At 43.0% G+C, this 144,179-nt stretch overlaps 3 protein-coding genes across 5 annotated transcripts in view; 2 read left to right on the forward strand and 1 right to left on the reverse strand.

Annotated features, from left to right (window-relative positions):
- SNAPC3 (small nuclear RNA activating complex polypeptide 3) overlaps positions 1-81 on the reverse strand; it is a 22,009-nt gene extending 21,928 nt beyond the window's left edge. Inside the window, exon 1 of the mRNA XM_081894492.1 lies at positions 1-81. This exon is cut by the window's left edge and continues 241 nt beyond it. Coding sequence (XP_081750618.1) covers positions 1-10 — 10 coding nt within the window. The 5' untranslated portion in view covers positions 11-81.
- Positions 82-8,002: 7,921 nt separating this feature from the next.
- On the forward strand, positions 8,003-71,073 carry TTC39B (tetratricopeptide repeat domain 39B). Of its 3 annotated transcripts, none has more exons than XM_081894277.1 (19): positions 8,003-8,329; positions 32,964-32,993; positions 41,706-41,810; positions 42,286-42,417; positions 44,799-44,875; positions 45,388-45,455; positions 48,779-48,843; positions 49,854-49,959; positions 50,266-50,331; positions 52,275-52,383; positions 54,066-54,133; positions 54,227-54,286; positions 56,110-56,271; positions 57,999-58,090; positions 59,010-59,130; positions 59,770-59,881; positions 66,078-66,195; positions 67,034-67,150; positions 69,719-71,073. In XM_081894277.1, exons 1-19 carry the CDS (start codon positions 8,262-8,264, stop codon positions 69,813-69,815), a joined length of 1,773 nt encoding a protein of 590 aa, XP_081750403.1. In that variant the 5' UTR covers positions 8,003-8,261; the 3' UTR covers positions 69,816-71,073. The 3 variants fall into 3 exon arrangements, with proteins under 3 accessions (XP_081750403.1, XP_081750404.1, XP_081750405.1); XM_081894278.1 differs by having other exon boundaries at positions 8,003-8,321; positions 32,959-32,993; XM_081894279.1 differs by lacking the exons at positions 8,003-8,329; positions 32,964-32,993 and adding an exon at positions 38,336-38,625.
- A 44,786-nt stretch (positions 71,074-115,859) lies between these two features.
- Positions 115,860-119,468, forward strand: DMRTA1 (DMRT like family A1). Its single transcript, XM_081894436.1, has 2 exons — positions 115,860-116,846; positions 118,431-119,468. Exons 1-2 carry the CDS (start codon positions 116,249-116,251, stop codon positions 119,282-119,284), a joined length of 1,452 nt encoding a protein of 483 aa, XP_081750562.1. The 5' UTR covers positions 115,860-116,248; the 3' UTR covers positions 119,285-119,468.
- Positions 119,469-144,179: the final 24,711 nt, after the last annotated feature.

The raw sequence follows: 144,179 nt of genomic DNA on the forward strand, positions 1-144,179 counted from the left end.
ACCCAGCCATCTTTGCAGCGGCAAGCCGGGGATGGAGAGAGAGAGAAAGGCCCGGGGAATGAAAAAATAAACAAAGTCGTAAAGCAAGAGCGCGGTGGCTTGTGGGATTTGTAGTTTCTGATTCTTCCAGCGCCTCCCCCCCCCCAAAAAAATGCATGCACGGATGTTGTCTGCTTTTGCACGACTCTCGCTTGCTTTTGCAGTGAATTGCTAAGGAAGCCAGCTTGCCGAGATCGCATTCCTGCCATAAGGAAATTAGAAATGCGTTTTAGTGTAAGCGTAAAGGCGTACCCAGATTCCAGTGCGCACATTTACGGTTTTGAACTAGGGGAGGCTGGGTGTTTTTTTCCAGGAGGTGGGGAGCTTGTCATTGTTTGTTTTATTTTAATTTGTTTTCTGTTTTATATCCATTTAAGCCGTCCTGATTACCCTAGGGCTATGAGAGCCGGGTAGAAATATTTTATAAATAATAATTGGAAAACACAAGCATCCATTAATCCATGAATCACACTTTGAGGAAACGGTTGTTTCATTCTGTGCATCAAAGGGTTAAAAAGGTAAAGGGACCCCTGACCAGTCGTGACCGACTCTGGGGTTGCGGTGTTCATCTTGCTTTATTGGCCAAGGGAGCCGGCGTACAGCTTTCGGGTCATGCGGCAGGCATGACTAAGCCGCTTCTGGTGAACCAGAGCAGCGCACGGAAACGCTGTTTACCTTCCCGCCGGAGCGGTACCTATTTATCTACTTGCACTTTGACGTGCTTTTGAACTCCTAGGTTGGCAGGAGCAGGAACCGAGCAACAGGAGCTCACCCCGTCCTGGGGATTTGAACCACCGACCTTCTGATCGGCAAGTTCTAGGCTCTGTGGTAGTATCCTTTTTAACATAAAAGCTTCTTCCTTTGCTCTTGAAATCTGAAAACTAAATTAAATGGAATATTTTTGTTAAACATGTTTACAGGTATGAACAACTGAGTTTTTTTGGTTCCTAATACTACTTCATATTTATTTCACACTGTTTCACTGTGCAGAAAACACAGTGGGGTATTCTCAGAATTCTCTACTGATCAGTCTCATTTCTTTGCTTTTTTATATGGATTTGGGATTGTCCTATTAATATACAGTGTATATATATATATATATATATATATATATATATATATATATACATATACATATACATATACATATATATATATGATGGAGGTGCAGCTGTCCTCATAGGCAATGCAAAAACTTCAGGAAGCTCATCACTTCTGGAGAAACAAAACACATTAAACGCCTAGGTGTGGCAAGCCAACAGCATTTCCAAAGATGGTTTACTCACTCGTGAAAAGGATTAAAGAGCTGGCAAGTCTTCTGAAGAAGATCTGGAGAACTTGCTAGTGCAATGGACAGGCAAACTTGACCAAGACCAGTTGAATTAGTTCGTAAACAACAAAACCAGTCAATGATGTTACAAGTCATTAAACGCTGGCATAATTTGGTTTGCTCAATAACCAAGGCAGAAAAGAAAGAAAAGGGTGTGAGGAAAAGAAAGGCAGAGAGATTCTAGGGTTGCCATATGTCTGGAATTTCCTGGACATACACGGAATACTGCACCCGCAAGCAGTGTCCGGGTGCGAATAGGCAGAAGGTCCAGGAAAATCCAGTAGTTGTATGGCAGTCCATGTCAAAGTGTTGCTTTTGTTGATTTCCCCCCCAAAAATAAAAAAGCAATACAACTTTTCTTTCAGGATTTTGAAATATGGCAACCCGCCCAGACACAAAATTCCATTGATTTCATAAAACATAAAAATTACTCCAATGAATTAAGACTGATTTATCTGTAACCCCAGGCTAGGGTTTGCTTATTAAATCACAAGTTAAACATAAGTTGTCCCACAGATTACTGAAAGCACAAGGCTTGTTTCTCTAAAGCTTGGCCTTGTTTTCTAATCAGCTCCTGCCTTTAGCTTTGCCTGTACCTGGGGCAGGGGGACAAAGAAAACCATGGTTCACAAAGAGCGACAAGAGTCACACATCATGCCAAGCTATAGTTAAACCAAGTTCTGTGAGCAACCAACAAACCATGGCTTCAGGTTGTGGTTTGGTGGCAATAAATGAACTATCGTTAAGCCTTTGGACACACTAAGAAACCAGAGGCCCTCCTCTTGGGCATGGTCGACCAAGGGGTGGCAAAGAAGGACCAAACATTTTTTATGTATGCAACAACAGCAGCAAGGATACTCCTAGCGAAGCATTGGAAAACTCAAGATTTCCCCACACTGGAAGACTGGCAGATGCAACTGATAGACTATATGGAACTGGCCGAGATGACTGGCAGAATTCGAGACCTGGGAGAAGAGAGGACGGAAGAAGATTGGAAGAAATTCAAGATTTACTTACAAAAATATTGTAATTTGGCTGAATGTTAAGCAGGATGCTTAATCATAAATAATAGGGCACCACTAAATTAGATAGAATTGGGAAGATAAGTGAGACTGAGAAAATGTGAATCATTTGGAGAACTACTAGATTATAAACTAAGCTTGTGGGACATAAAATGCAAATAAGATGACAAATTGCTGGAAAATTCTTTTTTTATGATGAAAATGGGAGCGGGAGATGTGAGGAAGTCCAGAGAAGTTGTGAAAATATGTCATGGCAGATACTGTATTGTGAGCCAACTATGTATTTTTATTGAAAAACTTTAATAAACATTTTTTAAAAAAAGAAAGCCTTTGGACAGGGCTCAGGCTACCAATGGAACTATGGTTTAATAAACCATGGTTTGGCATTATGTGCAAAAAAAGGCCTATGGATGTTTGCCAACCTGATGAAATGCCTAGCATCTCTACCTCATGTGTAGTCGTTGATGGAACTGCCAAGTTCAGATTCTGAGTAGTGGTAACAGGGCTGGGTTGAGGTTTGATGAGGCTCTCAGCTCCCGAAGGTAATGGGGCCCTTCATATGTCCAGGTATCCTTTGTCAACAACAAATTGTCACTGTTTTTTGTGTTGGATAGATGCTATATGGTAATTTATGGACCTCATAGGTATCTAAAGCCATTTGAACATAACAAGATACATATTTTATCAAAGTAATTGTTGAACTGAAATACAATGAAGAAGTATATTAATAGTGAAATAAAATTAAGAAGTAGTACAGTGGTACCTCGGGTTACATACGCTTCAGGTTACAGACTCCGCTGACCCAGAAATAGTGCTTCAGGCTAAGAACTTTGCTTCAGGATGAGAACAGAAATTGTGCCCCGGCGGCGCGGCGGCAGCAGGAGGCCCCATTAGCTAAAGTGTTGCTTCAGGTTAAGAACAGTTTCAGGTTAAGTATGGACCTCCGGAACGAATTAAGTACTTAACCCGAGGTACCACTGTATATTAATAGTGAAATAATTATTAAGCTCTAACTTAATGGACTATCATCAGTGCAGGTAAGAATTTTTTTTTTATCATGACAATACTGTCTTATTTATTTTATAGTACAGTACATTTATTATTGCTTTCATTTTATGGATCAATGGTCTTGTTAGATAGTAAAATTCATGTTAAATTGCTGTTTTAGGGGTTGTTTTTAAAAGTCTGGAACGGATTAATCCGTTTTGCATTACTTTCTATGTGAAAGCGTGTCTTGGTTTTGGAACGCTTTGGTTTTGGAATTGATTTCCGGAACAGATTAAGTTTGAGAAGCAAGGTACCACTGTATATAGAAATGAGCAAACCAGTGATGTTAGTGAGCAGGCCAGCATTACTTAACATCACCATGACTTACATCATAGGAGCCTACACAACACAAAACATTTTATTTGTTTTTTATCTCATATTTTGGCAATGTGCATCCAGGTGTTTTTTCTCCTTTAATATTTTTTTGGGGGGGCCAAGAGAGTGGGGCCCTAAACTATAGCTTGTTTAGCTTAAACATAAATCCCGCACTGAGTGTTATGTCAAAACATTGGGCAGGGGGTGGGGAAAAAATACCCCATGTCTGAAATTAGTTATGCAGTTGCTGGAAACTAATTAGAAGGCATGGAAACACCCAGGTAATATATCCCATAATAAAAGTAGGGCATACATCACATCTTTGAGCCTGCTGCAATCATCTGGGGTGTGGCTCCCGGAAACATCACTAGGGAGTGTGACTGAAAGACAATGCAAACAAAGGCTGGATCAGCCTAACAATTGCAGTTGAAATTGAAGATGTGAGATTGACACAAACTGAACATGAAATTACGTTGTAGTAAGGAGTGGTGACTCCTGCCAACCTAGCAGTTCGAAAGCATGTCAAAGTGCAAGTAGATAAATAGGTACCGCTCTGGCGGAAAGGTAAATGGCGTTTCCGTGCGCTGCTCTGGTTCGCCAGAGTCCTGCTGGCCACATGACCCGGAAGCTGTACGCCAGCTCCCTCGGCCAATAAAGCGAGATGAGAGCCGCAACCCCAGAGTCGGCCACCACTGGACCTAATGGTCAGGGGTCCCTTTACCTTTTTAAGGAGTGGTGAGGAATTTTGCTAGCCGTGGATACTGAAGTCTGCTCTTAGAAGTCTAAGACTGCACCGCTCATATTTTTTTATTTATTTTTAACACCTGGGTGAATAGAGAACTGGGCAAGAAATAGGAGAAAGCTTTCCCATAATTCCTTACTGAGTCCATGCCTCACCTGAAACAACACAGGTATTGGACTGCAGCCTGAAAGTTTGCAATGTAAACTATTGCCGTTCTGAAGTTAAGCAAGCCTGGTCCTTTTAAGAGAAGTGGGAAGGTTGCCTGGGAATCTTACACACGATTCCTTCAGTTGTTGGGAATTAGGAAACAGTGGGGTGTGTAAAAAGAGCTTAAAACGTGGGATAAATTAGCCTTGCACAATATAGAGTTAAGTAGCTGATGAAAGCTTGGACCTGAATCATAGAATTTTGGAGTTGGGGTCATCTAGTCCAAATCCTGCGATGCAGGAATCTCAGCTAAAGCATCCGTGGCAGATGATTCTCTAGAAGAGAGGAGAGGAAAGGAAAGGAAAGGAAAGGAAAGGAAAGGAAAGGAAAAGGCTGTGCTAACTCAACAAGGGATGAGGGTGAATTTTATTTGTGCTGCCTTTTCTCTTCTGCTTATTCTTGATCTTATGAACTTATCACTTCAACCGCAACACCTATCTCTTTCATTGCAGCAGATCCAATGGGGTCAAGCTGTATTATGTGAGTGATAGAAACCGAGATATGAAAGCTAGGAGCTAAATGGCAACTTAAACCTAGGTTATGGGTGCAACAATGGAATGTCTAGGTGCACTTTTTATATACAGTGGTATCTCTAGATACGAACGGGATCCATTCCAGAGCCCCGTTCGCATCTAGAAGCAAACGTAACTAGCGACAGCACGTCTGCCCGCGCGCGCGTCGTTTTTTGCCGTTTCTGCGCATGTGCGTGATGTCATTTTGAGCATCTGCGCAAGCGGCGAAACCTGGAAGTAACACGCTCCGTTACTTCCGGGTTGCAGCGGCGTGCAACTCGAACGCGCTCAACTCGAAGCGTATTCAACCCGAGGTATGACTGTATATATATATATCAAGAATACAAAGCTGAAAATGAATGAACTGCAGCTAAAATATTATGTTCGTTTTTCACACAGTCTAGGCCAGGGGTCAGTAAACTTTTCCAGCAGGGGGCCGGTCCACTGTCCCTCAGACCTTGTGGGGGGCTGGACTATATTTTGAAAAAATAAATAAAAAATGAAGGAATTTGTATGCCCCACCAATAACCCAGAGATGCATTTTAAATAAAAGGGCCGGCACATTCTACTCATTTAAAAACATGCTGATTCCCAGACTGTTTGCAGGCTGGATTTAGAAGGCAATTGGGCCGGATCCGGCCCCCGGTCCTTAGTTTGCCTATCCATGGTCTAGTTCTTCCCCTGCCCACCCCCCTAATATTCTTAAGAGGGTCTCCAGAGAGTAGCTGGATGTGGAGAGGCAGAAAAAGGTCCTCCTTTCCTTCCACTCTGCAGTTTTAATCTGAAATCTTAGGCGCAGTACTGCGCCCAGAGCTCAGAAACTGCTTGGGCTAATGAAATTCCCTGTTGCAAAATGTGCCCAGAGCAAGGGGTGTTTCGAATGCTGGTGAGAGTCTGGAGCAGCTTTTAACAAGGCCGGGAAGGCCCAGAGGTGGGAACCTTAATGAAGATCCCTTTTTTAAAGACCCGAGATTTCCACACAGCCCGAGAGGTTCTGCTCTGCATCAGTTTGAACTCTGAAGGACATAAAGAGCAGAAGCAGGGGGGATCTATCCAGGACAGCTAGCATTTAAAAATCCCAAGTGCAATATTTCAAACCACACAGTTCTTCCTTGAAATTGGAAACTAGCATTTTAGATATTCGGTGTTCTCTCTTGTAAATATTGGGTCTCTTGTGTGGCATTAAGGAGACCATTAAGAGTTGCACTGTAATCTTAACATATATTTTATGGGATTTGGGTTGTAAACCGGAGTTTCTGAGCCCAATTCAAACTGCTGGTATCAACCATAGAAAGCCCTAAACCAGGCATAGGCAACCTTTGGCCCTCCATATGTTTTGGACTACATTTCCCATCATCCCTGGCCACTGATCCTGTTAGCTAGCGATCATGGGAGTTGTAGGCCAAAACATCTGGAGGACCGAGGTTGCCTATGCCTGTAGTAGGGGGCAGGTGTTATCGGAAGGTCTGCCTTCATCTATACCAGGCATAGGCAAACTTGGCCCTCCGGGTGTTTTGGGACTACAACTCCCATCATCCCTAGCTAACAGGAGCAGTGGTCAAGAATGATGGAAACTGTAGTCCCAAAACATCTGAAGGGCTGAGTTTGCCTATGCCTGACCAGTACAAACCTGCATGCATGCTAGAAAACAAGCAGGCAATACGGACAGGTTCTTTTGACATTGACTGCACTTCAAATGGGCATTAGATATATTAGAAAAGGCAGGCACCAACAATGCCCGTCTAGAAATATGTTATTGGGTTGTTTTTGTTTTTATTATGCATTTTGAGTTTTTATGCTGCAACTGTCCTGAGACTTGCGGCTATAAAGCGGTATACAAATTTTATAAATAAATAATAATAAAACGGCCTGTCCCCCCAACTCTACTGTTCTACTATGGCATTTTGATATGTCGGGGTTTTTTGGGGGGGGGTGTTTTTGCACTGGATTTATTAGAAACCACCTCCTAAATGCAGACCTGTCTAGAAATATGTCAAATAACACAAAATGATTACCCGGAGGTAGCTTTCATAGAACAAAGGATAATGGACTTAATTTGGGCGGTGAGGCCATTTTTGCATTTAGACGCAAATTAAGATCATTATGAGGCTGCCACCAAAGGAATACGCAAATTGCGCCGCGCCTCTGCCGCGCGCCTATAGGAAGCAAAGGCTGAGCAATTCTACAGGCCGGTCCTGCTCGTCATGCAAATAAAGTGGGCGGAGTCGACATGGGCGGAGGAGTCGAACTCGGATGCCGGCAGGAAGCCCACGACGCGCTTCCCCTTCTTCTTTTTTTAAAGGTGGGCGGGTCGCGATATGCAGATAACGAGCGCGGGGGCCGTTTCTATAGGTTGGTCCTGCCCGTCATGCAAATACAGTGGGTGGAGTCGGGATGTGTGAGTGTGTGTAGAAACAGAACGCCGGCAGAAGGCAGACGAAGCGCTTCCTTCTTTTCTTTTTTTTTTAAATGCACGGTGGGCGGGGCGTAAAATGCAGGCGGACGAGCGGGCGCTTCCATAGGTCGGTCCTGCTCGTCATGTAAATACGGTGGGCGGAGTCGACACGAGGCAGCCTCAGAGTGTGTGTAGAACGTCGGCTGCCCCCACTTTTTGCGTGTTTTAAATGCACGGTGGGCGGGGCGTGATATGCAGATACAAGCAGGCGGTTCCATAGGTCAATCCTGCTCGTCATGCAAATACAGTGGGCGGAGTCGACACGAGGCGGAGCTCGGGGTGTGTGTGTAGAACGTCGACTGCCCCCACTTTTTGCGTATGTGACTTTTAAATGCGGTGGGCGGGGCGTGATATGCAGATGAGGAGCGGGCGCGAGCCGGGCGGGTAGGAGGACGCCGGCAAACAGCCGCCTGAGGTGGATTCAGTCAGAGGAGAGCCGCCGCCGCCAACCGACCTGACGGACTCTATCCTGGAAGCGAAGGGCTGAGGGAGGGTCTCGCTGCCACGGCGCTCCTGGATCCGCTCACATCCTGACCCGGGAGAGAGAGCCTCACCGCCCTTCACACGAGACGAGCCCGGCCCCGCGGGGAATATGGCGAGTGTCAGAAATGGAACCGAAGGGACCAGCGCAGCAGGAGGAGGAGGCGAAGAGGTAACGCCGTGGGCGCGGGGGGAGGGGGAGAGGGGGGCGAGAGTTCCGTGTCACACACGCGTGAACGTGTGAACGCCGTTACGCCAGTGCCGAACGCGTGAATCCCTTCCGTAGGTGATGGATGGGCAAGGCGCGTCGGGTTGTTCGTCGAGTTTCCGATATGGGTCGAAAGGTCGGTGCGGGGGAAAGGATGGAGATGGAGGTGGGGGGGAGAAGGTTTTCTCGTCCTCTCACTTTCTCGCCTCCTGGCGACCAACAGGTGCTGCCGTGTTGGATTTATGTAAAAGCTAAACAAGCTAGAGCCTCGGGCCCCACTCTCTTGGAGACCCAAAAATAAAGAAATAAAAAACAAACCTGGATGTACATTTCCAAAATATAAGATAAAAAACAAATAAAATAAAACCTACATACAGCAACAGTGTTTTGTGTTGTAGGCTCATATTTGTTATGTGAAAATGGCTTTAGATACCTATGAGGTCCATAAATTACCATATAGCATACATTCAACATTAAAAAAAACAGCGACAATTTGTTGTTGACAAAGGACAGCTGGGCATATAAAGGGCCCCATTACCTTCAGTTGCTTAGGGCCTCACCACACTGAAATCCAGCCCCGATGTGACCTCATAAATATCGAATGTTAAGTTCAATAATGGTAAATTCAAATCTCACCCGAAAGGATTGGGGGGGAGGGCAGAATAAAAAGACAAAATGGAACTCTTGCATCTTTTTTTTTAATGTGATGGTCAGCAGCGATGCTGTGTTGCAAAAATCATTCAGAACTGAGATCTCATTATCCCTCGAGGTGCTTTCGTTATTATTTATTAGGCGTACAACACCCTTCGTTTCATTATTATAATTCGTCTAGGGGTGTAGCCAGGATTTACGTTGTGTGTGTGTGTCACAGGCAGGACACCCACCTGTCATCACCCTCTGTCTGGCTCTGTCTTAGCAGATTCAAAATGAAACATCTCGGCCACAGTTGTTTTATTTTCTTTTGAGCCCAAGTGCTCAGGAAAAGAAACCCCTGTCAAGATCTTCCTACCATTTCTACTTTTAGTTAAGTATTTTTATTTATTCATTTGATTTGGCCTAGGCAGCTGCCCCCTGAATTCATCTGTTCAGGAATTGCTTTGAAGCGCAGAAAAGAATTCCAGAGCTGCAGCCTGCAAATAAGTGATAGCAGTTCATGATACAAAGCTTGCAGACATCATGACCAAGTATCCTCGTCTCTTTTTATTATATTTACCATTACACATATATCCCACCTTACTTCCAAGGGGTTCAGGGTAGCATGCATGTTTTCTCCCTCCGGATTTTTATCTTCCCAACAAATCAGTGACTGATAGACTGTGACTGGCTCAATGAGGATTTGAACCCAGGTCCTGGTTCAACACTTTAACCACAATGACTCCCACAGTCTCTTCTAACCTGATATGTTTGTGGCTGTCAGAATGCCCCTTATCTGTGAAGACCCCAAATGTAGATAAAATAGAGTATCTCTAGCAGCCTCATGTTATGTCGTTACTATATATGATTCCTGCAGCTGTTTTAAGCTAAAGTCATGGTGTTTCTTTTATGTTTTTGAAAGTAGTCTAGAGTGGCCCTCTTCCGCTGTACATTTTATTTCCTTATGGGAACCATGACTGCAATATTTTAGGTCATTTAGGAAGTCAGTGCTCGTACCATTGAAATTCTACACTCTGTAATAATAAACCACCTACATATGACCCCTGTCACCCAGATACTGTGCTGTAAAGAGCAGGAGGAAATAGAATGCCTCATGCTAGAGGTGCTTGCATAATTCAAAAGAGAGTTTAGTAAAACAATCCAGATGAGCAAGTGGACAAATGATGCAATATGAAAAATATGGAACCAGATATAGTAGGCATCTATCCTGAATAGGAGCAATCAGAGATTAATTTTAGTTTACTTTTATATTATAGCTGGATTTTTGTGTGTTTTGTCTGAGCTTTTTATTAGTTTTAACCTGGAAAAATCTAATTAATGGCACTATGTACAACCTGAAGTTGGTGCTGGGGGTTTGATGAAGGAGATCGTTCTTATCATGGATCATGCATAGCAGCAACACTTGGGCGTGAGATCCTGGCCTGCTTGTAAACTGTGCCCTGCCCAGCATAGGTACAACATTGGTATATATCTAGATTTTTGTCAAGACTTTATCAGGGGAAGAAAGGTGACTCAGCAGTCATGCCTAAACAGCCTTTGTGGTGCTGCTGCAGGCTTCCTTTTCACTTGGCAAATTGCTTGATATGCCAATTCTACTATATCCTAGCCATTTTATTGAATGAGGATGGCTGTTATAACTGTTCTGACTGCTTTTTAGGGCTATCTCATCACATAAATTTCTTTGCTTCAATGAATCTTTTAAATATTGGGACGTATAATAACACTACGTAAAAAGTAAAGGTAAAGGACCGACCCCTCGATGGTTAAGTCCAGTGTGACTGTGGGGTGAGGCAGTCATTTCGATTCAGGCCGAGGGAGCCAGAGTTTGTCTGAAAACAGCTTTCCGGGTCATGTGGCCAGCATGACTAAACCACTTCTGCCGCAATGGGACACGGTGATGAATGCCAAAGTGCATAGAAACACGGTTCATCTTTCCACCACCTCAGTGCCTATTTATCTACTCGTACTGGTGTGCTTTCAAACTTGGCAGAAGCTGGGACAGAGCAATGGGAGCTCACCCCATCATGTGGATTCGAACCACCAACCTTCCAATCAGCAAGCCCAAGAGGCTCAGTGGTTTAGACCACAGCGCCACCCATGTCCCTTTAATAATACTAGTCGATCATTTAGGAATATGAAGAGAAGAGTAACAATGGGAGTATTGGTTATTTTAAAAACAGTGTATTTTGGATACTGTCCAGAAAGCTTCAGTAAATTGTGTTTTCCTTCTAAATCTGTGTAACACTTTTTTTGCACTTTGTGAAGTTAACCATACTGTGGTGTTTTGTTTTGTTTTAACTTTCCCCCTAATTTACCATTTTCTCTGGGATTCTATTCTGTGTCAAGCTTCCCCTTCCGGTCTTTTGTAAGTTTGTCAAGCTATCCAGGGAGTGAAAGTTCAGCAACTTGCCTTTCTGCAAATCTTCTTAGTCAGAATCCATTCATATGCTAGTTTTTGGTAGGCAGTTTTATGATGCTCTGCTGGAGTAGACAGTGGTCTAAATCTAGCTCCTTAATGTTAATTTGTTAAAGCTTGTTTGTAGCTCATCCTAGATCTCAGGCCTCTTGCATCTACCTATAGGACAGACACCCACACTTAGAAACTGGTGTGCTGCCTTCACCTGGGCTGGGCTGAATCAATATAAAACAGGATCATGGTGGAGTAGACCACAGTTTAAAGCACTGCACAGGCAGGAAAGCTGTACCCTCACCACAGTATGAGTTTTCTTGTTGAAAACACTTCTTCCAAGTTGTCTTTTTTGCAGATGGGATTCCCAGACTGGAAGTATCCGCCATTGAGAGGAAGAACAGTTGTCTCTGCTTCCCTCCCTAAACCTGCCGCAAGCTGAGAGTTTCACTCCACATCCCAACTGCCTATGGAATACTTAAAATGTACCCAACCACCAGTCTTATACAAATTAAGACCTGATTCCTAGACCACATTTGGATTACCGTATTTTTCCGTGTATAACACACCCCTGTATATAAGTCCCCTGTTTTTGGGGATCCAAAATTAAGAAAATGGGGGGGGGGGAGATTGCCCCTGTGTATAAGACTACCCCCCCTTAAAAATTATTTTTAGTAAAAAAAAAAACCCTAGTCTTATACACTGAAAAGTATGGAATATCTTGCCTTTTGCCATTGTGATGCTCCTTTCTTTCTTGCAATAAGCCAGGAAGTGTTCCATTAGCCATACTTTAAAAGTTCAGTGGTTCCAAACCTTTTAATAATAATAATAATAATAATAATAATAATAATAATAATAATAATAATAAATTTTATTTATATCCCGCCCTCCCCAGCCGAAGCTGGGCTCAGGGCGGCTAACAACAATAAAACAGTACAAAAGTACAGCATAAACAACACTCTAAAATCATTCATTATAAAATTAATTAATTCAAGCCACTGGCAGCCATTGGGCCAGAGCTCCGCGAAGATTGCCGAGGGAAGGAGTCAGGCTGTGCCCTGGCCAAAGGCCTGGTGGAACAGCTCTGTCTTGCAGGCCCTGCGGAAAGATGTCAAATCCCGCAGGGCCCTGGTCTCTTGTGACAGAGTGTTCCACCAGATCGGATACACAGCCGAAAAAGCCCTGGCTCTAGTTGAGACCAGCCTAACTTCTCTACTCCTATCAAGTTAAAAACAAGGCAGGAATCCCAAATTGTCCCGAAGCTGGTAACTATTGTTTTTTTGGTTCAGATATAATGAGAAACTATGGTTAATTGAAGAGTTCCAAGTATAATTGCAGGTTTCTGGGAGGAATCTGCATATGTAGGCATGCATGAGGCTGATTCATGGCCATGCACACAATTGTGATTCCATAACGTCTTATTTACCTCTTGGCTTTAATGGTGAAGCAGGTAGAAAATAGGCTGCAGTTCCTTCTTTTTTCTAAGAATGCTTTTGACTGGAGAAATTGAAAGATGTAAGGATTGGTTACTGGAATATATTATTTTGTGTGTGTGTGTGTAAGAGAGAGAGAACTTGAGTCTTTGAAGTACCCCCCCCCCCATTTAAGAGTTAATTAATGTGAGAATTGACAAAAGTATCACTAAAATGAAGTATACAGGATGTAGTTGCCTAAATTAAACTTATTTTGACTTCTGGACCTTTTGGATAAAATGGTGCCACGAACATTTCTAGGTCCTGAATGTTAACCTAACCCTGAGGCTAACTTACACAATTTTTATTCACTTGTTTCTCAAAGAGATTACATATATCAACTTGCACAACACACTGAACAGTGCGGGCGACACTGGATCCTTTGGTAATTATTACAAGGCTTATGCAAGAGTAGTGTGTGAACCTAGCGGGAAGACAAGGCAGCCATGGGGAGACACTTTGAGCAGAGAAAAATGTCATGGCTAGGGAGAGTGTTAACCACCACCCCTCTTTCCCCCCCCTCGTCTGTTCCTCTTATCATTATTTTTAATCTAGGCTCTGCTACATGCATTTTCATATAAAATGTAGTTAAAAATACGTTTTATTTTTTAGGAAATGCATGTAATAAAGCCTTGGCTATTTAAAAATAAAAAGTAGCAAGGGGCTATCAAAGAGAACAATAAATGCCTACGTTGCATTACTACAATATGTAATACAGTGTTGATTATGTCCGTTGAGCATAATACTAAGGAGTACATGTTTGTGACATGCAATTAGTGTCCAGGGGACAACATAAAGATTCCTCCATCTTTAAGAAAACTGAAGTCTCTTGATGGAAGCATTACATATCTTCAAGTCAAATTAGAAAGCAAATTAAAATAGCCTTTTACCCTTGTGCAATGCATCTATTTGGGATAATACTACGTAATCACCTTGAGCTACTTTAAGGGAGAGCAGGATAAAATTATATAGTTTTCCAAAACTGGTGTTCCTTGCTATTTGAGTTACCACTTTGAAGTGGAAGTTGCAGAATGCACAAAAAGTGTACATTTCCTATAAAAGAGACACACCCGGATGGCTGTATATTCAGTTGCACAGATATATTCAGCCACATGGAGAATGGGCCCTACACGTGTAGAAGGGGAATCCAGGATTTTCTTTTGCATGGTGGAGCCCTTCATGCACAGGGCCTGTTTTCTTTGAGGCTGACGATGGAGTTGCCAGCTGATGGTTGAATGGTACATCAGTGCCAAAGGGGTATGACCAGCTGTCTTGAGTCCATTTCTCACTTCAGTGCATAGGGATGTTTGCACTTTTATACAGCTGCACAATTTCAGGATTTATGCTAATTATAGACTCCACGAGTTATGAAATCTGAATAAAACCAACCCTTTGGCAGTTTAAGACATATGAATGTCTTTCTTTGTTTATGTGTTTATGATCTACAGTCACCCGACATATTTTATCTGGGCGGTTTACCAAAATTAGCAAAATAAAACAACATTAAGAATATAAAATAAGAGCAGCATAAAAGATGGTTCTTTTGGCAGATTTACTATATATTTTAGAAAGGAGGGAAGGAGTCCTATGCTTGCCATTAAACCATCATATTTTAGCTGGAGTGTGGTAGCAAAACTGGTCTTGAACTTTATTCTGCAAGTAGAATTACTTCCACTTCAAAGTAATTTATGCAGCCCAAGCACATCTTGTTTCCCAATTTCAGGCATTAAAATTAACCAAGGAACTCTAAACCCAGCTACAGCAAAGCATGAATGCATGTGTGGGTACTCCCAGCAAAAAACACAACCTCTTCAGTCCTCCCCCAGCCTTCCTGCTGCAATGCGACTCTGAGCTAAGCCATGGTTTGGCTTAGCGTTGTGTGCAAACTGGGTTAATGGTAAGCAGAAAAGTAGAAAGTGTTCATGCTAACCTTAGATCAGTCTACTTGTCTTTCATTAAAAATTCACTTTAGGAGAGAAAGAGAAATCACGGAGTACTGTGCATAAATGACTCCTCTTCCTTTTTAAAGCTCAGGATACTCTCCTCAGCCTTGTCATCATTTTACCTTTGACACCATTTCCAAGAGCCTTATGAAAATGTGCCTTTTTACTTTTCCAGTTCCATCCGCTTTTGTTCTCCAGTTACTTCATTTTGAAAGGATCTTGTGTACTTCAACCTTTACACCAATGGAGAGACATCTGTAGAGCTGTTCTCTCATACATTTTTTCCTCTGGAGTTCTTATTCACATGTAGAGCATTAGATCCAAGTCATTATGCAAAGAGATGCTATGTCTGCCTCCCATCTCTTGAGCCTTCTCTTTAATCCAGACAGTTTTATGACCATCTAGCTTAAATTCAACTTCAACTTGTCCAAGCACCGGGAACTGCCTTGGAAATGTATTGTGAGCAAATAGGAGAAGATTGACATATTTATGTTCACATAGTGTCTGTGATAATAAGACATGAGTCCAGGATTCATGGACAAGAGCATTTCCCCTGCTTGGTGGCAGCAGCTAGTTAATTGTAACAGGGGAAAACAAAGTTTAAAGACAGATTACACAAGGTGTCTTTTTAAACTTCAAAGGGGCAGTTTCCTCTATTGATTGTGTCTTCCATGATATTTAATTTGTAGGAAATAGTTCATAGCAGGCAAGTCAACTTGGTATTGGACAATAAGCTTTATTGGTGAGGGAGAATTTAACCTGGTCATCCCTGCTTTATGTCCCTTATTCTAACACTTCTCTTAATGTGATAGTTTTTTCTTTTCTAGAAGGAAGTACAAGAAATATTTTGATGCTCCAAGAATGTATTTTGAAATTGTCAGCCAGCACATTGCAGTTTATTATGCCAATGTGTACTATGCCAGTGTTGTATGGGAGGTTTCATGTGGCAATAATTGGCCACTAGGGGATTCTCTTGTGGTGTAACTGAGCAGCTTGATATAAAATAATTGGAAGCCACAGAGAACTTGTGTAGTTCTGCCTTGGTTAAAATGTACTGCCTGCTGGCCTCTGTTGAAGGCTATTAAAGGATATTTTTGGACCCAGTTTTTGTTTTTGACTAAAGAATGTTCTACATGGTGTCATTTAAACACAATATATGTCATTTAAGGCTCTCTGAGTAACAATCTCTAAAAAGTCAGAACTGGGTGAAGCTTCATATTTTGCAAAGGTTTAGTAAAAACTAAAAACTAACAGTCATAGAATCGCAGAATTGAAGAGTAACCATCATAGAAACATAGTATTGTGGAGTTCAAAGGGACCCCAAGGGTCATTTAGTCTAAGCCCTTGCAATGCAGGAATCTCAGCTAAAGCATCCATGACAGATAACCATCCAATCTCTGCTTATAAACCTTGCACTTTGTATTTTGGGTCTATGGACCGCAATAAAGCTTTGTGTGTGTGTGGCTTAAAAACCGCCAGTGAAGGGGAGTCAAGTCCACCACCTCCTGAGGGAGATTGTTCCACTGTCAAACAGCTCTTACTGTCAGAAAGTTCTTCCTGGTGTTTAGTCAGAATCTCCTTTCTTGTAACTTGAATCCTTTAGTTTGAGTCCTAGCTTCCAAAGCGGGAGAAAATAAGCTTGCTCCATCCTCCATTTGACAGCCCTTTAGATGGCTATCATATTTCCTTTCAGTCTCCTCTTTTCTAGGCTAAACATGCCCAACTCCCTCAACCATTCCTCATAAGGCTTGGCTTCCAGACCCTTGATCTTCTTGGTTGCCCTCCTCTGCACACATTCCAGCTTGTCAATATCTTTCTTAAACTGTGGCGCCCAGAACTGGACACAGTATTCCAGGTGTGGTCAGACCAAGGCAGAACAGAATGCTACTATTACTTCCCTTGACTGGGACATTAGATTTCTATTGATGCAGCGTAGAATAGCATTAGCTATTTTTTTGGTGCTGCATCACACTGTTGACATGGTTAGACTGGTTTTGAGACGAAGGATTCTAGGCCAACACTGCAAATTCTACACCTCATTTCAACTAAAATCACGTTTGTACTGCCTTTTTTGTACTAACCTTATTTTAAGAACCTGTTAAAGTTGCCCTTATTTCTACTGCTTTTTGACTTCACATGAAAGTGCATCAACGTACAAAATGTGGAATATAGGATTTTCCATTACAGAAACAGTGTTCTTCTTACGTTAATGAGTACAGAATATTTGATTCCAAAACTGCTTCAGCACACTGGGCTTTTTATTTATTGAGATGAAGCTCAACTTATTCCTTTATTTATTTATTTATTTATTTATTATACAATATGTAAAGCTAAAAGAGGTAAGAAATGTACAGTATATAAAACAAGTAATGACATTGTTCTGACTGCTTTAGGACTCATACAGTGCCTAAATGAGAAGCGTAGCAAGATTTTCACAGCTGCATTTTGTACTAGCTGCAGCGTCTGAACTGTGTTCAACAGCAGACCCATATAGAACACATTGCAATAGCTCCAACACAAAGTTATCAGAGCACAAACACAGTGACCAAGTTGTCCATGTCCAGGAAAGGCCATAGCTGGTGAACCAGGTGAAGCTGGAAATCACGTGCATCTAGTAAAATAAAAAGCTAGATCAAAACATTGCAGAGCAGGTTGAATTTATATATTTTAAAATCATTTTTTTTGGGGGGGGGGAGACCCATGAACTTCACTCTGTTATTTTTTATCCATCTGTTACTCCAAAAGGGGGGCTGCCGAGAAATTGCGATGTAGATACATTGCATGGCAAGTCCTGACCCCCCCCCAACTTGGTTGAATAAAGACACATGACTCAAATATTTAAGGTTAATGGGCTAAAAAAGGCCACAACTTTATTGGTTACAGATGATGAGCGGTATTGGCTTAGGCATTTTATCTAACCAACCATATCTGACTCCAGCCTGTCTGCAGGGAGTCCGGGAAGGGTTAACCACCAATAGGGGGAGTCCCCCTGATGCACATCAACTAGGAGCTCCCCTGGGGGTCACCAATAGGGGTTGTGCCTTAGGCCCTAACCTCCCTAGGCTTTGGACAGGGCCACGCCCCCTGGAATCCTTTAACGGAATACCCTTCAATATGTGGGACAGGTGAAGGCGCTACCTCCCCTCTTCTCTTCTCCAGAAATATTTCAATGCCTAACCGCCAAACCTTAAAAAGTTGTGACAATTTGCTACGAGGTAGGCGAAAACCAAGTGGCTGGTGCCAATTTGCCAAGTGGAAAAATTCCTATCAGGCCCCTCAACGGCGACCAACCAAAGTCCATAGCAAGGTCAAAAGAGATGAAAACCTTAAAAGGCGGGAGGGTGGGAAAACCGAAGCAGCTGAAAGCCAGAAAGAGAGAGATCTCCTGGCAGGCCACACCCCTAGACCAACCAGATTGGTCAGCAGGGCTGGCCACCCACCCCCTGCGCACAAACATGGAGGGGTCGTGAGAGCCCGCAACACCATCTCCTCCTTAAGGCGGAAGTGGCCTTGCAGTCAAGCACAAAGGCTCATATGAATAAGTTTCTAGAGCAGCATGGCCTATGGAGATCCAAGGGAAGACAGGAAGGAAAGATGTTGGTAAGCCAACATGAGGTTTTTTTTCCTTTCTTTCTTTTCTTTTTTCTTTTTTTGGAACATGCAATACAGTGTAGTGGAAGGAGAGGAGCAGAAAACAAGCTATGCAGTATTTCATGGTCTCCAAAAAGTTGTTCATTCTCTCCTCTATGCAAACAAGCACCCAGAGGATATTTTTGCATATCGCCATGAAAGTTGTCTGCTACCCAGCTCAGAAAGGATCAGATGGAATAGTTCTCATGCAAACCAAACACAGTGGCAAGAAAGCCCCTTAGTAATATTTAACTTCTGTAATGTCAATGAATAATCATTGCCTTGACTAAACATTGCATGTTTGGAATGGAAAAAAAAGCTTTTTGCATAACCGACTGTGATGGGACGATGAGCTGCTTGTGCGTAAAATGCAAGTCCCTCAGAGTTTGATCAGGCTTTCAAACCTCTGCCTGTGACGGAGCCCCTCCAGCATGGCTGCGTCAATCACTAGTAGAATCCGAAAGTGGCTGCTTTCGGAAACGTTTCCAACATAAAAGCTCCTTAACGGAAACACGTCGTCTGGCCTCTCGGCGTGACAGTTTCCGTCGAGGTGTGGGTGTCCCTATAGGAGGTCCTGAGACCTCCCCACTGGTTTCGCTTGAAGCGTCTCTGAGCCATCCCTCCGACTCACTTTCCCTTGGAGTTCTTGCTCGCCCTCTACTGGTTCCCTCTTCCGCTGCTACTGCTCTCTCACCCTCAGTGAGCCTTTGCGCCTCCGGCGCTTTAGATGTCAGTTCCCTGACATCCACCTCCCCTCCAGGGCCCCCTTCACCCCCTCCCGTCTCCTCTCCTACTGGCGGTGAGGAGGTAAAACCCTTGAAAGAACCTCCCTCATCTTCCGACGTCGCGAACACTTCCTTCCACTTGTTGCTGTTCCTACTCTCTAGGTACTCTTCGTCATCAGAGTCCACTCCCTCTTCCAACTCCGACTCCGCGAACCCTTCCATTTCCTCTTCCTCATCGGTGGTGCCGAAATACTCCCTCCTAAACCTTGCTATCGGCTGAGGTTTCCTCGGGAACCTTTGATGGAACGTTTCTGTTAAAACCTCGTCATTGACTTCCTGCGCACTTACCCAAGTGTTTTCTGACTCCGGTTCCCCTTCCCACGCCACTAAATACTCCACCTGATTTCCCTTCCACCTGGAATCGAGGATTTCCGCTACATGGTTGCGGCGTTCCCTCTCTTCCAAGGCTGGTCCCCTGACGTGCTCCCCTTCACCTCCTCCCCTGTATGGTGACAGTAACGACCTGTGGAACACTGGGTGCAATTTCATGTGATTGGGTAATCGGAGTTTGAAAGCTACCGGGTTGACCTGCTGAATCACCTCAAAGGGTCCCAATCTTCTGGGCCTCAGTTTCTTACAACCCCCTTTGAACGGCAACCCTTGGGTTGACAACCACACTTGATCCCCCACCCTTATGGTTTCACCTTCCCTTCTGTTCTTGTCTGCCTGCTTCTTATATTGTGCCTTAGCCCTTTCTAAGTTGAGCTGGAGCTGCTGATGGATGGCTTCCATCTCTTCTACAAAATGTTCAGCCGCTGGGACGCTCCATCTCTCCCCTCCTTCCCCTGGAAATGCCCTGGGGTGACACCCGTAATTAGCCAAAAAGGGACTCATCCCTGTGGACACATTCTCCGCATTATTGTAGGCAAATTCTGCCAACGCCAACTTTTCGACCCAATCGTTCTCTCTGTCATTGACATAACACCTAAGATATTGTTGAAGAATGCCATTTGCCCTTTCCGCCTGCCCGTTGGTTTCAGGGTGCCGGGCAGTTGAAAAATTGACTTCCACGTGTAACAAGCTCATGAGCTTCCTCCAGAACCTGGAAGTAAATTGTTTGCCTCGATCTGAGATCACCCTCGAGGGAGCCCCGTGCAACCTAAAGATATGTTCCACAAACAACTTCGCCGTTTCTTCCGCTGTGACTGCATGTGAGCATGCTACAAAGTGGCACATCTTAGTTAACAGGTCTGCTACTACCATGATGGCTGTTTTCCCCTTGGACCTTGGCAGATCCGTCATAAAATCTATTGATATCGCTTCCCAAGGCCGTTCTGGTGTGGGTAAAGGTTCTAATAACCCTGCCGGCGCCCTTCTTTCCCCTTTGGCTCGCTGACATTGGTCACACCCTCTTACATACTCCCTTACATCTTCCCTCACCTTAGGCCACCAAAATTCCCTGGTAACCAACCACATGGTCTTGTGTTGCCCAAAATGTCCCGCCGTGGGGCTATCATGCAACTGCTTGAGTACTCTCCCCCTCAATTCACCTTCGGGTATATACAGTGCCCCTTTGTAATACAATGCCCCATTTCTTTCCTCAAAACCTCCGGGGCTCTCGCCCTCCCCCCCTGAGACCTCTGAGCTTATCCTGGGCATATTCATCATTTTCCGTTTCCTCCACCAGTTCTCGTTGCCCCACCATCGCCGCCCCACACACCCAGCGGTCCTCCGGGATGACATGTCTCTCTTCGATCACCCCCTCCCCTTCCCAATATTCTGGTTTGCGTGAGAGCGCGTCCGCCCTGACGTTTTCTGGGCCTGGCACATAACAAATCTCAAAGTTAAATTTGGAGAATTCCTGTGCCCATCTCACTTGTCGTTGGTTGAGCACTCGAGCTGTTCTCCAATACTCTAAATTTTTGTGGTCGGTGCACACTTGCACCTTGTGTTGTGCCCCAATTAATGTCTCCACCTCCGGAATGCTTCGTGAATGGCAAGTAGTTCCCTGTCATACACCGTGTAATTCCTCTCGGACTTATTCAGCTTCCGCGAGAAGAAGGCACACGGTCTCCACTCCGACGCACTCCTCCCCGGTTGAAGAAGGACCGCCCCTACCGCCCGGTCGGATGCATCTGTTTCCACTCTCATGGGTTTTCGTAAATCCACATGCAGAAGTTGTTCTTCCGAGGCGAAAGCCCTTTTCAGTTCTTCAAAGGCTCGATCCGCCTCTGCCGTCCAAACAAATTTCTTCTTGCTGCTGAGACAGTCGGTGATGGGCGCCGTCAAGTGGGCAAAGTTCTTGATGAACTTCCGATAAAAGTTCCCAAATCCCAAGAATCTTTGCACGTCCTTCTTGGTCTTCGGTGTCTTCCATTCCAGTACCGCTTGGACCTTGCCTGGATCCATGGCCAATCCCTTGTCTGACAAGCGGTACCCCAGGAATTCCACCTCCTTGGTATGAAACTGGCACTTCTCCAGTTTCACCCACAGCTGGTTGGCTTGCAGCCTGCCCAACACTTCTCGAACGTCCCTCACATGCTGTTCCTCATTTTCCGAATACACCAACACGTCGTCTAAAAAGGCCACACAATTCTTGTAGAGCAAAGGTCCCAGAACGTGGTTTATAAAAGCTTGAAAACACGCGGAGCCCCCTTGTAGACCGAAGGGCATAACGAGGTATTCAAAGGCTCCCAACGGGGTAAACATGGTGGTCTTCCATTCATCTCCCTTCCTTATGCGTATCAGATTGTACGCCCCCCGCAGGTCCAGTTTTGTAAAAATCTTTCCCTTCCTTACTCTGGTCAAAATGTCATCAATTCGGGGCATAGGGAAAGCCAGGGGCTCCGACACTGCATTGAGGGCCCTGAAGTCACACACCAGTCTCGGTTTGTCTGTGTTCTTTTTGTCCACAAAGAACACTGGGCTGCCCCCCACCGCTCGGGACTCTCTGATGAAACCTCGCTTCAAGTTTTTGTCAATGAACTCCCTCAGCTCCTGCATCTCCCTGTCTGACATGGCGTACAGCTTGCCTACTGGGAGTTGGGCCCCTGGGAGTAGGTTGATTTGACAGTCAAAGGGTCTATGCGGTGGCAGTTTGTCTGCTTCCCTTTCGCTGAATACGTTGCTCAGATCTGCGTATTGCGGGGGCACCTTCCCTTTGTCCATCACTTCCATCCCCGCTAGGGTGACTCTGTCTCCTCCCGAAACCTTCCCCTCCTTGCAGTGTTCTAGGCAATGCGCTGACCCAAAGGAGACCACCCTCTGATGCCAGCCCACTAGCGGATCGTGTAGCGCCAGCCAGCTCATCCCCAAAATGATGGGCGCTCCTCCCAGGATGGCCAAATTAAACGCTATCTGTTCGGTGTGCCTTGCCACTCTCATTATCATCGGGACAGTCTGTTGGCTAACTTCTCCCCCCAACAGCTCTCTGCCGTCAATCGTAGTCACCTGCAAGGGGTTACTTAAAGGGATAGTCTGTATCTGGTGCTCAGCTGCAAACTCCTTACTCATGAAATTACAGGAGCTGCCTGAATCCAAAAGCGCCTTGACCTTTAGTGGGTGTCCGTTTGGCAGTTCTAGTAACACCTCTATCACTAAAGCGGGTCTGGGGGGTTCTGGCATGGGCACTTTCATTGCTCTTTGGCCTGGCTGCTGTGCCCCAACGGTGGCAGCCAGGCGTTGGCTTTTACTTGCTCCTTGCCTTCCTCTTCCTTTCCCCCAACAGCTCCTGCCATCCCTTGCCATTCCTTTCTTTGTGGGCAAACTCTGGCAAAGTGCCCTGGCTGTTGGCAGAGATAACATCTCTTGGCGCTCTTTCCCTCCTTTTTCCGCCCTTCACTGGGATTTGAAACTGCGCGCGCCCGCGCTGTTCCAACTTCCATCGGCTCTGCCGGCGGGAAAGGTGGCTCTGGAATGTCTGGAATGCGGAACTCCCTCCAACGGTCTCCTTTCCCTTCCCGCTTTTCCATAGCCCTCGCCTCCTGGCGCGCTCCTATGGCCAGCGCAGATTTGGTTAACTGGTCCATAGACTCCGCCCTGGGGCCCCGGGAAAGCTCATCTTTGACGGTTGAAGAAAGCCCCTCTTCGAAAAGCATTTGGATGGGCTCCGCCGATAGGTCCCACCCCAATTTGTGAATCAACATGGTAAATTCAGTCCAGTACTCACGGACAGATCTGCTTCCTTGCTGGCAAGCCATTAACTGCCTTCGCACCACCCCCTGCTCAATATCGCTGGAAAACATCAGGTCCATGGCACGAAAAAACTTCCTCGTGTCCTTTAAGATCTCATTATTCGCTGCCATCAGGGGTCTAACCCAATCTTTCGCCCCGGATTCGAGATGGCCAATCACATACGCCACTCGCGATTCCTCATCGGGGAAGTCATCAAACTGCAAGTTTAGAGCGTATTGCATCTCTGTTCTAAAGGCATGATAGTTCCTGGGATCCCCCCCGAATTTCTGCACCAATCCTGGCACCTTTCTGGCGAGCGGGGTGGTTTTCTCCTTTCCCTTTTCTGCATCCTGAGCCCTCCTCTCCTCAAGCCTCGCCGTTTGCAGTGCCAACTGGATCTCCAACGCCCTGTACCTTTCTTCCAGGCTTGGACCTCCTCCAGCTGCTCCTGCTCCCCCGGTTCCGGCTGGATTGCTCATGATGCTTCTCCCTGCACAAGCTGGCTTTCGGAGACTTTCGGATTGCTGTGATGGGACGATGAGCTGCTTGTGCGTAAAATGCAAGTCCCTCAGAGTTTGATCAGGCTTTCAAACCTCTGCCTGTGACGGAGCCCCTCCAGCATGGCTGCGTCAATCACTAGTAGAATCCGAAAGTGGCTGCTTTCGGAAACGTTTCCAACATAAAAGCTCCTTAACGGAAACACGTCGTCTGGCCTCTCGGCGTGACAGTTTCCGTCGAGGTGTGGGTGTCCCTATAGGAGGTCCTGAGACCTCCCCACTGGTTTCGCTTGAAGCGTCTCTGAGCCATCCCTCCGACTCACTTTCCCTTGGAGTTCTTGCTCGCCCTCTACTGGTTCCCTCTTCCGCTGCTACTGCTCTCTCACCCTCAGTGAGCCTTTGCGCCTCCGGCGCTTTAGATGTCAGTTCCCTGACACCGACCTGCAGTGTCTACACTGAAAATACCCCAAAATCTGTAGTACCCCCTGTGGCTTGGTTCCAGATTTCATATATTTCAAGACAGGAAAGCTTCCCTGCTGCCATCTATATTTTCTTTTTTATATATAACAGGCTGGCTGGGGCTGATGGGAATTGCCCAAATCATCTGGAGGGTAACAGATTGGGAAAGGCTGCCCTACTATAGTACAGAACTGACCAAAGTTGTCCATTAAATAGAGCCAACTCCCCATTTACGTGGGGGTTGCATTCTGAGGCACTGCATACATTGGTGGGATGTGTGTAAGCCCACGCCGTTCCGCACCCGACTGCTTCTGGGGCCAAAAATGGTGCATGTGTCAGTGGTCACATGTGGCTCGAACACGTGCAGATGGTGGATTGCATGTATTCCACCTCAATCATCAGTCTGGCCGTTTGATGTACTTGGATTGAGGTGGTCTGACTTTGGTTCCTCTCTAACTTTCCTGCTCCTGTCTGCTCATTCTCTGCACAAAGACTGGGGGACACACATGAGCCTGTTTTTTTGCCCTGCTCCCAGTTCAGCAAATGTATAGCATAAATTTGTGGTCGTCATCTTCCAATGCAACCATAAATCTATTTAGAGATTTTTTACTACTGGAGGGTAGAAGGGTCTTGTTGTCATAACAGCTAAAGAAAAATGTGGATAGAGCTGGAAGCAGATGGCATGTATAAATAGACAATGAGCTAAAGTAAAACATGCGAAGACAAATGAACTGCTGTTTCTCTGCACTCTCAGACTGGCCACACTGAATCTGTGCCAAAATCAGCTGGCTATTCTTTGCTGTTTCTTGACAAAATCAAAGCTGTGTCCAGATATAGTGCTTTAATCCAAATTACATTAAAAGACACAGACATTGAGCTGTAACCATCCCTTCCCTCAAGGTTTTAGAGAGACTTTTGAGCTTAGCAGAAGAGCTTAATAGTGCCAGCTACTTTAGTGTTAAGTGTCAATTAGTGGCACACAGGCAGGTAGGTTTAACTGGATTTTTACAGTTGCATATGCTCTTCATACAGATTGTCTTCCACCTGAAATGTCCAGACCACTATAACAAAATAATTGGATAGTAAATGGACTATATTCTAAGACTCTGAATTTAAAATTCAGGTTAATGCTTTGAAAACAATGATTTTAAGCAAAAATTATATACAGTCTATATTAATCTGGAAAACTCTTAAGTCGATTTTCACTGTGAATGTTCTTTAAAAAAAAAGCAAAGAATTTAATCCATCAGAATTCAATCCAGTTTCTAAATCTCATTAGAGTCAAACACATGCCTGAATTCATCCTGCTCAAAATCAATGGGACTCAGAAGGTAAGACTGCAGTCCTAACCCCACTTATCTGGGAATAAGCCACACTGAGTTCAGTAGAGCTTACTTCTGAGTAGACATGTTAAGGATTGCACTGTAAGTCCACAAAGGTCATAATTTTTTTCTAATCCTTTTTTTGATAATGCATTATTGGGTTGGGTCACTGATGGCACATCAGTGGCTAAAAATCTGGACATTTCTCTCTGAACTGCCTAGGATTGTTCTTATTCACCTAAACTAATAATAATTTGACTAAACCATTCCAAGGTAGTCTTGCTGGTACTGCCTTTAAAGAAAAGTCAAGAAAAGAGGTTTAAAGACTCTCTCGAGGCAGTTTAAAAATGTAGTTTACACACCAACAATTGGGAAACACTTGCCTGCAAGCACTCCAATTGGAGAACAGCCTTTACCAAAGGTGTCATGGGCTTTGAAGATGCTTGAACACAGGACGCAAGGGAGAGACGTGCTAAGAGGAAGGCATGCTTGGCAAATCCACACCATGATCAACTCCCACCCAGAAACCAATCTCCCCACTGTGGAAGGACATGTGAATCCAGAATTGGCTTCCACAGTCACTTACAGACTCATTGTTAAAACCATGTTTATGGAAGACAATCTTACTTGGCTACGAGTGATCGCCAAAGAAGAAGAAGAAGAAGCCCTTAAAAAACACCAACTGCTACATAGAAACATGAAAGCTGGAGTAGGTAGTACATGTTCAACCTTTAAACTCTTTTAAAAGTTAGAAGATACCATTGGTGACTAATGATTCTTACTGATACTAACGTTTGACGTTTGCACAATTTGTTTCCACACAGCAGTGAAGATGGATGGGCTCTGTTGAATGTGATGAAGGGAATGGGGAAGTATTAAAAATTGCCGTGTGAGAGCTACAAAGGGCTGCTTCAACCAGGCAACATTTGGGCAATTGTTGCATAAACACATGGAGTTACAGTGTTGAAAGTCTAAGTGCCATAGGCTGCCATCCTATGCACGCTTACATCAGAGTAAGTCCCATTGGACTCAATAGGCTTTACTTCTGGGTTGGCATGAATTTCACTATTTAGTTTTACAACAGGTTGCTTGTGCCACAGTCTTCTGAGGGAGAAGTAAAAAGGTTGACCACAAGGGAGCACTCAATGCAAAAGGATTTGCTTCTAGTATCTCCATAGTAGAACAAAGGTAAAGAAGACAAGCAGCAATTCATAAGCATTGAAGACCCTTATGCTCTTCTCGTGAAGATGGCAACAGTCTTTAGATTGGGGGTGTGGAATATGTGGCTATCCAGATGTTGCTTGACCACAACTCCCAGCATTGCTGACCATTCTGAGCAGGAGTGGAGGGAATTGGAAACCAACAAATGAGAAGGTTCACAGTTTCCCCACCCCTGATCTAAATGCAGAAATGTACCTTGAATTTGAGTGTTGTCTATGTCTACAGTGGGGGTGGCTAACCTGTGGACCAGATATGACCCCGCAAGCTACAGGAAGAGACCCACCAGCCCCCACAGCTTTATTTCCTAATATCAGTACTGTAGTGCTGAACAGTGAGCTCAGGAGATAGAACTGCCTTCTCTTTAGAAATTAAAAGGCAGCACCCACCCAAGCATTGCTCCTGGAAAAACTCTCAACCATTTGGTCTGGTGCCTCATACTGGATCCAGCTTCAGTCTGTTGGCTCTCATCCAGTCCCTTACCGAGACAAGACAACGGTCCAGCACATCCGCTGCCTCACCTGAAGATGTAAAGCAGAAGTAGGCTGAAGAGCACTTCCCAAGCATCACCCTCTGGAAACGACCATCTAAGTAGGACCAGAACCATCATAAAGTGGTGCCACCCACCGCCAACTAGGACAGCTGCTCCCGAAGAATACCATAGTCGATGGCAGTAATGAGACACTGCAAGCTTTGGACTTGCTCACATGCAGCTCCTTGCAGCCACACCAGAGAAGAGTGGAAGCTTTTGCTTCTGATTTTCTACAACTCAGCATGTCATCCAGATCCCAGACAGTGAACCGCTCTGATTATTCTGTGAACCGCCCTGAGACCTGCCGAGTATAGGGAGGGTATATAAATTCAATTTCTTATTCTTATTAATGGTAACTGGTTTGTTTGAAACAAGCAATAATTAAGATTAAGCACAGTTTGTTGATTTTGCATGATGTAAGCAAACTGTCAAAACCCCTTCAGCTGCAACCACACTGAGCTATCAGTGGTGTCCAAAGTCTCAACAAATGAAACTGATTTGTAAAAAGGTTACACGGAAAAAATATGAGAGACATTACACATACTTCTGTAAAACAAGAAAATCTTTAATAAACAAAAAACTAAAAAAGAGGGCCACATTTGATGAAATGAAGGGCTGTGAGAGCCGAAAGAAGGGCCAACCAAAGTTGTTGAGCTTTTTTAAGGATTTTACTCCAGGAGATTAAGGGCCTGGCGGGCCGAATTAGGCCCCCGAAACGGATTTTGGACATGCCTGTGTGTGACACCCAAAGTAGATCACCTGAATGATCTTTCATATTCCAGTTCAGATTTTCACTTAGGTTCTCATTATTTCAGTTGGCTTAAATTTAGAAGATAAATTTAGACTGTAATCTGAGATTGAAAACAGTTTGAGTTCATGTTTTTACAAGCAAGTAGTGTCTTGCTTTCCCCCCTCATGTAAATAGTAGGTGCTCAAGATAACTATTATTTTAGTCCTATATTTGGAAAGAACTGATTTCACTATAACAATTTAAATTTATAACAACACTGCTACCTAGGCTGGTCTCTAAAGATATTAGAAGTTTGCAATGGAGACGAAACAATGTAGTGGGGCTGCAGCAAGAATTGCATCATAGCAAGAGCGTTCCTGAGACATTATTAGTGTGTAGTGAGAAATGTGCATAGTAATAACATGTTCACTGTGTTAGTACAAGTAGATTTAAAAAATCGTATTGTATGATTTTGTTTCTGCTTCATGAATGAATCTATCATTATGGACTGTATGGACTCTACATGGTAGCCAACTCTTTGTTAGTCCTAGGCAGATTTTTGTAAATGGCACGTTAAGATGATGCCGTCAGCCCATTAAGAGGATCCAAGAGATGCCCACTGCCCCCTTTGGACATTAATTTATCATGTTATCCAGATATGGTGTCAGCATATCCTCAGGACTTAGTGGATATTCCTGCCATGTGCATGGTGAGGCAACAAGAAGGGTAGATAGAGAACTTCATACATCATCGTTCCCTTTACATTTCCAAGAGTCTCTTCTGCTGAGAATTCAGAGATCTAGCTCAGTAAAGAATTAACAGTAAAGCCAATAAGACTCAAAGGTGCGCATGACACTTTAGCAAAAACATTAGGGTATTTTTTAATTGTTGCCCAATTTTGTTATACACTGAGAATACTGAGAGCTTTTCTTGAAAGGCAGGATATAAGTATTCTAATAAAAACAATACTTTGTTTTTAAAATAACATCAGATAAACACATTTACAAACCCAAATAAAAAAATTTAGTATGTTGTTTCAGCATAGGATGATGGAACTGTGGTTTGAATAAGTTACACAACTAGAACTCTTGCTAATTTTCCCACCTAATCAGGAAGAATAGTTCAACCCCAGTAATTGGAAATGAATCATTTGCTTCCGTTCTTCCATTAGATCTTGTGACAATGCACCTTTAGAAAGTAGTTCAATATCCTGCTTGGTGCAGGGGTGGAGCAAGTTTTTCAAGGAAGCTTATTGCAACAGAGGTTCCCGGACTTGTTGAGCAATAGCCCTGAAAGCTGTAGGTGAAGCCCAGGGAGGGAAACATAAACCCTGAAAGTTGTATTTGGAGTGTTTTAGGGCCAAGAACAATTAATTTTTGTTAATAATACTGCTTTTTAAAAAAGTGTGCATAAACTGAACACACTATTTGATGGAACGTAGCTATGTCTCTATGCTAATTTCCTGCCCAAAACTATCCCTGCACCCCATGCTGTATCTGATAGTCTCCTGGCAACAAAAGTTCATGACACAATAAATTAGTTTCTTCTTTAAACTGCCACTTGGCTCTTTTTTAAAAGCATCCTTGTAACTCTCTATGAAACCTCTTCTAGTTTTCATTATCCTTCTTGAACATTTTCCTGCCCAATATTGAATACAATGTTGAATAAATATGCAGTCTCAACACAGCAAACATAAATCCCTATGTACCTACTTCAATCAGATAGCAGGAACTGGTACCTAGTTTGCATGTAGAGAGCTTGCCAAGTTTAGAATTCTACTGCCAGCTACTTGGTAGCCAGTGTCCATAATTTCTTGTGACCCAATGGTGTGTTCCTACTAGGGATGTGAATGATGTTTGTATTTTTCAAAATTACCTATGAAATATTACAAAATTTGTTATTTTGTGTACACATTGAGCAAGATTCCGTGAATGTTTGTTGGATTATGATGCGTTGGTTCATATTATTTTCAAAAAGAAATAAAATGGGGGGGGACGACCTTTTTTTTGTAATAATCAATCCTGCTACATTACTGTCACTTAATGCAAGTCATATCCTTTCCAAATGCACATACATTGTATGTCTGTAGTAAAATTACACAAATCAAAATATGTTATCAGTTATGTGGCCCAAATACATGTTGCATAACACACATAATTTTTGAAAGCAGTTATGAAATTTGATGAAAGAGAATCCAAAGAGAATGAGCTGTGAAACAACATGGGCTCAGTAATTGGCAAAAAATGAAAAGTGGGAAAACATCACGAGTTACATCACTTGTCCCTACTCACTGTTTAGTTAGTTAATTAAAATCATGAATTCGCAACAAAAGGCTTGAAGAGATTTACAACAGAAAATAAATTAATAAAAATACCCCCAAATACTTCCCTAAATAATAATTAATCATCAATCAATAAATCAATAAATCAATAAATTAATTAAAAATAATAAAAATACCCGAACATAAACATGTTTAAGTAATGTTGCCATAAAACTTTATTACCCATTGTTGTAAATATATATTCTTACATTTCTATCCTTGGAAGGGAAAATTGTGCCCTGATTTAACAACAAAGACATGCCAAATGAATGAACTGTATGTTGCCCTTATGTGACACACTCATCCAATTGTTGGCACACCAGGGGATGGTATCTGTAACAGATTGTCCTGTTAGTCAAGTTCTTAGAATTGCTCCTCTTTTTTTAGAGCATCTGATCTAAGTTCATAAGAGGTGAAATGCAGTCTAGGTAACATAGCAATGCATTATCCTATTCTGCCTCTAAATACAAAAGCAAACAAATCCCAGATTACTTGTGTGTCCCCAGCTTGGTCTTTTTTCACGAAGCAGTATTAAATCTAAGTCTCTAGTCTAAGACAATCAATACATTTATAAGCTGACTGCTATATGTACAAACCCTCTGAAATTCAAGTTGAAATGGTTTAATAATTTGCTAGAGGGCTAATAACTAGCTGTTGTGTGTCCCCCGCTCTTGGAATTATTTTTACTGATCCCCGCCCCCTTGCAAACATGTTCATTCTGTCAATTAGGGGATGAATAAGATCCACAGATCTGATGCACGTTTGTGGCTTTTTTTAGAGAACCATTGGTATCAGTGTTAGAAACTGAGATATGAAAGCTAGGAGCTAAATGGCAGCTTAAACCTAGGTTATGGGTGCATTAATGGAATGTCTAGTTGTAATTTTTTATAACAAGAATACAAAGCTGAAAATGAGTGAACTGCAGCTAAAATATTATGTTCATTTTTCACATGGTCTAGTCCTTCCCCTGACCACCACCCTAATATTCTTAAGAGGATCTCTTCTCCAGTCTTCAGAGAGTAGCTGGAAGTGGGGAGGCAGAAAAAGGTCCCCCTTTCTTTCCACTCTGCAGTTTCAATCTGAAATCTTAGGTGCAGTACTGCACTCAGATCTCAGAAACTACTTGCGCTAATGAAATTCCCTGTTGTAAAATGCGACTAAAACAAAGGGCGTTTCAAACACTGATCAGTATGCCAAAGACACTCAGCTCTACATTTCTCTTTGTCATCTGAGTCTGGCATGGCTGTGAAGGTGCTGAGCTAGTGCCTGGATGGTCTGGGCGAAACCCAATAAACTACCGTATTTTTCGCTCCATAGGGCGCACCTAGTTTTTAGAGGAGGGAAGCACGAAAAAAATATTCTGAATCAAATGTTGCACTAAACTATTTAAAGCAGCAAAGCTGGCGGCTCCTGTCCGCTTTGCTGCTTTAAAGCGAGCATCAGAGGAGGGTAGGAAGGGGAACCATGGCTTATCTAAGTCCAGTTAATAATGAGCCTGATTTATGGCCATCGAGATTAGCCTGGCCTTCTCAGTGGAAATCTGGGGAGGCTGAGGTGGACTTTCCAGTGGTCAAAGTGTGCTTGTGTCTTCCTGCCCGGCATCTATTCTACTTCGAAGCAAGCCACGGAGGAAGTAAGGAAGCGGAGCCATGGATCCTCTGCTCGCAACTGCAGTGGATTCCCTCCACTTTGAAGCAGGAAAGTGGGAGATGAGCATACACGAGTGTAAGCTGCTCCCCTCCCACTTTGCTGCTTCAAAGGGAGCCCAGGAGGAGGGAATCCGCTGCCTTCGCTAGCAGAGGATCCATGGCCCCCTTCCTTCCCTCCTCCGTAGTTGCTTTAAAGCAGGAAAGTGGGAGAGGAGCCGCTTACACGGGTGTAAGTGGCTCCCCTCCCACTTTGCTGCTTCAAAGCAACTACGGAGGAGGGACGGACGGACGGAATCCCCTTCCCTCCCTCCTCCCCGGCTCAGGTCAGCAGCAGCGGCTCTTGCTGGCTTTACAATGAGCCGGAAGAGCTGCGCAGAGCGTGTCAGCAGCAGCGGTTCTTGCTGGCTTCGCTCCATAGGACGCACAGACATTTCCCCTTACTTTTTAGGGGGGGGGAGTGCGTCCTATGGAGCGAAAAATACGGTATATATAGTGGTGCCTTGGTTTAAGAACAGTCTTGTTTAAGAACGATTCGTTTTACGAACTCCACAAAACCGGAAATAGTGATCCATTTTGCAAACTTTACCTTGGTCTAAGAATGGAATCCAAACAGTGGAAGGGAACTGGCGGGGGAGGCCTCATTAGGGAAAGCGACTAAGAACGGTTTCAGTTTAAGAACAGACTTCCAGAACGGATTAAGTTTGTAAACCGAGGTACCACTGTATAGTTCCCAGATCCAGTGAATTGGTGTTCAGCTGGTTCTGAATGAGTCTGTTTACACAAACTGAATGTCAGCTCCGGCCAACAAGAGTTTGAAATGTAGTGTAACCAATTTCAGCTTACTAACAATTTATCCTTACTAATTTGCAGGAAAGCTTTGAGGATGCCTTTGAAAACATCCCCGTGTAAGTATGATTTTTTAAAAACCTCATTCTCCTAATAGAGATACTGGGAAGAAAGGCAGAAGTGAGAAGTATACATTTAAATTAAATGTAGTGTTATCCTTTCTGCTCTTTTTACATCACTTACTTCCAACACTGCTTCTCCTTAACTCCTCATGTTCGTGCTACTTGTTTCCTTCTGTATCTGCAGAACGTAGTTAACCTACTGCTTCTTCCCTATTTCGTCAGCTTATTATTGTAATGACTTTTAACTTAGGGCTTCTCAGCACGGTCCTAGTCTCTTTACATCTCAGCTTGTGGTTCAGAGAAGAGAGAACAAAAGTCACTCTATAGTGTCCATAGGTTTGCTTACCCCCTTTTAGGGGTGTGGCGGCCTTGTGGGATGGCCAACACCTCTGTCCCGCCGATGATACACGGCTGTTTGTTCGGGTCTGATCCTTGCCGGAGTGCGAGCTTTGGCTGACACTCCTGGCTTGAAATGCTGCTCCACATCAGCCTGCCGAATTGGCCAATGGCAGGGTGGCACGGAGGCTGGGGCTCTCCAGGGGCGGGCCTGAGAGAACAATCAGGCTTCCCTCAGGTCCGCTCCCAGGGGGTTTAACACAGCCTACGCCAGCCCCCGACACCCACTCCTGTAATTTTGCACTTACTCATTGAATTGACTTTGCTATGGCTGCAGTGGTCACTGTATTTTGGGGGCTGAATAGGAATTTGCCTATCAGGTGAATTGGCTATGCCCTGGAGGTTTTGCTTACCTTTTAGCAATCATCACAACTTCGGCAGTTTAGGCACTGGGTAACCTTAGTTTTAAGGGACGCAGGTGGCGCTGTGGGTTAAACCACAGAGCCTAGGGCTTGCTGATCAGAAGATTGGTGGTTCAAATCCCCGCAACACAGTGAGCTCCCGTTGCTCGGTCCCTGCTCCTGCCAACCTAGCAGTTCGAAAGCACGTCAAAGTGCAAGTAGATAAATAGGTACCGCTTCGGCGGGAAGGTAAATGGTGTTTCTGTGCGCTGCTCTGGTTCACCAGAAGCAGCTTAGTCATACTGGCCACATGGCCCGGAAGCTGTATGCAGGCTCCCTCGGCCAATAAAGCGAGATGAGCGCTGCAACCCCACAGTCGTTCGTGACTGGACCTAACAGTAAGGGGTCCCTTTACCTTTTAACCTTAGTTTTGGTTGAAAGGGTTGTTGTACTCTCGCTTTCCCCTCCAGAAACAGGTTATCCCCTTAAAGGGATTCCTGATGGAGTTGCTTCTGTCCATTTGCCCTTGCGGGGGCTTGGGCCTTAGTGCTCTTAGAGATGGCGATCCCTGTAGGGATCCTCCTATATGATCTAAGTCATAGGAATCCCCACTGCTGGGTTGACCCTGATGTCATTTCTAGCAGACGGGCCAGAAATAAATGCTTGCCCAGTGCCTATGCCAAACCACTTCATCTCTAGTCAATGAAGGTGTAGCCCGATTTGATCCCATTCAGCTGTGTGGTCTTGTTTATTTGGTAGTTCATCTAAAGGGCACATTTGTTATTGTTCACTTTTTTGAATTGCACATGAACCGTACGCTGCTCATGCTTCCTGCATGCTTATCCAATACAGCAAAATAACTGTGAGCGCAGTGCTGTCAGCTACAATATCAGATTTCCTTATGCATCACAGCCAATATGGCGATCAAATAAACACTGAAAATAATGTCATCATTGCTAGGATGTGTCTGTCTAATTAGTGCAGAAAGGTCTTTTAGAACAATATGTTTGTTAAAGATCTCAAGCTTGATGAGTTGTTCTGCCATACTTACACAACAATGCAAATTTACTCAAATTGCGCCATTGACCTTTGTGAGTCTTACCTACACCATCTAAACTGCATAAGATAGTGTTTTCCAGCTGATGTGCAGATGTCCATGTGCATATAAGTCCCACCTGCTTTTCGCAGCTTGTAGTCAAAAGTGAAATATTTTGACTCCACCTATTGCTGAGGTCCTGCATTAGTAAGGAAAGAGTAAGGAGAGCATAATGGCTGTAGATAAACTTCAAGTTGGTTGAGGGTAGACTCAGGCTTTTTCCAGCACTGTGGCTGCCTGCATGGTAGGTTCTTCCATCGTTACTATCAGGAACCCTTGAGGGAACACATTTATCAACATCCTACATACAGAATTGCAACTTAGGCCACAGCCTTTTCCTCATTTACCAGGGAGGACACCCTTTTGAATTCAATGTGGCTTACTTCCTCCCAGGTAAATGAGGAAAAGGCTGTGGCCCAAGTTGCAATTCTGTATGTAGGCAAAGTCCCTGGTTCCAGTCTCTTCTCAGGCATAAATGTAATAGGTGACCTTAAGCAAACCACTGTTCTTACAGCATGGGGATAATGCTGATCTCAGCTGATCTGGATGACTCAGCTGGGTGACTGTTGCATGGGAAAGATTGGTGGGCCCCCAAGACCGTGGGGCCCTAAGCTATAGCTTGTTTAGCTTATAAGTAAATCTGGCACTGGTTGTAAGCAGTGGCAGGGTGTTGTGGGGGGAGGGGCACCTCACTTCCCAACACCATGCTTTGATGCTACTTCACTGAGATTATGGTGCCAGCACAGTGGCAGAATTGGCTATGTCGACACTACACTGAGCTCTTGGAGTCTTGTCCCTTCCCCTTTCAATAAACAGCAGGGACATGCAGTGTTAGTAAGTCAGGGTAGCAACACAGCCCCAACTGCTCCACCCACTGCTACTGGTTGTAAGGATTATTGAGAGTGTATTTGAGGCACTTCATGCATGGAAAAGGTGCCATAAGATGCTAACTATTCAGCATTAAAATTTTCAATATCAGTGGCTTTGAATTGTTTTTTATTGCATCTATACATTAAGTAGAAATACAGATATATCACAAATATTTTTTTAAAAAAAATAGAATTTCTTGTAAAATCACAAAGTGCAGGTATGAAGAAACATTAGAAGTGCCTTTCCCTCTCCCTCTCCTTTCCTCATACTGAAGTTGGATATTCTTAATCCTTGATCCTACCCAAGCTGCTCTGTGTGGTATTATTGCAGAGATAGAAGCCAGAAGTGTTTAAGAAAGGTTAGCCTTTTAATCTCAAAACTGTGGTTAAAGTTTTCACTATTATCTCTTGATAAAGGAATCCATATTAAGGTGTACAAAATTAAAATACCATCAAGAATGTGGAGTACTGTTCCATTACTGGTTAAAGTATTTGATAAGCCAAGTTGTGTTTGCTAGTACTCAGGTTCTATGAGTATGTGTTTAGCTTTTCTGTGCTTGGATTTATATTAATAAATGTTTGTGTTTATGGGAGATCTGGATGTGCTGCAGTTTGTCTAACCACATGCATAAGCTGCAGACATCATAAAGAAAAGTGAAAAGAACCCATGTATTTCTTAATATTGTAACTGCATTTATATAACTGCTTTGATTTTATATATATATATTTATGTTGTGTGTACACATTTGACATTTGTGTTCCATGTTGTAAATCACCCTGTGATTGGCATCAGAATCTGCCTGTCCGGTGGATCCTGCTGCCTGAAGCGGTCTCCTCACCTTGCCTCATGGTTGGGCCAGCCCTGGCTAGAGAGTTCAAGCACAGGATCAGGAGTCTGAGACTAGGCAAAAGCTTTGAAGATGTCATGACAAAGGGCATGTTTTGTAATGCCACCCTTACTTGCTGCTTGCTTACTTTTTATAGCAACCACTTAACCCTTAGTAGCAATGGCCCCTGGGAGGACAACTGGGCTCAGCCCTCCACCTTTGTAAAGTGTTTCAAGGCTGCCCAATTTGCTTTGGTGGAGGCCACTTTCAGTAAGTGCTCCAACATATGCTGTTATTGGGATTTTCCTTCCACCCACGCTCAGTGATCCTGCTATAGGACCCCTTTCTTGGTCACATCACTCCTCTGCCTACAAGACATGTTATTCTGGTCAGCAAGAGTGAAGCTCACACAGAGAGACTTTGGCTTTGCTTCTTCTTAGCACATTCCTTCTCTGCCAGACTTTCCTTTCTTGCTCTAATCTCTCTTCCAGCCCCAACCAGCAAATCTAGAATCATAGAATTTTAGAGCTGGAAGGGTCATCTAGTCCAACCCCTTGCATTGCAGGGAAAATCTAGCTCCATCACAATTTTCCCCATTAATTACTTGCCACTCCTTTTTCCACCATGACTGCCAATGTGGTGCCACCACCATAACTTGCTACTGTTGTGGAGTGGGATGCAACTGCAACATGGGTTTACAGATTTGGGGCACTACCAAATAGCCTGGAAAGAAAAGCCAAGATGCATCTGCACATCTTTGAAGAGAGCACATTTTTGGACACGATCACGCGAGAACCTAAAATGCTTGTAATGCAGCTGAAGAATCTGGAGCTTGATAGCACTTGAACCAAATACTTAACACAGGGGTCAGCAAATTTTTTTCAGCAGGGGGCTGGTCCACTGTCCCTCAGACTTTGTGGGGGGCCGGACTATGTTTTTTTTTGGGGGGGGGGAATGAACAAATTCCTATGCCCCACAAATAACCCAGAGATGCATTTTAAATAAAAGGACACATTCTACTCATGTAAAAACACGCTGATTCCCAGACCGTCCGTGGGCTGAATTTAGAAGGCAATTGGGCTGGATCCGGCCCCTGGGCCTTAGTTTGCCTACCCATGACTTAACATGGCTTGTGGAGACTTCTAGAAAGCTCACTTGCTCTCTCTGTAGTTTCTTAGGAGAGCATGAAGCTCTTAATCCCAGGGTTTGAGCCCCATTCTGAGTGAGAGATTCCTGCATTGAAGGGGGTTGGGCTGGACTCTTGGGGTCCCTTCCAACTTCTATGATTCTATGATCAGTGGAAGAATATTTCATACTGTTGGCTTCTTCGAGTTTCCATGCCCTCTCTAACATTTCTCCTTAGATATCTGTTGTATTGCATGCTATATAGTTATCCATCTCACTATCATGGATCATACTTAACACCTACTTAAGAGAAATTCAAACATAAAGTATAACAGACTGAATTTCCAGTAAATAACTACCATTCTATACTTCTTGCTATACTATTTTTAGAACAGGCAATGAATTATTAAATAGCTCTGTTGTTTCTAGCGCTCTGTTCTGTTTAAATGCGGCGTAAAATAGCCTGGTTCTCCTTTTCATCAGATTTAAAACATTTAATGTTAACTGGAGCACAGAAATCTGGAGCACAAAAATCTTTTTCATCCTTCAAACACAAATCACTGAGTTGCATTTGGTCTTCATTTCCCCCTTTGTAGTTAGGCAGTGATGGATTAGAATTAGGCTGCAGCATAGATTGGGAAAATCTCCCAGCATCCTCTTCCTGCAGAGGCATCATCTAGCAGCATTGCTGTAGCTGCAGCTATTTCAACTGGCATTTCTTTTTAAATTGCAATATGGAGGGCTCCTGAGATGACAGCTGCTTCTGTGTGAACTTTTATGTCTTTTTCCTGCCTGATAACTAATTAATAAGAGCCTCGTGAGTATTGAGGAATAAAACAGAGGAAATGGGATATTATCTAGGTGTTTTTTTCTGCCTTGTCTGGCTCTTGACGGAAACAAAACGTGCCTGAGAGAGGCTTATCTTTCTGTAGCAACTGCAGTTATTCATCTAAAGTTATCTACTCATTTAATTCTGTGAGTATATCATGTCTTATCTATGCTAAGTGGTTACTACAATCGATGGCAAAAGTCAGGGCGTAATTACAATAATTTTATGGGGAAATTGCTTTATGAGGTTGTCTTAATAAAAATTTATTGCAGTCTGTAAAAAAAGGCAAGTTCATCATATCTGTGAACTCTTTCGTGGGAGAGATTAATATTCAGAATTATTTCAGAAGCGATTGGTTTTCCTTTCCATTCATAGGTTATTTCTAGCAGTTATCATTGTGTTTCTGCTGATGCCAATCTTATAGGTTGCAGAATACTGCAAGGTGTGTATAGCTGGATGAATGGCTGAAATTGTCACACCATTAAAAAAATAAATCGGAGCTATCTATCATGTATGAGATTTATTTTGATTCTCAGGGAACTAATAGCTTCCATTCTCTGGTGACTTTGGTGTTTAGTTTTAGTATAGCTGTTTATTTGTAATGCCATCGGGGGGGGGGGGGGAGAGAATAAGCCTGAAATGACTTTGCAGCAAATTTAGAAGGTGATTCACTACAATAAGATTCAGTTATAGTAAACTTAATATGAATTACTGTGAACTTGCAGGAAGCCATAGAAAAAGGATCATTTGGCCTTAATAAGGTGTCTGGATCTGGGCCAGCATTTGAATGACGCAGTCTTGGTACCAAAAACATCAGGCCAGATTGTGTTGACTTCTATGTAGGGTAACAGGATTTCCCCACCCCCACTCTCAATTTTAAAATGAGCTCAGCTGTAGGTACTTTCTTCCCAGCTCCAGCTGTTCATTAGTATAAAGTTGCATTAGTGGTGGTGGTTGTTTTTTTTACATCAATTACAATATTTACTTTTAAGACGCAGGAGTACTTGGTCTCAAGGCATGTGCAGGTCCCAACAGGATGGCTACAGTATTTTGAAAGAATAGTTTAAAAGGTTTGCTTTTTCTCCTCCTGGCAAAATAGAAAGGAGGCAATTTGGGAACAATCTCAAGCAAAAGTTTTGCAACAAAAAACAGAGCACAATTTATCATGGAGATACCTCCTGCTCAGTTCTCAGAGCATTTGTGTCGGCTGAAACTCTACCTAATGAAATGCTTTTATGCCACAAAAATTCTCTATGGATGTGCTTATTTTAATCCTTTCCTTTTGCTTTTTGTATTTTTTATATATTTTATTGACTTGTTAACAAAAAAGTGATTTTTTTTCTTAACTGGTGTACTGTATATTTAATTGGTGTACTGAAGATATATTGTTGTGATTGTATGATTATTACTACCACCTACTGACTGCTTCAGGTTGATAAGGGCTAGGCAGGGTTTCTGCAAAGAACCAAATCATCACTAAAGGAAGTGCCAAAGTAGTACTACTTTTATGTAGGCATGCTTGAGAAATCCAGTCTTTGTGAATTTCAGTATGGACTGACCTCATTCATGCCACCCAGACTCCTGTGCAGTTCTCAACTTACTTATCCACCTTGCTTTTTGCACTTTCAGAAGTGCAACTCTTGGATCAAAACAAAGTGCAGATACATCCTCTCAAGCAGCTATCATTAGTGTGGATGGGAAACAATGAGACAGAGTTCAGTTGAAAGCACTCCTATGGACAAACATGCACAGAAATGCACCTGGAAAAAATGGATCTATGCAATCCATATGCATATTAACACTCTGCCTTGGGCATATACAGCTTTGGGCATATATCAGGAGAAAAGCGGATTTTACAAACATACTCTAGGGTACCCTACTGCCAGGGATTGAACTGGGAGCCTTGGGTTTTTCTTGTTGCAATGTGTGGTAAGCCGCTGAACTGTATTTTGCAATAACAGCCTAAGCAGTTCAGTGTCCTCGGGCCATGGACCAACCAAACCATTGGGTTCCACTGCATCACCAGCCCTCTGGAATCAGTTAACCATCTAGTTAACCTGGCACCTAACGTATTGATGTTTAGGCAGCTCCTTTTTGTTTAAGAAGGCTTTCCCTGGAGTGTGAGCCAGTCATTTCAAAGAATACCAATTGTATAATTATTGCTTTTAGACTAGGCATCTTTTGTATTTTATCTTACTGCATTGATTGATTTGGCTGTAAAACAGTTGATAAATCTGATAAATAAATACATCACAGAGTTGTCATTATTCCCTCTCAACTCCCCCCCCCCCTTTCCAACGCTGTGGCAGTCTTAGTGTAGCAAAGCTGGGGTACTTTGTAGGGCTGATGTAAACCATGCTTTCTCAACCACAGTACCACCCCTTCAATATAAATATACTAATGATTTACAAACTAGCACTAGCAATACTATTGTTGTTGTTGTTGTTGTTGTTGGTTGTTTAGTCGTATCTGAGTCTTTGTGACCCTATGGACCAGATCAAACCAGGCACTCCTGTCTTCCACTGCCTCCCGCAGTTTGGTCAAACTCATGCTGGTAGCTTCGAGAAAACTGTCCAGCCATCTTGTCCTCTGTCGTCCCCTTCTCCTTGTGCCCTCCATCTTTCCCAACATCAGGGTCTTTTCCAGGGAGTCTTCTCTTCTCATGAGGTGGCCAAAGTATTGGAGCCTCAGCTTCCAGTGAGCACTCAGGGCTGATTTCCTTCAGAATGGATAGGTTTGATCTTTTTGCAATCCATGGGACTCTCAAGAGTCTCCTCCAGCACCATAATTCAAAAGCATCAATTCTTCGGCGATCAGCCTTCTTTATGGTCCAGCTCTCACCTACATACATCACTACTGGGAAAACCATAACTTTAACTATGCAGTACAGACCTTTGTTGGCAAGATTATGTATCTGCTTTTTAAGATGCTGTCTAGGTTTATTATCACTTCTTCCACAAGAAACAGGCGTCTTTTAATTTAGAAAGTAGATAATGAAGGCTATCCTGTATGTTTTCTGTTGCTTTGAGTTTTCAGTTTGCCAAAAGAGGTCATGAACAAGTTTCAGCAGCAGTGTGGAAAGTCCACTTACTTTGGTATTTAAAAAACCTGAGTATATCCAGCAATTGAGCTGTACCATGGCATTTGTCTGCTAGTTTGAATGCAATGTCAGTGGTCACTTAGGCATAGTGCACAATTCTAACTATTCTCCCAATCCTTCCATTAGGGCCACCAAGATGGATCTGAAGTGTTCTCTGGAAGAGTGCACCATGGCACTGAACTTATTTCTGAACAACAAATTCTCGGAAGCTCTGGAATTGCTTCGTCCCTGGTGAGGTTATTTTGTTTGCTAGAAGCAGTACAGGGAGATGCTATAAGGCATGCCATCTGTTTGCTGGAGATTAAGGCCTCTGAACAGAGTAGCTTTCATTATTTCTAGCTCTGTTCCCCTCCCCAAAGCAAGTCTTCTGCAAGTATTTCTTTAAACCCTCTAAAGTGACCTATTTTTGGTCAGTGGCTTTTAGTTCAAAATTTGAGGTGTAATAAGAGCCGTTGTCCATGTTAACTTGAAGAGGAAAAATGTGCAGACCCATTTGTAATTTTATCAGAACTATGTTGCAGAATAAGCATAATTATAGAAGAGATTTGAGGAGAATCATCTTATGTGTAGAATACATTGAAAGATGTATAGCATTTAAAAGTTACTTTTATGAAACATGTAATTTTGTGTTCGAAGAATACTAATTTTTTTTAGTGGAACTACCATTTTGATTGAAATGCCCATTTTATTTTATTTTTCAAAACAGGTCTAAAGGTAGCATGTACCATGCCCTAGGGTATAGTACTATTTTAGTTATGCAGGCTGCTATGACCTTTGAGCAACAGGATATCCAAATGGGAATCGCTACAATGAAAGAAGCTCTACAAACTTGCCAAAAGTAAGCATGAATAATTTTTTATTTGTTGAATGATAGGTATCGGAGGGTTGTGCAAAATCACATGTATGTTTTTTCTTAGCAAGTAACAGGAAAAAAACTAGTAATGAAAAGAGATGTAGAGAAAAGTTACTTTTTTGTAATTTTGATATGCACTTACTCAATAGAGAATATGATCCTGGTCCTTGCCATTTAGGATTACTAGAGCAGTACTCAATCAGAAGATCTCCAAAGTTAGTCCGGCTTGCAGTAAGCCCATTGAAATCCATGGGCGTGACTAAATTCAGTTCATTTTGGTGAATCTGGGAATAACTTAACTGGATAACTGTTGGATACGCATTATATAGTTTGGAATTGTGGTATTAGCCATAGTGTCAGCCTAACATTTAAAATGGTTGTGTAGTTAGTCTTGCAAAGAAGAGCTTAATCCTAACCATGCTTACTCAAATGTAAGTCCTGTTGAATTCAGTGGGGCTTACTCCCAGGTAAGTGTGGTTCGAATTGGAGCCTGAGTCATTTGTGATGTCAGAGGATGTTTGCAGTCTCAATGGCAGCCAGAGTCCACTATGTATGTATGTATGTATGTATGTGTATATATATATGTATATTCACACAGCCTCTGATGACTTTCATAGCTTTGTACAAGTTACCATTTCACTCAAGTCTCTTTCAGAGCCTTGTACCAGTTTTCCACTTGAAGTAATGAGCAAATCATTAAAATTCCAAAGTCCAGCACCTTTTGCTAAATTAAAAAACAGAAGCCATGTATTCACACTAAGAGGTTTGGATTTGGGCTAGATGAATTGACTTATTTTGGAGCCTGTGCTGGAAATAGACAGACTTCCTGACTGCTTCTGCAGTGGTTGCCTACAGAATATTATTATTAATATTATTTATTAAATTTCTATACCACCCTTCATCCAAGGATCACAGGGTTGGTTTACAATATGAAAATACAACAATACATTGGTAATTAGCCAAAGGCTTGGGAGAAGACGAATGTTTTTGCCTGGTGCCTAAAGATATGCAGACACCAGCAGAGCCACCACAAATAGGGGGCCACCACAGAAAAGGCCCATTCTCGTGTTGCCACTCTCCAGACCTCTCATGGAGGAGGCACATGAAGAAGGGCCTCAAATGAGGATTGCATGGTCCAGGTTGGTTCAGACGTTATATCTGCTGTAGGAAGTAAGTGGGGGGGAATCACATAGATTTACTCAATTTGACTGGAAGAATAGGTTCTTTAGGCATGACCAGAATAATATCTAGAGATGTGACATACTGTATTCTTTGTTAGATGGAATTGCTGATAAGAAACTGATAAATATAATCTTTTGGCATTGTAGTAGAGAAATAGGATAGAATCTGAATAAGGTCTGCAGTTAGGGTCACCTTCATGTACTCGGTCCCTGGAAATGGTGTGATTTGTGCTAGATACACAACCATCGTGTGACTTTTTAATTGAAACTACTTTTTAAAAAAGTGACCCAAGCCTTTAAAACAACTGTATTATATAAGAAAAATTAAGAGGCTTTTATACACAAGCATATTAAATTACCATTTATCTTAGAAAAGTTCACATTAATCTGGGATGTGAGTATCATTTGGAATGCCTTCTTTGTGTAGAGGAGAGAGGCCAGTCTGCACTGGTTTTTGGTAGTTATGTGATCAGATAAAACAGAGAGGCAATTTTCAGATATTCTCCTTGATTCTCTGTATACGTTTCCTTGAAGAACGACCTTGTAGGTATGGCTAGATACAAAGATGACAAATAACATTTCACAAATAACATTTCACATGGCAGCTACATGAATGACCCTTTGGTGTTCAATATTTACTTTTCACTAGCCTCATGCACTTCTAGGGAATCAGCTACATTCCCAGGGCAAGAGCCAGGGGCAGGAGGTGCTCAGTTCTCCCCATGTTTACTATGACAGGTGGACTGGATGACTGAGTGGTTAGAGCCCTGGTTTCTGGACACTAAATTATGGGACGTTGTTTGTGCAATACAGTGGTACCTCAGTTTAAGAACAGCCCTGTTTATGAACGATTCGGTTTATGAACTCCGCAAAACCGGAAGTAGTGTCCCGGTTTGTGAACTTTACCTTGGTATAAGAACGGAATCCGAATGGTGGAAGGGCACCAGCGGTGGGAGGCCTCATTAAGGAAAGCTTGCCTCGGTTTAAGAACAGTTTCAGTTTAAGAACGGACTTCCAAAACGGATTAAGTTTGTAAACCAAGGTGCCACTGTAATATTGTGGCCTATTGTATTAAGGTTCTGTAGATTGCATTCATTTTCTCTCCCAGCTATGGCACAAATGTCTGATGTATGATTCAGTTTCTTTAGCTAAAATTAAATGTTTGCGTCTTTCTCTTTCATGTAGATTCAGGAAAAGGAACACAGTAGTAGAATCATTGTCCAGTTTAGTTTCGAAGCAGTCCGTAGATCAGCTGAATGAAGGTAAGAAGAATATGGGGTGGGGGTGTTTTCTCTGTAAGCTTATATACTCAGTGCTCATTTTTGTGAATTTATAAGCAACCTATTTCACAGTATTAAGGGCAAAGAATTGTAGAAAGACTGTACATTGGGACTCAAAGAAGCACAGTGTTTTGGTTTCTTTTTTGTTGTCTTCTCTCAGTATGTAAAAAACTTGATTTTTTTTATTTTCTCCAAAAGTACTGCCTCTGGTGGCAGATCAAATTATGTCAATTATGGGAGATATCTATTATCTTGACCAAGAGTGAACAACCTGGTGCCCATGGGCACCATGGTACTTGTGAAGGCTTCTGGTGGTGCCCATGGGCAGATGCCCCAGATGCTGAGCTTTAGTTTTTGTTTTTTTAAAAAGACTCTAGTTATGGGGCAAAATTTGCAGGAAAGTATTTGATAACATTTGTTATTACCGTTCCTTTGTACTATTTATTGCTACTATTTTAGCTTTGTATTAATTTGTTTTGTTTTATCTTTAATAGAGGAAATGCATGCAGAAATCTGTTATGCTGAATGTTTACTACAGAAAGCAGCACTGACATTTGTACAGGTAATGTACAAACTACCCTTCCCTGGAATATTAGCCAGACACTGTCTTTGCTATCTTTTCTGTATCGACTGAAAACCTTCCTCTTTCAGCAAGCCTTATAAGCGGAGATTTTTGCCAGTCTGCATCTGTATTATAATGTTTCTAATACATTTAATTTTTTTTATTTGTGTTTATCTCTTGGTTGTTTTCTGCCCTGTGCTCCTTTGGAAGAATATTCCTTTGGAATATAAATTTAATTGATAAAGAATGAATAACATTAGAGTCCCACATCAGCAGACTATGTGAAAATGGGGTTTTGAGTAATGCTATGGAACAAGTTCATTTCACAAAAATCATGATTATTGTGTCTTAAGAAAGAAAGATGCACTTCCTGCCCACAGTCCACTGTGTGCATTTGGTAAAAATCCAGAGCTTGAAATACTGTATTAATGAAAACTGTTGAAACTTGTGCCCATGGTATATTTTATCTCCGAAGCAAACAATGACGCTGAAATTTGGTGCTTTTACATGTGTTTTAATGATCACACAGGAAAACCTTTCCCCACATCAATCAAAGTACATTACAGTACCAGTGTTCACAAACTAAGCTTTTCCCACTTTAAATGCCACCTTGTCGCCTCCAGTTAGTTCAGAAGAAGAAACTCCTACAGTTTGCCATGCAACTCGACTGATGTATTGTCATGGATCTCCTAGCAAGCAGCACTGACTTTTCCTTTACTGCCTCTCGGCCCTTTGGTGACCCTGGCAAGATTGAGGAAAAGCCTTGTCAGTTTTGCTGACAGATTGTCAGATTGTGTTTTGTTTTCAAATGAAAGTATTACTCTGAACGTAAGCACTTGAAGGAAAAGACTAAAGAACTCCCATCTTCCTTCCATAGAGCAGCCTGAGAAATGGTGTCAGGGAAAGGGATCGGAAGATTAAGTTTTCCCAGCAGCAGTGAAACTGATAAGGCTCCACACACACACACACACACACACACACACACAGTTCCAGAAAGGAGAATTAAAAAAACACGCACACTTTTCCAATTCTGTGAAAAATGGAACACGGGGGACTAAAAATACACTTCAGATAGAGTACTTACAGGCAACAAAAATAAGAGAATTTATTTGCAATTGCAAATCCATTTTCCTGGCTATCAGTCTGGGTTAAAAAAATTATACAAGTATATTTAAAACCGTGTTTCTGTTTCAGACTCACACCACCAAGAGCAGGTCAAAACACTGGTTTAATGTTTAAAATGATACTGGTTTACCACATGCAACATTTTAAACCTTAAGATGATGCGGGTTTTCAGAAGCTTAAGTATCCTCTGCTTCTAACTGTCTACTAATGTTAATTAGTATCTGCTAAAGCATCCATGAGGTTCTTCCATTGGTCAGTAAAGGAAGAGTCCCAGAAACAATGATGCTATGTGCAATAACGTTCAAGAAGATCTATTTCCAAGAATGCATTTTGCAATTATCGGCACACTTTGCCTGTTCAGTCATTCTGTTAAAAAACGATTTAGCAGAGTACCACAGGTCTTTGCTTTTCTCTTATCTTTAATTCATATGCATTTGTGCAGTAAATGTTGCCGTCTCTTGTTCCAGACATTATTTAATAAACCTTAACAAAGTAGGTCTCTAAAAAATGTTTTAGAAGACTTAGCTGTTTACTGTTATCTTTGCAAAATAAGGATCATTTAACATTTCCATAGATCACAGCTCTTGGCATTCTTCTTCCTATTGATAATGATGCATGCAAAGGCTGTTACATACCTCAGAGCTTTTGGTTTTAGACCTTCCATAAGACTTTTGTTTGTCAAATCCCTGCCATATTCTTCTACATGATCTTGTACACAAGTACACTACTGCATGAAAAAGACTAGCATGGATTGGGCTGTATGTGTGCAGAACTGACAGCCAAGTTCACAATTGTTGTTGAGAAAACTGCCGCTGCTGTTGTGGAAATGGCTCTCACTCTCATCTTCCTCTATACAGCTTCATTAATGCTAGCTCCGCCCCCCATATGCAATAGTGCAGAAATTTTTAATAATGAGAATCAGCACTACAACTTCAAAGATCAGCTTGCAGGTGGAGCTTTTGAGGAAGCTAGCCGTGGCATAAATAACGAGTTCAGACCCATGTCAGCACTAAAAGATGTCAGCGTAGCTATATGGCAATTCATCTGTTGCCTTTTTATGCACTCAGACGCACAGTCTAGCTAAAAAAGGCTGCTCAGCTGGGAACTAGTGTTTCACTGTATGCTACAACCTTGCAACAACTGAAATTTCAGGCAAACAATTTGTTGTTGTTGTTTAGTCGTTTAGTCGTGTCCGACTCTTCGTGACCCCATGGACCAGAGCACACCAGGCACTTCTGTCTTCCACTGCCTCCCGCAGTTTGGTCAGACTCAAGTTTGTAGCTTCGAAGACATTATCCAACCATCCAGGCGTACAATAATATTGATTTAATAGAACTTGGGGACTTGTCCAGAGTATTAAAGGATTTTGCTCCTTTGAAATGGCTGTTTAGTCCTTATATTGCAAGGGAAACTTATTTAATGCACATTAACCACTAAATAAATAGTCCATTGCTATTTATGAATCATTATGCTGCTGTTTCCAGTCTCCAAATCATGATACAATACCTGTTGGAGATGCAGTAGGTTCCAATATCCACACTGGAAGGATGCAGAAGAATGCCGAACAAGGATGATGCATGCACTTGGTGGAAGCACCCAATATTTATTACGGTGGATGATGAAGTCTTCAGATTGGGCTATTCCTGATTCAATTTTTGTGTACCGCAAATGTACCACTGTATGATTCCGTTATTATCCCAGTAATGCATCAAATTATTGTTGGATACTTGTAGCACCATCTAGTGGTGTTTCTTCAGTTTGGCTTGATACATATAAATGCTTCTTTCCTTTGAAGTTTTGTTTTGGAAATGTTTGTATAAAGCATTTATATACAAATAGTGTTCCGTTGATTAAGAGTTGCATGAACAGCCTAATAAATACATTCAGCTTCATGTATACATATTTTGCATGTTTCCAGTGTTTACATTACACAGGTAAAACTGTTCAAGTGATATAGGTATGATATATGCAATGGGTTGCATTAAATGCAATGTTAAGTAGTATTTTGCACCCCCTCATGTGCTCCCTGAATCTCTTATGGGGGCTTCTTCAACCCTCCACAGCAGATCTGGGGACAGCATTGGGGGAGGAAGGAGAAGGGGCAAAGTCCTGTTGCGCCAGCATTAATCCTTGCACTAACACAAAAACCTAGTTGAATATCACCTAATGATTTGTTTAATTTCATTCCCGCCCCCCAGGATGAAAATATGATCAACTTCATCAAGGGTGGCCTCAAAATCAGGACAAGTTACCAAATATACAAGTCAGTTTCTGTAACATTTTTTTACTTGTTCTTTTCTGTTTATATATTTCAGCAATTTAATTCCCTGCTAACTGTTTAGACACAGGTGGCGCTGTGGTCTAAACCACAGAGCCTAGGGCTTGCCGATCAGAAGGTCAAAGTGCAAGTAGATAAATAGGTACCGCACCGGCAGGAAGGTAAACGGCGTTTCCGTGCGCTGCTCTGGTTCGCCAGAAGTGGCTTAGTCATACTGGCCACATGACCCAGAAGCTGTCTGTGGACAAACGCCCGCTCCCTCAGCCAGTAAAGCGAGATGAGCGCCACAATCCCAGAGTCATCTGTTACTGGACTTAATGGTCAGGGGTCCCTTTACTTTTTTAACTGTTAAGATAGTAGAAAAATTGACACCAGGTTTTTAAAATCATTTGGCAATGAACTTCAGCCTTGCCTCACCCCGCCCCAAAAGAGACATGCTTCCCAGGAGGGGCATTAGCAAGATGGCAGAGGAAGGATGTGAAACAGCAATGGGAGAAATAAAAGTTTGAAAGACAGCATATTTACCTGCGCTTATAATTCTTAGTTGCAATCTTATACATGCTTACTTAGGGGTAAGTCCCATGGCTTTCTGTGATGTTAGAGACAGTATACAAAAGCTTAATATAGAAGGTGGGGATTTGTTAACAGTGAGACACTGTTACAGATACTATATCTGTAAAATATCCCTGATATCATATATTGTGGAAGTAGAGGAGCAGGCAGGTTACTCTTAAATCCCTGCCCTTTGTTGTCAGTCTGTAAAGCACCATGCACTCTGACACTGCTTTTAAACTAATATTAGGCACTTGAGGAGAAATACTTTCAGAGAGCCTTGTTTTAGGCAATATTGAATAATAAGCTAAGCCTCGAAATAATTGCAGTCAGTTGGAGACAGGTGCAATTCTGTTTATTTCCAGTTACATGTCATAGTAATTAAAGTACCTTTCATTCCATTTAACATGAAAACTTTTCTTCTTCTTTTTTTACTCAAAAAGAGAATGTCATCAGGTTCTTCAGATGACCCAGGGCAGCAAAAACAAGAATGAAACCTACTACCAGTTTGAAGGGGGCGTGCAGCTAGGAATAGGAGCATTCAATTTGGTATGGATTTTGTCAGTTTTTGGTGTACAAATTGTGACGTAAAACATGGCCTGTAATGCTGTAATTTTAAAGCATAATAAAATTTAAAAGCTGATTGTAATTTTGCAGACTTCCATTATAGCAATAGAAAACTTTTGCGGTTTTTATATACACATCTGCTGCAATTTATAATTTTATTCTATCAAAGTTAATTTGAACACAGAAATATTAGAGTGTTTTGTTATTATTTTATGCTGTTTAGGTTTTTAAGATATTGCAGTTTCTTTTAAACATTTTAGTGATTTTGTGTTGCTGATTTTGTTGCAGATGCTGTCCCTTTTACCAGGAAGAATCCTCCGACTTCTAGAATTTATTGGGTTTTCAGGCAACAGGGTATTAAAAGTTCTTTTCACCATTGATGTTAAAACGTACCTTTAGCGTATATCATGGATTGGGGAAATATAGGTGCAGGCTGCTGAATGTGGGAGGCATTTTGGTAAACTTATAAGTAATTGATTTCATAACTATTCAAGTGCCATGATTAATTACAGGCACAAGCAGGGGCAGCTGCCCCCCATCAAGTAAATAAATAAAAATTATTAACTAAAAGAAATTGTAGAAAGATTTTGAAACCTTATTCTGAGCACTTGGGGTTGAAAGAAAGTAATTTAAACAGATGTTGTTGAGACCTTTCATTCCGAATCTGCTAGACAGAGCCAGACAGAGGATGATGGCAGGTGGCCTCACCCTAACATAAACCCTGGGTACGCCCATGGCAAAGGGCATTATTCTGTAGCAGCCCCTACATTGTGAATTTGCTTCCCTACAGTGGTGCATCTGGCACCTTCATTGCCCAGCTTTTATTATATGCTGAAGATGCATCTCTCCACCCTGGCCTTTGAATTTTGAGATGTGTATTCCAGGACCTGGGACGCGGGTGGCACTGTGGGTTAAACCACAGAGCCTAGGACTTGCTGATCAGAAGGTCAGTGGTTCGAACCCGGCAATGGGGTGAGCTCTTGTTGCTCGGTCTCAGCTCCTGCCAGCCTAGCAGTTCGAAAGCATGTCAAAGTGCAAGTAGATAAATAGGTACCACTCTGGCGGGAAGGTGAAGGGGTTTCCGTGTGCTGCTCTGGTTTGCCAGAAGTGGCTTAGACATGCTGGCCACATGACCCAGAAGCTGTACGCCGGCTCCCTTGGCTAATAATGCGAGATGAGCGCTGCAACCCCAGAGTTGGCCACGACTGGACCTAATGGTCAGGGGTCCCCTTACCTTTTTATTCCAGGACCCACTCAGGTTGTGATCGAATTTTGTTTTAAACTGCTTTTAAAGGTAAAGGTACCCCTGCCCATACGGGCCAGTCGTGTCCAACTCTAGGGTTGCGTGCTCATCTCGTTCTAGAGGCCGTGAGCCGGCACCGTCCGAAGACACTTCCGGGTCACATGGCCAGTGTGACGAAGCTGCAGCTGGCAAGCCAGCACCAGAGCAGCACACGGAAACGCCGTTTACCTTCCCGCTATAAAGCGGTACCTATTTATCTACTTGCACTTAAGAGTGCTTCCGAACTGCTAGGTGGGCAGGAGCTGGGACCAAACGACGGGAGCTCACCCCGCTGCGGGGATTCGAACCGCCAACCATACAATTGGCAAGTCCTAGGCACTGAGGTTTTACCCACAGCGCCACCCGCGGCCCTAAAAAACTGCTTTTAGTGCTGCATTTTATATTGCTATAACTGCCCTGGGACCTACCATATTGGCCTGAAAATAAGCCACACTCTCCCCCCCCCCCCAATTCCGACTGTGAAAAGTTCAAGTGCGGCTTAAAAACGCCATCTTACAAAAATTGGCATTTATGATATCGCTGCTGAAACAGACATACGATAAAATGGAACAAGAAAATGTTTTGTTGCTGACTTGCGAGCTTGAGACTGTTGTGCAATTAATTCTGATGTTATTCATCCCTTTCCCTGTATTTTACAGTGCATTATTGATTATTTGCACTTACGGTGCTACGAACAGGTGTTTAACCCACCTGCAGGTCCTCTCTAGTCCCCGTAGGATTTTCTTCTACATTTGCCATTTATGGGTGTGAATGCCTGCGGAGTTTTAAGGGAGCGGCTTATATTCGGGTATTGTCTTTTTCTCTCCCCCCCCCCCACTGCATTTTAAAAGTGTGGCTTATTTGCAAGTGTGGCTTATATTCGGTTTAGGTACTGTTGAAGGGTGGTTAAAAAAACCCCAATCTCTTCCTCTTGCAACCCTTCCTTTTTTCTGCATCTTGAAATAATTAGTATTAGTTCTGCGTCTTATCTTGTATGATCTTTGGTTGCTTTTAGGAGGTGGGTCTCCAGCAGTTACGGGAAGGAGCTTCTGGTGCCAGTCTGCGAGCCATACTGTGTACTTTCACCTTGCTGCTATACCACACTTACGTTTCATTAATCCTAGGTAAGAACTGAAAAATACATTCCTGGGTGAGATACATGGGAAAACCAAAGCTTTTAATCCAACCCCTAATATATTTCAATGGGGCATTTAGTTGTTTTCTTGCACTGTATTTTCATCATTGTAACCCAGGGGTTGGGGTCACCAAACTTGGGCTGCCCACTTGGCCATTTGGGGCAAGCCATGACCACCTGCCCTATACCTGCAGTCATGAATGACTTCAGGTGTTGCGTAGGTAAGAACAGGGGCTTTGCAGGCACTGCTGCCTGGGCTGCCTGAAGAGGTTTGCACGGAAGCAGCGGGGGAAACCCTTCTTCTGTGCCTTGCTGAAAGTCAGGGCTTCAGAGCAGCAAATCAGCTGATGTCATTTGTGATATTGGGTGATTCACAGGTGAGCAGCGCCATGAGGCAAATCCTGATAAGGATCTGGCCTACAGAGCAAACGCGATTCGCTACCTCTGTTGTAACCCAGCAAGTTCACCATTTGAAGTGGGTTTGAGATGTTGGATTAGTTAATTAACAACAACAACAACAACAACAAATATTTATTAATTTCTATGCCATCCATCTGACTGGGTTGCCCTAGCCACTCTGAGCAGTTCCCCCCATTCCCAAATAGAAAAAACACAATACAACATCACACTAAAAGCTTCCCAGAACAGGGCTGCCTTCAGATTTCTTTTGCGAATTACATAGCTGTTTATCTGTTTGACATCTGCTGGGAGGGTGTTCCACAGGGTGGGTGCCCCTACTGAAAAGGCCCTCTGCCTGTAACCTTGCCTCTTGCAATGGCGGAACCACCACAAGTGCTAGTGAACTGCTTTGCTCTTTGGAGAACCTTAAAAATGCCAGTGAAATGATGATCCATATCTTCAGGTTGATAATCTAAAAGATATAACAGAAAAGGAAAAGAGATTGGTAGGGAGGATGAAAAAAGCAAACTCAGAACACTTATTAGAGAAATTTTATAATGACCAGTGGAGTGATAGGATTTCTAGAAGGGAATAGTAGTAGTAGTAGTAGTAGTAATAGTAATTCTAATTATTATTATTATTATTATTATTATTATTATTATTATTATTATTAATTTTATATCCTGCCTTCCTCAGGGCGGCTAACATCAAATATATAATATAAGAGGAGCTGGTTTTTCAGCCCACAGCCCTGACATTTCTATAAGCCTGATAGAATAGCTGCTCCAGGTGAAAGCTGAGAGAGGAGCCTGATGGAACTGCTCCACATTGCTCCAGGGAGGACTGAGAGCACACATTCCCAGGGCTTCTAATTATTAAACTGCATTTTGGTCAGAACCTGGTTGCACCAGCCCCTCGAGGATAAATAAGATAAGCATGGTAAAGAATGCAGAATTTCAGTGCAGAAATAAATTGTATGTATTCTGCTCCATTCCTGTCCTGTTCATTTACTGTGCAACTTATTGATAGCAGTTTAATATTTTTATTGTTCTGTTTGTTTGTTTGTTTGTTTGTTTGTTTGTTTGTTTGTTAATTCATTCATTTCATTTCTATACCGTTTTATATTTTTAAAGAAAAATCTCAGAGCGGTTTACAGAATATTAAAACATCAAGAAAACATCAAGAAAACAATAATATAGGTTTTCATGTCTTTGGGTATGCAGATTAACCCGCAACTTTGGGCTCTGATAGAAACTTTTGTTATTTTCACAGGAACAGGGGAAGCCAACCTTTTAGAAGCAGAGGCCCTTCTTCAGCCTTACCTTCAAAAGTTTCCAAAGGTTGGTTTCTTTTCTTTTTTTCTTTTACCTTATAACATGATATTTTTGTTGCAATTAAAAACACTCTAATGTGTTACTTTTCTTTCTCTCAAGGGTGCCATCATTCTGTTTTATGATGCCAGAATAGACATATTGAAAGGAAATTTTGAAAAGGTAATAAATCCCCACTCTTTTTAACAGTAAAATTTGAGGTGCTGTTTTAAAGCTGCTTTTAGCTTTTTGAGCTCGTTATATAATTCTGTTGTCTTGTATTCTAGCTTAACTGAAGCTTAACTGAAGCCAGGGGAAGCCTGTTGCCTCTAACGTAACTGTTAATTCATTTTTTTTAAAAAAACAACTGTATGGGAAATTATTCCCTGCCAACCAGTGGACTCGAGTCTGGTTAGGAAACATGAAGTAGACGTATAGGGCAGAAAGTAATCCTGTTCTATAACACATTCACAATTCTGCATTTCTATGGGTATTCAAGGATGCTAATGGCTCGCAAGAGCAATTCACAATGTACATGTTGAATTTAATAACCTCTTCTCTGTTTATTCCACACCTGGAATATTTTTCAAGTAAAGACAGCATAGTCCCCACTATGGCTATTAGTTCAATTAATATGAATTGGGCCGAGGGCTCCAATGTTCATCATCTGTACAGAACTGCCTGTGCTATGAACATCTTGCTTATACTTTGAACCCGATCAATTTAAATAAACTTATGTATCAAACATCTAAGATCCTTGCTTAGGTTTTTGCCAAGTGAATCAGAGTCTTTCATGTTGCTCTTCAAAACCCTTTGTTCAAGACCTTGTTGGATCGTCAAATGGCCCTGTACTCTTCCTGCCTAGTGTGCCCCCCTCCCCACTTCCCATTCACTCCAGTTTTATGAAGGCATGGGCTATTGCAGGTGCAGTGAACCTTTGGCAATGGGCTGTGCTGGCTGCAGCAGATGGGTGTTGTAGCTCACCAACCCCTGGAAAGCCAAAGGTTCCCCATACCTGGGCTTTTAAGTAGTTATCCTTTATTAGGCATAGCAAACCACACATTATCAAACAGACACCGTATACAAATTGTGCAGAATACGAGCTCAACATAAGGTTTGTCCCGGTCAGATCTTTAATTCCAGAGAAAATCAATTTGCATAAATAATACAATACAGCCCTACCGAATCCCCGATCAATTAAGAACCACTAATTTTCTTTATAATGACCAAGTCTTTCTACATGGACAGCACTCAAAAATTCAGCCACTATTAAAGTAATTTGATCATTCCTGTCCGAAAGCAGGTCCTGAACCGCTGGTGGCAAAGAAATAAGTGTATTGAGTTGTAAAGCCTCTAATAATTGTCTTCTGGCAAAAATGCCAAAATCACAAGAAAAGAAAATATGCTCCAAAGTATCAGGTTCCTGTTTACTACATTTGCAGAGACGCTCTGATTCTGGGTGAGCTAAATATCTTCCTCTCACTATCATCAAGGGAAACATATTAAATCTAGCTAACATATACAGCCTGCACAATTCATTATTCTTCAGATTTGTCATGTATCCCTTTTGAAAATCTCTACACAAAGGGAGATTTAAATAGAGAGGAGAGCAAGTGCTGTGGAGTGGAGACAACACTTTTTTCTGTAAGATTCTTCCTGATAATTTCCCAAGTATCTTTGGGGCCAGAACACCTGGGCTATTGTCTTGCTGTTCAAAAACAAGTAGCTTGACAACTTCTGTAGCCTTTTATTATCAAATAAAAACCAGAATAGGAGCGAGAGGCTTGGTGTCGAGCAGAAAGGCAGCCCTGTTTAGGGTAGCTTTTAATGTTAAATGTATTACAGTATTTTAGTATTTTTTTGGAAGCTGCCCAGAGTGGCTGGGGAAGCCCAGCCAGATGGACGGGGTATAAATAAATAAATTATTATTATTATTATTATTATTATTATTATTATTATTATTATTATTCAGCCTGCAACTTCTGCAACATATTTTTGAATTCTAGGCTCAGGTCACATTCCAGGAATGTATTGCAGCCCAGCACGAGTGGAAGCAGATCCATCACCTTTGCTACTGGGAGCTGATGTGGTGCTATTCTTTCCAGCAGAACTGGCTTCAGGCATATCGGTATGCAGATCTGCTTTGCAAAGAAAGCAGGTGGTCAAAGGTAAATGGGTGATCAGATATCGTCATGGAGAGGCGAGAGCCCCTTCATAGTTTCAGCTGATGCTTGCTTTCCCAGCATATGCCTTCTCTGCGAGTTCCACCTATTCAATTTGGCTGTTGAAATTCAAATACAGTGGTACCTTGGTTTAAGAACAGCCCTTTTTATGAACTATTCGGTTTAATAACTCCGCAAAACCAGAAGTAGTGTCCCGGTTTGCAAACTTTACCTCAGACTAAGAATGGAAATCAGCTATGATTTCCTTCCAGTGCTCACTGGAAGGACAGATTCTGAAGCTGAGGCTCCAATACTTTGGCCACCTCATGAAAAGAGAAGACTCCCTGGAAAAGACCCTGATGTTGGAAAAGATGGAGGGCACAAGGAGAAGGGGACGACAGAGGACAAGATGGCTGGACAGTGTTCTCGAAGCTCCTAACATGAGTTTGACCAAACTGTGGGAGGCAGCGGAAGACAGGAGTGCCTGGCGTGCTCCAGTCCGTGGGGTCACCAAGAGTCGGACACGACTAAATGACTAAACAACAACAAGAAGAACGGAAGCCGAACGGTAGAAGGGCACTGGCGGCGGGAGGCCTCATTAGGGAAAGCACGCCTTGGTTTAAGAATGGTTTCGGTTTAAGAATGGACTTCCGGAACGGATTAAGTTCATAAACTGAGGTACTACTGTACTCAGATGCTCCAGCTAGCAACTCTTAAACTTCATCTCAGCTACACATTTAACTCAGCAGTGACCTGTGCTGAAGTTGGTTGAACTACCAACTGAGTTGCAACAACTGTCTGTTGGAAACAGTGGGAACAGAGCGGAAATTGGCTACTAGAAAGAGGGGGCCATTCTACCCAAATATCCCCTGTTAAATATTCCAAACCAACCCCTTATTCAACGAGCTGGCCTGTTTTTGTAACCTCTTGCCCCACTACTACTGACTATATCCATTCTTTTTCAGAAAAACAGTTAATTTTTTTGCCTGGGGGGGGTGGGAGGGATGCAAAGGGGATGCTTTGCCTGTATTACAAACCCTGTTATAACAAGTTTTAGAAAGATAATTTTGTTTGATATAAATATAGCCAATTCCATTTACTTTACACTTAATAAATAACGTTTATTTTATTTTCTAAATACTTCTGAGTGAAGTGTTTTCACAAGAAGAAACCCAAGGCAAAAGACAGAATATCAATATCTAATTTCTTAGCCGTAACAGTTTGTCAAAAAACAGGCCCACTCTTAACAAGATGTCTGATATCTTCAGCCCTGAAAGTAATGCAATGGCAAGACATTTTAGCGTCCTTAGCTCTACTTGAACACACTTCTCTTGATGATGGCATGCTAAGGGCAGCTTTTAAATAAGCTTCTTTTTTATGGCCACCAGAATGCCTGTCCCTATAGCAGCATTTTAGGATTCATGGCCTCCCCACAACACCCTGCTGCTGCAGACTTCCTGTCACCACACCAGAGAGGCCTTTGGGGTTAGACTAGGTGTGCACTTTCATAAGGCTCCTCAGCTATCCTTCTGGAAGTGATATGAATTGGAATTGTATGGGAAGAAAATGTATAAAATAAATTCAAATCGTTTGTAAACCTTGCAGTATTTAAGGCATTAGGTTGTTTTATTTAAATATCGATTGGTGTACAAATGATTTGAAAAGGGTAGACTCATCGACAAATGTGTTACAATGAATGATAAGTATTTTGATTGTGTGTGTTTTTTTTATAGGCAATATATGTGTTCCAGAAAGCTGCCATTTTGTGTATGCTTTCAGATGCTGAAGTGAGAACAACAGGAGAAGACATTGTAGCTTTGTTTAGGTATTTATATATATATTTTTTAAAAAATGGTTTTTCATTATGTCATTCTCACAAACTATTCTCACAACGCTGGTGGTGCTGTGGTCTAAACCACTGAGCCTCTTGGGCTTGCCGATCAGAATGTCGGCAGTTCGAATCCCTGCGACTGGGTGAGCTCCCGTTGCTCTGTCCCAGCTCCTGCCAACCTAGCAGATCAAAAGCACGCCAGTGCAAGTAGATAAATAGGTACCGCTGTGGTGGGAAGGTAAACGGCATTTCTGTGCGCTCTGGCACTCATCAGAGTGTCCCATTGCGCCAGGAGCAGTTTAGTCCTGCTGGCCACATGACCCGGAAAGCTGTCTGCGGACAAACGCTGGCTCCCTTGGCCTCAAAAGTGAGATGAGCACGGCACTCCATAGTCAAGTTTGACTGTACTTAACCGTCCAGGGATCCTTTACCTTTACCCAGTGCTTTTTTTCTTAAAAAAAAAAATAAATGTTTAGGGGCACTCTTGTTTTGATTCAAGAAAATCACCATGTTATAGTTCAAATTGGGAAAAACTAATTCAAAAGGACAATGGACAAAAGTACAAAGATTCACAAAATGCGTACCCCCAGAAAAAACACTGCCTTTACCTAATATTTGTGTCTCTTGTTTTAAAAAATAAGGGGGAGAAGAGATGCTATGTTCACCATCTTGTAGTACTTAAAAATGAGATAAATTCATAAGCCTTAAAAATACCTTTCTCACCTTGCCTGAAATTCCGCATGCGTATTTATTGCTAAGAACTCTACTAGTATATAGAGTTCATTTTTTAAGAAATAGTTACAGGTTTGGAACTTGCTGGTTTCGTCAAAATATCTCGACAGCAGACCATTGAACTTCTGCTGTCAAAGGTTTGGTTTTTGTACTGAGAATTCCACGGTTCCATCTCTTTCAGGCAAGTAGAAGGCCTGAAGCAAAGAATTGCAGGAAAATCCATCCCAACGGAGAAGTTTGCTGTGAGAAAGGCTCGGCGCTACGGAGGCTCTCAGCCTGTGAAGCTCATAGTGCCTGCTCTGGTATTTACAGCCGACTTACTTCAATCATCTTTTGCGTGGCAGAGTAAATATGTGTTTGTGTGTATGTGTTTCTGTGAATAATGTAGGCTGAGTACATTTCCACTTGACTTTTTCAAAGAAGCATCAGCTGTTTACGTTTTTACCTTTTCACCTCTTATTAAATGAAAGACAGCTATAGACACCTTCGTCTATAGGTACAGGCAGCCTTACTGAATCAGGTACAGCCTGAATGTGCCTTTGCTTGAGGGATTATGAGTACTTTGCAACAGCTCTGTTCTGGATATAAACTGCACATCAGTCATGGCAGGCTTTTGGAATCTAGAACCCTGAGATCCACTAGCCAGAGCCATAATGGTGGTGATCAGGGGCAAGATTAGCAAAATATGCTAACCACATATTGAGTCCCCTGAGCTGGGATGATCTGCAAACATTAAGCACACATCAACATTTGAGATACTACAGCTCATAAAGGATTCTAGCAGAGAAAAGAAACATCCTTTTGTTGTTGCCCTTGTTTAATTAGGAGTTGGAAGCACTGCCTGATCTCCTGCAGATCATCCAGGGATTGTTCAGACACTCAAGTCAATGGATAGCATACTATAGATATTTATTACTATATTTATTTCTTATTCTTGTCAGGAAATGATGTACGTCTGGAACGGCTTTTCAATTGTTGGCATGAGAGCTGACCTCACCGAGAATTTACTAGTAACAATTGAAAAAGAAGAAACGGCTTTAAAAAATGAAACCAGTGAGTTATGTTTTAGACGAGTGATTGGAAAACTACAAAGGGGTGTTTGTAATGAAAACTACTGGGGCCTCTAACTATATCCTGTAAAGGAAGAAGTGACTAATCTCGATGGATGTCTGTTCTGTGCAACATAGTTTCATCAAAACTGCATTGGTTGCCATGATAAATAGAAAGCTGTCCTTTCCGTATAATCCCAGTCCTCATATAACCCACAGAAATTCACACTCACAAATCCCCATGATACTATACATCCTTTGTTTGACAATATGCAATACTTGCGTGAAGTGAAGCTGAGTTCAGAGCAAGAAGAACACCAGTCTTCCAGAAGAAGTTTTGTTAATAAATTCTCTTCATTCCTGCAAAGGATGTAAAATTTCAGTTCTGCTTTGCTTTCACTGTGAAACAGAATTCTGTTTATCTAGGGTAAAACAGGTGCTGGAGTGTAGAGGAGAGAGAGAAATTCTTAACAGTCTGTTAAGTTAAGTTTCAAGATGTAAAGTACTGTAGTCTTATATGATAGACAGCCTCTATGTACAACAGGTGATTGGTCCCCTGAATTGTTGGTTCAGCCTCTTTTTCAGCTTCTTTTACTGTCCTTTGTGGCTGACAAAATTCAGTTGCGGGAGAATTCATAATAATAATAATAATAATAATAATAATAATAATAATAATTACCTATACCCTGCCCATCTGGCTGGGTTTCCCCAGCCACTCTGGGCGGCTCCCAACAGATATTAAAAATACAATAAAACAACAGTCATTAAAAACTTCCCTAAACAGGGCTGCCTTCAGATGTCTTCTAAAAGTCGGATAGCTGTTTATCTCCTTGATATCTGATGGGAGGGCGTTCCACAGGGCGGGTGCCACTACCGAAAAGGCCCTCTGCCTAGTTCCCTGTAACCTCACTTCTTGCAGGGAGGGAACCACCAGAAGGCCCTGTCGCGTATTCTACGCGAAGCTTTCAGCAGAGACGCTAAGAGTTCCAGGGTTTTCCAGTGCAGTCTCTTTTAATGTGAGCTATTTACACAGGCATATACAAAAGAAACAGTCCATACAGAGTACTTACAAACGAATACTCTCCTCCACCACAGCTCTACAGCACAACCACCATACAGGACAACCACCACACCAACCACCCCCACTGTTACACAGGCCCTCCTTTTAAAGCAGGTGATACTAATTACACTCCTGCTGAGTCACTCTGACCCAGCAGAGTATTGCATCATCCTGAAGCCTGCAGGCTTATCCAGTATCCTGCAAATCCCAACACTCCTCCTTAAGTCAAAGGCTTGAGACCTAATAATTCTCTTAAGTCTCGAAATTTAGGAGCATCCAAACATTTTGTATACAAATCTGCCACATTACATTTTGTGTTACAGTGCTGTACCTTTAACACATTTCTTTCCAAAGCATTTTTCACATTTCCGTATCTTATAGCTATATGTTTGCTCTTGCTTCTAAAGTTCTGTTGGTTAGCAAGCTGTTGTGCAGCCATGTTGTCACTTAGCACAGTGATTGGCATTTCAGAAGGTATTCCAAGCTCTTTTGTTAGGCAAGCAAACCATTCTATTTGTGATACACATTCGCTTATGGCTGAGTACTCTGCTTCACAAGTACTTGTGGCAACAAATGTTTGTTTCTGGGATTTCCACTGAACCAGGGCATTTCCAATATATATGGCATAGCCAGTGGTAGACTTTCCATTTTCTCTGTCCCCCCAGCTGGCATCAGCGTATGCATACACTTGCTGATCATATCCTGTATCCAGCACCAGTTTGTAATCTTTTGTGCCTTTCAGATACCTTAGGATTCTTTTAAGTGCTAGCCAATCTCTCTGAGCCGGGTCTGCACTTCTTTGGCTTAACATGTGCACTGCCAATGTTATGTCAGGTCTTGTCCAACAACTTAAATATAACAGAGAACCCAACAGAGAATGAAACGCTGTTGCATTCTCACATTTTTGCCCTTCTGGTTCATTTTTGTACTGGGTAGTTATGGGAGTATCAACCTCATTTGCCCTCTCCATTCCATATGTCTTTAGTAACTTTTCAATTTTTTCCTTCTGACTCAGAGAGTAGACGCCCTCTTCATTTCTCTGAACCTCTACTCCTAAGTAATTCTGAATCTCTCCCAAATACTTCAGTTTGTATTTGTTACCTAGGCTGTTTATAAACCAAGACACTTGCTTTTGTGCAGTTGTTATCAGACAGATATCGTCAACATACAAAAGTAAATAACAAACAGTTCCTTGCACCACTGCTGAATATAAACAGGAATCAGCCAGGCTTTGTTTGAATCCCATCTTTTTCAAAGTTGTGTCTATGCATTCATGCCATAGACGTGCACTTTGGTGCAACCCGTATAGTGCCCTTTGCAGCTTTAACACCATGCTGTCTTTTTCCAGCTCATAACCTGGTATTTGCTGTAAATACACCTCGGCGTCTATAGGAGCATTTAAATATGCTGAGGCAACATCAAAATGATTAACTTTTAACCCTCTCAGACTTGCCATTGCTAAAACTGATTTTACTGTTTCAGCCTTTGCTGTTGGGGCAAACACTTCATCATAATGTATCATTTTCCTTTGTGTAAAGCCCCTTGCCACCAACCTGGCTTTCCTCTGACAACTACCATCAGCCAGCTTTTTCACTTTAAAAACCCACTTACAGCTTATGGGCTTTTTACCTTCAGGCAATTCTGTAGGGACAAACACATTGTTGTTTAGCAGAGAGTTATACTCTGCCTGCATTGCCTTTAACCACGCCTCTTTCTCTAGAGTAGGTAACTCTTGCACTTCTTCAAAGTTTTCTGGCTCAGTTACACAAACCTGGTTTATGGTGGCTGGGAACCCATAACGGTCTGGAGGCTGACCTTTATTACTTCTTGCAGACCTCCTTGGTTCATCAATCTCATCCCTTGGGCTACCTTCAGGACTGCTTTTGGGGTGGATTGACTCTGTAAATCTACCTCCTCCTGTCCCTGTTGCACTTTCTTCTCTCCCCTGCTCCATACTAGCAGCTGGGGAAAAATGCTCAACCTTTACCTCCTCCCTTTCAGTTTCTCTGGGAGAGTTGCCAATTCTCAGCTTTGTTTCAACTGCCTTATCAGGTATGCTCGGCAGTAAAACTTTTTCTGGCAGCAGGTTTGCATGTATCTTGGGCCAATTTCTTTGCTCATTAAAGCTGGCTGATCGACTATAACTCAAAAGATTTTTATCATCTTCAAACCTGTAAGCTTTCGTACCACTTTCATACCCAAGAAATAGCAACTGCTGTGCCCTTTTCCCACCTTTTCTTCAGTTCTTTACAGGTATGTCAACCCATGCCTTTGTCCCAAAGATTCTCAAATGTTGCAAACTGGGACTTTTGTTATAGAGAATTTTATAGGGTATGTCATCTAGTACCCTTGACCACAAGCGATTCCCAATATAATTTGCGGTCTTAATACTCTCAGCCCAGTACTTAATTGGGAGATTTGCATCTGCTAGCAATGCTTTCATTTGTGTCTGCAAGACACCTCCCCTACGTTCTGCTACTCCGTTCTCCTGAGGCGTCGCCACATTGGTAAGCCTATGTTTGATCCCTTGGGAACGCAACCAGTTTCTTAGGGAGCTTGCCATAAACTCTCCTCCCCTGTCTGACTGAATAGAGCACACCTTTTCGTCAAGTTGCCGTTCTACCCTTCTTACCCAGAACTTCAAAGTTTGGGCAACGTCAGACTTTTGCTTCAATGGATAGACCCAGCCAAATCTAGAATAGTCATCCACTAGGATCAAGCAATACTTGTTATGGGAGACACTTGGTGGAAAAGGACCAGTTACATCAGCATGAATCAACTCCAGTGGTTTTTTGGTTTCTCTCTGGCTTGCTCTTGCTACTGGGCAAGCCCTGCTTTTAACCTCCTTGCAGATATTACAGTCTAAGTAATTATCACAACTTTTTATGTTTTTCATCCCCCCACACAACTCCAATGTTTTGTTTAGCACCTTATAGCTAGCATGAGCCAGACGCCTGTGCAGGAGATGAATACACATATCATGGGTTGGGACATTTTGCACATTAGCAACCTTAGACTCAGACTGCAGTACATACATATTAGCTCTAAGGTTAGCATTCGCCAACACTGCCCCATTTTGCTTTATCTGGCACTGATCTCCCACAAAGTTTACTTCAAAGCCTGCTTTTGCCAAGTCAGGAATGCTCAGGAGATTGTTTTGCAAACTAGGCACACACAACACATTCCTGACTGTGTGTCCCAGCTGTGGGAACACAACCTCCCCCTCACAAACCACATTAGCTTTCTGGCCTGTAGCAAGACTTACATGTTTTTTGTTTGAAGCCCTAGCATCAGTTAGCAGTCCTTTTCTTTTACAAAAGGTTTGAGAAGCTCCACTGTCCAGAACCCACAGCTCTTCATTTTCTTGACCATCTGCAGACACCCAAGCGGTAGACTCTCTCTGCTGCCTCTTGTGCTTCTGCTGTTTTTGTTGTTTTCTCGGGCAGTCCCGCAGCAGATGTCCACTGGAGTTGCAGCAAAAACACCTTTTTACTCTGTTGACCACCGGCTGGTCTGCAGTAGCTCCTCCTGGCTGTTTCTCCGGCTCCCGACACCTCTGCTCTTCCCGGCTGTTGTTCCCTCTGGGATGCTCCAACGGCTGGGCTGAGGTCATCTTTCGCTCTGCACGCCTGTCCTCCTCTGCATACAACCGTCCGGTAACGTATTCCAGAGTCAGCTTATCAGTCTCTACAGACTCGAGGGAGTTGACCAGCATATCATAGCTGTCATCAAGGGAACTCAGGACTATAAAGACTTTGTCCTCTTCCCCCACAGGCCTCCCTCTTAAGGCTAGCTCCTGGAAACAGCCTGTTAGGAATTTTAGGTGGTTTACCAGGGAGTCCCCCGGTTTCTTCCGACACCGGTACAGTCTCCTGGTCAGTGTTATCAGTGAGCCAGCTGTCTCTCGCACATGGACAGCCTTGAGCGCATTCCATGCCTCACTTGCCGTCACCTTATCAGCTACGTAGACTAGCTGGCTGTCGTCCACTCCAAGGATGATTGTAGCCAAAGCTTTCTCATCCTTTTCTAGCTGGGCCTCTGCTAGTGCCAGCTTTTCGTCGTCGTCCTCATCTTCCTCAGGGGGCTGCGGTGGAGTTTCCACCACCTTCCACAGTCCCTCACGCTTGAGGAAGTGTTGCATGCGGACCGACCAGATGCTGTAGTTAGTGGCCGTCAGCTTCTCCAGCAACACGCCAGTTCTGGACTGCTCCATCCCTGCAGCTCACCTCCAGCACCCACGGCTAGATAACTGCCACCTGTACTCTTGCGCAGCGGAAGCGTGCTGGGCCCATAACCCTGTCGCGTATTCTACGCGAAGCTTTCAGCAGAGACGCTAAGAGTTCCAGGGTTTTCCAGTGCAGTCTCTTTTAATGTGAGCTATTTACACAGGCATATACAAAAGAAACAGTCCATACAGAGTACTTACAAACGAATACTCTCCTCCACCACAGCTCTACAGCACAACCACCATACAGGACAACCACCACACCAACCACCCCCACTGTTACACAGGCCCTCCTTTTAAAGCAGGTGATACTAATTACACTCCTGCTGAGTCACTCTGACCCAGCAGAGTATTGCATCATCCTGAAGCCTGCAGGCTTATCCAGTATCCTGCAAATCCCAACAGGCCCTTGGAGGTGGACCTCAGTGTCCAGGCTGAACGATGGGGGTGGAGACGCTCCTTCAAGGACCTAGGTTTTGACTAACTTTTTTAACAGTTGCATAGATCCCTGTGAGGCAGTGCTATGAATATTGCATAACTTTGGCATACTCATCAACAGATCTATTTTCATTCCAGATCTGACATGATAATTAGTTATGTATATCTGCAGCTACATGTTTCAATCAGTTAAAAGGCTGGAGTGCAGGTTCCCAGGTTTCAATGAATTAAAAAGCAGGTGGGAAATGTGGAACGATATATTTTACATTGCTGCGTCAGAATATTGCTAAACAAGCAGTTTATTCATTTAATTGCTTTTGATAAGAAAAATAGATAGTTAAATGTATTACACATTTCTGTTAGGTCCACTGTTGCCATTTGACATCTTTTGCAGATGAGTCAGTAATTCCCACCCATCCCACGTACACATCCATTGTTAAGTTTTCAATTTTAAATGTTGTGCTGCTTTATTTTCAGATCACAATGAATACTACATGGATGACATCTGTCTGCTACAACTGCTAAAAGGTCTCTGTTTGAAACATTTAGGAAGATGCTTACAAGCAGAACTCTGCTTCAATCAAGTTATTCAAAGGTAAAAACAGGAAGTGGGATTTTTGGAAACAGTGATAACCTGTGACATCAGAAAGCATCCAAAAACATTTGCTGCTTGCTTGCTTGTTTGTTTTGCACCTAAATTTAGAGTATTTGGATTTTGTGGAAGAATCTTATTTTAGTTTCTGAAATAGACAAAACTGATCTTCCCCAGCTGGTATGTGGTTCAATGGTTGTAAATCCTTATTCACTGTTTGAAGGTATAACACATTGAATGGAAGGAAAAGCCTCTTTCTCACATTCCATTGACTCCTCTGTGCTTTCCTGAACAATGTTCATCTTTGATCCTTAGCAGTGTAAAGTGGGGTGGGGGCATGGCTTAGGGTTCCTAACATTTCCCCCGCCAAAGCTTCCATGCATTTAACAGCTGTCAGACAAGCAGGAATTAAGCAGCTAGGTTTTTTTCCTGGCATGGAGAGAAATATATATATACAGTGGTACCTCTGGTTGCGAACGGGATCCGTTCCAGAGGCCTGTTCGCAACATGAAAAGAGTGCAACTCGCAGTGGTGCGTCTGCGCATGCACGGGTTGCGATTCGCCTCTTCTGCGCATGTTCGTGATGTCATTTTGTGCTTCTGCGCATGCGTGAGTGGCGAAACCCAGAAGGTAACCCTTTCCGGTACTTCCGGGTTGCCGCGGGACGTAACCTGAAAGAATGTAGCATGAAGCGGACGTAACATGAGGTATGACTGTATATGGGGAAAGTTTTACCTGCTAAACCCTAAAGCAAGGGAGCATGGGGGCTTTTGGCTTGCCTGGGTTCTGCGCTATGTTTGGTTCCCTTGAATACTGACATGATGTCCTATTGATTTCTTAGTGAGAAGCAGCTGAAGTATGATAATTACCTGATACCATACACTATGTACGAATTGGGTCTTCTGTACAAACAACAGGATGAAAGAGAAAAAGCAATAAGATTCATAGAAGCTGCAAAGTAAGTGCTGATAATCTTTATACATTATTAGCTCAAAACAGATGAGCTTATTTGCTTTAGCTCACTTATAGCTAGTATATCATACAATCAATCATAGAACTGTAGAGTTGGAAGGGACCTCAAGGGTCTTCTAGTCTAACCCCGTGCTATGCAGGAATTGCATGTCAGATGGCCATCCCACCTCTGCTTTAAGAAGGAGAGCCAACCATCTTCTGAGGGTGTCCCTTCCACTGTTGGAACCGCTCATCCTGTCCGAAAGTTCTTCCTGATGTTTAGTCAGAATCTCCTTTCTGATGATCCCTTTGTGGCCTCTTCCACCTTCTGAGAAATTGTCAGCGAGGCTCTTGAGCAATTTGTTGGACCTCCCAATTCTTGGCAGATTTTGAGATCCAACAGATCTTGATGGGTAATTGAAGTCTCCCATGACCACTATATCTGTCCTTTTTGAATATTTGGTAATCTGCTGTCAGAAGGCATCATCCAAGTCTTCAGTCTGGCTTGGAAGTCTATAGCAGACACATACAGTAAGGTCATTGTTGTTTCCCACTCCTACAGCTTTTACCCATGTACCTCCAATCTGCCATTAAACTCAGACCTGTGCAGGAGTCGATTCTGCTGTACAAAACAGCAGAACAGCTTATACCCCAAATGCTTGTCCCAGTTTCCACAACCCATCTGAAGGCGGAAACCTGTTGAAACTACCCATGCAAGGATCTGTTGGGGAAATGCCCTGGGGCCGCCTGCAAGCCCCCAGAACTCCAAGCGTCCTCCGGTGCGCGCAGCACTGGAAAAGGCATCTCCCTTCTTCTCCAGTGTGCTCAGTGACATAAACCAGCTTGATTTATGCACACTAATCTTCTAGCACAACACAGCAAGAAGCATGAAACATCGTAGATCTAATCTACTATTTATTTACACACTATATACAGACTGGGACGCGGGTGGCGCTGTGGGTTAAACCACAGAGCCTAGGACTTGCTGATCAGAAGATCAGCGGTTCAAATCCCCACGACGGAGTGAGCTCCCATTGCTCGGTCCCTGCTCCTGCCAACCTAGCAGTTCGAAAAATGTCAAAGTGCAAGTAGATAAATAGGTACCGCTCCGGCAGGAAGGTAAATGGTGTTTCCATGCGCTGCTCTGGTTCACCAGAACGGCTTAGTCATGCTGGCCACATGACCCAGAAGCTGTACGCCAGCTCCCTCGGCCAATAAAGCGAGATGAGCGCCGCAACTCCAGAGACGGTCACAACTGGACCTAATGATCAGGGGTCCCTTTACCTTTTTACTATATACAGACTACATCATAATGGCGACCGTTCTCTCCAGCTCCGAGAGAACAGACAGGAATCTAGTAAAAGTGACAATACATTACATAGTACATACAGATAGGACTGTATCTGGTTCTCACACATCTTCTCAGTCAGGCATGTGAATTACACCAATCACAAAATGCAGCATCGGAGGAGGGAAATACTAACAGGCTCTTCCATAATGTTGGCACACTAATAAGGAGATCTTAACCCTGGTGCCCGCCAGGCGTGTTTCCAGTGGCAGCTGGTCAGACTCCAAGGCCACAACCTATTCTGTCATTTTCTCTCTCCATGTTTCTTCATTTATTTCTGTATGCTCAATGACCCCATGACTCAGGACAAATAGAAACAGGAGAGCGTGTCCTTCTCCATTGCCTGCATTACAGAGACATTTGTATTAACCTGATTTCCCCACTACTCCATAAGTACTCAGGGCACACAGGACAATTCTATACCTCCCTGCTGCTCTCAGATACCAGTCCTGCTACAACATACAACGTTGCTAGATTCTGCGCAGCAGCGCTCAAAATTCATTGGAGGATGACCTGTGCCACAAACTGGATTTGTTGTTGTTTAGTCATCTTGGTCGTGTTCGACTCTCCGTGACCCCATGAACCAGAGCATGCCTTGGAAACTCTCACTTCCTTCTCAAAGCTTCTCCTTTTTACGTCCATGGAGTTTTCTTGGCAAAATACTGGAGTGGGTTGCCAGTTCCTTCTCCAGGTGGATCACATTTAGTCTAAACTCTCGACTATGACCTGTCCATCTTGGGTGGCCCTGCACGGCATAGCTCATAGCTTTGTGGAGTTATTCAAGCCCCTTTGCCATGACAAGGCAGTGATCCACAAAGGGGAAAAGTAGATTTGTTGTTGTTTAGTCGTTTAGTCGTGTCCGACTCTTCGTGACCCCATGGACCAGAGCACGCCAGGCACCCCTGTCTTCCACTGCCTCTGCAAATTAATAGTTAAAGTCTTTTGAATATCAACCCTTTTGTGCTCTTCCACACCTGCCCAATGCTCCTAGCTTATTTTCAATTCTTACAGACTTTTATATTCACCTTCTGCTTTAATACCTTTTAGCTTTCCAAAGCGCTTCTAGATTTTAAATGACTGTATCCCTCCCTTTTATGCTGGTCTTTGACTGTAATAAAGATTTGAATTGAATTTCTGTATGTTTAAAAAAAAAAAGCCCAGCAAACAACAACAACAACAAAAGGGAATGAAAGGTTAGTTGCCCAACTAACATTTTGTCTCTTACAGAAACAATTACAAGGAATATTCCATGGAATCTAGGTTACACTTCCGAATCCACGCAGCTCTTAATAGTATGAAAGTGACTCCTGCTCCGACGCCTTGATGTCATTTGAGGGTGATGCACAACACAAGTGTCTACAAGTTACTGCTTGGAAGCCTACAGAAATCATGTAAATGATGTAACAAAAGAGATGTAGTTTATATTTTCTATCATTTGTGATATTTGAATGTTCGTCACCCCCTTTGAGCTGCTTCTTTTTTCTATGGCGCACTTCCATATCTCCGCTTCACATTTTAGAGGGAAAAATCTTATATTTTGTTTACAAATGGATTAATTTAAAGCTTGACGTGAAAGGAGAGTATTTTATAAAAATAAAAAAAATTGCTGGTGCAATACAAGAGGAATTCAAACACTTTATTTTTTTATGCAAAGACTAATATTGTTTATGTGCGGAACTATGTGATGGTTCTGTTCGTAGTTTCAGCAGTCCATGAAGGCTTGAATGTCTGCAATACTTTTATTATGAATTAAGACTGAGAAAGTTGGCTGCCGGTAGCCATAGTTGTATATTTGGATTTAAAGTTTAGATTTACATACCAAAGACATGACTTTTCATATTGTAGCCAAAAGGTGAAGGATTTAAGAGTCATTTCATGAATGTTAGCTTGAATTCTGTGCAATATACTGACAATATTCAGCTAAAAAAAATTAGGGAAAGAGATGGGGGTTTCGCGGGGTTGCCCTCCAAAGCTGTGTCTTTTTACAATACACAAAGTCAGTTGTGTAGAGTTAAAGGGGGGCAACCCTTGGATAATGGTAGCAATTCAGTCATTTCCCCCATATCTAGATATATTTAATTAAGGGATGTCACTGGGAGTAAGCTGTACGATGAGAAAATACATTTCTACTGTCCTGTGGACATTTGACAGCCCCTCAGTTCTCACCACCAAATGTCATTTGATTCTGAGATTCCTGTAATTTTTTTTGAGGGAAATTGCAATTTCATTGTGAACGATTCACAAGGAAATTGACGCTCATAAATACAGCCAGCATTGCTGTACCTTTTTAAATAACAGTTCTATGGTAATACAATTAAACTTTCTTATTTCCCAGTTCGTTCCCTTACTAATACAACCATCTTATGTGTATTATGCTATGGAACCTGGAGACAGATAGTGTGCACATTCTCTCAGAAATGTCTCTCTGTCATTTTTTATTTTTGGTCTTTTTCTCAGTATAATTCAATATGCCAGAATGCAAGTCCTATTCCTGTTAGTGTAAAGGACCAAAGTCATCTGTCGTGAACATACACTGTTTATTATTGTGTATTTACAGTGTTATGGTCAGCATCTGATTATATCACACTCACTCAATGAACTTAAGTCAACCAAGGCTAAATCCACAGATTTCAATGGGTCTCCTCTGAGTAGGATGTAATCAGATGCCTCCCCATAGTGTCATTACTCAGTTTAAGGTAAATTTTTCTTCTTCTTTGGAACTCTGTACTTCGGTTATTAATTTATAAGCTGCTAAATGAATGGCAAAGTTGGACTATTAATTTATGAGCTGCTAAATTAATGGGGAAATTGGACTATAAGAGATTTTTATTTTTAAAAGATGATCTATGATCGCAGTTGTGCTAATTGATACTGGACCCACAGTCCACATTCATAAGCAACAGCTGCAGGAGTCAAAGGACAATTCAGTCTAGGTTTCTCAGCACAGCTTCCTAAACGTTAACAAATAGGTTTTCTGTTGAACGCCAACAGCCTTTTTTTTTTTGCCATATTCTGCAATAACTTTTGCCACCTGCTCCTTTTCAACTTTTAACGTCCTCCGTTTGGTGGCATTCCTATTTCTCTTTGGGCATTTTAAGATGATTGTAATAGAATTTCAAGGTAGCGGGTCTGCCTAGTAACATTCAGGATAAATTCAGATAGGAAAGAGAGTTCATGCCACGTCCGAGGATCACTTTGCAAACCACCTTTTCAGATTTGAGTTGTTCATACTTTTGCCAAGAAAAGCACATACAAATTCTGGCGCTTATGGCTTCTTTAGTTTCAATCCATGAGACAGGCTTCATGTTCATCACATTATTTTCAGTTCCAATATGAGGCTCGCAGACAAGCAGTTGCGATCTAAAAATACATTTTATTATGTTTGCTAACTAGTGGCGGTTTTAATCTTACTGTTTCTGAACGACTCACGCCATATAAGCATTCTTAAAATATTGCAAATCAGAACTCTTTTATGTGTCCAGGGTTTTATGTACAAAATCTCATTAATATCACTAATATCCATCCTATTAGACAAGAACATGGTAAACATGTGGAGTCACTTTTAGTTTTAAATAAATGTGCTGTTAAATATAGGGATGCAGTTATTCAAGATGCTTAAATCAATCCTACTTATCATTTTGCATTACATTATTATGACAATTATATGCTTATTAATATTTAGAAGTTTGATTCTTTTAGTGACGTGGTGCTTAAATATATATATATATATATCTATTATATACACACACAATGCATTGTGCTTCTAATAACTGGCAACTGTTTTTACCTTTTAATGGAAATATCAATGAAATTATTAATAGTTTATTGAAGGTTTATTGAAGGGTTACATTGGTGTAAATTATAATGGTTATGTTTTACAGCTGTCTTGTACTGTTTTTATCAAGGTCAGAAAATAATACGGTAAATAAATTTAGAAGGTTTTGCCAATTGCAACATAACAATCCATAAGGAGCGAATTCACGCTCTGTATCCATTTTTAATTCTGGATTTGACAGTGAATGTAGTGGGGTTTTTTTGCTTCTGTACTTCTTAGCTCAAAATACTTTTTTGTCTCGGTTTTATTTTGCAAGCTGTCTTAAGAATTTTCACTTTACCTGTAGTTTTTTTAAAAAAGAAATCCTGGAGAGATGTGCAGTCCAATGATACACATATTTACTTGGAAAAGAAGTCTGACTTTGTCAAGGGGAGCTTACATCCAAATAATTTTGCACAGAGTTGCAGCTCTAGCAAGGCATAGGTTTATAGTGCAACTGAGCAGAATTTAGGCAGAAATCGTATTCATATATCGCTGTGAATTTTGCCATCGGGTTCTCTTACTCTGCCCTCCTTTAAAAGGAAAGGCAACTGACAAGAGCAGGCATAGGCAAACTCAGCCCTCCAGCTGTTTTGGGACTACAACTCCCATCGTCCCTAGCTAAGAGGACCAATGGTCAGGGATGATGGGAGTTGGCCTCGGTCCAGTATACCCCTTTCGTTCTGCCCAGACACTGAGGTCCAGCACCCTCCCTGTGAGAAGCAAGGTTGCAGGGAACTAGGCAGAGGGCCTTCTCGGTGGTGGTGCCCGCCCTCTCATCAGATGTCAAGGAACTAAACAGCTACCTGACTTTTAGAAGACATCTAAGGACAGCCCTGTTTAGGGAAGCTTTTAATGTTTATTAGACTATTGTATTTTAATATTCTGTTGGAAGCTGCCCAGAGTGGCTGGGGAAACCCAGCCAGATGGGCGGGGTATAAATAAATAATAATAATTATCATCATCATCCCAAAACAGCTGGAGGGCCGAGTTTGGGGATGCCCCGATCCCCCCTGCTAGAAGCGCTTGGGTGAGAGAGAGGTGTCCTTCTGTCTGGTTGTGTTGGGCTCTGCAGACAGGAAGGCTGCGCTCCTACGGAGTTATTCCTTCTGCCTAATGGAAGTGCGGACAAGTGCGCATATTCACACTGACGGTAGCCATGTAGAGCCTTGAAGCAGCATTTCAGAACAGGTATGGCCGGGATACGGCCAAGGAATCGCTGGATCCAAGGCTGGCCCAGGGAGCTGCAAGTTGTAGCAAAGGGGCCAGTGCTGAGCCTATCTGCTGGACCCTAGTGTAACAATCGTCTTTCCCTGGGAGGAAGGACTGCAGATGGCGGCCGTGGGTCTTCGTTAAGCCCCATTGTTTTGTTACCTGGCCAGGGTTAGAATAGTGCCCAAAAGAGAACAGAAGCACGAATGCAATGTGATTTGAATTCTTCTGGTGGGAAAAAGGGTTCCCGACCGCAACCGCAAGCACCCTGTGTCTCTTCCACCCGGCTGCGCTCCCAGTGCGTCCTTACGATGACGCACTGTTAGACACAACACAGATTTGAATTCAAAGTGCGCTCCTCCTCACATGTGCTGAACACGTGGCCCATGAGTGTTGCTAATGGGTGTGGGACTGAGAGGGGCGGCTCCGCTGTCCCAACACGTGAAGAAGGGTGTTTGTGTGAATCTTTCCGTCGTTTGCCAGCAAGCTTATGACCAAGTTGATGCTAAATGTGCTTAATGTCCACAGGTAGAAGCATTAGCCCTGGTCCAGAAAACCTAACTTACTGCACCCGGCTTTTCTTCTGAACTATAGAAAAGAAATAGCCATGGCGAATCGTTGTTTAACCATAATGATAATAATAATATCAATGGAGTTTCAGAATCATTGTGGTATGTGCTGGGGGCAGTTTTAAAGGGAAACCAGCCTGCCTCCGAATATGTACAACCCTCCCAGCTGTCCTGGTCCTGATGCTGTCAGCCTCTCCTAAACCTTCGGGTCTTGTTATCTTTGATAGCAGCTATTTTTGTATGTCATTTTTCTTCCCACTTAATTCAGCTTCAGTCCTAAAGCATTTGTATCTGTTTGTATAAGAATACCATGTAGGGTTTTCTTTTCTTTTACATGATCATTTATGCCTTAGGAATAGCAGGTCCTGACATGTTTATATTATTGAGCCGAAACAGCCTGAACTATGGTATACTGTATGAGATCTTTGTGTATTATTTAATGGCATTCATTACTATTCATGAAAAATAAAGGCGAATATGTTTTTTCTCATTGTACCTTTGCTTTTCTCCATATGCCAAGCTTATTCGCTGTTCCGCAGCTCAGCGTGATTTGTGTAGTTTCTTGAGCTTGACTTTTTCTAAATATAATTTCCAGTGGAAACCATTCTAAGATCTCAGAACTTACTTCACTCATCCAATACTCACAATCAGTTTCTGCAATTACAAAAAACATGGTTCTCACCACCGTGTAAAAAACTAGGGATCATAGGAGTTGTAGGCCAAAAACATCTGGAGGGCCGAGTTTGAGGAAGCCTGCTTTAAAGGTCAGCACCAACACTTTGAATGGTGCTCCGAAATGTACTAGGAGCCAATGTAGGAATGTAGGAACATTCAGAAGGTGGGATGGCTTTTGCAATTCTGGGACTGTCCCTGGAAAATTGGGACACTTGGAGGATATGAAGATGGAATCCAGATTTCTGTGGTCCTATAGTCCATTAGGTGGACTGGATTTCAGGCTAGTGGAATCTACATAAATTTATTTTTTCCTTACCGTAATGTTCACTCATGACACCCAGGTCCAAAGCAGGGTAATGAAAAATGAGAATGAAGAACAGAGCCTCCCTCTGAACTGAGGACAAAAATCCACAAATATATTTCCTGCACAAAGTTTCCTCCCCAGAGTCTTATTTCGGGTGTGCATGGGATTGTTGGCAAGGGAGAGTCTTTTAGCTATTTGACAACTGGGAGTCAGAAATCCTCTCTGAACTGCAAATCTCACAGAGATCTACCATTACTACTTCCTCCTCTCTGGTCCAGGGCTGAGTCATTCTAAAACCATGCAGGGTCTTCTGGAACTGGGCAGTTAAAATCTCAGGTTGTTTAGGTGATGTGTATATAAAGATGATGGTAAGTGCGGATTTGGGCATAGACAATGCGACATGTTATTTTGGAATTCTCTCCCAGGAATTTGGAGAGATGATAGGCATCCTGAAATACAAATGGAGGGGGGAAGTATTATCCTGAAAGATGGGGAAACCCCTCGATGTGTTTGAATTAAAGAGCTACTGGGGAAGGTGTCATCACCCCATCACTGGGGTGGTGCTGTTCAAAATTCTGCCCCCCCCCTTGTTGGGGGAGTGGGGTGCCATTCAGCGCTGGAGGGTTGGGAAGCCAAAAAGAGACATATAAGTGAAGGATACATTGTGAAGTAAATTTGTTAAAACCTTTGAAAATTCAATAAAAACCAACATTAAAAAATATGAAATAGTAAAATAAATATACAGATAGGTAGCCGTGTTGGTCTGCCATAGTCAAAACAAAAAAATTTCCTTCCAGTAGCACCTTAAAGACCAACTAAGTTAGTTCTTGGTATGAGCTTTCGTGTGCATGCACACTTCTTCAGGTATCTGAAGGTGCTACTGGAAGGATTTTTTTTGTTTTAAAATAAATATATGATTAATAACTTCTTTGGTGATCACTCGTAGCCGAGTAAGATTGTCTTCCATAAACATGGCTTTAACAGTGAGCCTGTAAGTGACTATGGAGGCCAATTCTGGATCCACACATCCTTCCACAGTGGGGACATAGGTTTCCGGGCTGGAGTTGATCATGGTGTGGATTTGCCAAGTGTGCCTTCCTCTTAGCATGTTTCTCCCCTTTGTCCTGAGTTCAAGTGTCTTCAAAGCCCATGACACCTTTGGTAAAGGCTGTTCTATTAACTGCTTCACCCTCTATAATAAAAAAAAGATACAATAATGGACATTTGGCTGGCATAATATGATTTCTGCATGCATCAACGTTAAAATCCTGGTAATTTTCGTAAAGGAGCACCAGATGGCACTAACGAGCCTTTCACAAACACGCGAAAGGTTTGGAATTGGACTGTGCATGAATTTTAGAAACGATGTTCTTAGGATGGCGGCAGCTTTCGAATCACGGCTAGCTATCTAATTACAATTTCTCCCCTGAACTAAATGTGATTTACTGCTGTGTAAAAACAGCCACCAGAATGCAGTCAAGAGGGGCTAGGGGTAGGTTAGGCCAATGATCCCTACCCTCTAATATTCCTCCGATGAAAACAGGGACGTCCTAAGGAAAAGTGGGACATTCCAGGATCACATCTGGAACTGGGACGGCTTCTGTAAATCTGGGACTGTCCCTGGAAAATAGGGACACTTGGAGGGACTGTCCCCCCCAGTACTTCTGTCTTGTTGGGGTAAATATAGAATTAATTGGTTCTGGCGCCTCCTCGTGTTTTCCCCTCTCCCTTCAGCCCTCAATGGTCTCAAGCCCATGTGGCTAGATGCCCGTGTGGCTATAACCAGGACCGTAATAATTTTATTTCGGTCGGCGCTGTGACTCAGCAGTTACAATATAAAGTCACATTTTGTACGGCGCAGTCCTGAAACCCGCAGTGCCATCGGCCAGCATGCACTTCGGGGTACGTCAACGGCTGTGTCACAGAACGTGACATTTTCCAGCGCCGCCTTCAACAAATCCTGCTTCCCCCTGTTTGCACAGCAATTACGATTGAGGTGTCATTGCAGGACAAATAGGTATACATTTAGCAGCGTATGAAATTACTTGCTGGAAAAGGAATGCTGTATTTTCAACCACTAGGAAAGATACACTTGTGAGATGTTTCCCAACCAGTATAAACATCTCAGATGTTCTGTCCATGACATCATCTCACTCATTCGCCTCTACAAAGAGATGACTGTAAGCACCAGTTCTCTTTCCTCCCAGTCCCCCTCACTTAACAGGATTTCAAACCTTTCCGTATCACTGGATGCATTATTGTGATGAGTGGGACCCACCGTCTCCCCCCCCCCCAGTGGGTACAAATGCCTAAAATTGAGTAGCCAATTTGTTACTATTCAGGGAGAAGACAAGGACATGGGGGGGAGCAGCAAATTTGCAGTGGTTTCTGCAGGGAGGCTCCAAAAACATTTTGGAACAAATTATGCATCACATCCCTTCTGGTAAATGATTATGGGTATATAAAGTCTGGGTGAAATACACACAAAACCCCTTTCAGCTCAGCCTGCAAATTGAAGTATATTGAGTTTGTAAATCACATACAGACATTTAAAACCTTCTGTTCCCGTTGGTAGACGATAGGGTTTTCAAACACATAGCTACAACAAATTTAACGTAACACAATGTGGAAATAGCAGCAGCAGCAACAATCCAACAATGTTGTCACATTTCACTTCAGCTTTGTCCCTCTGCACCAGCTCCTGCCCACCTAGCAGTTCAAAAGCACCCCTAAGTGCAAGTAGATAAATAGGTACCGCTTTATAGCGGGAAGGTAAACGGCGTTTCCGTGTGCTGCGCTGGTGCTGGCTCCGCAGAGCAGCTTTGTCACGCTGGCCACATGACCCGGAAGTGTCTCCGGACAGCGCTGACCCCCGGCCTCTTAAGTGAGATGGGCGCACAACCCTAGAGTTGGACACGACTGGCCCGTATGGGCAGGGGTACCTTTACCTTTACTATACCTTTTGGCATTCTCGCCTCCCAAAGGAGGGCACTCAACTTGCTCTGTTTTTGTAATGAATTTAGAAGGTGTCTAACTGTACCTATAGGGATGTGGGTGGCATTGTGGGTTAAACCACAGAGAGCCTAGAACTTGCCAATCAGAAGGTCGGCAGTTCGAATCTCTGCGATGGGGTGAGCCCCCATTGCTCAGTCCCTGCTCCTGCCCACCTAGCAGTTCGAAAGCACCTCAAAGTGCAAGCAGGTAAATAGGTACCGCTCTGGCGGGAAGGTAAATGGCGTTTCCGTGCGCTGCTCTGGTTCGCCAGAAGCAGCTTAGTCATGCTGGCCACATGACCCAGAAGCTGTACACCGGCTCCCTTGGCCAATAAAGCGAGATGAGCGCTGCAACCCCAGAGTTGACCGTGACTGGACCTAATGGTCAGGGGCCTCTTTAACTTTACCTTTAACTGTACCTATAAATGCCCACAGCTTTAGGTATGAAAAGGGGGTGGATGTAGCACCATAAGCGCATAGGAGCATAGGAAGCCTTATACTGAGTTAGACTGTTGGGGTTGCCTATGAAGGTGACTTGCAAGTTACAACTGATCCAGAATGGGGCAGGCACACTGGTGAGTGGGAGCAGCCACTGGGACCATATAACACAGGTCCTGAAAGACCTGCATTGTATCCCATTATGTTTCTGAACTGACCTTTAAAGTCCTAAACGGCCTTGGCCCAGTATACCTGAAGGAACATCTCCACCCCCATCATCTAGCTTAGACACTGAGGTCCAGCGCTGAGGGTCTTCTGGCAGTTCCCTCACTGTGAGAAATGAAGCCACAGGGAACCAGGCAGAGGGCCTTCTCGGTGGTGGCACCCGCCCTGTGGAACACCCTCCCATCAGATGTCAAGGAAATAAACAACTATCTGACTTTTAGAAGACATCTGAAGGCAGCTCTGTTTAGGGAAGTTTTTAACGTTTGATGTTTTATTGTATTTTCTATATATGTTGGGAGTTGCTGGGGCATGATGATGATGATGATAATGATGAAGGTCAGTATTGTCTACTCCGGTGTTCTTCAACCTTGGGTCCCCAGAGTAGAGCCCTCGCTGCAAGCGCAAGTGGAAAACTCCAGCAGACTTTTCCCATTCAACACAGGGACAGTCAGGGCAGTGGGTGAGAGGGTAGAGATGCAACACATGAAGATGGGGGCACAAGGTTGGCACATGCCTCTCTGCTATCATCCACACCTCAAAAATTCAGTTGTTCAGGTGATCTCTCCAAGCCCATGAGCTCGCCAGGTGTTTGATGTAGTGGCAGACGGTAGTCAGACGAAGTTTCGATGAAGGTGCCGATTCAAAATGGCAAGAGAAACTGGTCCAGCAATGCTGTGTTAAACTTGGGTATGTGCATGAGAATTTGCATGTGCAAAGATGTGAATAAAGATGCTATGCTTATGCATGTATATATTTTGTGCCAGTCTTGCATGGTGCTGGTCTTCTTGGATAGAAAACATCTCACGTAGGTCCCGCAGAGTCAAACTGACTGCTTCTGTTTGATATGAATTTCCCATCCATCTATGTCTGAGAGGTAAAAGGGCAGAACTTGAAACTTAATGCTGTTCTGATCCAAGGACCTCATTTTTACATTGTCAGTCAATGCCATGGAATGTCACATCTCACCAAAAGATGAAATACTAGAGCCATGATGTATTTCAGAATCAACATTCTCTAGGACGTTTCATTGCTAGTCATATCCTCTAACAAAGACCGCACTTTCAACTGGGATGAAGGCAAACATTTTTCAAAGGCCTTGTAGACACTTATATGTACCTCACCTTTACAAAACAGAAAAGGCTAAGGACATTTTCACCTCTGCATTTTCGCTTTATAGGATGCACTTTCTCCCCTCCAAAAATTAAGGGGAGATGTGTGTGCGTCCTATGGAGCAAATGCAGGCAATGTGAAGCCTCCAAAGCGCAGAGGGAGCACTCCCTCCGCGCTCCGGAGGCTACGCGTTGCTTTCGCTGAAGCCTGGAGAGCAAGAGGGGTCGGTTCTTCTGAGATACACTCTCAGGTCCAGAACCCACTCAGCTCTTACTGGGCTTGATTTAAAAAAGCAGCCAAAGGTGGGGGAGGTACTGGTAAGCCGAACAGCCCCCAAGATGCTCTTGTATCTGTTGAGTACAGTGGTACCTCGGGTTACATACGCTTCAGGTTACAGACTCTGCTAACCCAGAAGTAGTACCTCGGGTTAAAAACTTTGGTTCAGGATGAGAACAGAAATTGTGCTCCGGTGGCACGGTGGCAGCGGGAGGCCCCATTAGCTAAAGTGGGGCTTCAGGTTAAGAACAGTTTCAGGTTAAGAACAGACCTCCGGAACGAATTAAGTACTTAACTCGAGGTACCACTGTATTCTGAATTCTGGCAGATGGCGGACTCTTTCTCCCCCAGAGTTTCAGATCAAGGCAGGAAAGTCCTAATCTCATTTCAGGTGAATATATGAACTGAGCTTGCAACTCGCTCTAATTTTGGTTTGCTACTGATGCCTGTAGGAATTGAGGCACAGGGAGGGATAGGCACTCCTCTATCACCCCAGGCACATTTTCCCCTGACTTAAAACCAGTATACCTGAAGGATATACCACCCCCATCATTCAGTATACCACCCCCATCATTCAGCCCGGACACTGAGGTCCAGCTCTGAGGGCCTTCTGGCGGTTCCCTCACTGCGAGAAGTGAGGTTACAGAGAACCAGGCAGAGGGCCTTCTCGGCGGTGGCACCCACCCTGGAGAACGCCCTCCCATCAGATGTCAAGGAAATAAACAACTATCTGACTTTTAGAAGACATCTGAAGGCAGCCCTGTTTAGGGAAGTTTTTAATGTTTGATGATTTACTGTGTTTTTAATATTCTGTTGGGAGCTGCCCAGTGTGGCTGGGAAAACCCAGCCAGATGGGCAGGGTATAAATATTATTCTTCTTATTATTTAAAATGCTTTTCTGAGGCTGCAATCCTATGCTGTCTTTCTTGACAGTCAGCCTATTGAACTCATTGGGATTCATTTCGGAGGAGACATGTACAGGATTGTGAGTTCAATCACCTTTGCTGCCATTCTGTTTCAAGCAAATCCAGGATGAGGCCTTTTTAAGCTGCTATTCCTTTTTGTTCTTAGCGCATTGGCACATATACCTATGTGATATATATATATATATATATATATATATATATATATATATATATACACATACATACACACACACACACACACACACACACACACACATATATATATATATATAGTAAAAGTTAAAGGTCTGACTGGCTAATTAATCCAACAATCTCCTCTTCATTATTTCACCTAGCGGAGGTGCGACTTTGGCCCATCGAGCCTGTAAACGCACTGAAGCACATTCATCAGTGGAACGTAATTGCTTGTTGTTGCCTGCAGACTGGCCCTGCATTGGATAAATGGAGTGAAGTCTGAAATTAGCCCTGGGACTGTCTTTCCACTTCCAGCTTAGCCAACGGGAAAATGAGCATTAAAACAACAGAGCTAATGACTGTCTTGGGCCCTGCTGCTAGTGCCGTTGCCAATGGTAAGTGAATGCTATTCTATTGCACCACTTTTAATTTTCTTAACTATATTGCGGGACAAATAGCTGTTTGGTGTGCCAGGATTTACAACAGTAGTCAGGAACTTGCTTGATTCATTAGTACAATATAAAGATAGATAGATGATAGATAGATAGATAGATAGATGATAGATATAGATGATAGATAGATGATAGATAGATGATGATAGATAGATAGATGATAGATAGATAGATAGATAGATAGATAGATAGATAGATAGATAGATAGATAGATAGATAGATGATGATAGATAGATGATAGATAGATAGATGATAGATAGATGATAGATAGATAGATGATAGATGATAGATAGATAGATAGATAGATAGATAGATAGATAGATAGATAGATAGATAGATAGATATAGATGATAGATAGATGATAGATAGATGATAGATAGATGATAGATAGATATAGATGATAGATAGATAGATAGATGATAGATGATAGATAGATGATAGATGATAGATAGATGATAGATAGATGATAGATAGATAGATAGATAGATATAGATGATAGATAGATGATAGATAGATAGATGATAGATAGATAGATAGATGATAGATAGATAGATAGATAGATAGATAGATAGATAGATAGATAGATGATAGATGATAGATAGATAGATGGTAGATAGATAGATAGATAGATGATAGATAGATAGATGATAGATAGATATAGATAGATGATAGATAGATGATACACACACAAACACAAAACATACCCTCCAACATTTCTCTGATGAAAATAGGGACGGTCCCATTCCATAACGATAATTTTACTATTTATACCCCACACATCTTACTGGGCTGCTCCAGCCACTCTGGGTTGCTTCCAACACATATAAAAACATACTAAAACATTTTTAAAAAACTTGCCTATACTGGATTGCCTTCAGACAGCTCAGGGGTCAAATAACTCCATGCTCTCCAATATTTCTCCACTGAAAATAGGGGCGTCCTAAGGAAAAGTGGGACATTCTGGGATCAGTCAGGAACTGGGATGGCTTCTCTAAATCAGGGATGTCCCTGGGAAACAGGGACACGTGGAGGGTCTGTATCACAGGCCAAACTCAGAAGATGAGAGTGCAGATGGAATGTGAAATGAAAAGATCACCTAACGCCAAGCTTTCCTAAAAAAAAAAAAAAAAACCAACACTCAGCAACAACTTTTGGGGTGTCCTGGTTTTTACTTTTTGAAACATGGCAACCCTAATTTAGAGTGCATGGATTCACCCTGGGAATTATAGTTTATGCCTTATAGAGCTACATTTCCCAAAACATGTAACAAACAACACCACCCTAGCTCCCATGAGTCTATGGGCAAATCCATGTGCTTTAGAAGTATGGTGTGAATGTGATCTTGTTGTTTTTGCTGCAAGAGAGGAGTTCTGTTTGCCACCACTCTGAGAATCATTTATGTGTCGTTCTAGATGTTAGCCAGCAGGTGGAGGTATGTTTTAACAAACAATCTGTTTTGTCTTTCTAAAAAGTCTTCAATGGATTACTTTCATTTCCCTAGTATACAGATTCTGGCCATATCAATAGCATCAGTTATGCTTAATTGTAACACGAAGCATGCATATACAGTAATGGATGTTTGCTGCTTCATGAGAAAGTGTCATTTACATTCAATATAATATTGAGTACATAACGTAGGGTTGTAGACAGGCTGCATTGTTGCCTTTTATCTGTGCATTTCAAAAAATTCCACCTGAGCCCATCTGTACTCTTTCTGTTTTAATCTGTGTTTCAGATTAGGAGCTGCTCTGTCTCAAAAAAAGAGAAGAAGCTCTGCATCATTATAATGGATAATTAAAAAAATTGGATATCACTTTCTCCTCCTTTGGCCAAAGTGAATGAAATCTGCAGGCACAGGAGCCACTCTAGAGTCGATTAAGCATGCCACATTGCAGACAGATAGATCCTCCACAATTTATTTTAGGGAAATTCCGTTATTAGCCCAAATAAAACCCCATTAGTTTCACTCCCCCCCCCCTTTACAGGTCACAATGGGCTTTGCAATTTGAGGTGGTCTGTTAGAACACTGCCTCTGGAGTTACAAAGACTACAGAAAGTTTTAAAGTACAGGCTTCCTTCTCTCATTCCCCTCCTCTTCTCCACCCCCATCAGTGGTGGTGGTGGCGGCAGTGTCAATGACAAAGGGAGAATGGAGAGCCCTGCCTGGGCTGTCCACTTGCCTGCTGACTTGCTCGCTCACTCTGTCCGCTCAACTCCATCCACCTCCTGGCTCATCTGCTTCACCTGCTTGCTCTGCCTGCCTGCAATCCACTTTCACTCTGCAGTTTGTGTGGCTGCCAATAGGGGGCCACATGAACTGCAGCGTGACAACAGCCTTACAATCTTATTATATACTAAGAAATACTTTTTTTCTTGTATATTAATAAAATAGGATGGATCAGGAAAAAGTCAAAAGTAAATAAGAATCAAAAGGCAAATATTAATTTACCTGCTTTGTATAAATCTCACATATGAATCCTAAAGCAGGCACACCTACAGAACTCTAAGACACATGTGTGTGTGTTTCATTTCCTAGTCATGGGCAAAAGACTTTGGGTGTTGTTGTTGTTGTTTAGTCGTTTAGTCGTGTCTGACTCTTCGTGACCCCATGGACCAGAGCACGCCAGGCACTCCTGTCTTCCACCGCCTCCCACAGTTTGGTCAAACTCATGCTGGTAGCTTTGAGAACACTGTCCAACCATCTCGTCCTCTGTTGTCCCCTTCTCCTTGTGCCCTCCATCTTTCCCAACATCAGAGTCTTTTCCAGGGAGTCTTCTCTTCTCATGAGGTGGCCAAAGTATTGGAGCCTCAGCTTCATGATCTGTCCTTCCAGTGAGCACTCAGGGCTGATTTCCTTTAGAATGGGCATTACTGTACAGCCAGGCTAAACTGGTGGTTTTCCAGAGGGCAAGATCACACTCAGACCTGGAATTCTCCAAACATTCCTATGAGATTCACTTGGGTTGCTTATTCATCATCTTGACTTTCCTTTGGCTTTCCTTGGAGACCAGTTCTCTGAAAGGGGGATAAATGTGAGGAAGGCCATCAGACCTGCCTTGATTGTAGAACCTGAACTCAAAATATCTGGTTGGAGTAACTGGACATTTGCGAAACTCAAGTCTTATGGCAAAGATGACTGAGCGAAGCATGGCTTTGTGGGGAAAACGGAGGACAGGGAATGGGGAAGATAAGGAGATAGGGAAACCCTTGAAGCCAACTTCTTGATGATAGGAAGTCCAACAGAAAGGCTGCTTGGCTTTCCAGTAACCACTTCCTGCATAGCTTCACATTTTTCAGCCATGTGTTACACAGTGAGAATTCCTCATTGTGCATGGAGCATTAATCGTTGTTCAAGTCAGGCTTCTCCATAAGAAAGGCAAAACTTACATTTACTTGTGATTACTTGTGACATGTTTACTCCAAAAGCGATTTCCCGCCCCTGTTTGTTAGAACAGTAGGGTCTTTATCATGTACATTGATTGAGACTAATGGATTACCCATGTGAATTGTAGCTTTTCTAAAGGAAAACAAAAGGAAACGATGGTGCTTTAGTACTAAAAGCAAACAGGGCCATGTTTCCAGCTGCATGCTGAATCTGACAAGTGATGTTTTGTTTTCCGTTGGGTTTGAGATGTTCGAAATAATATTTACTGAAGACGGATAGGTAGAGACCAAATCAAGGAAGGAACTAGGGAAGAAAGGCAAGGATTGCCTAATTCTTTCCAAATGATGCTGCTAATATATATGGACACATATGAAATGTTGAAGCAATGGAAGAGAGCTAACATCAAAATCACATTGAAGTACGGTACTCGACAGGCAGTGTGACTGTTTAAATGCCTTTAACTGCATGTGTGCAGTGTAGAGATTGCAGGGACAGGGGAAAAGAAATCCTGACCTGGTTCACACATAACACTAAGCTATGGTTTGTTAAACCATGGTTTATTAATCAAAGTTTAACAGATGGGAAGCCTGATGCTGTCCAAGTGATTTTGGACCCCATCTTCCATGACCCATGGAAGCTGTTGCCCAACAACATCCAGAGAGCCATAGGTTCCTCACTTCTAGCTTTGTGTTATGTGTGAGCCCTGCCCGTCAGCTTAACTATGGTTTGTTGATGTTGGTGTTGGCTGGGCTTCCCTGGGGAGGGAATTGCATAAACACAATTGCACAAGGGTTCACTCTCTGGTTGCCAACCTGCCTTACCACCAGTGTTGGGGATAAGTAGGAGCACACAAAGATTCCCTCAATACATGGGCAAGTTGGCAGGGGAGCAGGTTTTCCTTTAGTTACCTGGGTTTGAAGCCATGTAATCCTTCAGAGGAAATCACCAGCACTTTTCTCGGTGCTCAGAAATGGGCCAGAATTTAACGAAGTTCTTCCAGTGCTGGCAAGATGGGTTCCCACTAACAAGAAAGTTGAGAATAATAAACCCTTGCATTCATGGAACTTGATTTCATTCATGTTATGTACTGAAGTTCTCACCCTGGGCCAACAGGGGGATACTGTAGATAGTTTTCACTCAGGTCCACATATGCAAATAAGGAATTGAAAGTGACGTTCAGTGATTGGATAGTTACAGAAAGTTGCTACTGTTGCTTTGTAGTTGAGCTCTATATAAGCAGGTTGGCTGAACCCTTCAGTTCAGTTCTGTTCTGGCCTGTGAATAAATAAGAGCTGTTTGAAGAATCACTGTGTCGTCTGATATGTTCACTCACAACTTAACAATTCATTTATTTATTTTGTATACTGCCCTATCCCTGCAGGTCTCAGGGTGCCTACAACAATATAAAAACACAAAATACATAACAAAAACAAATCAATAGCACCCCCCACAACACATTTTAAAAGGGCATCGGATGTCAATAATCCAAATACCCCACTGGTCTGATCCAGTAGGTGCTTTTCATGTTCTTACATCTGCGCTCAAATGTAGCCTTTCTCTTTACTGAACACATGAAGTTCTAGATGTGCTCCACAGCCAAGCAGAGCTTTGCAAAGAGGTGTACTTTGAGAAAGAACTTTATGTTACTTCCCAATCCTTATTTATTATTTGTATTTTAAGTCACCATCCAGGAATTTGTCCTAAGGGAGGCGGGGGGAAGTGTTTGCTTCAACCATGCCGTATAATCCAAAGTAGGCCGCTCTGGAAAAGAAAAAGAAGAAGATGGCTGATGTTGGTTGCTCCAAAACAAAATGTAATCTGTGCTTTATGTCAATAGCTGTTGTGTCAATGTAAGCCTTCACTGTAGCAGACGCTCTTCTTGTTGGAAACAGCCACGACAGAAGATAACAAATAGTTCGCCAGTGAATGCATGACAGTGTTCTCTCCCGAGAAAACACGATAATTGGGGGGGAAATTAGGAAAGGGTGACTCTGAAAGAGTGGCTGGGTAACACAATGTAGCTGCTGTTCAGATGCATATTCATCACTCCCGTGGACATAGCTGCGATATTAGCTAACATGTAAAATGTTGTGTTAAGGAAACGGGGAATCTGTAAAGTACAAGTTACAAGTTAGGAGGAGAGATGGTTGTCATTAAAAGTTCCTCACTAATTGGGATTGCCAGCTATTGCAAGCTGGCCTAGCCCACTGACGTACCAAGCAACTTTGGCTAAATGGATGTTTGGAAGGCAAGTGTTTACCTCAGAGAAACACAAAGTCGCATTCAATTAGCATCCAGAATCGGAGGCTGCAGACTTAGGGGATATAAGGAGAGAGAGAGATTCGTTTTCTCTCCGCAAACAGGATTACAGAACAGAAAAAACATTGAAGCAAGTTGCTTTCTGTTTTACAAACCCAAAATGACGTTTCAAAGTAACTCGGCAAAAAAGACCATGTCTGTCTTTTGACAAAATGCTTCAATGGCGCCCAAGCAAGTGGGCAAGAATGTAGGTTTACAGCTCATGTTTATGCCAGGAAAACAGAATTAATATTTTGGCCTTGAAATTAACCAACTACCTCATCTTCAGCGAGCCGAATTTAAGGTTTTGCACTTTGATTAATCAACTGCTCACTTTAAAAGTGTGCTTGTTTCTGGGTCTTACACCTCAGAATGGATGGATTGATGGCGGCGTTTGGAGACACAACTCCTATTGAAAACCGAAACAGCACTGGGTAGACTGAGCTGCCATTACCCCTGTGTAATAAATAAAATATTGTCTGAATTACTGTTAACTATATAAATCAGAACTATGTCAAATCCTGGACTTGATCTTGAAGAAAATGGCAGGTTTTCTTTAGCTGAAAAATGTCAGAAAGTGGACCATTTTAAACTGCTTGTCTGTGGAGACAACAACAATAATATTGTTATAGATTGGGGGTTAGGTATGGACACCTTTGGTTCTCTTGAAGGTTTCATATCCGTAAGATGGGATTCTGCAGTGCAGGTCTGGGGAACTGGCTCTATAGGGCAAATTTGACAGGATAATATCAGGTGATTTCAGTGCGCTCACTGTTGACCCCACCCCACATATAGCCTTTGGGAATGTGCCCCTCCAGCTGAAAAAAATGCTTCCTGTTTATGAAAGAATGGGTAAGCACTGGGAAAGCCTCTCAGGACAGAAGGTGAAAGTGCTTGCCTCCCCAAATTTGAAAAGAGATGCAATGCTTGTGTGTGTGTGTGCTGCAATAGGCAGTAGTTGAGCGCACAACAGGTAAACCAGCAGAAGAAGCCCAAAGAGCAATGATTCATGATAGTAAGCAATATGTAAAGGTAAAGGGTCCAGTTGCGGACGACTCTGGGGTTGCGGTGCTCATCTCACTATATTGGCCGAGGGAGCCGGCGTACAGCTTCTGGGTCATGTGGCCAGCATGACTAAGCTGCTTCTGGCGAACCAGAGCAGTGCATGGAAATGCCGTTTAGTTTCCCGCTGGAGCGGTACCTATTTATCTACTTGCACTTTGACGTGCTTTTGAACTGCTAGGTGGGCAGGAGCAGGGACCGAGCAACGGGAGCTCACCCCATTGCGGGGATTTGAACCGCTGACCTTCTGATCGGCAAGCCCTAGGCTCTATGTGGTCAACCCCAAATTAACTCAGATTAAAGAAGTGTTTAAGATTGATAAAAAGTTAGGATCCCAGGTGGAGAAATCGAAACTGGAAACAGAACTGTTAGAACCTAAGACCAAGGTACTTTCAAAAATGTATAACTTGCTGCTGAAATGGAACACACAAGACGAATTGGTTAAATCGGCTATGATAAAGTGGGCCCAGGATATTGGGCACAACATTATGTTTGAGGACTGGGAAAGGTTATGGACCACCGGGCTGAACTTCACAGCATGTAATGCTCTGAAGGAAAATGTAATGAAAATGATATATAGATGGTACATGACCCCAGTGAAATTGGCTAAAATACACCATTCGTCTGATAACAAATGTTGGAAATGTAAGGAAAATGAAGGAACATTCTTTCACCTCTGGTGGACCTGCCCTAAAGTGAAGGCCTTCTGGGAAATGATATATAATGAGTTAAAAAAGGTATTTAAGTATACCTTCACCAAGAAACCAGAGGCCTTCCTTCTGGGCATGGTCGGCCAGAACGTGTTAAAGAAGGACAGAACATTTTTTATGTATGCTACAACGGCGGCAAGGATACTTATTGCTAAGAGCTGGAAAACTCAAGATCTACCCACACTGGAAGAATGGCAGATGCAGCTGATGGACTATATGCAACTAGCTGAGATGACTGGCAGAATCCGCGACCTGGGAGAGGAGAGGGTTGAAGAAGACTGGAAGAAATTTAAGATTTATTTACAAAAGTACTGTAATTTGGTTGAATCCTAACAAGGAAGCCAGAGCAGAAATAACTGTCTACCATTAAATTATAATTTTTTATTTGAGTTTAATCTAAATACTGCACTTAAGATCATAAACAAGATGATAATTTGCTTGGAAAAATTCGTTTTTAATGATGAAGTGGAAGCGGGAGACGTGAGGGAGTCCACAATAGAATGAAAGGATGTTATGAAACCTATTCTGTTTGTTAAATATGTATCTGTAAAAAATCTTAATAAAATTTTTTATAAAAAAAAACAAATTAACTATCTCAAACAGGTGTCTCCACGATCAGCAAACTTATCTCCCCTTGTACACTGAGGACACTGTCTCCCATCAATTAGTTCTTTTGAGGCGGAGATCTTTCTTTGCACGTAATTATATCATTCTTAAATGCACTTAAATGAAAACAATGGTGTCAGCATCGTCACCATCTGTCCATAGTTAAGCAACCAAAGATCTAATTGCTAAGGGGAAAGTATTCCCCCCTTCCCTATTGAAAGGGAAAGTGCATTTGCTCTCTATAGAGGCTAATTGTGGAAAAGAGGCTTGTTTCTAAAAGCTTGCTGTATACTTATTGACCAACGTGGCTGAAAATAAACAGGGTAGTGGTGGAAACAAATGTTGTAACATCTGCAATGACAACTTAGCCTGTTGGAATAATCCATATTTAATATCAAACAGGTACAGAAGATCATTGATTTGAGGTGTAGCACAGCACTTTAAGTTCTCAATACTCTCCCATTATATATTCTGAACAGACAAGCTGCTGGAGATGGAAGGGATAGAATTGCAAGCCATGTAACTGTATATTGAAAACTCTTTTAATGTGTGGTCTGCCTAGGAAACTCCTTCCGATAGTCACTAACTTAAGCTAGCTAGATCTAATTTCAAAAGGATATATGAGTTGTTATTGTACTCAAGTGCATGAATGGAAACACAGGCTCACTTTTTGCTGGGTGCTGTTATGAAACTGTACCTCTAAACAGCTGACAGTGCCTTGGATGGCAAAAAAGGAGTGTCTAGCAACACACCACAGGACCATCCTGACAATTTGTGTGTGTCTCTCTGTGTCGTCGACTTACACAGACTTACGTTGGAAATGCGTCCTGAATTCAGAACAGAAAGGCTTTAAATGTTACATACTGCAAGGGAATAGGAAGTGCAAGAGACCCACTCTTTCTGCTCTTAGCACCTCTTTGGATATTAAATTCAACTTTTGCAACTATATGTAAACCTCTTATATGTGGAGAATAAAAGGAAGTGCAGTGAACAGGAAGCTCTCTGCATTTGCATATCAGTAAGTATTGTTTTACTGGGACGTGGGTGGCGCTGTGAGTTAAACCACAGAGCCTAGGATTTGCCGATCAGAAGGTTGGCAGTTCGAATCCCTGCCATGGGGTGAGCTCCTGTTGCTCGGTCCCTGCTCCTGCCAACCTAGCAGTTCGAAAAACGTCAAAGTGCAAGTAGATAAATAGGTACCGCTCTGGCGGGAAGGTAAACAGCGTTTCTGGTTCGCCAGAAGTGGCTTAGTCATGCTGGCCACATGACCCGGAAGCTGTATGCCGGCTCCCTCGGCCAGTAAAGCGAGATGAGCGCTGCAACCCCAGAGTCAGTCACGACGGGGCCTAATGGTCAGTGGTCCCTTTACCTTTAAGTATTGTTTTAAAAAGAAGTCCTCATGAAAATCCATCATCATTTTAGTGTGAACTGCTCCTCATAAATGCATATTTTTGTGTGCATCTTTGCATAATCTCACAGCCGTGTCAGTGCCTCTGTACTTTGGGATTTCCCACAGATTGACATTGGGAAGCTGCTATCAGGGATGCCAATAGGATTTTTGGGGCCTGGTACACCGTATGTGGACCACTGTACCCCCCTCACTTTAATTAATTCTCATTAATTGAGAATAGTCAGAAGAAAAAACACAGTAGATGTTTTTGGCACAGCATTAATATTGCACTCTGTTTAAAGGTAAAGGTAAAGGGACCCCTGACCATTAGGTCCATTCGCGGACGACTCTGGGGTTGCGGCGCTCATCTCACTTTTATGACTGAGGGAGCCGGCGTACAGCTTCCGGGTCATGTGGCCAGCATGACTAAGCCGCTTCTGGCGAACCAGAGCAGCGCACGGAAACGCCGTTTACCTTTCTGCCGGAGCAGTACCTATTTATCTACTTGCACTTTGACGTGCTTTCAAACTGCTAGGTTGGCAGGAGCAGGGACCGAGCAACGGGATCTCACCCCATTGCAGGGATTTAAACCGCCGACCTTCTGATCGGCAGGTCCTAGGCTCTGTGGTTTAACCCACAGCGCCACCCGCGCCCCTTGCAATCTGTTTAGGACATATTTAAAATCCCAATACCTTCTGTGATAAGTGGAATAGAAATTATTCATTCATAAGCTAAAAGATTATATTCAGTTTTGACCAACACGTAATGAATTAATGCTTAAACCAGGCTTCCTCAACCTCGGCCCTCCAGATGTTTTGAGACTATAATTCCCATCATCCCTGACCACTGGTCCTGCTAGCTAGGGATCATGGGAGCTGTAGGCCAAAAACATCTGGAGGGCTGAGGTTGAGGAAGCCTGGCTTAAACCCATTGGAATCAATGTTGTTATTCATGGATACTTCCTTTTTTGAATTGAAACCCTAAAATGGAAATCTGGTGATATCCAAATCCCATGAACCTTTTAGGGAAGCATATTAAAGAAGGCTGATCGCCGAAGAATTGATGCTTTTGAATTATGGTGCTGGAGGAGACTCTTGAGAGTCCCATGGACTGCAAGAAGATCAAACCTATCCATTCTGAAGGAAATCAGCCCTGAGTGCTCACTGGAAGGACAGATCATGAAGCTGAGGCTCCAATACTTTGTCCACCTCATGAGAAGAGAAGACTCCCTGGAAAAGACCCTGGTGTTGGGAAAGATTGAGGGCACAAGGAGAAGGGGACGACAGAGGACGAGATGGTTGGACAGTGTTCTCGAAGCTACCAGCATGAGTTTGACCAAACTGCGGGAGGCAGTGGAAGACAGGAGTGCCTGGCGTGCTCTGGCCCATGGGGTCACGAAGAGTCGGACACGACTAAACGACTAAACAACAACAACAAATTTGCATATTGTATTTGCAGAGAGAGGTGCTCCTTTTGAAGTCACGTTTTATGACTTTCATACTTTGGGGGATAGTATTAGAGCTTTGTGACTCAAAATATGTGGCTTAAGAAAACGAATGAGTGAAGCACACAAAGAACATCATTCCAAATTATTCCCAAAGCAAGAATCCACCCCAAGACATGCAACTGCACATTGATACACAAATAAAAAGCATTCAAGGTGTGGATTGTGAAATTTGAAATTCTAAACCACAAACTTTCCAATCAGTGTTTGAAGCCTCTGCTTGAGATTCATGTTCTGTAGCATTTTAATGTTCATTGATAATGCTCAGTAAAAATACATTAAATGCACCACTGGGTGAAATGTATTTAATATAATATTTAATGCAAGTGCTTGTGCAATGACTTCTTTCAGTGCAATGAAACTTCCCTTCCCTGCATGCACTAAAATGCTAAAGCTTTCTCTGCTAGCTTCCCAAAAAAGAAATCTTGGAAAACATATATAAAAATATGCAGGTTCTAGACTGAACAAGATGTTGAGCCTTATCATGCTTTTGGGGTGCCAACATATATCTCGTCTTTCCAGGCATTTCCACCTGTGAAACAAAAGAAGATTGATTTAGAAGTGTGTTTTTCATTTCCTAGCCTTGAAAGTTTTTATGCTCAGCGTGAGATTATTGCAACAACTTAACAAGCAGCTTTTCTTTCTTTCTTTCTTTCTTTCTTTCTTTCTTTCTTTCTTTCTTTCTTTCTTTCTTTCTTTCTTTCTTTCTTTCTTTCGTTCTCCTTTTAAGTCCATTCAAGCCTTAGGGAAACATTTAGTACTTAGAGCACAAGGTTTTCAAGTTCAGTCGGGTAGAAAAATCTTAACACTCATGTGTGCACAAATGATATTGCGGTGCAATGGGGAACGGCTGAGAGGCACAAAGCTCAGGGGAAGAATATGAGTGTTCGGGCCCCCGAGAGCTGTGTTTGAATTCAGTTTCCCAACACCAGCCTCAAAGTTTTCTCCCAAGATTCCTAGGTTTCAAAGTGGTCACAATGCTTTCATTGTGAGGAGTGTTACTTGGACAATATGGGAAATGGCAGTCCGTAATTACGCTTTTGGCTTCTGGGCTGCTTAAAAGTGTAATATTAATCCTGAAATTGGACAAAGAATGTGTTCGGCTGACCATAATTGCACGGTTTTCAAGGAAGCATTCGCCATCAATGCTAATTTGGGGGCTGATATTGTGTAGTGACAGATGCTTCCTAAGAAAGGCTAATTTCTCTCGCCATTCAATGGCAGACAAAGGAATTTAGCTTCTCACAGCAGCACCCAACACCTTTTGGGATTGGGCTCCCTGTATAATTTGGAGTGTTGGTGCATTCTGTGATTGAGGCTACTGTCGATAGGTTGTTTTAGGCAATTAAATGACTTATGCTAAGCAGCAAACTCTGAACCACAGGACTGAACAGGATGGAAAGAGGGAGAAAGGCAACTTTCTGAGCCATCACAACTTCTGTCGTGGCCAAACATTACTCACCAAACAGCTCTAGTTGTGCTGAATGGACCAGCAAGCTGTGAACCATCAGGTGTAGGCAACCTGGTGCCCTCCATAGATCACTTGACTGCAACTCCCGTCAGCCCCAGCTAGCAATGGGCCAGGGATGATGGGAGCTGTAGTTCAGCAGCATCTGGGAGATACCAAGTTGGCTCCCCCGAGATACATCACATGGAACAAAGTGGTTGAGCAAATCCAAAGCACTCTGTATTTGATTTTACCAGAGGAGGAAAACCTTTAGGATCCCAGGGAAGGCTAGTCCAAGACATTTTGACACCTGAGGTGAACCACAAAATGGTGTCCCCACTTACTGCCAGGAAAGAAGGGTGAGTGGAGATCTATGTCAGAAACAAGGGGGAATAAGGACCTAGATTGAGATCTGCTGCCACTGTGGATTCCGCCACCCGAGAGAGTTGTCTCACTTTGCCTCATGAGTGGGCTGGCCCCGACCCCAGCATATCAAGTTGTTTTGTGTAGAAAAACAACATTCATCTACTGAGGCCTTCTGTGACATTTCCCTGCATCCCATGTTCAGCTTTGGCCATCTTTGATATGTCTGGGTGGGGAAAGAGAATAAAATAGACTTGCTGATTTCCAGTTGGCACAAATGTTTTATTAATATTCATTTCGTTTACGAATCACTTCCCATTTGGCACCCCGATGCGATTTACAACGTAATAAAAACATGCATACAACAGTAACACGTATAAAAACAGTTAACACAACTGCATATATAAAGCATTTTTTAAGCAGAAACATGCACATGCACACATTAAAACAGCAACAACACACACATAAAAGCAATTCCTATCCTGTACACATACCAACTGGTTTTATATGGCTTTTTTCAATCTTTGGCACTGTTTTGCCACCTTAGATTGAAGATTTGGCTCTAGAGTCATCTGAATAAAACTGCAATGTCCCTCAGGTCTGTCTGTTATGGTTTTCCGGGCAGTAGGATTTTTTCTGCTGCTACTTAAGCTCCTTCTCAGAGTATTACTTGTGGGACTACAACCCTAATGACTCCCTCAGCGATATTTTTCCAGCACTTCAGCAGTCTACGTTCAGCTCTGGGACAGATGTTCAGATCTTCCAAAAGATGATGGACTCCCAGTTGGCTCTCGGATGAAAACTATCCCATAATATTTCAGGCAATTTGTTTCCAACTTCTAGCAGCTGATGTGTATGTGTGGGTAGGGTTTGTTGTGTTACTTCTAACACAACACAAGCAGACTTCTAAAGGCAAGCAAGCAAGCAAGCAGGGGGCACTTCTGTGTAGAAATGTGGACATATAGCTTTCCCAAAGATGTGTCTAGGAACAGAAATATAGGAACTACTTCACTGATACACTAAGAGACTGTTGACGGTTCCAGTGTAACATTTCCACATGCAGGACAGACTTGTTAAAGCAATCCTGAAGCTCCAGAAATTATATCGGAAGCAGCTTTCTGCATGTGTGCAGTTGACAAAAGAGACAGGCCTCTCCCACTTTCAGGGACCTGTGTGTAGCAGTGTATTGACGGTAGGGTTGCCATACATCCAGAATTTCCTGGAAATACAGTCATACCTCGGGTTACAGATGCTTCAGGTTGCGTTTTTTTGGGTTACGGACCTACCAAATCCCGGAAGTAACAGAATGGGTTACTTCCGGGTTTCGGGGGTCACGCATGTGCAGAAGCGCTAAATCACACTTTGTGCATGCGCAGAAGCATCAAATCACAACCCACCCATGCACAGACACACCGCTGTGGGTTGCGAACACTGCAGGTTGCGAGCGTGCATCCCGCATGGATCTTGTTCGCAACCTGAGCGTTCACTGTACACCAAATGTAAAAAAAACAAAACAAACAAAACCGAAACAAAAGCTCAACAACTTTGCCCAAAAAACATTTCTGCCTGGATTTTCACTGTTGGAAATATGGCAACCCCAACTAAGGGGAGACCTCTCCCCATATTTATTTGCTGGTTTTATGAAGTCCCTGGTGGCTCATTCTTACCTTCCACAGATCACGAGTGCAATCTCTCTCTACAAATGCAAAGTGTTTGTGTGGAAGTTGTTGATTTGCGCAGCTGAATTATTGTGCACACAGATATACAGACTCGAGACTCACTGAACTTTACATGTGAATAATAACTGTACAAATGTTCATCTCAAACAGTTGTTTGCACACGCAGACCATCCATTTGTCCCTGTTTTCCAGGGACATTCCTGGATTTAAAGAAGCAGATCCGGTTTCTGATCTGATCCCGGAATGTCCTGCTTTCCTTAAGACGTCCCTATTTTCCTCGGAGAAATGTTGGTGGGAATAGAGTTATGTGACCCCTGAGCCAAGGTGATAAGTAATGATACAACCTTTAGAAGACATCCGAAGGTAGCCCTGTATAGGGAAGTGTTTTTTTTTTTAAAAAAATTATTATGTTTTTATATGTTTTGGAAGCCACCCAGAATGGCTGGGGCAACCCAGTCAGATAGGGAGGGTATAAATAATAAAATGAGGATGAGGATGAGGATGATGGAATAGGATGTCCCTATTTTTATGAGAGAAATGTTGGAGGTTATGCACAGGCACACATATTGTACACTCATTGAATGTTACCGGTGACTATCCTTTGGGTTTATTAGAAATACACATTGTCCTGTGCATAGTCTACAGTATGGCTTCAGATGAGGTTTCCAGAATGAATTGCTCACATGATGCTTTAGATCATGACTGAGCCCTCTGTCCACTTGGCTGGGAGTGGCCACCAAGACCATATAACACCGGTCCTCAAAGATCTTCATTGGCTCCCAGTACGTTTCCGGGCACAATTCAAAGTGTTGGTGCTGATCTTTAAAGCCCTAAACGGCCTTGGTCCAGTATACCTGAAGGAGCGTCTCCACCCCCATTGTTCAGCCCGGACACTGAGGTCCAGTGCCGAGGGCCTTCTGGCGGTTCCCTCACTGTGAGAAGTGAGGTTACAGGGAACCAGGCAGAGGGCCTTCTCAGTGGTGGCACCCGCCCTGTGGAACGCCCTCCCACCAGATGTCAAGGCAATAAACAACTATTTTACTTTTAAAAGACAACCGAAGGCGGCCCTGTTTAGGGAAGTTTTTAATGTCTGATGCTGTGTTGTTTCTAATATTCAGTTGGAAGCTGCCTAGAGTGGCTGGGGAAACCCAGCCAGATGGGCGGGGTATAAATTATAAATTATTATTATTATTAAAACTGCTGCTGATTTATCCTGAAGACAAAGCTCAGTTGTCTTCCCTATCTCAAGTGTAAGGAGAAGCCATCTTTCGCACCTCTGCTAGACATCTTGACAACTCTCATTCTGTGGCACTGCTTGGGCCTGGATTGCATTTATTTGTATGTCTTCTCAAAAGCGAACAGAGATAGCTGTGTCCTTACCGGTGGAAAAAGAAATATTCCATGCAACTAGGGTTTTTTTTCTTGTTCAGTTTAAAAGTCAGCAACATTTGGAACATTTCCTTGTTGCTTAATAATAACTGACAGAGGGAGGATTCCTAGGAAATGTCCTACACTGGGGTTATTTTTAATGAAGCCGTAGGAGTTTATGTTTTATTCTGAATTAGTTGTAGTTTCCAGGTCATCTTCAAAGGTAGCCCCACGTAGAGCGCATTGCAGTAGTTCAAGCAGGAGATAAGCAGGGCATGCACCACTCTGGCAAGACAGTCCACGGGCAGGTAGGGTCTCATCCTGTGTACCAAATGGAACTGGTAGACAGCTGCCCTGGACACAGAATTGACCTGCGCTGTGAGTCCAAAATGTATATATAAATCAGCACAGCCAATCTTCATGCAGGTTCTGTTTGCCCAGTGCTAGCATGTGTTTCACACACACACATTCTAGGAATCTCATATATCGGGATCTTTAAGGTAAAGGTAAAGGGACCCCTGACCATTAAGTCCAGTCACGGATGACTCTGGGGTTGCGGCGCTCATCTCACTTTACTGGCCGAGGGAGCCAGCGTTTGTCCGCAGACAGTTTTTCCGGGTCATGTGGCCAGCATGACTAAGCCGCTTCTGGCGAACCAGAGCAGCGCACGGAAACACCGTTTACCTTCCCGCCGGAGCGGTACCTATTTATCTTTAGACAGTGGCAATAGTCTGTCCTCACAGATTCAGTTGGTAACTTACACTCACACAGGTCTTAAAAATGAGAATATTTATTGAGTGCACGCACACAAAATCAAAATATACACTTGGTAGCTGGTGGCCATGACTGCATCTTGTAATCTGTATTTTTTACTGTATTTTTGGTTTTTACTGTATTTTTGGTTTTTATGGAAGCCCCCCAGAGTGGCTGGGGAGGCCCAGCCAGATGGGCGGGGTATAAATAATAAATTATTATTATTATTATTATTATTATAATCCTGTGTTCCATAGTTGGACCATACATTGTGCTATAATCACATTCTGGTGAACACAAGTGGAGCCTTGACATTCAATAGCCGATTGCACACATGAATTGCTGACAAGAACAACCCACCCATTGCAATGTGTTTTCATGTCCTGTTGCAAAACTGAATCCCACTATTGCTGAAATTGTAATCTTATGTCAGGTGCCTTTCAGAGTTTGTTATGGCCCATGGGTTTAACCTGATAAGCTGTCCCTGCAGCATGAAACTGAAATGTCATATTTAAGAATGACTAAAGAATATGACATAAACTGCATTTGTCCAACACATTCTGCAAAAACTCACAGGGCAAAATGAAAGCAAATGAAATGAATGGATAGAAGGGTAACAAAGGATTATCTTGATTTTGAACAAACATCACTGTGGTCAGTAAAATTACTGTTACCCAGGTCCCAGGAGACATGACTTTAAAGTTTTAAGGAAATGTGATGTAGAATAGGAAAAGTGACTCACTGTGTCTTTTATACATCAGGCAGAAGTCCTGTTAAGACCTGAAATGAAATAAAACTCACTGAGCTCATGAATCAATGTGGGTGATTTATTTACAACAACGAAGATTGCAATCTGAAATTTCAGCGTGTGGCTGCTGTACTGTAACTTTAACTTCTTTCAGTGCCGCAGATCATTTTGTAAAAGAATCACGTCAGATGGCTTGAATTCCTAAAACAAAACATGCTGAATGCAACTGTGATGAAGGGTCACTTTTTCCGTGTGCGGTTCAATCGCATATCCGCAGATCCAGGTTGTGGGGTGACAGCTGATAGGCAGAACTTGCACAACAATTGCTCCCAATATTGGACATTTTGCAGTAAGGTAAGTGACAGGAAAATGCACTGGGAAGTGTAGAACACTTCTTTTAATAATAATAATAATAATTTTTATTTATACCCCGCCCTCCCCAGCCAAGGCCGGGCTCAGGGCGGCTAACAAGCAATAATAAAAACAAGTTGAATGAATACAACTTAAAAGCAAGATTAAAATACAACATTAAAATATTGAAACATTAAAATATTAAAATACAGCCTCATCACAGGAGGAGAAAGGAAAAAGAAAAAAGAAAGAGGGGGAAGGAATCAAATTGGCTCCAAGCCAAAGGCCAGGCGGAACAACTCTGTCTTACAGGCCCTGCGGAAGGAAAACAGATCCCGCAGGGCCCTGGTCTCATGAGGCAGAGCGTTCCACCAGGCCGAAGCCAGTGTTGAAAAGGCCCTGGCTCTGGTTGAAGCCAATCTAACTTCCTTAGGGCCCAGGACCACTAGGGTGTTGCTATTTATGGACCTTGAGGCTCTCTGTGGGGCATATCGGGAGAGGCGGTCCCGTAGGTACGAGGGTCCTAGGCCGTGAAGGGCTTTAAAGGTCAAAACCAGCACCTTAAATCTGACCCTGTACTCCACCGGGAGCCAGTGCAGCTGGAAAAGCACTGGGTGAATATGCTCCCATGGCAGAGACCCCGCGAGGAGCCTCGCTGCAGCATTCTGTACCCGCTGGAGTTTCTGGGACAGCTTCAAGGGCAGCCCCGCATAGAGCTTTTGATGCATCATCAACTAAGCTGCTCAGAAACAAATACAAATTAATACTCACTATGTAGCCAACACCATCAAATCTCCCTGGAAAAAGAAATCAGAATGAATGCTCAACAAATAGGTGATCTGGAAACACCCCAGTTCCATCAGCTACATGCATTTACTGCTGCCCATTGAATCTGAAATCTACATTTTGAAATGCTTGCTGAGGTTCCCTTGTTAGACTGCAAGCTATTTGTTGCAAGACTTTTTTCTTTCTCTGATCACTTCCAAGGCTGCCAACATGCGTCAGGTACCAAACATAAACCAGATAGTAATTGCAGACATGTTGTCAACTGTTGTTTTCCTGCCTGGAAATCCTGCATTGATATTATCTGAGACTTCCCCCCCCCGGAATTATCAATACCCCCCACCCTCCAAAATCAATAACTACTCTTGGGTAACTATGGCCCACAGCTGCTTAGGGGAAAAAGGGAAATGCAGGAAGAGTAGAGTTGAGCGCCATTAAAGTGAATGGAAGACTTGTGTAAATGAGGTGTGTACACAAATGGACGAAGGGAGGGGCAAAACTTATTTTCACTTAAAAGCCAGGAGGGGCCCTACATAGCAAGAAGCAATCTCTGTGAAACTCTCATCATAGTGTTTGGTAGCCTGTTGGTAGCTTGATATTCAACAGAGGTGGAAGATAAGGTTTTAATTCTAGATAGGATAATTACCATCTTTTGTTGTTTAGTCGTTTAGTCATGTCTGACTCTTCATGACCCCATGGACCAGAGCACGCCAGGCACTCCTGTCTTCCACTGCCTCCCGCAGTTTGGTCAAACTCATGCTGGTAGCCTCGAGAACACTGTCCAACCATCTCGTCTTCTGTCGTCCCCTTCTCCTTGTGCCCTCCATCTTTCCCAACATCAGGGTCTTTTCCAGGGAGTCTTATCTTCTCATGAGGTGGCCAAAGAATTGGAGCCTCAGCTTCAGGATCTGTCCTTCCAGTGAGCACTCAGGGTTGATTTCCTTAAGAATGGATAGGTTTGATCTTGCAGTCCATGGGACTCTCAAGAGTCTCCTCCAGCACCGTAATTCAAAAGCATCAATTCTTTGGCAATCAGCCTTCTTTATGGTCCAGCTCTCACTTCCATACATCAGTACTGGGAAAATCATAGCTTTTACTATACGGACCTTTGTTGGCAAGGTGATGTCTCTACTTTTTAAGATGCTGTCTAGGTTTGTCATTGCTTTTCTCCCATTGCTGGGGGAAAAACCAGCCTCACTGAGTAAGCTCCATCTTCCGTTCTGCAGATTGTGCAACAATGGAGGGTGGGGCTGGATTTGATTTTACCAACGCTAACGAAAAAGACCCAGTGCTCGACCGTGATCTACCAAAACCTCCTGGAGTTCTACCAGTAGATCACGATCAACCTGTTGGACATCCCTGGAATATGAGAACAGCCTGTCTCTACATGTTTGGGTTGTTGTTGTTGTTGTTTTTGTTAGACAATGATATCAATATCGTAAAGGTAAAGGGACCCCTGACCATTAGGTCCAGTTGTGGCCAACTCTGGGGTTGCGGTGCTCATCTTGCTTTATTGGCCGAGGGAGCCGGCGTACAGCTTCTGGGTCATGTGGCCAGCATGACTAAGCTGCTTCTGGCGAACCAGAGCAGCGCACGGAAACGTCGTTTACCTTTCCGCCGGAGCGGTATCTATTTATCTACTTGCACTTTGACGTGCTTTTGAACTGCTAGGTTGGCAGGAGCAGGGACCGAGCAACGGGAGCTCACCCCGTCATGGGGAATCAAACCATCGACCTTCTGATTGGCAAGTCCTAGGCTCTGTAGTTTAACCCACAGCACCACTGACATCCGTGATATCAATATGACCAATCTTCAAAAATAGGTTTATTTCAGTTAAATACAATACATCAATATGTAGGGATCGGTGTCCCATTTGAGGTTATGTGGGGCTAGAAAAATATATACACAAAAATAGCATTTCCATGGGCTCTGGCATTCGTCACAGTGTCCTATTGTGCCAGAAGCGGTTTATTCCTGCTGGCCACATGACCCGGAAAGCTGTCTGTGGACAAACACTGGATTAGGTTTAGGGTTAGGACAAACCCTGGCTCCATTGGACTGAAGCGAGATGAGAGTCGCAACCCCTTAGTCACCTTTGACTGGACTTAACTATCCAGGGGTCCTTTACCTTTACCTTCTTACATTTATGTACCTCAATGTACAAAAAATAATAATTTGGGAATTGCTCTCAATGCAGAAATTGGTTTTCTTATTTGATTTTCATAATGGTTAATGCTCACTGCACTAAAAGAAAAAGGGGGGAAAGGAAATCTAATAGGGAGAACCCTCACTTGGTTTGGACACTGAAAGGACCAACCTATTCATAGCCTTTCCACAACCCTAGTAAACCTTGTAATAAAAAAAAATGAAAACTCATTTGAATTTAAAAAGTTTCAAAATAGGCAATAAGAAGAACCCAGACAAGAATCCGGACCAAATGAATCAGGAGCAACATGACATTTATTTTTTATGCAGACAAAACCAGTGTATATTTCATGAGCCAACAAATAAGACAACCAAATCACAGGAACAAGTGAAACGGATAGAAGTTTTTACAAGTTGGTTTTGTTAAGAACAGACCAAATATGCTGTCTTGCTGGTGTGATTCGACTCCAGTACAATTCAGGAGTGCTTTTCAAACTTGCAGATAATTTGCTTAGAAGAAGCACAGGTTGTGCTCCCCCCCCCCCTATTTATTAAATTGACTTGGATGACATGGCAAGGGCCTGTTTTCAACTGTGTTTGTTAGACTTTTATTCAGCCGTGAACTATAGTGGAAGGTTGACCATCTGGAAAAATAAACTACTCAACAGCCATGTAATTTGTCTTTTGTCTGGCTTCTGTCAGTGGATTTTTCTGTGGATTAGCACTGAACAAATATAGAAAGGGAGTTTTTCTTCAAGCAGACTCCCTTCTTTGAGAAGCGTTTTCATAATGTTACAAATTAACCAAAAGTGTAATGCTGTTAAAAGATTTTGTCATCATGCCTACACAGTGTGTTATTAAAAGTCTCATGCGAAAAAAATGCCAAAGTTATTTACACTGCTCAGGGAAATGTATATTTATTGAAAAGAGGGAACAGCTACTTACAGCCATAGATCATCAAGCACATTAATCAAAGCAGCTGTGAAGTAAGTGAATGTGTTTTTTTGTGATTTTACCCATGAACTATAAAATGTATGCAGGAAAACATGATATGGAATAAATTCCATGAATATTCCCTTCAATTTCAGCATGACTAATCATCTGTTATAAGGGATCCTGAGTGTGCCATATTGGAGAGGATTATGCAGGTCTTTTTTTAAAAAAAAAGAAAAAAGAAAACACACACATCACAGAATGGCTGGGTAGATGTCATCCAGACAAATTTCCATTTCAGTCCATTTTTTTTGAGGCAACAGAATCTCGTTTTTACTTTATTAGATAAAATAAGCATTGTTTTGGATGTCCAGCTATTGGATTCTCCCCCAAAAAGGATTTTGGATTTGTAATAAATGATATGGGATGGTGTGAACCAGCATAACTGGGATTTCAATTCTCATCCTGATGCAATCCTTTCCGGAAGATCCCTTAAAACAGACAGCAGAGTGTCTGTTCCCAGGACATCCTCTTAGGGCCACACATGGTATCTTCTGTCCTTCAGAGGCTCATATATAGTACTTTTCTTTTCTTTTCTTTTCTTTTCTTAACTTAGTGCCTCCAAATGGTCTGGATGAACTGCCCTCATGACCTAGAGTGTGTGGCGCCAGGACCCTGCTGCCAGATCCCACAGTTCAATCTTAACAGGGGTGGGAAACCTGTGGCTCCTCCCATAGGTTGTTGGACCCCCTGGATAGTTAAGTCCAGTCAAAGGCTATGGAGCTGCTGTGCTCATCTTGCTTTTAGGCCAAGGGAGCCGGCATTTGTCTGCAGACAGCTTTCTGCTCATGTGGCCAGCAGGACTATACCGCTTCTTGCACAACGGGACACCATGATGGAAACCAGAGTGCATGGAAATGCTGTTTACCTTCCTGCCACAGCGGTACCTATTTATCTACTTGCACTGGCATGCTTTCGAAATGCTAGGTTGGCAGGAGCTGGGACAGAGCAGCGGCAGCTCACTTTGTTGTGGCACTTTGAACCGCCCACCTTATGATCAGCAAGGCAAAGAGGCTCAGTGGTTTAGGCCACAGAGTGAATTTATCAGCAAAGAAATGAACACATGAGCAATGTGCAAAAGATGTCAGACCAGCAGACATGCTACTAAGGCCCTGATGCTGCGCTTGATAAGATGATTTTAATGTAATTGGGCTGCATCCAATGATGTCATGGACAAGTACTTAAACCATTGCTCATCTCCAAATTACCATGAACCTTCTTAGACAAAACATCCAAACGTGATAATTTTGTGGACTTGCGTCTTAGAAATTCCCAAGCGGCCTAGACTTAAGTTTCTTCCTCCTCCTTGTGGAATCCTCTCTTGTAAGGAGTTGCTGTTCCTTGTTTCCTGGCTTGCAGATGTCTGCTGTATTTGCCCCAGGAATGAGGTGAGGCTGCCAAGATATACTCAGAGATTTGTTTTTATGCTTGTATCTCTACATAAAAACCTTTGGCTTAGCTGGGGGCAAAGCCAAGCAAACCTCGCTGCCAAGAAATGCTTGTCTTTGTATGCTCAGAAGGGTTTTGTCATGGTTCCACATTGTTCCAGCAGTGAATACAAAATGTGATACCTTCCCAGCAACTAATAACCTATAAGGGGAAAAAAGGGTAACTCTAGCATTTTAATTCTGCTAACATTGTTCGTCTGGTTGGAGTACTGTTACAGTCTCTCACTGCTGGCTGTAAAGACTATAATGAAATGGTATTTTCAAACAGGTTACTTATTAAATGAAAAGCATTTCACTTGCTCGTATATCCTAATAACCCTTCAGTGCGGTATTTAAATTTTTTCCTGGATTTTTTCCCCCCTATTAAGAACTTGGCAAATCACAGATTTGTTTTCTTTTTCCATGTTGCACTAGTTGATGTTTTAACAAGTAGCACAAATCTGAAAGCCCTGCAAAACCCCTTTCAGGTTAAGAGTATATTTGCTCACACCCACAAACCCACACAAGATGGCACTTAAAAAAAAGAAAACATTTATTTGCCTTACATGGTTGCTCCACTTGCACAACAACAGCACTTAGCTTTTACTCCTTCTGTGCTCATAAATGAAGACTCAGCACTGCAGAGATATCTTAATTCAGGTTAAAAATGTTGGATTTCGGGATGTCTTAAAGGTCAATAGGTTTTATTTATGACCCTTCGCCAAGAGTTTATTGCATGAGATCCATGAACTAAGAGGATAGGGTTGGGTCTTTCTCTCAAATGTGGTTTTCCCGCATTGCTCATTATTCCAATCTAAAAGGGCTTATCCTCACTTATCTTTTGCCCTGCCCTTTCCAGGCCCAGATCCATACTTTAAAGCTCTGTGTCTGAACATTTCTTTTCTTCTTTTCTCATTTTGCCACACACAAAGCAGCTCTTTAAAGCTGAAGCACAAAGGACGGAAATTTGGGTTTACCTCGGATGGCTGTTTGCTCCAGTTTAGCAGTAAAGACTTAATTTTTGTCAGGAAAGCTCCAGGTACACTCAGAAACAGCTTTAAAGCACAGGCCACGCCTGGAAAGTGCAGAGGGAAGGTAAGTGAGGATAAGCCCTAAATTCAGTTCTCCATGTTTCCACATCAGTTTGCATTTTTTTTTTTAAAAGCCCTCATGAAAATCTAATATCTTGGCGGCTCCCAACAGAATATTAACAACACGGTAAAACATCAAACATTTAAAACTTCCCTAAACAGGGTTGCCTTCAGATGTCTTCTAAAAGTCAGATAGCTGTTTATTTCCTTGACATCTGATGGGAGAGCGTTCCACAGGGCTGGTGCCACTACCAAGAAGGCCCTCTGCCTTAAATGCAAGCTCATTTGGGATGGCTATATACATTCAGTGCGTAAATGAAGCTAGTAAACCTCAAGGTAACTTATGAATTTTCCCCATTCCTTTATGAAGTTTTCACCCTCTTGGTTTCTGAGTTTTCCAGTCAGCTTTGCCATCTCAGCATGGTCCACCAGCTTGGTTTGCCATTCTTCTCTGGTAGGGATTTTGTCTTTTTCCCCAGCTCTGGGCTGTTGTTCCACACATAAAAAATATTTTCTGCTCCTTTGGTATATCGGTACCTGTAACTCCTGCGACTTGGGTACCATATAATCAGTGAACCAAAGGGGGATTCAGCAGAGAAGGGATCTTCATGGAAAGCCAGCGGTGAATGAGAGAAGCCTAGATCCTACTTACATCTGCAAAATCCAGCAGGTTTAGTCTAACTAATTGGTTGTCATTGAGTTGATATGGTGGACAAAGGGTATCTTTTCAGCCTGTCATCAGCGACACCGTTTTTTTAAGGCCACTGCTTTCATCCTTGCCCCTATCCCCCCCAGTGACCTTTGTCGTATTCAGTCAGTGTCAAAAGTAGGAAGCGATGACTTTGTTGGGCTCTCAGCTTAGGGGGTTGTACATATTATTGAAAGCTCAGGGAAGGTTTTTTTTCTCATCAGCAGGCTGCCTTGCCCTGTCATTAGGCTTCGTTTAAAAATTAGCCGCATTCTCACCAGCTGACCCCTGCTACTCATAGGTCAGGCCCAAGTGTGTAGGTTGTTTTTCTCCTGGGGTTTCTGGGCAGGTGTGAAGCCTTCCTAGTTTGTTATAGCCCTTTGGGCCCAGCAGGATTTGGGGGAGAGAAAGCTGCCCAGAGAAAGTGTGGAGAAGGGAGGCAGGGATTATGGGAGAGCGAAATTTAATTAACATAAAAATGAGGAGAAAAATACTTTGCTTGAAGTGAAACACACACACACACAATTTGAGATAGATAATAATGTCAAATAATACCCCATATCATACCAATTTCACAAAAAAAGTTGTGGATTGCAGCAAAGTAGTGCTAAAAATAAGCGATTGCTTTGCTTGTCAAGTTTTATATGAAATCTAAATCCTTTAGATTTAGCTAAGAATAATTGGAACAGATACTTGGAAAGTAATCCCACTAAAGGTGTAGACTAGACATTTCCTCCCTGATATTTTTTTAAGGTATCTTTTTGTTTTACTTTTTTAAATAATAATAAAATGTATACTTTTCAAATTTATACATTTCATAATTTTACAATCATTTTGACATTTCAAAACTTGACTTCCTTCCCCCTCTTTCTGCGGCTCCTGAAATTTATTTTTTATATCTTCAGCTTTCCAGGTCATGTGGCTAAAAAGGCTCTTCTGCTAATGCAAGGCAGGCTCACCAAATTCTTCAAATTTGCCCATTCTGCACTGGTCTGCTGAAAACCATTCCACACTGTGCAAGAGAGTCCCTTGACCCTCAGAATCAGTTTTTTGGGAGGGGAGAAGGAGGAGAAGGAGCCGCTGGAGAGTTCTGCTTGCTTTTCTCTGATGAAATCCAATACGTTCAGACAGAGTCAAATAAGCATTTGTTGGATCATCAAGTGAGGAGGTAAAGATAAAGGTAAAAAGGACTCCTGGACAGTTAAGTCCAGTCAAAGGCTGAGGGATCTGGTGTTTGTCTGCAGTCATTTTTCCAGGTCATCTAGCCAGTATGACTAAACCACTTTGGAGCAACAGAACACCATGACGGAAACCAGAGAGCACAGAAACGCCATTTACCTTCCCGCCACAGTGGTACCTATTTATCTACTTGCACTGGTGTGCTTTCAAACTGCTAGGTTGGCAGGAGCTGGAACAGAGCAACAGGAGCTCACCCTGTCACATGGATTCGAACCGCCAACCTTCTGATCGGCAAGCCCAAGAGGCTCAGTGGTTTAGACCACAGTGCCACCCATGTACACCGCCTCCTCTCCGTGAGCAACACCAGCACCTTCAATGGGCAAATGTTAAACGGACTAATGTAAAAACTGGTAATGTAAATGCCACTAAAATACTGTATGGTGAATCACTGGGAAAGAATTCATTCTTTATAACACAAGGGAATCAGCTACTGCTGCCTGCGGAAATGGCCGGGTTGTAGCAAATGTTGGTGCTCATGTGTTTATCAGGCTCCATCTATTCAAACTTCAACAGGCTCATCTTTCAGTCATGCGCCCATCAGTTGCACTGAGGCGATGATGCCTGGAAGGGGCCCGTCTTATTCTGAAAGGTGAGCAAACAGCAGAGGCGCCTCTCATTCTCGTGTCTCCTGTGACTTGATATTGATGCCCAGGCGAAGATTTCACTTACCATTTTGGTTAAAAAGAGCTTTCAACTCCTCATTGGAGGCACCCAAAAGTCCGAGCCTGTGTGTGACCTCCTTCCAGCCCCGTCAACTTTCACGTCAAGATGTTTAAGGGTGTGGCTTTGCAATAATGAGTTTCTTTTTCCTTCTGCTGGTTTGCAAACTTGTATGAGGGTAAATGGACATTTTCCCTAATTGGGGAAATGGTAGCTTGAGGGGAATTGGTGGTCGTGGTGGTGATATAAGGAAAATAGTAAAAGGTAAAGGTAAAGGACTCCTGGACTCTTAAGTCCAGTCAAAGGCGACTCTGGGGTTGTGGCACTCATCTCGCTTTCAGGCTGAGGGAGGCGGTGTTTGTCCACAGACAGCTTTCCGGGTTGTGGCCAGCAGGACTAAACCGCTTCTGGTGCATGGAGGACCGTGACAAGTACCAGAGTGCACGGAAATGCCGTTTATCTTCCCACTGCAGTGGTACCTATTTATCTACTTGCATTGGCATGCTTTCGAACTGCTAGGTTGGCAGGAGCTGGGACAGAGCAATGGGAGCTCACCCCGTTGGGGGGATTCGAACCGCCAACCTTCTGATCGGCAAGCCCAAAAGGCTCAGTGGTTTAGACTACAGCGCCACCTGCGTCCCTAGGAAAATAGTATAAGGGGTTGGGTTAAACCCCTCTCTTCAAGCACTATAATCCTTATTCAAATCCTCCTTCTCTCTTATTTTTATTTATTAAATTTGTATACCACCCTATACCGGCAGGTCTTCTCTCTCTCTCTCTCTCTCTCTCTCTCTCTCTCTCTCTCTCTCTCTCTCTCTCTCTCTCTCATATCACCCCCCCCCCATTCTGTCTGAGGTCTGAGCCTCACACCAGCAAAAAGTGGTGACAGAAACCTGAGTTTCTAGACTGTAACACTCCAATCTGGTATGTGCAAGTGTGGCATTCTGAATGCATTAAAAAAAAATCATTCCTGCTAGTGAAAATATAATAAACCTACTCAGCCTCTAGCAGATCAGGAAAAAAGTTTCCAACCCGGCCCACACCTTGATGTGCTAGTTTTATGCTTATATGGTGGCTCTTAACAACAACAAAGATGTTGGGAAAGATGGAGGGCACAAGGAGAAGGGGACGACAGAGGACGAGATGGTTGGACAGTGTTCTCGAAGCTACTAACATGAGTTTGACCAAACTGTGGGAGGCAGTGGAAGACAGGAGTGCCTGGTGTGCTCTGGTCCATGGGGTCACGAAGAGTCGGAAATGACTAAACAACAACAACAAAACAAAAATCCATGGGAAGATTCAAAACCGATTTCCTTCCTGAAGTCTGCAATCCATTCTACCATATTGTGTTGTATGTGTAGACCAAGCTGGGCATGAATACACACATTATGACTCTCAAGAAATCAGAATGCTTTCTCCCAACCATAGAAGAAAACTGGAGAGGCTTGTCTTGATAAAAAAGAGAGGCAGCTGAGCCTCTCTTAGCTTTCGATCTGTTTCCCCCTCTAACTAGCCCACTCAGCTAATCTCTCCTGCTTGTCAACTGTTAGGGGAGATTAGCTGCCTGATATAACTGGGGATAAAAGTCTGCTGTTAGCATCTCTTTCCTGCTTAGGGTGACTTCAAAGCAAACAGCTCCTGTTCTCCTGCACCATCAACAAGTCAGGAGGGGTTCTCCAGTAACCTCAGTGATCAGATCTTGCTTCCTCATGAGAGGAAAATAATGAATAGCCATGCTATTAAGATACTGCACCCAAAATAGACTGGAGTTGTGTGGAGTGATTAAACAGGCTGGAGCGATCTGTTTCGGAGCTGTGACGGCGATTCACTCAGGTGGAACTTGCATGCTTTAAATGCCAAAAAAATTATGTTGTGAGTGAGGAATGTGGTCCTCCAGCTCATCTGAGCTTGACGTCTCTGTTGCAGAGGTGTTTATATCAACCACAGTCTATATTTCACTGCACACACATACAAAGTTGTATAGAGGGTGTTTTTGTTTTTTGTTTTTAAAAGGGCCAGCTTTCATGTTCTTCTGTACCAAGCGGCGATTTGTGCCTCTTCCAAAGGACTTGCAAGGCACTATCATTAAAAGACGCCTGCTTCTTGGGAGAAAAGCAATGACAAACCTAGATAGCATCCTAAAAAACAGAGACATCACCTTGCCAACAAAGCTATGGTTTTCCCAGTAGTGATGTATGGAAGTGAGAGCTGGACCATAAAGAAGGCGGATCACTGAAGAATTGATGCTTTTGAATTATGGTGCTGGAGGAGACTTTTGAGAGCCCCATGGACTGCAAGAAGATCAAACCGATCCATTCTTAAGGAAATCAGCCCTGAGTGCTCACTGGAAGCTGAGGCTCCAATACTTTGGCCACCTCATGAGAAGAGAAGACTCCCTGGAAAAGACCCTGATGTTGGGAAAGATGGAGGGCACAAGGAGTGCCTGGCGTGCTCTGGTCCATGGGGTCACGAAGAGTCGGACACGACTAAACAACAACAACAACAACATCCTTCTAGCATCAGGACAATGTTGTACCAAATAAGAGGGAGTTAGAGGTCTTTGAATGGATCCTGTTCGCATCTAGAGGTACCACTGTAATTATATTGGTACTCTCTTTCTTCAGGGACCTCTGGGAAGGGCGGCCCAGGACGCTGATTAAATAACTTGACGCTGAAGAGAATTCTCAGCATTATTGGGTTGTTTATGTTTTGATTTTGATTACGTATTTTGTGTTTTTAAATTGTGGTTTTGTGTTGTAACTGCCCTGAAACCTGTGTGTATAGAGCACTACTACTACTACTACTACTAATAGACACAAATGACAGTTTTCATGAGTCTGCTTTGGGGTGTGGTAGACGGGTATAAAACTATCTCTCTCTCTATATATATATCTGATATGCCTCCTCTAAGCTTAATGGAAACTAATTTTTATGAAAGTGTGTTTAGGGCTGTAGCCTAAATATTGAAGTAGTGGTAATAAAAACTAGGACATGCTTCTGAATCTGAACTTTGTAACTCCATTCTTTTTCTCCTTTTCTTAATCTGCCTTTAGCAAGAAATGCCCTTTTTTCAACCCATTTCCCCTCAACCATCAGACAGGGGAATCTGTCTTGTAAGTATATATTGGATGTTTGAAGAAAGCTAAACCACCAGCACTCAACTGCCGATGATGTTTTGAGATTGGTGTGCAAACATCCAAGGTGGTCTTCTGAGAAAGTAAGAGGAATGTGTCAAGTTCCCTTTCTGGTCCTGCAAGCTCTCCCATCAGGCATCTCTGAACGCTTGAGTGAAAAGTTACAAAGAAGCTGAGAGTGGATGGAGCAGTCACTGGAAATAAAGCTGATGTTTACTCAAGGTGTGCTTTTATGTTGCCTGTTGATCTGTCACATTGTGAGAACCTGGGGTGGAATCATGCCAGAACTAAAATGTTACGGAGCAGAAACAGTGACAATGGCCTTAAAGTGATTATTCTGTAGCCTATTTCAATGCAACAAGGAAGCAACACTTTTTGATCTCCATCAGATAAGCAGAGAGGACTGCAGAAGAAAGTTCAGTGAGAGTTTTAGGTATTGCTCTTAAGAAGTTGAAAGTGTAGAATCAAACTGCCATCGTCACCAAGACCAATGCTTCGTGTAAGAGTCAGGCCACTGGAATTTCTAGCTCATCATAGTCCACACTGACTGGTCCAGCCCTACCTGGAGAAGCCAGGGGTTCAATTTGGGACCTTCTGCATGCAAAGCTCACAAGGGGTGCTAATCACAAGGATGGCAAAATGGCTTTTCCCCTATTGTTCGACCCCATCATGTGGTGTTTAAAAATAATCACGCACCTGTATGTGGGTAGTCTATGCATTGATCAAATGAAGCTCAATCCCAAGTCCACCAAAAAGATGAAACAAATCAGATGCTTCCTGTGAAAGAGGCAGGAAAAGGGAAATCTCTTTTCATTGAGAAAGCCACTTCTGACCTAAGGAGGAGGTGGTGTTGCGGGCTTCCTGCCCCCAACACTCGCGCCGTAGCTGACTTCCAGCCCCGCGTGACCTGGGGAATCCTCTGATGCGTCATTCCCTGGCCAGCCAATTGGCTGGCTCAGGGGGTGTGGCTTGCCCCATTTAAGGGCAAGCGCGGCAGAGGAGCATCCTCTTTTGCCGCCGATCAGCTGGGGAGCTTTGCTCGAGTGGCAGTTAGGCATTGGTTGGGGTATTGTTATGCAGATGAATGGGGGGGAGCACCATCACCTCCCCCGGATAGTGAAGGGTAGTCTGGTGGGGACTCTGGGGGTGTGGCCCCGTCCGAAGCCTATGGAGGCCAGGGCCCAAGGCACGCCCCCAAGTGGTGACCCGGGGGAGTGCCTAGTTGATGTGCATCAGCAGGGCTTCCCCTGCTGGTCTTAACCCTTCCTGGCCTCTCAGACAGACAGACTGAAGCTGGATAGTTGATTAGGACCAATGCCTAAGCCAATACCACTCATCACCTGTAACCAATAAAGGTGAGGCCAGTTTTAGCCGATTAACCTAAATAATGTTGTCCGGTGTCTTTATTTCTACTGGTGGGAGGGGGGAACTCGCCACACAAGGACTAACTCTTTCTTTTAATGGAATGGTTCATAGAAAAATCTTCCCACATTTCTATCTGCCACTATTGCAAAGAAGGGATGAGATTTTTGTTGGGACTGTCCCCAGGGTGAAATGGTTAACCCCCTCTCAGTGTCAGGATCCCAATCCTGATAGGCACCCAGGGATGTTATTTAACAACAACATAAATGGGAGACATGGGGTGCATTTTGTGTACCATCTGTTTTGGCTCTGAGATTACAAATTTAGGGTTTAACACACCAAGCTATTTAAAGAGACGTGCAACATCTTTGATAATGTTATTCTTTACTCACCTATGCTTATAGATTTTAAAGAAACTCATTTCAGGAACCACCTAGATTTAAGCATATTAATTATGAAATATATTAAAATTGTCCGTTTCCTGCCACATGCAGCTATACTATACGATTTAGATGTACAGGCTTTGCTTTATTTAGTTTTCTAAAATGCTTTGCTTGGTGCTATAACCCAACCCTTGACTTTGAAGTCATTCATCAAAAAAACTGCCGTCATTCATCATGTACAATAAATCTGCCAGAGGTCTGGCAACCCGCTCTTGAAAATGATCTGATACTCACAAAAGAACAAGTTAAAAGGGGGACATGAAACCAAAAGATGTGTCCCATCAGGTAACTATGGAGCAAGTGGCTTTGCCTTTTCATCAAAGCCCTCCTTATGAAAGGCTAACCGCTTTCCCAATCAAGCAGATCCTTTAATTGGGGGGGGGGATAGCTAATGAAGACACCCTAAGCGTCTCCCGCAGAAGGAATACTGGCCAATTCCTGAAGACAAAGCGACAGGGACACTCTGTTTTCCACAGCAGATGTGGAACAGCCCACGGATGCTTAACAAGGAGTATGAAAGAAAGCCAAATTCCGAAGTTGTTCTCCGGTGATTTCACTTACGGAAGCCTTCCAAAATAACAGAAGTTGGCTGGCTTCAGATTTGCACGGCCTGCTGATTTTCTTCTTCTTCACTAAGATCTCTGTCCTCAATTAAGACAACTTTGAATTAAGACAGCAGCCAACTCACACACCCAGGATCTTTTCGCAGTAACCAGCCTGCATTTTCAAAGGGAAGCCGTCCATCTTGTGGCAGCAAAGCCAACATTTGTGGAGAACGTCCCATTTGTGGAGAACGCCCCACTGAAGTAAGACATGCTTCTGAGTAGATATGCATAGAGTTGTTTTCTTAAAGATTAACATTTATAGAAATAGGTTTTTTTAACGGACTAAAGTCAATTTCACAGACTTGGATCAAGTTCACTCATTACGTTGAATTAAATAGATGAGTTTTGAATAAACGTGCAATTAATTGCTACTGCTTTGGATTTTATTGTTTTTGGTTTCCCCCCAATTTTTTTAATTGGTTTTCACAATATTATAAACAAATAAACAAACAAACAAACAGACAGACACACAAGACAAACAAACATAACAAACATAAATCATAACCTTATTGAAAATTACAGTTATTAACTTTGTTAAGTGACTTCCTTGCTTCCCCTTAGTTGAATTTCATTGCATGTCCTTTTAATGGTTTTCCAAATCCCAATTTTTATGAAATTTAACTTAAACATTAACATCCTTAAATCTTCACCTTATATAATTAAACATATTAATACATCACTTAACATAAACAAAATCCTAAGCCTATTAAGTATCTGCAAGCTATTTGGATTTTATTGTTGTTGCTTTCCTCACTGGGTTCTGCAAACCGCTATTCTGAATAATGTTTTTTTAATAGTGTGACCACTTTATGGAACCAATGGGGAACTGGCCCAAAAAAGTTGGAGAATCACTGGTCTATAGGTTCAAGAAATATTAGTACTGATTTCAGGGAAGAGCTTTGCTTGCTTTTCAACACATCAGCCCTGACCATTTGGCTATACTGCCCTGGGGCTGAGGAGAGTAATAACAGGAGCCGGGGCACGTCCAACGAAGCGCTGTGCGTGCGCCTGCAAATCACTGGTACTCATTTGGTGCTGGGCAAGGGGTAAGCCCAAGATAAACTGAGAACCTCAGAAAGTCTTCAACAGAGCTTTCCAAACTTTTCATGGTGGTGACACACTTTTTAGACATGCGTCATTTCGTGACACAGTAATTCAGTTTTAATAGGAAACTGGAGGTTAAGCTAACCCCTTTCCAACCCCAGGAGGAGTGAGGGGAGCAGCGGTGTAGTTAGTAGTTTGGGCACCCAGGTGGCTGGGGGCAGGGCAAGCTGAGGCAAAGGTAAAGGACCCCTGGATGGTTAAGTCCAGTCAAAGGCAACTAAGGGGTTGCTGTGCTCATCTCTCTTTCAGGCCGAGGGAGCTGGCGTTTGTCCACAGACAGCTTTCTGGGTCATGTGGCCAGCAAGACTAAACTGCTTCTGGTGCAACAGGTCACCATGATGGAAACCAGAACACACGGAAACACTGTTTACCTTCCTGTCACAGCAGTACCTATTTATCTACTTGCACTGGTGTGCTTTTGAACTGCTAGATTGGCAGGAGCTGGGACAGAGCAACAGGAGCTCACCCCGTTGTGTGGATTTAAACCACTGACCTTCCGATTGGCAAGCCCAAGAGGCTCATTGGTTTAGACCACCGTGCCACCTGCGTCCCAGCAAGCTGGGGCAGGGCAAGCTGTAGGGTGGTATCCTGAGAGGGAGGCAGCGGGCAGATGCAAGCAGCACACTGTCCTTTCGGGCAGGTGCCTCAGCCACAGCATCACTCCCAGGAGAGACGTGTGGCTCGGGCACACTGCAGGCCCCAGTGTACGTGCCACCCCCGCAGTGTGGCACCCAATGTCCCTCGTCCCCCTAGCTATGCCTCTGGCGAGGAGCATTTGCGCAACACACCTACACACTGCAGCCAACACACAAAGTCGTGGGCGACACACAATTTGGAAAGCTCTGGTCTGTAAGCTGGAGAAACCCTCCTAGCATGGGCATAGCCAAGTTGGGAGGCAGGGAGCGGCAGCTGCCCCCCAAAATCAATAAAAATACATAGCAAACTGAGGTTCTGCCCCCATCCCTAACAAAAGACCTTCCCATCCCCAACAAAAATCCTGATTCCTAGTCATTTCTGCGAAAGGCTTCCCTTGCCTTTCAATCCGCCCGCCCTCCCGTCGAGGGCGTCTTTCTCTCTCTCTCTTCTCGGGGGCGTTTCCCCGCGCGCCAATGGGCGGGGCAACTAGAAGGCCACGCCCACACGGTGTAGACCCCGCACGACGGGCACAGGAGAGGTTTCGACTCTGGCCGTCGGGTCCCTCCAGTCTCCGACGTGCGCCTGGCGCGCAAGTACACGCGTCTCGCCTGCTCCATGGCGACGGGCAACTCTCCCCTGCTGCCTCAGCCGGCGCTGTCTGCCTCGTCGCCCAGGGCGCCCCCTTCTTCTCCGGCGCTGCCCGTGCCGTCGGGGGTGCCCATGCCGCCTTCTTTCCTCCGCCCGCCCAGCCTCTTCGTGCGCGCGGCGGCGGCTGCTGTGGCGGCTGCTGCTGCCGCCGCTGCCAGCGCCGGCCCGTCGCCGTCGGGGGACAGCGGCGGCGGCTGCCGCTCCTTCTCGCGGGCGTCGGGGCTGGAGCGCGGTGGCGGCTACCCTCGCACGCCCAAGTGCGCGCGCTGCCGCAACCACGGCGTGGTGTCGGCGCTCAAGGGCCACAAGCGCTTCTGCCGCTGGCGGGACTGTGCCTGCGCCAAGTGCGCGCTCATCGCCGAGCGGCAGCGGGTCATGGCCGCGCAGGTGGCGCTGCGGAGGCAGCAGGCGCACGAGGAGAGCGAGGCCCGCGCCGGGAGCCAGACGCCGCCGCTGCCGACGGCCCTTGCCCTTCGACGGAGCGCAGACGGACCGGGGAGCGCGAGCGCAGGAGGGGAGCCCGTGCGCCACGGCCACTGGCCGGAGGTCCCGCGCGGACGAAGAGGTGCGACTGCGGGGGTGATGGACGGCGACGGGGTCGGGTGGGGACAGGGATTGATGCTGGGCGGCGGCGGGGGGGGGGCAGGATTAATGTGGGTTGGGGGAGGCAGGGCACCAACCTGTCATCATCCTCTGGCTCTGTCTAGCAGATTCAGACGAAATGTCTCAATAATAATACATCTACAGTCTTCCCATGACACTCCCAAATACATAACATCATATGTATAGCATCATACAGTGGTAACCTCTGGTTACATACGCTTCAGGTTACATACGCTTCAGGTTACAGACTCCGCTAACCCAGAAATAGTGCTTCAGGTTAAGAACTTTGCTTCAGGATGAGAACAGAAATCGTGCTCTGGCGGCGCGGTGGCAGCGGGAGGCCCCATTAGCTAAAGTGTTGCTTCAGGTTAAGAACAGTTTTGGGTTAAGAACGGACCTCCAGAACGAATTAAGTACAGTACTTAACTCGAGGTACCACTGTATATTGAAGTTGGATTCCTAAGCATGTTGAAGTTTGGGCCATTAGCCTATCATTAGGAAAGCCATAATACCTAGCACAGTATGTAGTATTACTGAAAACAATGTGTAGTATATTCATTATGGCATGGTGCCAGAAGTTGCTATTCTCTATCAGTAATGTAAATTACTGACATTCAACGGAATATTGTTTAGGCCAAGTAAGTTGGATCTATAGGGTTGCCATATTTCAAGAAGTAAAAAATCCGGACCACAAAATTGTTGAGTTTTTTGTGTTTTTTACAAACCCTACAATATGTCCCTCATACAGGAAATCGTAGTGGCTAAAGGTGCAAACCACCAGGAATTTCTCTAGTAGGAACTACGTAAAAATAAAGTGGGAATGCTGTTGTCTTCTTTTGCAGGCAATGGGGGCTGGTATTAATAATGTTTATTATTTGCAAGGCGGATTCTCATCCTTGGTTTAGTTTTTTAAAAACTGGCAAAACAATGAATTGTTACCTGTGTAGATCTCAGTGGGTATTTCATGTTTTCATGTTTATACTTCCAGCTGCAGTAAGAGCACAGGTTGCATGGCTGCACTTGCATGTGTGGAAAGCCTTGCTTGGGTGTCTTGCCATATGTGCAGAATAAATGGATACAGTGCTGGGCCAATAAATGGTAGTTGTGTAAAAAATCCAACATGTGTAAGTGTGGCTGTGCTCCTAGTGCTATTAGCTTAATTCTTAAGTATGTTAACTCATGAATAGAATTTCCAAAGGGATTGCATTGCATATATATAATGCCAGTAAAAAAGAGAAAGATGTGTGGTCACTTTAATTCCTCTGTATCGGGGATGCCCAAACTTTTTTCAAAGGAACATGCATGAGGGTCAAGTTGTTGACCTTTTTTTAGGATTTGAGTTGTTTTTCGGATTTTACCCGAGGAGATAATCTGCCGCATTAGGCCTCTGAGACGGGCTTCTCTGAAACGGGCTCTATATGATGCACAGCTGTGAATACAGAAGTGGGGAGGGGGGTGAGATAGAAGGAGGGAGACATGGATATTGGATGTGACTTATAAGCTCACGAGTACAGTATTTGATTCCATGCCTAATTTTCTTTTGCAGAAGAGAAGATTCAGAAGTACGGCTTTCACTACAGTGAACCAAGAAGCTCTGCAGCCTACTTGCATATACCTTCCTTGAAGTCTTCCCCTGAAGCTACTGGAGACCCTAAAGAGAACTCTTCTGGTCCACAGATTTCAGGTAAAGAGATGACCATTTGCCCTTCAGGTGCCGACGACTCATTAAAAGGCACCGATAGTTCAGCATCTTTGTCTTCATCAGACATGGAATCAGGGAATGAAAGCGAGCGTCTCAAGGACTTCGTTGCTTCCACTTCCAGCATCCCTTCTCCTCCTCCTCCTCCTCCAACTTCTAGCACTTCAAGACGCAGAGACCCGCTTGATATCCTTACCAAGGTCTTTCCAGATCACAAGCAAAGCCGATTAGAGAGAGTCCTGCATTTCTGCAGAGGAGACATAGTCCAAGCTATAGAGCAGATCCTGAACGTGAATGAACAGAAGGAAGAACTTGCAACCTCACCATTGCCAAGATGCAGCGTCCTCCAGCGAGCCTCTGATTTTAGCCTCCTAGGAATCGATGTCAGGGCACTTGGCAATAAATCAGCCTTTTCTCCTCTACAAAGCAGTCCAGCTTCCTTTGGGAATGAGGCGAATCTTTATGGTCTAAGCCCTAGACTGGGGATTGGACCTTTGAGAGTGGCATATTCCCCACCTGGGAGAGCCTTACCTGGAATGATGCCATCCTACCTTAGGACAGGACTGTTTCCTGCCTTGCCTTTCCACCCAGCAATGGACTATTCCTTTTCAGGAATGATCAAAGATGCATCTTACTTCCCCAATAAAGACACAGTTGTCAGTAGCAAGATCTACACTAGACTGAATGAAGAACACAAATAGTATATTCATCACATCTTGATTTATTTTTTTTTGTAGTACTTATTTAAGTGGGTTGTCATTGCTTTTGGACCCTGCGGCTTATATCCACTGCAGCTTTCAAGTAGCTGCTGCATCAGCACAAGGTTTTCAAGGGATGCGGGTGGCGCTGTGGTCTAAACCACTGAGCTTCTTGGACTTGCTGATCAGAAGGTTGGCATTTCAAATCCCCGTGACGGGGTGAGTTCCCATTGCTCTGTCCCAGCTCCTGCCTACCTAGCAGTTTGAAAGCACATCAGTGCAAGTAGATAAATAGGTACCGCTTTGGCAGGAAGGTAAACACTGTTTTCGTGCGCTCTGGTTTCCGTCACAGTGTTCTGTTGTGCCAGAAGCAGTTTTGTCCTGTTGGCCACATGACCCGGAAAGCTGTCTGTGGTCAAACGCTGGCTCCTTTGGCCTGAAAGTGAGATGAATGCTGCAACCCCATAGTCGCCTTTGACTGGACTTAACCGTCCGGGGACCTTTACCTTTTTACAAGGTTTTCACTTGTGCAATGGGACTCCCCCACCCCTTCTCCTCCTTCCCAGCACACCGTTTAAATCTATTCTGGGTTTCCTTGCAACCCTCCAGAGCAGATTTGGGGATGGCACAGGGGGAGCAGAAAGGAAGAAAGTCCCGTTGCACAAATGGAAATCCTTGTGCTATTTGATGGTTATTTAGTGCTGCTCTGGACACAAGCCCAAGATCCAAGAATTGCCTTCTGCTAATGAAGAGCGAATAAGCAAAAAAGAACAAAGAATCTTGTGGCAACTTAAACTAGCAAAGTCCCTTTAGTCTTTTTTGCTGCAACAGACTAACACTGTTACCCCTCTAGCTAATCAGTAGTTTCTAATGCTTTATTATTATTATTATTTTTTAAGAAGGATTTAATGGGATTCATTATTTTGACATAAAACAGATTGAAAGCTGAGAAAAATCCAGAATATCAGCTGTTAAGAGATAATTTAAAATCAGCACTGATTTTAAAGATGAGCTTTCGTATACATATTTTCCATGTTTATACTTTTGGGGAAGAAAAAAATAAAGTGACATTTAAGAGGTTGTGAGTGAAGATCCAAGTTGAAACGTGGAAGGAATCCAATGCATATTTGCTGTTGAACTCCCTGTTGTCTTTTCCCTAGATATTTGATATGTTCAGTGTTTTTAAATTGGAATATTTTCCCCCAAATACAGACACTTGATTCAAAAAAAGGATCTTAAATGTATGGTTATTGGGAGCAGTGCATAAGCACTCTTTTATGTTGTGGGTTTTGGTTCCCAGGCATGGAAAAAAAATACAAGAATGGCCTGGTTTGGATGTAATGCTCAGTTTAGGTTTAGCATTGTGTGAATCAGCCTCATGTTTTGGTCCTCTTTCACTTCAGTTTTAACTAACTTCAGTTTAGGTATGAGTCTGAACCCTCAGCTGGTTAATCTTCCAGTTGGTTTCTTCAAACAAGACAACATCATAGACCATGGTCTGCATTTGACATGTTTTAGCAAACCATTGTTAAGACTAACCACCGTTTGTTTAGGTGTGAACATACCACTAAACTGCAGCTAGTTAAAAACAAAACTTAAGTCTTCCGATCTCCTTTTCTCAGTTGTGCCAGAGGAGAGAGGGTAGGAGAGAACTAATGAGGCCATATCATATTTCATCCAAATGCAGCAAGTGTGCTGAGCACTATTTATACATTGTCAGAACAGGATCTGAAGTTACATGAAGAATTTATGCTTTCAAAGCTTAGCATGTGTAGCCCAGTAAGCTGCCTGGATAGAAACCATGTCTGCTCAGAGTTGCTTTCAGATAAGTGTGCCATGCCTTAAATGGCTGATGAACGCAATGATAGGGAGATTTGAAATGGGCAAAAGTGACTGCTCTGGTTGTGCGGGATAGGGTGCAGTTAAAAAAATGGTTTCTGCTTGCATAATTGTAGGGTGGGGAGTTATTTGAGCATTTGGCAGAAACGTCTATATACCGTAAATGCCTAGGTCCAAAATTATGACTTTACATAAGTGAATATTGTCAATGACTGTTGGCTATACAGAGAATATACTGTACTTGCAGAGTATTCATGTTCAGGGCTGGATTTAGGTTTGATGAGGCCCTAAGCTACTGAAGGTAATGGGGACCTTTATATGTCCAGCTGTCCTTTGCCAACAACAAATTGTCACTGGTTTTTGTGTTGAATATATGCTATATGGTAATTTATGGACCTCATAGGTATCTAAAACCATTTGCACATAACAAAATAGGACCCTACACAACACAAAACACTGTTGCTGTATGTAGGTTTTGTTTTATTTGTTTTTTTATCTTATATTTTGAAAATGTACATCCAGTTTTTTTCCTTAAATTTTTTTTGGGGCTCCCAAGAGAGTGGGGCCCTAAGCTATAGCTTGTTTAATTTATACATAAATCCAGCACTGTTCATGTTAAGGGATTGTCAGGACTCTTTGGTGAAAGCAATCAGTTGTCTGCATTTTTGGCGTTCACTCTGTCATCCATACAAAGAGATAAAGAGATAGTAAGGCCTGCAAAAATCACTTGAAAGTAAAATATATGCACCTAAGGAATTTAAACCAACTCCAGAGTAGGATGAAAGCCAACTTTCCATCTATGGTGATTTCCCAGGGTGTGATGAAAAAAAGAGGTTTTATGAAACAGACTAAGCATTTTTGTTTACAATGCGTTTTGAAAAAACAAATCTCTTTATCGTATTACGTGTACCACATCTTACATAAGTTTTTCAGACAAAGATCAGGGATACATCCTTGTATGTTCTGTGTCTATTAAAAAGCTTGAAAAAGTCAGTGGAATAGTTTGTGCAGGGGTATTCATGAAGCTTGCTTATTTCTCCATCTTTTCTGTCTATTGAAAAACTAAATAAAAATAAAAATAAAAATAGCCCACTGGTGATCTACAGGCTAGAGCTTTCTTATGTTTGAGCAGAACTTTGTTATGGAAACTTTCACTTAGTGGTGGCGATGTATTAGCAATTTTTTTGTTCATCTTTCCCTTCCTCCCCTATAAAATCATTTGCAGCAAACTGATTCTGCTACTGAATTTCATGTGTAGCAGAATAGCTACCATGCTGTCATCTTAAAGTCAGGCCTCCTGGGGTGTAAACAAGTCCAGAATATGGTGTTTCTCTTACCCACAGGGCACTTCATCTTTACGGAGAACCTAGGATTAAATCTGTTTATATTCCTACGTTTATATCCCCATTCACAAATTTTTCTCTGACTTTTTGGGCCAGTTGAAAAATGTGGGTTATTAACCTGAATATTTGTTCCTGGTGTACAGCCGTTGTGATACATTTATTAAACTTCCTCATGAAAATCCAGATTCCCCCTTACACTGTGGACTTCTTCATTTCATAGCTCTGTGGAAATCTTCCTTTAACCGAATTAGCTTCTAAAGCCAGCGATCACCATCTTGTGGCCGCTCATGTTCATTGCAATTTAAGAAACCAATGAAATGAGGTGTGTGTGTTTTTGTTTGACAAGCAAACCCAAACCAATAAGAGCTGGGATTATATTTTTTGATCCAGTTAAAGTTAACCACAGACATGAGTTGGCAGCCATTAGTTCAGCATTTTATCCAGAAGGGTAAACCTTAGCCTGGTTGAATATTACATGCAAAGGACTGGAACGAGAGTCCATTACAGTGGTACCTCAGGTTACATGTGCTTCAGGTTACATACGCTTCAGGTTACAGACTCCGCTAACCCAGAAATAGTGCTTCAGGTTAAGAACTTTGCTTCAGGATAAGAACAGAAATTGTGCTCCGGCGGTGCACAGCAACAGGAGGCCCCATTAGCTAAAGTGGTGCTTCAGGTTAAGAACAGTTTCAGGTTAAGAACAGACCTCCAGAATGAATTAAGTACTTAACCCGAGGTACCACTGTAAATGCAAAGCTCCTTGAGAAATTATAGCAACCTTTATTCTCACAAAACTATCTTAGCCTGGTGATTAGTGATGCATTTTGTAAATATTAGGAAAAATAACTTGGTGAACTTCAACAGGATCGATCCGTCTATGGGCATATATTATGAACATATTTAGACAATGGCTTATCCTGAAAAAATAGTCTGAAAGCATTCTTAGGAAGGGAAAATCCCAAATTGAATGAGTTTGATAAAAAGAAAAGCACATAATCAAAGCCTCTTCCTTCTCCCCACATTGCTGTTGCTTTCGGTTAAAACTGACAGTTTATAAACAGTACCATGGTCAGCGCCATCGTCTGGCTGAAACCTGCCTCTTATTTCTCTGCAAGCGCTTCCCCCTAACGTAAGTGGGAGAAGGAAGTGAGCAGAGAGTTGCAGTGAGGATAGTTTAAGTTTCTGCATGTATGAAACAAACACACAACAGTCTCCACTCTCTTAAATTGCTTAAACGTGAACCAACATTTCAAGCACTGACTGATATAGCATAAGCCCTTATTTACAGATGAAGCAGAGAAATCTGCAGAGGAATCCTAGAGCAGAGTCCCCAAAAACCCAATTGGGTGTCCCACCTGTTAGGTTTTGTGTTTGATTTCCAGATCAATTAAGAGATGGCCTTGCTGTCTACTGTGACCAAAGGGGTCATTTTCCTCCATGGCTCAGTCTACCTTTGAACAGCTCTCTTCCAACTGGTTCTAACTATAGTGTTCTTAAAAAGTAGAGACACCAACTTGTGATGTCTCTTAAAAGTAGAGACATCATCTCTTAAAAGTAGAGACATCTCCAAGGTGATGTCTCTTAAAAAGTAGAGACATCGCCTTGCCAACAAAGGTCCGTATAGTAAAAGCTATGGTTTTCCCAGTAGTGATGTATGGAAGAGAGAGCTGGACCATAAAGAAGGCTGATCGCCAAAGAATTGATGCTTTTGAATTATGGTGCTGTAGGAGACTCTTGAGGGACGCAGGTGGCACTGTGGGTTAAAGCCTCAGCGCCTAGGACTTGCCGATCGAAAGGTCGGTGGTTCGAATCCCTGCGGCGGGGTGCGCTCCCGCTGCTCGGTCCCAGCGCCTGCCAACCTAGCAGTTCGAAAGCACCTCCGGGTGCAAGTAGATAAATAGGGACCGCTTACCAGCGGGAAGGTAAACGGCGTTTCCGTGTGCAGCTCTGGCTCGCCAGAGCAGCGATGTCATGCTGGCCACGTGACCCGGAAGTGTCTCCGGACAGCGCTGGCCCCTGGCCTCTTAAGTGAGATGGGCGCACAACCCCAGAGTCTGGCAAGACTGGCCCGTACGGGCAGGGGTACCTTTACCTTTACCTTTAGGAGACTCTTGAGAGTCTCATGGACTGCAAGAAGATCAAACCTCTCCATTCTTAAGGAAATCAGCCCTGAGTGCTCACTGGAAGGACAGATCATGAAGCTGAGGCTCCAATACTTTGGCCACCTCCTGAGAAGAGAAGACTCCCTGGAAAAGACCCTGATGTTGGGAAAGATGGAGGGCACAAGGAGAAGGGGACGACAGAAGACAAGATGGTTGGACAGTGTTCTCGAAGCTACCAGCATGAGTTTGGCCAAACTGCTGGAAGCAGTGGAAGACAGGAGTGCCTGGCGTGCTCTGGTCCATGGGGTCACGAAGAGTCGGACACGACTAAACAACTAAACAACAACAACATAGTGTTCAAAACTGGAGCAATGGTTCACACCAAACTGGTGCAGGAAATGCTACAGCCTTGCTTCATTTATTCTTCATTTGCCTGCACAGTTAATTTTTTCCAGGAGGTGTGAGTTGGCTGAGTTGAAGCCAAGACAAGCTGCCTGTCAGCTCACACTGCCAACTTCTCCTTCCCCGGGGAGAAAGAGTATGATGTATGCAGTTGCTCTTTTAGAAGAGCTGGAGTTTTGTCTCGCCATTTTATTAGAAGCCCTGTCTTTTCGTTGCAATGTGCCACAAATTATCTGTACCTGACTGTCAGCCCCACACTGCTCACTTTGATACTGAAATGTGTGTTGGTTTCATTCATATTTTTTCCCCCTAGCTACATCAGATTAACGAATTGCTTAAGATAGATAGGAAAAATGGCTTTGCGGAACAAAAGTATCAGCTTACCAAAGGCGTATTATATACAAATGTAAAGGTATTATCAAAAATGTACAAACTGCCCTTGGAGTGGGAAACTAAACAGGAATTTGTGAAATCAGGCACAAGATGTGGGTCACAAGTTTGATTATGAATTATGGGGAAAGTTGTGGAAGATGAATATGAATTTCATGGCAAGTTTTGCGATGAAAGAAAATATGATGAAAATGGCCCACAGATGGTATTTAACAACCCAACAGATTGGTGAAAATGTCCAAAAAAGAAAAAGGTATATGTTAGAAGTGTAATGAAAATGATTTTTCCCCCATGTGGTGGTCTGGTGAAATAATTAAGGAATGTTGAGAAAATATATACAATAATTTTTTTAAAAAAATACTTTAAAAAACTTTCCCCAAACACCTGAGTTTTTCCTCTTGGGAATGGTAACAACGGAGGTCCCCCCAAAACAAAAGAGTTTAGTACTATACACCACCTCTGCAGCAAGAATCTTATTGGCAGAAAGTTGGAGAACAAGTCTAGTACCCACTACTGAAGAAAGGCATTGTAAAATATTTGAGTATTCTGAACTGACTGGTCTGACGAACAGGATAAGAGAAAATGAATATTTTAAGAACCAGTATAGACAAATACATAGCTTAGCAGGTCTCGAGTGAATCTGGCAAAATTGAAATAGATAAAGAGTTTTTAATAGATAACAAATTGGATGATTAAAAAGATGTGGATTACATAGAGTAGAAGAAAAGCAAAGGAACCAGAAAAAGGGTGGAAGGAAAGTGATAATAATAATAATAATAATAATAATAATAATAATAATAATAATATTTATTTATATCCCGCCCTCCCCAGCCAAGGCCGGGTTCAGGGCGGCTAACAAGCAATAATAAAAACAAGTTGAATGAATACAACTTAAAAGCAAGATTAAAATACAACATTAAAATATTGAAACATTAAAATATTAAAATACAGCCTCATCACAGGAGGAGAAAGAAAAAAGAAAAAAGAAAGGGAGGGAGGGAATCAAATTGGCTTCAAGCCAAAGGCCAGGCGGAACAACTCTGTCTTTCAGGCCCTGCGGAAAGAAATCAGATCCCACAGGGTCCTGGTCTCATGAGGCAGAGCGTTCTACCAGGCTGGAGCCAGTGTTGAAAAGGCCCTGGCTCTGGTTGAAGCTAATCTAACTTCCCTAAGGCCCGGGACCACTGTTGCTGTTAATGGACCTTGAGGCTCTCCGTGGGGCATACCGGGAGAGGTGGTCCGTAGGTACAAAGGTCCTAGGCCATGAAGGGCTTTAAAGGTCAAAAGCAGCACCTTAAATCTGACCCTGTACTCCACTGGAAGCCAGTGCAGCTGGAAAAGCACTGGGTGAATATGCTCCCATGGCAGAGACCCCGTGAGGAGCCTCGCTGCAGCATTCTGCACCTGCTGGAGTTTCTGGGACAGCTTCAAGGGCTGGTATATGTATACACGCTGCATTTGGTATGAAGTTGTAAGTGAGGGAGGGGGAGGGGGGGTTAAAGATGCTCTCTGTTCCTGTTCTTGAAAATGCAAATAAAAAAGAAAAGAAAAATAATAATAATAGTTTTCTTCCACAAGATGCCCATCAGTGCTGTAGCACATGGACAACCTTAACAGGCTGCAGTGCCCGGGATTCTTCGGAAGAATCCGTGACTGTTTAAAGTCGCGTGAATCTTCTTTGAGTGCACAGTGCAGAAAGGTCGTCATGATGGCTGTTAGTCACAACACCTGGATGGAAACCAGGGGCAGAAATGCCTCCGAATACCAGGTGCAAACAAGAAGGGCTGTTGCTTACACACCCTGCTTGTGAATATTGCAGAAGTTACTTGGCCACCATGGGAAGCAGGGGATCGGGGAAGATGGAACCTTTATCTCAAGCAGGGAGGCTCTTCCTGCAATCTTAAAGCCAATCAGGTTTCAGGAGTGGGAGATTCTTCAATGCTCAACACAACCTGCCCACTGGCTTCTTAAATATACAGCAAAAGTCCTGTGTTCAGAATCACGGTTGTAAGCAAGAACACACAATATTCAGTAGTGGCGCCCGCCTTGTGGAATGCTTTCCTGCCAGATGTCAAGGAAATAAACAACTGCCTGACTTTTAGAAGACACCTGAAGGCAGCCCTGTTTAGGGAAGTTTTAAATGTTTGGTGCTTTATTGTGTTTTTAATTTTCTGTTGGGAGCTGCCCAGAGTGGCGGGGGAAACTCACTCAGATGGGCGGGGTATAAATATTAAATAACAATAGTTATTATTATTATTATTATTATTATTATTATTATTATTATTATGGCTGATGTGTTTGATGTTTCATACTGTATCACGGTGTGGTATGCTGGTTTGACACAATCTGATAGGAAGTGCCTACAGAGGGTGGTGAATACAGCACAAGATATTATGGGCTGTCCCGTGAATCCGCTGGATGAAATAGCAGAAGAACGCTGCCTCAGGAGAGTGAGGAAAATTCTCAGGGATGATTCACACCCTGGCCGGCACTTTCTTGATCTCCTGCCCTCAGGCAGAAGATATAGAAGCCTGATTAGTCGCACCAACAGGGTAAAGAACAGCTTCTATCCGTGGGCTATTAGGCTGCTGAATTAAAAGATAAAAACAGGACAACTGACTTTCGGGTTTGGTGTGTGTGTGTCAGAAAATGAGGGGAATTAAGACTAAGAGAGCTGAGTGGTGGGTGCTCGTGTAATCTCACTGTATACAAGTTGTACAAGTGACAATAAAGTATTTCAATATCAATTAAGGACAAGAGGACTAAGAGGACTTGAACTTCCTTCCAGAAAGAGTCAATGCAAGGCCTCCTGTACTACTTTAAACAGTCATGGAGAATTCTAAGAAATGTCACTGGGAATTGTACCTCTGTGAGGTCAGCACGCACTCTGAGCAAACTACAGTTCTCCGGATTCTTGGGTGGCGCGCTAATGCTTTCGACATAATGGTGTGGGTGCACTTGAAAATGCAATTATGTATATACAGATGATAAGGTTGCTGAAGAGCTTAGCATTTTCCCAATTAAACCATTAGCACTTATCAACTATAGTTTTCCCTGTGGTTGTGAGCTGAAGGGAATACTGGAAAGTTCTTAAGAGTACACTCGCTTTGCTAAAACTGCAGGAACGTTAAAAAAAAAAAAGTTTTCCAATGGGGCATTTTGCTTGGTTTTAAATTATTGCTTGAGTGTTGATTATTTTAATTGCTCATTAGGAGGCTTATCTGCTAAACAAACTAAATGATTGTCTTTGAGGCTGGTATCCTGGGTCCCCCAATTAAAAGTAATCAGAGCAGAGGACCCCTGCTGAGGCAGAACAAATGGGGAGGGACAGCAGCATCTTCACAAGCGTACTGCGTAATGAAACCTAACCAGCTGTTTTCACTGCTCTTGGACGTCAACATTTTAACAGTGTCTGGAAAAAATATATATCTTCAGTCAAGAAAGCGGGTGACTGCTACATTTTTCTTATTTATTTACAATATCTCTATTTTGTTCATTAGGCTAAAGTTTTCATAAGGTATCTCACAGATAGATTAAAAAACTTAACAAGAAAACAACATGTGCCTCCAGGAAAATGCTTCTGAAGAAAACATCTTACGCCATAAATGTTCAGCTTGGTGTAAATATAACTGCAAAGCACAATCCTGGAGAATTTAGGCTGCAATCCTTTACCTGCTTGTTGTTTAGTCGTTTAGTCGTGTCCGACTCTTCGTGACCCCCTGGACCAGAGCACGCCAGGCACTCCTGTCTTCCACTGCCTCCTGCAGTTTGGTCAAACTCATGCTGGTAGCTTCGAGAATACTGTCCAACCATCTCGTCCTCTGTCGTCCTCTTCTCCTTGTGCCCTCCATCTTTCCCAACATCAGGGTCTTTTCCAGGGAGTCTTCTCTTCTCATGAGGTGGCCAAAGTATTGGAGTCTCAGCTTCAGGATCTGTCCTTCCAGTGAGCACTCAGGGCCGATTTCCTTAAGAATGGATAGGTTTGATCTTCTAGCAGTCCATGGGACTCTCAAGAGTCTCCTCCAGCTTTACCTGCTTACCCAAGAGTAAGTCTGCTTCTGAGTAGTCATGCCCTCTTGAGAATTTTCAAGCCCCCCTGATGCTATAGGAGATATTTAGGCAAGGGGTTTAGGGTGCAATCTTGTACACACTGGGAGTAAGTCTAGGGTCATTTTGGACTCATAGCTGTCCATGGAGGTGCAGGTCAGTTCTGTGTCCAGGGCAGCTGTTTACCAGCTCCATCTGGTACACAAGCTGAGACCCTACCTGCCGGCAGACTGTCTCGCCAGAGTGGTGCATGCTCTAGTTAATTCTCACTTGGACTACTGCAATGCGCTCTATGCGGGGCTACCTTTGAAGGTAACCCGCACCCCCCTTCCTCCGTCCCTGGCTGCAGGTCCCCATCTCCTATGCCCTAAAAGCAATGGAGCAAATAACAATGTGGTTTTTTCCCCCAAAAGATGCACCTTTAAAAAAATGTGATTCACTGATGGTTTTTGAAAGCCATATAGTCGCCGAACCTTCCAGCCTTAGCATGGGACGCCTGACTAGATAGAGGACCTCTAATTCAGAGATTTGTCATGGAGATCTAGCGAGGTAAGTAACCTGACTTCTTTCCTTGACTCAGACAATCCTCGAATCGATAAATCCAATTGTCACAGCCCATCAATTATTGGCTTCTGCCCCAACAGTAGCAACAGGGGTATGGATACCTGTGTGCCAGGAAGGGCCTGAGACCATCAAGTCATTTCACAGGTATTAGCTGGCTTTTGATTCCAAAATTTTCTTGATCGCTACCAAACAGGATTAAATTAGAAACAGGGAGCTGGATGTAAAACCCACGGCCCATTGCGAATCCTTTACGTCAGCTACCCATTTACTTCCCAAGGCACTTGAATGCAATTTAATTTGCAACATCTTTGGCCTTGCCTTTCTGACAAAACTAATATCGCCCTCGTGTTTCTGGGCTTCCCTTGCAAAGCTTTCATGGAGAAAATAGCCACTTGCCTTTTCAGTTATCCTGAATAACACATTGATTTTTTTATTTTTTATTTTTTAAAGGACAGAAAGCACTCTGTATTGTTAAAAGGACTGCGAACCAAAAGTTCATTTTCTGAGGAAACTGAAGCCAACAAGATTATATAGAAAGAGGAGGAATTCGCTCAGATGATTTATGCACTGAATTCAGCAGTTCTGACCCAATTAAAACCCATTTTGAGGTTTCCCCCCCTACAAACAAGCAGTATATTTATGAAATAAATATATTACGCTTTGACTTAATTTTAAGACTGCCTCTTAAGTCTGAGCTGCTTGTGCATAGTGAGTGTTTATTTTTTTTAAAGCCTAGCTTTTTATGCAAAATTATTTATTATATCTGTAATGCCATAGAATCATGCAGTACTTTATTTCTGCTGCATAATATTGTAAGTATTTATTATTTTTATTTGATTTGATTTGATTTGATTTGATTTGCTTTATTGAATTTACATGCCACCCTATAACCATAGATCTCAGGGCAGTTCAGAGAATAAAATTGGAATATAAAACCACACATGTGCTCGTTTCTTAAGGAATTCTGGAGTATTTATATTTATTCATTTATTAAATTTGTGTAGCACCCTTCATCCAAAGGTATTGGGGCAGTTCACAGCATAAAAATACAAAACAAAAACACAAAATACATAATAAAACGTTGATGCATACAGTACTATTTGTGCAATGTGTGATGATTGTATTTTTTAACGGAGCTGGAAAAAATAATCATAACTTGCTTCTCTTCACGATCAAGAAGTGAGACAGAGATTAAAAGAAAAGAAAATCATCATCATCATCAAACCTTTATTGGCATCACTTACAAACATTCAGAATAAATAGGCACGGTGTGATCTCGTCGCCATTTCATTTGCGTGGCAAGACCCTCAAGCCGACCCCCCATTCGGGTAAATAAATTCACACAGACATGGATATTTTGTTTAAGGTTTTTGGGCAAAAATTTGGCAACAACTTTATTGATTACAGGAATGAGAGTGGTATTGGCTTAGGCATTGGCAAGACTATATCTGACTCCTGCCCCTTTGCAGGAAGTCTGTAAGGGTAAACCACCCAAAGGGAAATTGCTTCGGGGGAACCCGCCTCCATCTCCCCTGGTGTTCCCAGAGGCCTGGCATGACCCTCACCCTTCAAGCGGACTTTGGACAGGAACCAGGACCCGCCTTCCTTTAATGGAATGTCCTTGAAATGGAGGGGCAGGCGATAGCCGACCTCCCCTCCCCCGTTCACCATAAGCCAATGCCTAACCGCCAAACCGTACCAAGTTGTGACGATTGCTAAGAGGTAGGCAAAAACCAAGTGTCCTGTGCCAATTTGCCAAATGGAAAAAAATCCTACCCGGCCCCCGACTCAAGCTGGGCAACCAACAAAGTCCAAAGCAAGGTCAAAGGATCTAAATTAAAGGGTGGGTGGGTGGGTGTTTGGCAGCGTGAAGCAGGAGCCTGGCACATGTCGCGCTGCCACTTTTATACTTTTCCCCACTATCACCCAATGACATGATTGGGCAATAGCCCTGGGTGATTGTGGTGCCACCCCGGCGTGAGGACGATAGTATTGGCAAAACCTATTGGTGTTTCGCAACTTTCTGACTAGTTGCAGGACCTTAGCCAGACCTAGCAGAGTACACGCAGAATCCACGGAAGCAATTGGCGACTTGGCTGCAGACAGGATAGAAGAGCAGGAACCAGGAACTTGTAGTTAGGTGTTTATTATATACAGTGGACTATTTGCAGGAACAGAACACGGATCTTATGCTAGCTCTCTCTGACACAACTCACAACTCCTACACTGACACCCTGAACTCCAACACTGAACTCTGAACTAACAGTTAGTAGGCCATTAATTATCACTCCCTTAATTGACTCTGTGTGAGTAGCTGCACGCACACAGTTTTCCAACAGATAGCTCCACCCAGGGTGGGGGGGAACCAGGTTGAGAGCTTGCCTGCAACCAGGACAATCTATTAAGATGATCCCATTTGTCAAAGGGAAGAAGAGGTGAGCAATCTCTTTCACCTCTGTGGGTCTCCAGCAAGGGCAGGATCCTATAGTGTACTTCGGCGACAAAAAAATCAAATAGAGGGACTTAGCTACTGTCTTGGTGAGCTCCTGGTCTCTCCCCTGTAATAAGAAGCGTATAACCTCCGTTTCTGGTTTCCATATTGGGATACATAGTTGGTCTAAGAATTGTTGGCGGAGATCATCATACATTTTACATTTAAGGACCATGTGAGCTAGAGTTTCTACCAGATGGGCATCATATGGGCAGATCCTATCTCCTGCCATACCCACAAACCTACCCCAAAGGAGGTTAGAAGGATTAGAATTGAACCTAGCCAGTGAAAAAGCCCTTCTTTCTTGCAGGTTAAACGAAAATTGTAGATAATTGAGGTTCAATTCCTGTGCCCAAGAGAGTCGAAAATAAAGAGGGGAATGTGTTTTTTCCGCAGCTGAAATTAGTTCCTGGCGATCTATGTCCCACAGCCTAGTTTTTAACATGGCCTTGGCTACTGGAAAAGCCACAGCACCCAGGAAATCCTCTGAAAACCCAAGTTGCTGTATCTTTGTGCAAACAGCTGTAGCCCTGGGGGAGGGAAGGAGTCTTATAGGACTTTGCTAAGTAAAGTAATCAGATGCTGATCCTGATTAGTGATTTCTGCATTTCCCAGGATTTTAGGGAGCAGTGAAGCCATGATAGTTGGTATAAAACCAATATGTTTATAGTGCAAATATTTCTTCAATCCTTCTTCTAGAATTTCAGCCTGCTAGCCTGCTTGGTTGTTCACCCTAGAAAAAGTGAAATGATAGCCAAGTACTAATTAAATAGATATTCTATTTACCAAGTGCTTCCAGACATTTCAATAAAGATCAAGGATAGCCCCTGTTAAGCAAGGGATTTGGGTGTGTTTTAATGGTTCTGAGGCCATAGCATAAATGACTGCTATAGATTGTCTGTCTGGTGCTGTTTTTCTGATTTGTGCTGATCTAAGAGGATTCCAGACCTATTCATTGATACGTTGATGATTATTAATGATCTAAAAGTTATGGGCCGGTATTCCATCAAGCATGGCTCTTATTTAATTTAAGTAGCGTAAAGATGAAAGATTTATTTATACTAATCTTTTCACATGTCAATAATCATGTGTCTATCTGAGAAGGATCTATCAAGTAACTTAGTTCATCCAACTGCTTTTCTTAATTAATAGATCTGAATATAAATTAATCCGAGTAGACAGAACCTATGATTGATTCACATCTTTACTTTGTGAATGTAAAGTCTCCATCGGTTAATTGCACAACTGGTCAGCTGCATCTAAAACCCAGTTCTTGTTTATTTTGCCAAAAATACTTGCTGTCAGGTGTGTGTGCAGGAGCCAGGCCCTGTGACCAGTAGGACTTTGCAGGACTGGGGCCTTCCTAAGTTTGTTCTGAAGAAGCAAGGCGCGGCCGCACAGGTGAGGCCGATTGGTAACTCACAGCACCTGGTGGCAAGAGCCAGGAAGGGATATCAGGTCAGCATTTCCCTTCGGCTCTTTGGCAAGCAACATGTTTCCTGCCTTGCTGTGTTTGGTTCCTTGACTCTGTGCTTCTTGATCCTTGGACCCTTGGCTTTGTGGTTCCTTGCTTCCTGACCCTCAGACTCTTGGCTTCCTGACTCCTGGCTTCCGGACTCCTGTTCCTGCTCCCACCCTGCCATCTTGCCCCTGGTCCCGACGTCCCCACCAGGACTTTGATCGCCTGTGAACTGGACCGTGACACTTGCCCAGGAGGCAGGTGTGTGTGGGTGTGTTTTGTGTAGCAAGAGATAAGGAGAGAGAAGAAACAACAATAACAATGATAATGTATGTTTGTATGTATAGAAAAAGAGAAAGAGAATAATAATGAGCTTCTTTCAGAAATATTTAGAGTGTGGAATTGCCTTTCACTAGCTATGCCTGGTTAATGGCCATTCTAGCAAGCCGCAGGATAGATCTGGTTGCTGAAAACCAGGCTAAAACATACAAGCGATGGTTCCGAAAGATCCTTTGGGTTCAGAATCAGGGTAAGTAAGATGCAGGTAGGTAGCCGTGTTGGTCTGACTCAGTAGAAATAAATAAATAAAATAAAAAATTGTCCAGCAGCACCTTAAAGACCAACTAAGTTTGTTCTGGGTATAAGCTTTACCAGTAAGGTAAAGTAAAGGTAAAAAAAAGGTAAAGGACCCCTGGACAGTTAAGTCCAGCCAAAGGCGACTATGGGGTTGTGGCGCTCATCTCGCTTTCAGGCCGAGGGAACTGGCTTTTGTCTGCAGACATCTTTTCCAGGTCATGTGGCCAGCATGACTAAACTGCTTCTGGTGCAATGGAACACCGTGATGGAAACTAGAGTGCACAAAACACTGTTTACCTTCCCGCCGCAGTGGTGCCTATTTATCTACTTCCACTGGTGTGCTTTAGAATTGCTACGTTGGCAGGAGCTGGACTGAGCAATGGGAGCTTATACCCCACCCATCTGGCTGGGTTTCCCCAGCCACTCTTGGCGGCTTCCAACAAGAGATTAAAAATACATTAAAACATCAGTCGTTAAAAACTTCCCAGTACAGGGCTGCCTTCAGATTTCTTCTAAACGTCAGATAGTTTATTTCTTTGACATCTGATGCAAAAATGGCGTCCCTCCCCCAGTCTGCTGACTTGCCTACAAAGTTAAATACACACAGGCCTGGCTGTTATTAATTTCTGAAGCAATTTCAAGAACCGCTGATTTTAATGTCAGAGTTAATCACACAAATCTCTCCCTTTGGAATCGAGAGAATCGGAAAGGACTAGATTTTGGGAGGATTATAGCCAAGCCTTGCGCACGTGTGCCCAAGGTGGATTACAAATGCAAAGATCCATGCCTACTATGGCGTAATGCTCACCCATTTCAATATTGTGACGCTTGATCACAGGGTTGGCTAACATGTGACCATCTTGATGTTGCTGAACTCCAGCTCCCATCCGTTTCAACCAGGGAAGATAGTAAAAGTCCCGGTCCAGCAACTTCGGGGCCAAAGGTTAGCTGCTCCTTTTAAAAATTACTTTATTTATGATCGCAAGCTTTATGTGGCTTTTATTTTTATTGTACTACAATATTGTTGTACCATTACCATATTGCAATTGTTATTATTGCTTTAAAACAAAAGATGCATTGATTTTATCTGTACAGTGGTACCTCGGGTTAAGTATTTAATTCGTTCCGGAGGTCCGTTCTTAATCTGAAACTGTTCTTAACCTGAAGCACCACTTTAGCTAATGGGGCCTCCTGCTGCCGCTGTGCCGCCGGAGCACAATTTCTGTTCTTATCCTGAAGCAAAGTTCTTAACCTGAAGCACTATTTCTGGGTGTGCAACCTGAAGCGTATGTAACCTGAAGCTTATGTAACCCAAGGTACCACTGTATGTTAAATATATATAAAAGTTGAATTTCAACAATAAAAATGCTGATCCAGTGACCAAAAGGCCATTTACCGTATTTTTCTCTCTATAAGACGCACCAGACCACAAGACGCACCTAGTTTTTGGAGGAGGAAAACAAGAAAAAAATATTCTGAATCTCAGAAGCCAGAACAGCAAGAGGGATCTCTGTGCAGTGAAAGCAGCAATCCCTCTTGCTGTTCTGGCTTCTGGGATAGCTGCACAGCCTGCATTCGCTCCATGAGACGCACACACATTTCCCCTTACTTTTTAGGAGGGAAAAAGTGAGTCTTCTAGAGCAAAAAATACGGTAATTAAAAAGGTTTTATTTAGGGCACTTCTGGCACTGTCTTTACAGAATGCTTTGAGATGATTTTTGTAGAAAGGCATTTAACAAATAAGTGTCTTAAGCTTTTCCATAAAAATTCCTGAAGTGGCCAAAAATTGGTAAAATTCAGAATAAAAAGGTAACATCACGAACAATATAAAGCCATCTTAAAATCAAATAAGAGGATCTAAAAACAGCATGTTAGGATCCTGCCACACAGATGCTATTCCAGGAATTCAGTTATGTAAATCTTGAAGCCTGGGATGCTCAAATTTATCCTGTTACCCTCTTTGTGGGCTGATGGCTCAGAAGGTGCTACAAAAATTATTTCTTTTAGAACATGCATTCTTTGTCCATTGGACTCAGCTTTACATTAGTTTTATAAGCCTAATTGTCCCTTTCCTAATGATTTTCCTCTTCCCCTCTTTTTCTGTTTGCACCCATGGGAATTGATGCCAATGCAGACTTGACTCCAAGCAAGTTTCTCCAGCTGAGGTTTGTGCTGTAGCATGCTTTTTCCACAGAGAGGCATTGGTGCATCTTTGTTTCGTTGTGTGTCAGCCACCAGTGTACAAAAGAGGGAAGAAAGAATAATAATAAAAAAATCTGTTAGAAATTAATTTCTCCTGTAAAACTGTGGCATTCCATGGCCTCTGTCTAATAAGATATGAAGGTAGGATTTTCTTAAAAACAAACAAACCCACCCTTCACAGGAATTACTTCTTAAAACAATAATTTTAATAGCCATTGCCAGTTGCACTTTCAGCATTATCTTCAATACCATACCCTCCAACACTTCTCTGATGAAAATATCCCATTCTATAATGATAATTTTACTATTTATACACCACACATCTTACTGGATTGCCCCAGCCCCTACAACATGTATAAAAACTTAATAAAACATTAAACATTTTTTTAAAAAAACCCTTCCCTATACAGGGTTGCCTTCAGACGGCTCAGGGGTTGGATAACTCCAAACCTTCCAACATTTCTCCAATGAAAATAGGGACATCCATGAGGAAAAGGGCATTCTGGGATCAAATCAGAAACCGGGACAGAGACTGTCCCTGCAAAATAGGGACACTTGGAGGGTCTGTAATGTTATTCACATGATAATTGACTGTGTGGGGGTTTAGATATTAAGGTCTAAAACTATAGGGCTTGCAGCTGCAAACTCACCCTGCTACTCACTTGAGTCCATTTGTGGGTCCCATGTTAAAAGTGCCCTTCATTTAATTAATTAAGAAGATTAATAAAACAAAAGAAAAGCATCAAACCAGTTGCAGAATAGCAATACTCTAAAAACAGGCATAGGTCCTACCCTTCATAGAATTAAATATAGTGTTTCAGATATTTTCCTGTTATTGGTAGGTACTGGTAGAGCAGGGAGATGGAGGGAGAAATAGTATTCTGAGCAATGCTGTTTTTCTAAAATAAAAAAGAGGTGCCAGAACTCACAATGAACACCTCTCTTGTAATGGCAGTTATAATGGAGTTCTGGTGAGTTTTGGCTGAAAAAAAGCCCTGGTCCCGAGACAGAGGCAGATTTAGGGCAGAATGGCTGGTTCTGCTGTACTGGGTGCTGAGCCTAGTGGTGCTGGAGGGCACCACAACTATGACGTAGTGAACTGAGCAGAACAGAAGGAGAGAGGCAAGCGAGGCGCCAGATTTTGCCTCGCAAAGGGCGCCACAGGAATTTGAAAGGCTAAAGTCTGCCCCTGCCTGAGTTAGAACACAAAAATAAGAGAGTGGGTTTACCTTGACAGAAATGCAAGTCCAAAGCGCATAGCTAACACACACACACACACAGACTACATGCATAAAAAGCAATATATGCATAAAAGCTGCAATATTTCTAGCACAAGGCATCCAAGGATGTATTTTCCTTGTGAAGCTACGTGACACTATTAAGAAGCTGAACTCCAGATCTTCATTCTTGGCTCCCGCAAAATGTCAGTCTCTTGCCCGTTTCGACCTTATTCATCAAATCCAAGTAATGATCCCATTTGAAAAATAAACCCAATCTTTGTAGATTCAATATTACCTTAACTAAATATCCTCTTGGGTCAGAAAGCATTTTTCTCCCTAGCAAGCAGTTTTCCATAGATGGGAAGTTGCTCCTGCTGCTGTCTTTAAAAAAAGTAAAATAAAAAATACAGGGAGCATTCAGCCATGCAATCGGGTGCTTGCAGTCTCCAATATTGCCATCTAGGAAATTACTACATGGTCAACTGTTCATCCAGAGAGCCTCTCACTTGTCCATCATATATAGCCTATGCATCTGAATTCAGTGCACGGGTGTCAACGGGATTATTATTTTTTCGGGAGGGCGATTGCAAAGCATAGACTCCAAATAGAGGGTTGCAGTGGCAAAGTGGCAATGGGCACACAAATGAGGTGAAGGCTATAGATTTTAAGAAATGGTCAAAGAAAGATACAAAGCATTTTCATTGTCTAATGCCTATTTGGTCTTTGATTGCAATGGGCATGATCCTTGGAGATGGAGCTATGACCAGCACGCAGCATGTATCTCGGAGTGGCTTTGTGGGAGAATTACCGATTCCTGTCCCTGCCCTGTTCTAGGACACCTGCCAGTTTCTGCCTCTTCACTATCCCTCAAACTCCCTGCCTCCAGTAGTTCCTAGCTTGTCTGCTATCTCTGGGGTGTAGGGGCAAAGGAAGGCGTTGTGACACCCAGGGCGGGTGTCGCTGTTGGGATATAATTCCATCCCACCTTAAAAGGAACAAGCATAACTGTTGTGTGTCACATGCCTGTTTACTTCCAGCACAAGTCTGCTGGGAACTTTTGCTGTCTTGCTGTTTGTTTGGACACGAAGGGAAGCAGACATGTTTTTTTCCTTTGTTCCTGTACTATGCTGAATAAACGCCTGTAAATAATGCTTACACATGTCTCTGTCCGCCACTTCCGTTGTGAAGAGTTATTCACTCTGCTGATTAGAGTGTGCCTGGCACTGTCTGTACGGCACTGGAGTGGCACCGGCGGCAAACCGCTATACAGCGCATGTGCGCCGTTGCTACATACAGCACATGCGTGTGATGCTGCACATGTGCTGTACTTAGCGGTTTGCTGCTGGAACCAGGATCCTCTGCTCGTGGCTGTAGCGATCCTCCACATGCGGCTGTGGCAGTGCGATGGCTGCTTGCGCCGCCACGAGCCCCTGTGGGATGACTTCTTGTCACCCCTGCAGACATGGAACCCAGGGCGTACCGCCCCCCGTTATGATGCTACTGCTGGGGTGTGGCCAGTTTCCCACCACCAGGAGCTGGGAACCAAACCCTCTCTCTCTCATATGAAAAGGATGTTTAGATGGTATCTAACTCCAGTCAAAAGGGACGCAGGTGGCGCTGTGGGTTAAAGCCTCAGTGCCTAGGACTTGCCGATCGAAAGGTCGGCGGTTCGAATCCCTGCGGCGGGGTGCGCTCCCGCTGCTCGGTCCCAGCGCCTGCCAACCTAGCAGTTCGAAAGCACCTCCGGGTGCAAGTAGATAAATAGGGGCCGCTTACCAGCGGGAAGGTAAACGGTGTTTCCGTGTGCGGCTCTGGCTCGCCAGAGCAGCGATGTCACGCTGGCCACGTGACCCGGAAGTGTCTCCGGACAGCGCTGGCCCCTGGCCTCTTGAGTGAGATGGGCGCACAACCCCAGAGTCTGTCAAGACTGGCCCGTACGGGCAGGGGTACCTTTACCTTTACCTTAACTCCAGTCAAAATAGCAAAAATGTACAAATCTAAAGAAAATAATTGTTAGAAATGTAAAGGGATGTATCTTCATATGTGGTGGGAATGTAAAATAGTAAAAAGCTATTGGGAAATGATTTATAATGAAATGGAGAAAAAAAATGTTTAAAATAGCTTTTGTCAAAAAAAGCAGAAGCATTCCTACTAGGAATTACAGGAGTAGATATAGGTATATATACAAAAGAACTTATTTATGCATGCGACTACAGCTGCACAAGTTTTGCTTGCACAACACTGGAAAGAAGGGGTCCCAACCAAAGAAGATTGGCAAGTTAAATTAACGGAATATGCTGAAATGGCAAAAATGACAATGAAACAAAGAGAAAGAGATGACAACGAATTTAAGGAAGAATGGAAGGACTTTATTGCATATATACAGAATCAATGCACACAGGTTAATACATTGGCAGGATTCTAGAACTACTTGTAATTACATTATGAATGAACAATAAGTAATTTTTATTTTACATTGGTCATTCGGTATGTTGATAAACATTGGAACCAAGGAAGGGACGGGGGGAAGTCAACTTTTTTGTTTGGTATTTGTTTGTTTGGTATTGAATGTTTTATTTTTGTCATATTTGGAAATTAATAAAATATTTATTAATAACCCCCCATAAAAAATCCTCTGTGCGCTTTCCTGAGGGTGTTTCTTGGGCAGGAATCTTCCACTTCTCCTCCTCATCCAGCCAGTTCCTGACATCCCCCATGGATGTCCATGCCTCTTGACGGGAGGACCTGTGAGTTTTCAGTGTACAGTGATATCTCGGGTTAAGTACTTAATTCGTTCCGGAGGTCCGTACTTAACCTGAAACTGTTCTTAAGCTGAAGCACCACTTTAGCTAATGGGGCCTCCTGCCGCCGCCGCGCCGCTGGAGCCCGGTTTCTGTTCTTATCCTGAAGCAAAGTTCTTAACCTGAAGCACTATTTCTGGCTTAGTGGAGTGTGTAACCTGAAGCGTGTGTAACCCGAGGTACCACTGTAATAACTCCCTCTCAGGGGTGCCCTATTTTGAAGAGCAGAAAAAGAGCACGCTATTATGGCTCTCATTTTAAATACCCCCTACTATAGAAGCTGTGATATATTGCTGAGGGGGCAGGAGAAGAGAAGAGGAAAGCAAGTCTTCAACCACCAGTTATGTCTATGTCTCCTCCAGAAAGTATAGCCAGAGACATTTTGGCAATTACAAAAAAATTCACCAGGACAGATATTTTACCCCTGAAAAAGAGGATGTGTCCTGGAAAAAGAGGACACATGGCAATCCTACAGAGTCCCTGTAAGCTTTTCATATCCGCATCCATCACTAGCTGAACACAGTGGAACATCGGGTTAAGTACCATCCTCCTTACGAACGTTTTGGATAACGATCTCCTCTAACCGGAAGTACAGTGGTACCTCTGGTTACGAACTTAATTCGTTCCAGAGGTCCATTCTTATCCTGTAACTGTTCTTAACATGAGGCGCCATTAGCAAAACAGTGCCTTCTGCGTGCAATTTTCGCATCCCGGGGCAAAGTTCGCATCCAGGAGCAACTACTTCTGGGTTAGCGCAGCTCGTAACCCGACCGTGAGCAACCAGAAGAATTCGTATCCAGAGGACCACTGTAGATGTTCCTGGTTGCAAACTTTGCCCCAGGATGCGAGCAGAAGTTGTGTGGCGGTGGCGCAGTGGCAGTGGGAGGCCCCATTAGCAGAAACGCGTCTCATGTTAAGAACGGTTTCGGGTTAAGAATGGACCTCTGGAGCAAATTAAGTTCGTAACCGGAAGTACCACTGTATATGGTATTACTGAATGACCACATTTCTGCTTTTGTTACTGTTTACTTTTTAAAATTACAGTGACCCCCCCCCAGTGGAGTACACTAAAGTTCATGAGCAGCTTGTTCCCAATTGGGGGGAAATTCAGAAGCAATGCTACAAGGTGCTTTTTCCATTAGAAAGGGAAGTCTGGGGGTTCAGGGAACCCCATAAATGGATTACGGTTTTAATGTAAATGTGTGTGTGTAAAAAATAGTTTTGTTTGAAAATTTGAAAATAAAAATTTAAAAAAGAAAGGAAAGGAAAGTCAGACACTTTTTGGGAGCTGGGTAATATACATAGATTTTTGTTTTTTTAATGTATATAAGAAGTGACACGTGGCTTAAGTTCTTTTTCTACACAGTGTCTGAAATTCAGCAAAACCACAACACTTTCCCTTGTCTCCTTCTCTTGACATGGATTCAGCTCACTTTAAGCTCTTTCTTTGTCCCCACACATCAGCTACTGGGTGCTGTCCTTTCAAACACGGCTGGGTATTGCATTTCCAAAGCTGGTGAGTGATTCACAATCATCAGGGGGATATTTGTCATTACCTCCTATTGGAGAAAAGAATCTTCAATCCTGGACCATTAGCAACCAATATCCCTAACAGTGGACATGCTGGTATGCGTCTAGAGTTATTATTTTGCTTTGTGGTGTTCATACTGGCTCCTAGGAAACCATTTTGTTGTTGCAAGTGCTGCTATTGTTTTTACATTGGTACCATCATTAGCTGTTGCCCGTGGTTACTTATATCTTCAAGCAGAGATTTGCTTGCTTCTGAAAAGGCATTTCTGGATTTCCTGAAACGAATTGTCACCAGGGCCCAGTAGCCGCCGCAAAAGAATGAGGCATTCTATTTTTGACCATGCACTGCGTCCATAGTTCCCTTAATGAGACAGAAGTCTCCGAAAAATTTTTTTTTGAACCAACTTTTGGTTCTTCATCTTGGTTGTGGACTTTCTCCCTTTGTGAAATGTGATTCTGTGCATTAAATAAAACAAAACAAAAAACCCACGAGTTCAATAAATGAGCATAAGGTTGTGGCTTTACAGCACAATCCTATACAGTGGTACCTTGAAAGTCGAACAAAATCCGTTCCGGAAGTCCGTTCGACTTTCAAAATGTTTGGAAACTAAGGCGCGGCTTCTGATTGGCTTCAGGAAACTCCTGCAGCCAATCAGAAGCCATGGAAGCTGTGTCGGATGTATGGGTGCCAAAGAATGTTCAAAAACCAGAATAATCAATTCCTGTTTTTGATTGTTTGGGAGCCAAAACGTTCGACTCCCAAGATGTTTGAAAACCAAGGTACGACTGTATATATGTCTACTCTGAGGTATCTCCTACTGATTTCAGTTGAACTCTCCACCTTGCCATTCACATTGTTGGTTCTCCTTGCCTTGAACACAATCAGCTTCCGTTCTACGCATTACAGAGAAGGGCTTCTGTAGAAGTTGGTCCCTGAGAAAAAGAACAAGGGAAGAGGATGAAACACATTGATTTTGTAAAGGAGTCCCCACGATCAGTCACTTGGACGTCCTAAACATTTTAGCAGAGTTTAATTAAATGAGACACCCATAATTAAGTTATATCTCTGTATGCATAAATTATGCCCGATAAAAGCTTGAGTGGCAGCATGTTCTGATTGAAAATGAGCAAAAGCAGAGGTGGCTTGACTTGCAAGGATCAATAGTCAGGAAGCTATTTTTATCTTAATTGATTTTTTAAAAAAGAAAAAAAGAAAAAAAACTTACTGAGTGAGTTAAAAGGAAGGCAGTTGAGGCAGATGCTGGATTAAATTATTTCTAGAGAAAGACATACTCAAAGAGATGGAAGGAAAGAAAGAGGTTTCATAAAAGGGGCACTCCAGCGCCAGGAATTGTGGCTAGGCTCTTTTTGTTGTGCGTGGATCTTAGCTTCAGAAATCCCTTTAGATGCAGCCTAGGTTGTGTGTGATAGATCAAATCCTTCCCTCCTTGTGTGTTTTGCAAAGTCAACTGGGTCAGGCTGAATCTGCAGTGTTGTATAGCAACACGATGGGTAGCTGTGCCGTTAAAAATGGATTTTTTGTTAATTTATGCTAGAATTCTGTTCGGCGTCGGGATTAGACATCCACAACTGGGACATGCAACAAAATGTTTCAGTGTGGCGTTCCCAGGGTTCTGGCCAACCAGCCAGCTGTCCCCTTTTCTGGATACTCCATTTCCTTCTGCCTCTTGCCTGAGTTCCCACTCCCTCAACAGATTCTAAGCATTCCACACCGACGGAATAGGCTGCTCTGTTTTAGAGTTTTCTCCTAAAGAGTCTCTATGTATTACTGCAAACTCTTGTGTTCCTCTAAGGCTTCAGAAGTCTCCCTCTCATGTGTTTATGGTGTTTTGGCCTATATAAGAATGAGGACTTGGAGAATGAGTTTGCCGTTAGCCAATGCCGCAGAAGACAGAATGAGAACTCAAAAAG

The sequence above is a fragment of the Podarcis melisellensis genome (assembly GCF_964234715.1).
Source record: "Podarcis melisellensis genome assembly, chromosome: 17".
Lineage (NCBI taxonomy): Eukaryota > Metazoa > Chordata > Lepidosauria > Squamata > Lacertidae > Podarcis > Podarcis melisellensis.

What these genes read in the sequence shown, in the direction of transcription:
- DMRTA1 (XM_081894436.1), top strand. Translation starts at nt 116,249, where the DNA reads ATGGCGACGGGCAACTCTCCCCTGCTGCCTCAGCCGGCGCTGTCTGCC. An exon ending in GGTCCCGCGCGGACGAAGAG is followed by an intron (nt 116,847 to 118,430) that starts GTGCGACTGCGG and finishes TTTCTTTTGCAG; the next exon opens with AAGAGAAGATTCAGAAGTAC.
- TTC39B (XM_081894277.1), top strand. Translation starts at nt 8,262, where the DNA reads ATGGCGAGTGTCAGAAATGGAACCGAAGGGACCAGCGCAGCAGGAGGA. An exon ending in CTGGAATTGCTTCGTCCCTG is followed by an intron (nt 41,811 to 42,285) that starts GTGAGGTTATTT and finishes TTTTCAAAACAG; the next exon opens with GTCTAAAGGTAGCATGTACC. An exon ending in AGATTCATAGAAGCTGCAAA is followed by an intron (nt 67,151 to 69,718) that starts GTAAGTGCTGAT and finishes TGTCTCTTACAG; the next exon opens with AAACAATTACAAGGAATATT.